We start from the raw sequence: 121,896 nt of genomic DNA, 5'->3' as shown, positions 1-121,896 counted from the left end.
TGAAGCCCACTTCATGAAGCCCACATGAAGCCCATGACTTCATGAAGTCCCATATGGTGGCGCACAATTGGCCCAGCATCATCTGGGTTTGGCTGGGGTAGGCTGACATTGTAAATCATTTGTCTGACTTGCCTAGTTAAAAAAAGGTTAAATTAATATATATATATATATATATATATATATATGTGCGTGTGTTATATCATAGTTTTGATGTCTTCACTACTATTCTTCAATGTAGAAAACAGTAAAAATACAAAAACCCTGGAATGAGTAGGTGTGTCCAAACTTTTGACTGGTACTGTATATTTTTTTGTTGTTGCACATTTTACATCACAGAGTTTTAGCGGCCCTCATTCCAAATCCCCAAAAACCTAAGTAAACAAATAATAATAATATATTTAGTCATTATTTTATAATATTTATTTTATATAGCGCTTTATTTTACAAATAATCTCAAAGACGCTTAAAAACAAAAAGCAAAAGTACTTATAGTTTTTGGGAGGAACAAAGACATTCAGCAATAGGAACAATGAACAATGAACAATGAGTCGCCTAATTCTCCCCAAATAAAAACAGAACGTTTTCCGTTAAAAGCTTAATCTATATGCGCCAGTAAGTAGCAGAGAGACTCAGATAACAGAAATCCATTACGTTTCAATCATGCTTGCGGCCATTTTAGTTTACAAACAAAGGAAACACTAAAGAAAGAGAGCAGGCAAACACAAGAAGCTAAGAAAGAAAGGAAGAAAGAAAGAAAAAACACAAGTAACTGCAGAGTTGGTGACCATTGGAAATATTTTCTTTATCACAGCCAAATGTCAATGACATGTTTAGAATGTAAACAGGATTACTCAGATCATCCCTGCTAAATGGCCTTCACATAATGCTCATTGAAAAGGCTGTTTAATTACCTTTTGCCTAAAGTGGGAAAGTTAAGGTAAACACAGTACTTTGACAAAGGATGAATATCACACATTTCATTTTTATTAAAATATCATCCTCAACCTTCTTTTACAATGAAGTAAACTCGACTTAGTTGGATTGCCATGACAACAGCCAAAATGCAATGATCTAATTATTAATTTCTTGATCTTTAAAATGCAATGAGAGAGAGAGAGAGAGAGAGAGAGAGAGAGAGAGAGAGAGAGAGAGAGAGAGAGAGAGAGAGAGAGAGAGAGAGAGAGAGAGAGAATTATTATCTTGGCAAAGGAGAGACGCTCACCAACAGGGATGTAAACAAATTTGTACACAACATTTGAGAGAAATAAGCATTTTGTGAGTGTGGAACATTTCTGGGATCTTTAATTTCAGCTCATGGGATCAACACTTAATGTTGCATTTATATTTTTGTTCAGTGTAGTTCTTGACTTGATTTCTTTGATTTCTCTCGTGAAACTTTTGAATTGGCGTGGTGGGCTCACAAAACAAACAAAACTAAATGGAATTCAAGTAATTAAACAGACGTCGGTCAATTAGTTGTTTAATAACCCCCCAAAATTGGAAAGGTCGGTTAATCGCTCCAAACTAGCTATTCAAGATCCGCTATTCAAGATTCTCCCATTTGAGATTCCTGCTATTTATTCCAGATCTGATGACATGGGGATAAGAAAGACACTATGCACAAACAGGGGTTCCTCTACATTGATAGTTACTGTACATGTAGCCATATATAACTCTGGTTACATGGTTAAATGAAGATGTCCCACTTTGGCCATTTATCATATCATTTTTCTTTCACAGTAACGGTCTGATTAAGTGGTGGCTCTCCCATAGGCACCAATGAATTAGCAGTTCATTGACTGTATACGAACCAGAAAAAAAGGAGCTTGTTGTATGTCTCGCTTCCTTTTCCGTCTCTGGTAATGGTTGGTCAAGGACTGCAAGCAAAGTAAAGCAACCCAACCTCTTGATTCACTTAAAATCATGACTCCTTTCCTCACTCAGTTACCACTGGAAATATGTACCATATATGAAGTTCTTTCAAAGCTATCAGACAGCACCCCAATACCTCAGTATTTGGTCTTAGCGAATGAATAGGAAGGCAGCCAGAGATATGTGTCATAGATTTTTTCCCCCCCTTGATAATATTGTAAACCATTTAGAAGATGCAGAGCCCTCTAGATTATAAGCATTGGTTTTTGTGTGTAATTGTTAAATATTGGCTATGAATGTATACAGAATATACACATGCATAGGCTCTCCCACGGGATGACATTTCAAACATTGCAATGGCTTTCGTCCACATTTGAATGCAGTTCCTGTTGGAAATCAGACCACAGAATAGGGAGAAAACACTGCTACTCTGACAGCCAGGCGGAGAGACAGAGAAACAAATGCATTTTGATGGACTGTCAAGGAAATCCGGTTCATGGTTCTTCACTGCACCCATTTATGTAGTTTTTTTCTCTCTCTCTCTCTCAATAAAAAGAATACACACCAAAACAGGGTAGACCAGCTCAGACTGACAACATTTTAGCCTTGTACAAGTATATGTTGAAATGCATTGGATTCAGTTGGTTGGGAATGGAACTTAGACTGAATCTCCAATCAAATCATCGTGACCTTGTTCACCATAAGTAGTCCTGCAAATATAAAACTTTAGCAAAAGGGTTTGATTCTAACATTAAATAGCTAACAGTATATTTATGTACCAATATTCTCATCTTGCTCATGCATCAACAAAGAGGCTGGTATAATACTAGGTACACATTATGCATAATGAAATCAGAAAGTAATCCATTTCGGAATAAACAAAAAAACGCATCTCAAAATTCTAAAAAAACAAAATATTTCAAACCTTGCTACAGACTAAGTGCAGAGCCTGACTGACCATGATGAAGCTGAACTGGTATATAAAAAGAACAAACATTTTTTACAGTACAAAACTTGGCACAGTATTCTCGATCAGCTGTAGTGTCTGTCACTCGTTTCCCCGCCCCCCTGCGGCGTACGGCACTTCCGATTGGTCCACATCAGAAAGCTCCAGAACCCCACTTACGGATCTACGAGCAGAACACCCTGACAGAGAGGAGGAGAAGGAAGAGAGAGACAGACAGAGGCGTTGCTCATCCAGCTCACTCTGTAACAAGGCCTTTGATCACATACATTATTATTCCGATTTTTAATGAGGCATTGTGCAAACCAGACTTATTTCTTAATTCATATGACAAATGTATAAAAAGGAGGCTATTATCTGAAGGCGCAATCCGCAGTTCAAACAACAACAAAATGCCACCCTCCACTGTTTCGGTCAAAAGCAGAGGGATGGGGCTAGAGAAATGTAACCACTTTTAAATTCCTAGACAGAGCAAGGACTGCCCATCCATCATATAAAAAGTATGGTTTGAACCATGTTTTGAGGCTAAACAGTGTTTGCTTACAATTACATTGTTTACACACGATGGAGTAAAACAAGCTTGTATTTTTGGTTCTGATGGGATACGACAGTGGAACTAAGCTCGAGGCATTTTTAAGTTATATTCTACAAGAATCAATGGGTGTATTTCATTAATTTAATAGTGCAAAAAATGGATGTACCAATGGAAGATTGCCCCTTTACGAAACAATGGAATGGAATGATAAATATACGGAGTGAATGGAAAACACAACAGAGCCACTTGTATACACTGTGATCCGGTTGGTTGAGTTGGATCCCTTTTAAACTGGTTTCTATGGTTACCCATTCTGCATTTTGAAAACAGTCATAAACCAGACCAGAGACTGCATCTCCAGTGTATCTACAGCCTGCAGGTCCCTCCCACCAGTATGGCACAGTATGTAAAAACAGCAGAGATGTCCCGGGGACAGTTGGTGGCTGTGAAAAAACAACAGGGGAACACAGTGAAAGCTGTGGGGGTAAACTAAAGACTCACTCGTCAGAGTCCTTTTTGCTTTCCTCAATGTAGGCGATGGATTCCGAACGCAGCCGGTTGGTGACCTCGTACGTTCGCAGCGTGACACCGAAGATGTCCTCGTGATAGCGGTTTTCGTCCTGCGAGGAGAGAAGATAAGGCGTGTGTGTAATAAAATGGCCACAGGATTACGCCATAGAAGAAGTGAGGTTAGATGAGTACAGGAAGATCAAATAGATACAGTGGGATCGGTGGGGACAGAAGATGGATACAGTGGGATCGGTGGGGACAGAAGATGGATACAGTGGGATCTGTGGGGACAGAGAGGGGAAGACAGATACAGTGGGATCGGTGGGGACAGAGAGGAAAGATGGATACAGTGGGATCGGTGGGGACAGAGAGGAAAGATGGATACAGTGGGATCGGTGGGGACAGAGAGGAAAGATGGATACAGTGGGATCGGTGGGGACAGAGAGGAAAGATGGATACAGTGGGATCGGTGGGGACAGAGAGGAAAGATGGATACAGTGGGATCGGTGGGGACAGAGGGGAAAGATAGATACAGTGGGATCGGTGGGGACAGAGAGGAAAGATAGATACAGTGGGATCGGTGGGGACAGAGGGGAAAGATAGATACAGTGGGATCGGTGGGGACAGAGGGGAAAGATAGATACAGTGGGATCGGTGGGGACAGAGAGGAAAGATGGATACAGTGGGATCGCTGGGGACAGAGAGGAAAGACAGATACAGTGGGATCGGTGGGGACAGAGAGGAAAGATAGATACAGTGGGATCGGTGGGGACAGAGAGGAAAGATGGATACAGTGGGATCGGTGGGGACAGAAGATGGATACAGTGGGATCAGTGGGGACAGAGAGGAAAGACAGATACAGTGGGATCGTTGGGGACAGAGAGGGGAAAGATAGATACAGTGGGATCGGTGGGGACAGAGAGGAAAGATGGATACAGTGGGATCGGTGGGGACAGAGAGGAAAGATGGATACAGTGGGATCGGTGGGGACAGAGAGGGGAAGACAGATACAGTGGGATCGGTGGGGACAGAAGATGGATACAGTGGGATCAGTGGGGACAGAGAGGAAAGACAGATACAGTGGGATCGGTGGGGACAGAGAGGGGAAAGATAGATACAGTGGGATCAGTGGGGACAGAGAGGAAAGATGGATACAGTGGGATCGGTGGGGACAGAGAGGAAAGATGGATACAGTGGGATCAGTGGGGACAGAGAGGGGAAGACAGATACAGTGGGATCAGTGGGGACAGAGAGGGGAAGACAGATACAGTGGGATCGGTGGGGACAGAGAGGGGAAGACAGATACAGTGGGATCGGTGGGGACAGAGAGGGGAAGACAGATACAGTGCAGTGCAATGTACAGTACGGTCCAGCATTGTCTTGAAACATGTTTTCAATAGCCAGAACTTGGATAAAACTGTTTCTTAGTTGATCATTATCATTTTAAAATGAGTTTGATTATATACCCCTCTCCTGTTAAGTCAATAGTGATCCAGCCATTCTGCTCATGTGGATCTTCGATTCCAGTCTTTCATGTACAGTATTAATAGTCTGTACAGTTGGTTGTCTGGTGGTCTTTACCCATTTTGCTTACTCAAATCTTTGAAACGTGCGTTTTTGGTTTCTCTTTCTTTGAGTCGGTAATGTAACAACCTTATTTGAATCCCACCAAACAAATCCTGAACGTGTCTGAATGTGTCTGTCATATTCTGAAATTTACTCTGTACTTTATGTTTCAGTCAGTCAGTCAGTCGTTCAGTCAGTCAGCTAGATTAGTTAGTTAGTTTAGTGTTCAGGATAGCGAAGCCTATTGTCATACTCTGAGTTTGCTGATGTAGAACCCAGCGTCCTCCAGCGTCATGTTTCCCTGCAGTTTGATGATCTGCTGGACGGTCTTGAGGACGTCCCCGGCCATACCGACATCCCCACACACGTAGATGTGTCCTCCCTCTTCCTTCAGGCACTGGTACACAGTCTCTGACAGCTGCTCACAAAGCACATCCTGTACATATGTCTGCGTCAGAGAGCGACAGGAGAAAGAGGGATTTAATCAATCAGATGGAGAGAACTACAGGGTCAAAGAGAGTGGAAGGCAACAAACAGATTGTAGAGAGAACTACAGGGTCAACGAGAGTGGAAGGCAATTAACATATTGTAGAGAGAACTACAGGGTCAAAGAGAGTGGAAGGCAACTAACATATTGTAGAGAGAACTACAGGGTCAAAGAGAGTGGAAGGCAACAAACAGATTGTAGTGATGGAGCATTGGGTTTGTTTAGAATCCTACATACATGGTGGCGTGTGTGAGGACAGTATTTTACAACCGGAAGAACGTAACAGTGGGAGTCAAGCACAGGAGGATGATGACAACCTTAATTGGGGGGAACAGGCTCGGGGTAATGACTGGAGCGGAATTGGTGGAATGATATCAAATACATCAACCACATGGTTTCCAGGTGTTTTATTCCATTCCATCTACTCTGTTCCCAGACCTCACTATGAGCCCCTCAGCAGCCTCATGTGGCGTCAAGCGAAAAGACAAACACAGGGATAGAGATATCCATACGTTTTTATTTAGAAATCCACTTTCTTATCTCCCACATGGCCTCTGTCTATGTTGCTGTGTCTTTACGGCCAACGACACATAGTCCCATTTTGAGTTTAAACGTGACAAAGGTTAACAGTACCTTAGGTCTGCCAGGCTCTCTGGAGTATGCTGTGTACAGCTCTTTGAACACGTCCTTGTTCTTAGCCAGGATTGTCTCCTCCTTATAGATGTGGTCTATCTGGGACTGACGACATCCAAACACCAGGATCATGGGGCAGGATTTGATCCCTACGGAAGCAAACACCACATTACTTCACTTTTCACTGAACTATACATGTTTTAGAGTCATCTAAAGACTACAGTGTTTATTTATGAAGTTCTGTCTGTAATGTTGAATAAGCACAAGTGATACTGGCTGCACAGTGTGTGGTTAATTTTACATTTTTATTAAAAGGCATTATTGAATAATTCCCACATGCAAGAATTAGGATCAAGTGTGTGAATGCTTTTCCTTTTTTGTACACAAACCCTTGTGCTCGTAGTCAAAAAGTTTCTGTTCCCAGAAGCTTCTGAAGGGGGCGATCCCAGTGCCTGGACCGACGAGGATACATGGAGCTCTGTGGTCCTTTGGCAATCGGAACGTAGGCGCACTAGAATCAGACATTTGATCAAGACATTTTTAATTAAGAGCACTAGATTCAAAGCATCTTTTCCATCAGCAATTACAATTGAAGGCATACCATAAAACATTTAAAATAATAAATGTACCAAATGATTGTAGAATGCAACATAAAGGCTACGAATCAAGACATGTTCATTTCTAATAACTAGAATCAACTAGAATCAAAGCGTTTTTCTTTATCTTAAAATGTCTTGATTCGTAGCCTTCATGTTGCATTCTAAAATCATTTGGTACATTTATTATTTTAAATGTTTTATGGTATGCCTTCAATTGTAATTTCTGATTAAGAACAATGCTTGGATTCTAGCTTGGATCAGAAATTAAAAAGTAACGGAAGAAACAACCATTTTAGTCAATGATTGTAGAGTACACCATATATGAGTCAATGTTGGATATGAATCATATGGTATAATCATGTGCAGTGTTGTGACCTGCACTGACATAGAGCTGAGTCAGCACATATGAATACACACCGTATAACAATCAATGTTGACGTTTGTTATAGTCCAAACCACCACTTACAATCATCGAAAATGACACGTATTCATTCCATAAGAGTAAAGCAATCATGCAACAACAACACACAAACACAACAATAAGTACAATGTTATACCCTCTGACAAAACAGGGGACCATTTCTTCTGCCTCTATTCTGTTGAGCCACGATGAACATACTCCATGGTGGATTGGGCCCTCTCCATCTGAAATGAGACAATTACCCATCATCCACTTCACCGGCATACCTCCTCCTCTCCAAACTAACACTGAAGAAGAGGACACATAATGCAGTTCCCAGGGCTAAGGGCATTTGTCTCCAGATTAGAGAAATTACTGTAATTTAACCATCATGCTCAGCTTCACACACATCACATCATATTGCACGCACATACAATGCATCTCTGAGAAATCATAACCTTTACCATATGTAGGGGAAATAACCTGAGATTAGTGTCTAGGGGTAACTTTACACTTGTAAACACCACGTAACCTAGCGACAGCCCTTAACTGTTGTAGAGCCTCATGCCATAACCACGCTGAAAAGACTAGGAACATGTAAAAGTGACTAGATCCGTGTCTATGAGGGAACTTCATCCTGCTCCCGTAAACCCAACAGTCTAGTGCCCAGCCCTTACCCCTGGTTTTGTATGACACTACGGCTACGGTGAGGTGAATCTCCCCTGGGTGGACGTCTGGTGAGGAGCTGATAGAATAGTATCTGGGCTGCAGCAGGGGTAGCTGGGTTAACAGCAGGGTAGAGGGCATTTGGATGGAGGGAAACTCATCCAACACCTCCACCATGGTTGGGTTGTTATACCACTTCCACTTCTCATACTCCTGCAAGCCCTGAGGGGAGAGGAGTAGGAAAGGAGAGGAGAGAGGTGGAGAGGAGAGTAGGAAAGGAGAGGAGAGAAATATTAAAGGAAAGGGGGGGAGAGAGGTGGAGGAGAGGAGTAGGAGAGGAGAGGAGAGTAGAGAGGTGGAGGAGAGGAGAGGAGAGGAGAAAGGTGGAGGAGAGGAGTAGGAGAGGAGAGGAGAGAAATAGGAAAGGAAAGGAGGGGAGAGAGGTGGAGGAGAGGAGTAGGAGAGGAGAGGAGAGAAATAGGAAAGGAAAGGAGGGGAGAGAGGTGGAGGAGAGGAGTAGAAAAGGAGAGGAGAGTAGAGAGGTGGAGGAGAGGAGAGGAGTAGGAGAGGAGAAAGGTGGAGGAGAGGAGTAGGAGAGGAGAAAGGTGGAGGAGAGGAGTAGAAAGGGAGAGGAGAGTAGAGAGGTGGAGGAGAGGAGTTGGAGAAGAGGAGAGTAGGAAAGGAGAGGAGGAGAGGAGTGGAAAAGGAGAGGAGATTAGAGAGGTTGAGGAGAGGAGTTGGAGAGGAGAGTAGGAAAGGAGAGGAAGAGGAGAGGAAAGAAGTAGGAAAGGAAAGGAGAGAGGTGAAGAAGAGGCATGTTAATGTAATGTACATTCAATATATAAGGAGCCATGCTAAAGAAAATGTATTGCTTCAGAGAAAATGAGTTATTATGAATGTTTCTCCAACTCCACACACCTGGTGGAGAAGATAAGAGGTGAGACACATATTTCAGTCAGACAACTCACAACAATCTCCTGATGTGATGATGACATTATGTATGATTGACTTTTGACATATTTTGGGCTTTCCGGCTTCAGTCATTATCTAAACTTCAAATCAAATGAAATGTTATTTGTCACATGCACCAAATAGAACAGGTGTTGACCTTACAGTGAAATGCTTACTGACAAGCCCTTAACCAACTATGCAGGTTGAAGAACAGCCGGAGCCTGAGTACCTTGTGTAAGCCACAGACACTGGGAGTTACGCAGGTCAACTGGGACGAAGAAAAATAGCAAGGATAGCGGGTAGCTGAAGATCCCACTGTGGCTTGATGTCTGTTTTTTATTTCAATGTTTCTCTTTTTTCCCTCTTTTGTTTTTTTAGAGTGAGTTGAACCACAAAGAGTGAGGCACTCACTCACCTGGCCTGACCAACATAATGTTTTAGGACATTCACCAAAATTGACGTTTTTGAACTGTGGGAGTCTCTGTATGGGAGAAAATGTGTCTGAGGGTTACCGGGCGCAGGGCTTAAATTCTATGGCGTCTGTACAAGCTAAAACTTGTCTACTCTAAGGTTATTTTCAACAAGCGCAAAGTGCTTCAAAATGGTTTTCAATCACGTAGAGGAAGGCATTCATGTCTTTTTGTGGTAAACATTGAATACACGGGTCAATTGTGCCTTGAGCACAGGGTGCCTCCATTTTGTGATAAAGTGGAAATTCACAGCTACTGTGTTGACAAGAAGAACGCATTCAACAGGGAGACATTCAAAAGGTTTACATTTTGGGGTTGAAGAATTTGCATGACAATAAAGCAAGACGTAAAAACCAGGATGATGCTTTTATTTCCACCTTCCCAACAAGTATCTGTACATCTGTTTACTGTGCTCACTGTCTGTGACAAAAGGCATAAAACGCTTGAAGGATCTAATGAATACTAATCAAATTAATTACCTCAGCAGTCCTTTGAGGCTCAGTTGGTTAAGTATAGTGCTAGTAACAACATAGTCATGGGTTGGTTAAAGCATAGTGCTCGTAACAACAGTGTCATGGGTTGGTTAAAGCATAGTGCTCGTAACAACAGAGTCATGGGTTGGTTAAAGCATAGTGCTCGTAACAACAGAGTCATGGGTTGGTTAAAGCATAGTGCTTGTAACAACAGAGTCATGGGTTGGTTAAAGCATAGTGCTCGTAACAACAGAGTCATAGGTTGGTTAAAGCATAGTGCTAGTAACAACAGAGTCATGGGTTGGTTAAAGCATAGTGCTAGTAACAACATAGTCATGGGTTGGTTAAAGCATAGTGCTCGTAACAACAGAGTCATGGGTTGGTTAAAGCATAGTGCTCGTAACAACAGAGTCATGGGTTGGTTAAAGCATAGTGCTCGTAACAATAGAGTCATGGGTTGGTTAAAGCATAGTGCTCGTAACAACAGAGTCATGGGTTGGTTAAAGCATAGTGCTCGTAACAACAGAGTCATGGGTTGGTTAAAGCATAGTGCTAGTAACAACAGAGTCATGGGTTGGTTAAAGCATAGTGCTAGTAACACCAGAGTCATGGGTTGGTTAAAGCACAGTGCTAGTAACACCAGAGTCATGGGTTGGTTAAAGCACAGTGCTACCAATACGAAAGTTGTGGGTTCAATTCCCACTGGGGTCACACATAGTGAAATGCACTCACTGTACATTAAGTCACTTCGAGTTAAAAGTGTCTGCTTCTTCAAATATAAACATGTTGTGTTATTCTATCCTGTGGAATCTATGCATTATTAAACGTAAAATCACAATGGACCTACAAAAATGCAATGTACCAGGGTCTTCCTAGCATTGAATTTCTTCAGATAAAACTGAACAGTCTAATTTGACCAGTTTCCCACAGCAGGGAAATCTACACACAATCTACTCCATAATGACAAAATAATAACAGTTTTTTTTAAACTATTCAGACCCTTTACTCAATACTTTGTTGAAGCACCATGGGGCAGCAATTAAAGCCTCGAGTCTTCTTGGGTGTGGCGCTACAAGCTTGGCACACATGTATTTAGGGAGTTTCTCCCATTCTTCTCTGCAGATACTCTCAAGCTCTGTCAGGTTGGATGGGGAGCATTTCTGCACAGCTATTTTCTGGTCTCTCCAGAGATGTTCAAGTCCGGGCTCTGGCTGGGTCACTCAAAGACATTCAGAGACATTGGATTGATCTCTTGTTGAAAGGTTAACCTTCGTCCCAGTCTGAGATCCTGAGCGCTCTGGAGCAGGTTGTCATCATGGATCTCTCTGTACTTCACTCCGTTCATCTTTCCCTTAATCCTGACTAGTCTCCCAGTCCCTGCCACTGAAAAACATCCCCACAGCGTGAATCTGCCACCACCTTGGTTCACTGTAGGGATGGTGCCAGGTTTCCTCCAGACGTTACGCTTGGCATTCAGGCCAAAGAGATCAATCTTGTTTTCATCAGACCAGAGAATCTTGTTTCTCATGGTCTGAGAGTCTTTAGGGGCCTTTTAGCAAACTCCAAGTGGGCTGTCATGTGCCTTTTACTGAGGAGTGGCTTCCATCTGGCCACTCTACCATAAAAGCCTGATTGGTGGAGTGCTGCAGAGATGGGTGTCCATCTGGAAAGTTTCCACTTTATTCTTGGGGACCTTCAATGCTGCAGACATGTTTTGGTACCCTTTCCCATATCTGTGCCCTGACGCAATCCTGTCTCAGAGCTCTACGGACAATTCCTTCTACCTCATGGCTTGGTTTTTTGCTCTGACATGCACTATCAACTGTGGGACCTTACAAAGAAATGCCTCATGAGCTCAGTTCAACTGTCTAACCACATCAGAACCCAAAATATAAACTTGTTTACTCCAATGTTTGTAACAATGTAAACATAAATAAACACAGTATAGCTTCAAATCATTGGGCTCAAAGGAATGTGAGTCTTATTCAGTTCATTTAGTTATTGCTTGCTTTTCTATATTCTAATGTTGCCAGCAGACATTCCAGCTAAGATAATTAGACAAGCTAGCTACTCTTGCTAGCTAGTTATAAGTTTAGGAGATTGGGAACCTATCTGGGCTAAAGCCAACTTCATAAAATTGCTAGGTAGCTTGTAGTATTACAGATTTGTTATTTATTTTTTAAACAGGACAAATATGAGGGGACACATGCCCCTGTGCCCCCCTATGGGCATGATGACTCTGATTACAAACTTTAGGAGCCTTTTAAAGCATTTTCTGCTGTTCAGGAAAATGATCTGCGATAACAGAGGGATCAAATGAACGTTGCAGATTGTAGGAGTACATTGCAAAGGCGACCCCTTGACTCTGGAGGATCGACTGGTGGACCTTTTAACATACTGAGTAACACTCAATGATATAAGGCACATAGGATCTTCATTTGATTCTTTTATTGCTGCGCTTTGTGATTTATATAAATTCACTGAAAACCCACAAAAACCCACGGTTATATTAACAGTATTGCACTTTTCATGTAGTCTACTTTTAGCCAGCTAATAGCCTAACCACCAATCAAACAACATTATGGACTAGACATTCAAATCCTGTTGCTGCAGGATTATTTTGCTGTGACAATATGTGTCAAATTAAGATCCTACATCTGTACATATGGTGAAACATACAGACTATATGGTTAGAACCGTTCATTACCTTACTGAGGGTCTCTAGCTTCTTCCTCTGCTTGTCGTTAGTGGCCAGGGAGGCAAACTGCTGTAGCAGGACTGGGCTGGGGGGCGTGGTGATATCCAGGAAGTACTGGAAGGCCTGGTAGATGGTGCAAGGGGGGAACCGAGGTTCCTCCAGCCAGTTACTGATCACACCTTCAGATGGAGAAAACAAGCACAAAAGTACATTTGATGGACACTCTTATCAAGAGCGAAATACAGGAGCAATTATGGTTGAGTGCCTTGCTCAAGGGCATATCAACTGTTGTTTTTTTTCTTCACCTAGTTGGCTCTGGGATTCAAACCAGTGACCTTTCAGTTACTGGCCTAATGCTCTTAACCGCTAGGCTTCCTTCCGCCCCCTTAGAACAAGTTCAGTATTTATTCTTGTGCATCAATAATATAACACCACAATAGCATGATGTATGAGTAGCCTACACGACTTGTGAATGCCAGTGTAAAATGTTAAGCACTGCTTTTAAAAAATTAAGTATTTGAGTATTAAATAGTCAAGTATACTGTACACTGTGCATAATGTAAACCACCATAAATCCTTCTAATAAGACCTACATATCCAATATTGTTCTTTATTGTCTAATATTGAATGAAGAGCATGGAGGGCTTCCTAAATACAGGTTATATACATTACATAGAGTTCTACTAACCCAGTGCTGTGTTCCTCTCTTCCAGGAACTCCACCTTAACGATTTGATTGACAGGTGGACCGTCCTCTAGTTTCTCAATGAGGGCCGTAATCAGGTCCTCATGGTTGCCAGGGAAGATGCCCAGATGGTCGCCGGGCTGGTACGCCAGTCTGTCCTCGTTATTTGTGTGGAGTCTAACAAATATGGTGGAGCGACTGCTAGGGGATTCAGAACTGTGGTTACTGTTGGTGGTTACAGTTGTGGTTAGAGTTTGTGACTAGAGTTCGGGGTTAGTTTGTGGCTAGAGTTTGGGGTTAGAGTTTTCGGTTACAATTTGTGGTTACAGTTTGTGGTTACAGTTTGGGGTTAGAGTTTGTAGTCATGGTTTGTGGTTATAGTTTGTGACTAGAGTTTGGGGTTAGAGTTTGTAGTTAGAGTTTGTGGCTAGAATTCTGGAGCTAGAGTTTGGGACTAGAGTTTGGGGTAGAGTTTGTCATTACAGTTTGGGGTTAGAGTTTGGGGTTAGAGTTTGGGGTTACAGTTTAGGGTTAGTGTTTGGGGTTAGTGTTTGGGGTTAGAGTTTGTAAACATTTTGGGTTAAAGATTTGGGTTAAAGTTTGTCTAGAGTTTGAGGTTAGAGTTTGTAGTTACAATTTAGGGTTAGAGTTTGGGGTTAGAGTTTGTAGTTACAGTTTGGGGTTAGAGTTTGTAGTTACAGTTTAGGGTTAGAGTTTGGGGTTAGAGTTTGTAATTGCAGTTTGGGGTTAGAGTTTGGGGTTAGAGTTTAGGGTTAGAGTTTGGGGTTAGAGTTTGTAAACATTGTACAGTTTGTGGTTAGAGTTTGGGGTTAGAGTGTAGTTACAGCTTGTGGCTAGAGTTTGGGGTTAGAGTTTTGGGTTAGAGTTTGGGGTTACAGTTTAGGGTTAGAGTTTGGGGTTACAGTTTAGGGTTAGAGTTTGGGGTTAGAGTTTGTAGTTACAGTTTGTAATTACCGTTTGGGGTTAGAGTTTTGGATTAAAGTTTTGGGTTAAAGTTTGTGGCTAGAGTTTGAGGTTAGAGTTTGGGGTTAGAGTTTGGGGTTAGAGTTTGGGGTTAGAGTTTGGGGTTAGAGTTTGGGGTTAGAGTTTGTAATTGCAGTTTGCGGTTAGAGTTTGGGGTTAGAGTTTAGGGTTAGAGTTTGGGGTTAGAGTTTGTAAACATTGTACCGTTTGTGGTTAGAGTTTGGGGTTAGAGTGTAGTTACAGCTTGTGGCTAGAGTTTGGGGTTAGAGTTTTGGGTTAGAGTTTGGGGTTACAGTTTAGGGTTAGAGTTTGGGGTTACAGTTTAGGGTTAGAGTTTGGGGTTAGAGTTTGTAGTTACAGTTTGTAATTACCGTTTGGGGTTAGAGTTTTGGGTTAAAGTTTTGGGTTAAAGTTTGTGGCTAGAGTTTGGGGTTAGAGTTTGGGGTTAGAGTTTGTAGTTACAGTTTAGGGTTACAGTTTGTGGTTAGAGTTTGTAATTACAGTTTGGGGTTAGAGTTTGGGGTTAGAGTTTGTAGTTACAGTTTGGGGTTAGAGTTTGTAGTTACAGTTTGTGGCTAGAGTTTGGGGTTAGAGTTTATAATTGCAGTTTGGGGATAGAGTTTTGGGTTAGAGTTTGGGGTTACAGTTTAGGGTTAGTGTTTGGGGTTAGAGTTTGTAGTTACAGTTTGTAAACATTGTACAGTTTGTGGTTAGAGCTTGTGGTTAGATTTGGTTGTTACAGTTTGTGGCTAGAGTTTGGGGTTAGTTTGTAGTTACAGTTTGTAAACATTGTACAGTTTGGGATTATAGCATCTCATATCAAACGAGGCTAGAGTAAAATTATAAAACATACTTATTGAGCTAGCTATAGAATACTGTGAGAACAAAATCAACCCACTTGGATGTCGAACTCTGGAGGTTTTCACTCTGTATGATCTTGGCTCCATAGACCCTCTTCTTGTGGATGCTGTATAATGCTGTTGAAGGACACATTCACAAAAATTCATCAATGAAAGCATTTGAGCTATTCTATACTGTACTGTAACAAATTCACTCTGATCAGATAAATAGACTCCTTTTTCCACCCTTTAAATATCATGACACTTGCTTATGAATGATTTATGAAGTATATAGACCTTATAAGGGTTTATAAAGGCTTCATAAGATGATATATATTTTTTAAAGCTATGTTTTGTTTAAAGTGAGACAGAGCTTTGAACCCTTTATACCTTGTGTTAGGGCAGGGGCCTCAGCTGTGTATGTGAGGCGGAACCTGCTCTTCTTCCAGCTACGATCGTTACTGATCAAAGAATCATGTGCCTTCTCGATGTTCACATCAACGATGCAGAACACATCACAGGCAGCCTTGACAAACAGACACAACCACAGGCATTTATAAGGACAGGTATTCAAAGCTTTGCTTGTTTAACAGCACATTTTAGACCACATTCGGAACTCTATCTTTCACAGCTGATAGGCTTTTTACAGATGCATTTTGAGCGGTTTATAAAGATGAATAATGCACTAAATGAACCTCCCGGTCTGCACATAAACATAAGATCATCATCCCCACTGTCAAGGTCTGGGTGCCTGAAGCATTAGCTCAACAAAGAACGCATGAATCAACAGGCTGTCAGAGTGTGGGGGGTTGTTCCTAATTTACTACTGAACATAACTCTACAGACCATGCAGACACCTGTAGGCACGTCATACATCACACCAGGTGTGCCAGAATTCTCTGATGAAAGTATCGTTATGTGGAGCCCATTATTAAGACCATTATCGCTATTGATTTGATTTCATTCAGACAACCATGCAAAGGAATTGCTCAAAAGAGATGATTTCTGTGTGTGCATGCCTGTGTGCATGCCTGTGTGCATGTGGACCTGTAGGCCTTCATGCATGTGAGTGAGTGTGTTCTGTGCTGCACAAGGACTCCCCCCAGTCACCCCACCTAGAAAACCTTCTTGGTACAGGACTCCCCCCAGTCACCCCACCTAGAAAACCTCCTTGGTACAGGACTCCCCCCAGTCACCCCACCTAGAAAACCTTCTTGGTACAGGACTCCCCCCAGTCACCCCACCTAGAAAACCTTCTTGGTACAGGACTCCCCCCAGTCACCCCACCTAGAAAACCTTCTTGGTACAGGACTCCCTCCAGTCAACCCACCTAGAAAACCTTCTTGGTGCAGGACTCCCCCCAGTCACCCCACCTAGAAAACCTTCTTGGTGCAGGACTCCCCCCAGTCAACCCACCGAGAAAACCTTCTTGGTACAGGACTCCCCCCAGTCACCCCACCTAGAAAACCTTCTTGGTACAGGACTCCCCCCAGTCACCCCACCTAGAAAACCTTCTTGGTACAGGACTCCCTCCAGTCAACCCACCTAGAAAACCTTCTTGGTGCAGGACTCCCCCCAGTCACCCCACCTAGAAAACCTTCTTGGTGCAGGACTCCCCCCAGTCAACCCACCGAGAAAACCTTCTTGGTACAGGACTCCCCCCAGTCACCCCACCTAGAAAACTTTCTTGGTACAGGACTCCCCCCAGTCACCCCACCTAGAAAACCTTCTTGGTACAGGACTCCCCCCAGTCACCCCACCTAGAAAACCTTCTTGGTACAGGACTCCCCCAGTCACCCCACCTAGAAAACCTTCTTGGTACAGGACTCCCCCAGTCACCCCACCTAGAAAACCTTCTTGGTACAGGACTCCCCCAGTCACCCCACCTAGAAAACCTCCTTGGTACAGGACTCCCCCAGTCACCCCACCTAGAAAACCTTCTTGGTACAGGACTCCCCCAGTCACCCCACCTAGAAAACCTCCTTGGTACAGGACTCCCCCAGTCACCCCACCTAGAAAACCTTCTTGGTACAGGACTCCCCCAGTCACCCCACCTAGAAAACCTTCTTGGTACAGGACTCCCCCAGTCACCCCACCTAGAAAACCTTCTTGGTACAGGACTCCCCCCAGTCACCCCACCTAGAAAACCTTCTTGGTACAGGACTCCCCCCAGTCACCCCACCTAGAAAACCTTCTTGGTACAGGACTCCCCCAGTCACCCCACCTAGAAAACCTCCTTGGTACAGGACTCCCCCAGTCACCCCACCTAGAAAACCTTCTTGGTACAGGACTCCCCCAGTCACCCCACCTAGAAAACCTTCTTGGTACAGGACTCCCCCAGTCACCCCACCTAGAAAACCTCCTTGGTACAGGACTCCCCCAGTCACCCCACCTAGAAAACCTTCTTGGTACAGGACTCCCCCAGTCACCCCACCTAGAAAACCTTCTTGGTACAGGACTCCCCCCAGTCACCCCACCTAGAAAACCTCCTTGGTACAGGACTCCCCCCAGTCACCCCACCTAGAAAACCTTCTTGGTACAGGACTCCCCCCAGTCACCCCACCTAGAAAACCTTCTTGGTACAGGACTCCCCCAGTCACCCCACCTAGAAAACCTTCTTGGTACAGGACTCCCCCAGTCACCCCACCTAGAAAACCTCCTTGGTACAGGACTCCCCCCAGTCACCCCACCTAGAAAACCTCCTTGGTACAGGACTCCCCCCAGTCACCCCACCTAGAAAACCTTCTTGGTACAGGACTCCCCCAGTCACCCCACCTAGAAAACCTTCTTGGTACAGGACTCCCCCCAGTCACCCCACCTAGAAAACCTTCTTGGTACAGGACTCCCCCAGTCACCCCACCTAGAAAACCTCCTTTGTACAGGACTCCCCCAGTCACCCCACCTAGAAAACCTTCTTGGTACAGGACTCCCCCAGTCACCCCACCTAGAAAACCTTCTTGGTACAGGACTCCCCCCAGTCAACCCACCTAGAAAACCTTCTTGGTACAGGACTCCCCCCAGTCACCCCACCTAGAAAACCTCCTTGGTACAGGACTCCCCCCAGTCAACCCACCGAGAAAACCTTCTTGGTACAGGACTCCCCCCAGTCACCCCACCTAGAAAACCTTCTTGGTACAGGACTCCCCCCAGTCACCCCACCTAGAAAACCTCCTTGGTACAGGACTCCCCCCAGTCACCCCACCTAGAAAACCTTCTTGGTACAGGACTCCCCAGTTACACCTCCTTGAAAACTGTCTTGGCCCAGGACTCCCCCCAGTCACCCCACCTAGAAAACCTTCTTGGTACAGGACTCCCCCCAGTCACCCCACCTAGAAAACCTTCTTGGTACAGGACTCCCCAGTTACACCTCCTTGAAAACTGTCTTGGCCCAGGACTCCCCAGTCATCCCACCTTGAAAACCTTCTTGGCCCAGGACTCCCCAGTTACACCTCCTTGAAAACTGTCTTGGCCCAGGACTCCCCAGTCACCCCACCTTGAAAACCTTCTTGGCCCAGTTTCTGAAGGACTCCTCCTGGCCACACAGCTCATCTCCCTCCCCCATGCGTAGGATGCGCTCCCCCCCCAGCTCCTCGAACAGCGTGTCCACAGCGTGGGCAAAAGCACAGAAGTGTGGGTATGCCCTGGAGCCAAGGCCAAACACTGAGAACCTGGAAAAAGAGAGAGAGAGAGAAAGAGTGAGAGAGAGCGAGAGCGCACGCGCAAGAGAGAGAGAGAGAGAGAGAGAGAGAAAGAGTGAAAGATTGAAAGATTGAAAGAGTGAAAGAGAGATGCACACAGGTACACACACACTCAGAGTTTAAATTGATTTGATTCAGACAACCATACAAGGGAATTGCTCAAAAGAGCTTATTTCTTCCTCCCTCTGTCCTCTCAGAACACTATACAGACAGGCAGTATAAAGGGATGAGTTATCACTTCGTCTGATGTTTTGTATGTTATCTTGCACCAGATGGCCCCTGTCTGTGTTAGTAAAAAGGAGACATTTCCACCCCTGTGCAGCCATCAAAACCCAGGTTTAATAATCAGTCCAAGACGTCTTTGGGTTCTCTTCAAGGCTTTGTCTCCCTGTCGTAGCTTGGCTATCATCTATACTCACAAGTCTGTCGTTTTTTGTTAACCTGTTAAAATCTGTTTAAGCACAATGCGAAAAATATATTTGAATTTAACCATACCAATATTTTTTGACAATCAGATTGCACTTCAACCCACATCGGCCAATTATAAAGTTGGGCTTGCTTACTGTACCTGACGTTGGCGAGGGGTCCGGTGCTCTCGAAGTTGACCCTGGGCTCGGGTTCGTCGCTGGAGGATTTGCGGGTGTCTGAGTAGGACGACACGCTGTTGAAACGGACCTTGTAACTCCTGACAGAGAGGCAGATACAGGGATAGCATGTACACTCAGTATAGAATACTACTTCACTAGTCCATTGCAGAGACAGAAATATTTTCTTCTGCTGTCCTCCCAACGACTTCAGACAAGACACAACGCATCATTTTGGGAGAAGTACAAGACCTGCCGCAGTGCAGAATCTGTGGAGCAATTTTAGGGGTTAAGTATGTTACTCAAGGGCATAAGGACAGGAGATAGTACACTCACTCCAAAAAAAAAAACATCTCAGCTAAGTCTTGAGTAATGCTGTCCATCTGTATGAGGATGTCTGTGACCTTTACTGTAGCCATGATTACATCCCAAATGGCTCACTATTCCCTATATAGTACACTACCCACTCCATGGAACCCTGGTCAAAAGTAGTGCACTATATAGGGAATATGGTGCCATTTGGGATGTGTACCAAGTCAGCATTCTCTGGTTGAATGGGCCCAGATGGTTGAACTCACTTTCTGTCCTCTGTGTTGGATGTAGGATGTCTCATTTCCATCAAGGCAGCTCCAAATTTCTACACAAACAGGAAGATGGTCAATAGTCTATCGCCTGCAGGTTAAACAACATATACATGGTACACGCTGCACACTGCTGTGGGAATCAAACACACACACGCAGGTAAACACACTCAACCGCACGCATGCACACACGTGCAGGTACACACACAAACTAACACACTGTACTGGCCAATCCCACCTCTCCATTTTCGGGTGGATCTCCGTTGCCAAATGTACTGGTCACGGCCAACACCAGTGTTTCATGCTCCAGATCCACCATGTCGTATTCATCCATTGACATCACCTGTAGTAGTGGAACATGTGTGTCAATAAAGCTGCCCACATTTCATACATTCACTTAATGTGTGTGAACCAGAGATTTTGAAATGAAGTGAAAACACATATTTTCAGCAAACAAAATGGCAGATATTCAAGACCAAAAAAATACTCAAAGAGTGATACCAAAAAAATAACAGTCATATAGTGCCTTCGGAAAGTATTCAGACCCCTTGATTTTTCCCCCAAAAAAACATGTTACAGCATTATTCTAAAATGTTTTAAATAAATAAAAATCCTCAACAATCTACACCATACCTCATAATGACAAAGTGAAAACAGTATCTTATCTAAATACAGTATCAACCAAAAGTTTGGGCACACCTACTCATTCAAGGGTTCTTCTTTGTTTTTTTTACTAATAATGCTCATCAAAACTATGAAATAACACATATGGAATAATGTAGTAACCAAAAAAGGGTTAAACAAATATATGTTATATTTGATATTCTTCAAAGTAGCCACCCTTTGCCTTGATGACAGCTTTGCACACTATTGGCATTCTCTCAACCAGCTTCATGAGGTAGTCACTAATGTTGTGACAGGGTAGGGATGGTATACAATAAACACAAGCAATGGACATTAGACTATTGGAAATCTGTCATTTGGTCTGATGAGTCCAAATTTGTGTCTTTGTGAAATGCAGAGTAGGTGAACGAATGACCTCTGCATGTGTGGTTCCCACCGTGAAGCATGGAGGAGGAGGTGTGATGCGTGGGGGAGCTTTGCTGGTGACACTGTCAGTGATTAATTTAGAATTCAAGACACACTTAACCAGCATAACTACCACGGCATTCTGCAGCAGTACGCCATCCCATCTGGTTTGCAATTAGTTGGACTATCACTTGTTTTTAAACAGAACAATTACCCAAAACACACCTCCAGGCTGTGTAAGGGCTATTTGACCAAGGAGAGTGATATAGTATTCTGCATCACATGACCTGGCCTCCACAATCACCCGAACTCAACCCAATTGAGATGGTTTGGGATGAGTTGGAGCGCAGAGTGAAGGAAATCAGCCAACAAGTGCTCAGCATATGTGGGAACTCCTTCAAGACTGTTAGAAAAACGTTTCACATGAAGCTGGTTGAGAGAATGCCAAGAATGTGCAAAGCTGTCATCAAGACTAAGGGTGGCTACTTTGAAGAATCTCAAATATGAAAAAGATTTTGATTTGTTTAACACTTTTTGGCTTACTACATGATGTGTTATGTCTTCACTATTATTCTACAATGTAGGAAAAAAAGTAAAAATAAAGAAAAAACCCTTGAATGAGTAGGTGTGTCCAAACTTTGGACTGGTACTGTAAGTATTCAGACACTTTGCTATGAGACTTGAAATTGAGCTCAGGTGCATCCTGTTTCCAATGATCATCGTTGAGATGTTTCTACAACTTGATTGGAGTCCAACTGTGGTAAATTCAATTGATTGGAGATGACTCAGAAAGGCACACACCTGCCTATATAAGGTCCCATGCATGTCAGAGCAAAAAACAAGTCATGAGGATGAAGGAATTGTCCGTAGAGTTCGGAGACAGCATTGTGTTGAGACACAGATCTGGGGAAGGGTAGCAAAAAATGTCTGCAGCATTGAAGGTCCCCAAGGACACAGTGGCTTCCATCATTCTTAAATGGAAAAAGTTTGGAAACCACCAAGACTCTTTCTAGAACTGACCGCCCGGCCCGACTGAGCAATCGGGGGAGAAGGGCCTTGGTCATGGAAGTGACTTGGTCATGGAAGTGACCAGGAACCGATAGTCACTTTGTCAGAGTTCAGAGTTCCTCTCTGGAGATGGTTGTCCTTCTGGAAGGTTCTCCCATCTCTGCAGCACTCCACCAATCAGGACTTTATGGTAGAGTGGCCAGACGGAAGACACTCCTCAGTAAAAGCACATGAAAGCCTGCTTGGAGTTTGCCAAAAGGCCCCTAAAGGATTCTCAGAACATTAGGAACAAGGTTCTCTGTTCTGATGAAACCAAGATTGAACTCTTAGGCCTGAATGCCAAGCGTTACGTCTGAAGGAAACCTGGCATCATCCCTACTGTGAAGCATGGTTGTGGAAGCATCATGCTTTGGGGATGTTTTTCCTCCTCTGACTAAGACCATAAGGAAGAAACGCGGTCATGAATCCAGAGACCATAGGGCAGCAGTGAGGTATCAAATGAACACTATGTCCTTGTCTTAACGAGCTGATCATGTGCTGCAATACACCCAGATATCTCTGGCTCCGGCAGCCTTAGTTCCTACAGGCCATCGTGCTGAGAGAAAGAAAGAATGAGAGAATGGACAAGATGACGAGAAGAGGAAGAGAGGAAACACCCTGTCATCCATCTGCTCTGCATCTGCCTGTCTGACTCAACTACAACAAGATGGCCCCTCTCGTCTGATTGATTACTTTTAAAAGGAAGCAGTAAAAACAGAAGATGTCCTGGAGGGGGACACTAGATGATTGAGAGCAGTAGAGCCGCATATTTTTCTATTTTGACAAACACATTTACACAGCCTGCGGTTTTTAAAGATTTTATCTTAAACTACAGCTTAACGCTTGGATGGGTTGATTCTTCCGTTGTGGCCCATGGCACTTTGCTGCATGAGAGGGAATCGGAATGTGACAAAATATACATTTCCATGTAACCTTGCCATGTTGGTGTGAAACCGTCTGCTCGCTTTTTCAAATCTGCGGGGCCTCAGCTTTGTCAGTGAGGGGGGATTGTTTTTTTAAGCATTGTCTTCCATTCACAATAACATCCAAAAAAAGACAACGCATGAAGTCATATTCAAGTTGTGTGGTTTATCTTTGCGTCAAAGAAATGCTTGAAAATCTCACACAGGGTTCAGGGGGATGTTTTGAAGTCGGCTTTTTCATGTTCCAATCAAGATAACATCAAAAAATAGACATGGCACATCAATTCATATTCAATTTGTGTGGTAGTTATATAAAGGTTACCTTTGCGTCAAAGGCATGCTTGAAGATCTCACACAGGGTTCTTGCATAGTCTTGAGATTTTCCAGTCTCTGTGGCAAATAGTATAGTAGCTTTGACCCTCTTAGCCATGGCTTGGCCCATTAGCTTGGCTGAGAACTTCACAGCCCTGCACACTCACACAGACAGATAGAGAGGACATGTATAATTCATAACATAATAAAACCTCTATATATATATATATAAACATTTAAAATTGTTAATTCATGAAAGCTTTTATATAGTGTAACCAAAAAAAGGATAAATCACAGGCACCAGTGATCAAAGGCACAGCAGACCTTGTAACACCACGAACCTTTAACCCTTTACCCATGACCTTTTACCCCTTCCACCTTCCCCCCTTCTCTCTTCCCCCTCACCTCTTCCCATTTCCCCTCACCCCTTCCCTCTTCCCCCTTGCCCCTTCCTCTTACCTCTTCCCCCTTCTCTCTTCCCCTCACCCCTTCCTCTTACCTCTTCCCCCTTCTCCCTTCCCCCTCACCCCTTCCTCTTACCTCTTCCCCCTTCTCTCTTCCCCCTCACCCCTATCAACCTCTCTTTCCCTTCCCCCTTCTCTCTTCCCCTTCCCCCTTCCCTCTTTCCCCCTTACCCCTTTCAACCTCTCTTTCCCTTCCCCCTTCTCTCTTCCCCCTTCCCCCTTCCCTCTTTCCCCCTTACCCCTTTCAACCTCTCTTTCCCTTCCCCCTTCTCTCTTCCCCCTTCCCCCTTCCCTCTTTCCCCCTTACCCCTTTCAACCTCTCTTTCCCGTCCCCCTTCTCTCTTCCCCCTTCCCCCTTCCCTCTTTCCCCCTTACCCCTTTCAACCTCTCTTTCCCTTCCCCCTTCTCTCTTCCCCCTTCCCTCTTTCCCCCTTACCCCTTTCAACCTCTCTTTCCCTTCCCTCTTCTCTCTTTTCCTTTTCCCCTTCCCCATTTCCCTCTTCCCCTCACCCCTTCCCTCTTCCCCTTCACCCCTTTCTCTTCCCCCTTCCCCCGTCTCTCATCCCCTTCCCTCCTTTACCCTTTACCCCTTCCCTCTTTCCCCCTTACCCCTTTCAACCTATCTTTCCCTTCCCCCTTCTCTCTTCCACCTTCACTCTCGCTAAAGTCTTCTAAACTCAGATAACTACTGTAGTTTACTAGCTTACCCTCCACGCTCGGGTGGTTTGCTCGAGCAGACAGACAGACAGACAGTGCTGCACGTCATGCCTAAACAGCAGAAGGTAATCATGATGACCTAGCATGTCGTATCCTCGTGATGACCAAGCATGTCGTATCCTCGTGATGACCTAGCCTGTCGTATCCTCGTGATGACCTAGCCTGTCGTATCCTCGTGATGACCTAGCCTGTCATATTCTCGTGATGACCTAGCCTATCGTATCCTCGTGATGACCTAGCTTGTTGTATCCTCGTGATGACCTAGCCTGTCATATCCTCGTGATGACCTAGCCTATCGTATCCTCGTGATGACCTAGCCTATCGTATCCTCGTGATGACCTAGCCTATCGTATCCTCGTGATGACCTCGCTTGTCATATCCTCGTGATGACCTAGCCTATCGTATCCTCGTGATGACCTAGCCTATCGTATCCTCGTGATGACCTAGCCTATCGTATCCTCGTGATGACCTAGCCTATCGTATCCTCGTGATGACCTCGCTTGTCATATCCTCGTGATGACCTAGCCTATCGTATCCTCGTGATGACCTAGCCTGTCGTATCCTCGTGATGACCTAGCCTGTCGTATCCTCGTGATGACCTAGCCTGTCGTATCCTCGTGATGACCTAGCCTATCGTATCCTCGTGATGACCTAGCCTGTCGTATCCTCGTGATGACCTAGCCTGTCGTATGCTCGTGATAACCTAGCCTGTCGTATCCTCGTGATAACCTAGCCTGTCGTATCCTTGTGATGACCTAGCCTGTCGTATCCTCGTGATAACCTAGCCTGTCGTATCCTTGTGATGACCTAGCCTGTCGTATCCTCGTGATGACCTAGCCTGTCGTATCCTCGTGATGACCTAGCATGTCGTATCCTCGTGATGACCTAGCATGTCGTATCCTCGTGATGACCTAGCCTGTCGTATCCTCGTGATGACCTAGCCTGTCGTATCCTCGTGATGACCTAGCCTATCGTATCCTCGTGATGACCTAGCCTATTGTATCCTCGTGATGACCTAGCCTATCGTATACTCGTGATGACCTAGCCTATCGTATCCTCGTGATGACCTAGCCTATCGTATCCTCGTGATGACCTAGCCTATCGTATCTTCGTGATGACCTAGCCTATCGTATCTTCGTGATGACCTAACATGTCGTATCCTCGTGATGACCTAGCATGTCATATCCTCGTGATGACCTAGCCTGTCGTATCCTCGTGATGACCTAGCCTATCGTATCCTCGTGATGACCTAGCCTGTCGTATCCTCGTGATGACCTAGCCTGTCGTATCCTCGTGATGACCTAGCATGTCGTATCCTCATGATGACCTAGCCTGTCGTATCCTCGTGATGACCTAGCCTATCGTATCCTCGTGATGACCTAGCCTGTCGTATCCTCGTGATGACCTAGCCTGTAATATCCTCGTGATGACCTAGCCTGTCGTATCCTCGTGATGACCTAGCCTATCGTATCCTCGTGATGACCTAGCCTGTCGTATCCTCGTGATGACCTAGCCTGTAATATCCTCGTGATGACCTAGCCTGTCGTATCCTCGTGATGACCTAGCCTGTCTTATCCTCGTGATGACCTAGCCTGTCTTATCCTCGTGATGACCTAGCCTGTCGTATCCTTGTGATGACCTAGCCTGTCGTATCCTTGTGATGACCTAGCCTGTTGTATCCTCGTGATGACCTAGCCTGTCATATCCTCGTGATGACCTAGCCTATCGTATCCTCGTGATGACCTAGCCTATCATATCCTCGTGATGACCTCGCTTGTCATATCCTCGTGATGACCTAGCCTATCGTATCCTCGTGATGACCTAGCCTGTCGTATCCTCGTGATGACCTAGCCTGTCGTATCCTCGTGATGACCTAGCCTGTCGTATCCTCGTGATGACCTAGCCTGTCGTATCCTCGTGATGACCTAGCCTGTCGTATCCTCGTGATGACCTAGCCTATCGTATCCTCATGATGACCTAGTCTGTCATATCCTCGTGATGACCTAGCCTGTCGTATCCTCGTGATGACCTAGCCTGTCGTATCCTCGTGATGACCTAGCCTATCGTATCCTCGTGATGACCTAGCCTATCGTATCCTCATGATGACCTAGTCTGTCATATCCTCGTGATGACCTAGCCTATTGTATCCTCGTGATGACCTAGCCTATCGTATCCTCGTGATGACCTAGCCTATCGTATCTTCGTGATGACCTAGCATGTCGTATCCTCGTGATGACCTAGCATGTCGTATCCTCATGATGACCTAGCCTGTCGTATCCTCGTGATGACCTAGCCTGTTGTATCCTCGTGATGACCTAGCCTGTCGTATCCTCGTGATGACCTAGCATGTCGTATCCTCATGATGACCTAGCCTGTCGTATCCTCGTGATGACCTAGCCTGTCGTATCCTCGTGATGACCTAGCCTGTCGTATCCTCGTGATGACCTAGCCTGTCGTATCCTCGTGATGACCTAGCCTATCGTATCCTCGTGATGACCTAGCTTGTTGTATCCTCGTGATGACCTAGCCTGTCATATCCTCGTGATGACCTAGCCTATCGTATCCTCGTGATGACCTAGCCTGTCGTATCCTCGTGATGACCTCGCTTGTCATATCCTCGTGATGACCTAGCCTATCGTATCCTCGTGATGACCTAGCCTGTCGTATCCTCGTGATGACCTAGCCTGTCGTATCCTCGTGATGACCTAGCCTGTCGTATCCTCGTGATGACCTAGCCTGTCGTATCCTCGTGATGACCTAGCCTGTCGTATCCTCGTGATGACCTAGCCTGTCTTATCCTCGTGATGACCTAGCCTGTCGTATCCTTGTGATGACCTAGCCTGTCGTATCCTTGTGATGACCTAGCCTGTCGTATCCTCGTGACGACCTAGCCTGTCGTATCCTCGTGATGACCTAGCCTGTCGTATCCTCGTGATGACCTAGCCTATCGTATCCTCATGATGACCTAGTCTGTCATATCCTCGTGATGACCTAGCCTGTCGTATCCTCGTGATGACCTAGCCTATCGTATCCTTGTGATGACCTAGCCTGTCGTATCCTCGTGATGACCTAGCCTGTCGTATCCTCGTGATGACCTAGCCTGTCGTATCCTCGTGATGACCTAGCCTATCGTATCCTCGTGATGACCTAGCCTGTTGTATCCTCATGATGACCTAGCCTGTCGTATCCTCGTGATGACCTAGCATGTCGTATCCTCATGATGACCTAGCCTGTCGTATCCTCGTGATGACCTAGCCTATCGTATCCTCGTGATGACCTAGCCTGTCGTATCCTCGTGATGACCTAGCCTGTCGTATCCTCGTGATGACCTAGCCTGTCGTATCCTCATGATGACCTAGCCTGTCGTATCCTCATGATGACCTAGCCTGTCGTATTTTCGTGATGACCTAGCCTGTCGTATGCTCGTGATGACCTAGCCTGTCGTATCCTTGTGATGACCCATCCTGTCGTATCCTTGTGATGACCTAGCCTGTCGTATCCTCGTGATGACCTAGCCTGTCGTATCCTCATGATGACCTAGCCTGTCGTATCCTCATGATGACCTAGCCTGTCGTATCCTCGTGATGACCTAGCCTGTCGTATCCTCGTGATGACCTAGCCTGTCGTATCCTCATGATGACCTAGCCTGTCGTATCCTCGTGATGACCTAGCCTGTCGTATCCTCGTGATGACCTAGCCTGTCGTATCCTTGTGATGACCCAGCCTGTCGTATCCTTGTGATGACCTAGCCTGTCGTATCCTCGTGATGACCTAGCCTGTCGTATCCTCGTGATGACCTAGCCTATCGTATCCTCGTGATGACCTAGCCTGTCGTATCCTCGTGATGACCTAGCCTGTCGTATCCTCGTGATGACCTAGCCTATCGTATCCTCGTGATGACCTAGCCTGTCGTATGCTTGTGATGACCCAGCCTGTTGTATCCTTGTGATGACCTAGCCTGTCATATCCTCGTGATGACCTAGCCTATCGTATCCTCGTGATGACCTAGCCTATCATATCCTCGTGATGACCTCGCTTGTCATATCCTCGTGATGACCTAGCCTATCGTATCCTCGTGATGACCTAGCCTGTCGTATCCTCGTGATGACCTAGCCTGTCGTATCCTCGTGATGACCTAGCCTGTCGTATCCTCGTGATGACCTAGCCTGTCGTATCCTCGTGATGACCTAGCCTGTCGTATCCTCGTGATGACCTAGCCTGTCGTATCCTCGTGATGACCTAGCCTGTCGTATCCTCGTGATGACCTAGCCTGTCGTATCCTCGTGATGACCTAGCCTGTCGTATCCTCGTGATGACCTAGCCTATCGTATCCTCATGATGACCTAGTCTGTCATATCCTCGTGATGACCTAGCCTGTCGTATCCTCGTGATGACCTAGCCTATCGTATCCTCGTGATGACCTAGCCTATCGTATCCTCGTGATGACCTAGCCTATCGTATCCTCGTGATGACCTAGCCTATCGTATCCTCGTGATGACCTAGCCTATCGTATCTTCGTGATGACCTAGCATGTCGTATCCTCGTGATGACCTAGCATGTCGTATCCTCATGATGACCTAGCCTGTCGTATCCTCGTGATGACCTAGCCTGTTGTATCCTCATGATGACCTAGCCTGTCGTATCCTCGTGATGACCTAGCATGTCGTATCCTCATGATGACCTAGCCTGTCGTATCCTCGTGATGACCTAGCCTATCGTATCCTCGTGATGACCTAGCCTGTCGTATCCTCGTGATGACCTAGCCTGTCGTATCCTCGTGATGACCTAGCCTGTCGTATCCTCATGATGACCTAGCCTGTCGTATCCTCGTGATGACCTAGCCTGTCGTATCCTCGTGATGACCTAGCCTGTCGTATCCTCGTGATGACCTAGCCTGTCGTATCCTCGTGATGACCTAGCCTATCGTATCCTCGTGATGACCTAGCCTGTCGTATCCTTGTGATGACCCAGCCTGTCGTATCCTTGTGATGACCTAGCCTGTCGTATCCTCGTGATGACCTAGCCTGTCGTATCCTTGTGATGACCCAGCCTGTCGTATCCTTGTGATGACCTAGCCTGTCGTATCCTCGTGATAACCTAGCCTGTCGTATCCTCGTGATGACCTAGCCTGTCGTATCCTTGTGATGACCCAGCCTGTCGTATCCTTGTGATGACCTAGCCTGTCGTATCCTCGTGATGACCTAGCCTATCGTATCCTCGTGATGACCTAGCCTATCGTATCCTCGTGATGACCTAGCCTGTCGTATCCTCGTGATGACCTAGCCTGTCGTATCCTCGTGATGACCTAGCATGTCGTATCCTCGTGATGACATGACTAGATGAGCTCCCTCCCTGTCTGCACCACTACCTCATCTCATCTCATTCATGGAGACACAACAAAGAAGAGGAAGAGCAAACGGAGGATAAATGGACATGACGCGACCAGCAGGCCGCCCTATAATATCATTAACGCGCTGTATTTAGTAGCAGTTCTATAATACCATTAACAAGCTATATTTAGTAGTAGTTCTATAATATCATTAACAAGCTATATTTAGTAGTAGTTCTATAATATCATTAACGCGCTATATTTAGTAGCAGTTCTATAATATCATTAACACGCTATATTTAGTAGCAGTTCTATAATATCATTAACAAGCTATATTTAGTAGTAGTTCTATAATATCATTAACACGCTACGTTTAGTAGTAGTTCTATAATACCATTAACAAGCTGTATTTAGTAGTAGTTCTATAATATCATTAACAAGCTGTATTTAGTAGCAGTTCTGTAATACCATTAACAAGCTGTATTTAGTAGTAGTTCTATAATATCATTAACACGCTATATTTAGTAGTAGTTCTATAATACCATTAACAAGCTGTATTTAGTAGTAGTTCTATAATATCATTAACAAGCTGTATTTAGTAGTAGTTCTATAATATCATTAACACGCTATATTTAGTAGTAGTTCTATAATATCATTAACAAGCTGTATTTAGTAGCAGTTCTATAATATCATTAACACGCTATATTTAGTAGTAGTTCTATAATATCATTAACAAGCTGTATTTAGTAGCAGTTCTATAATATCATTAACATGCTCTATTTACTGTGCCAAATGGAGGATTAGGAAACAAGTGTGCACTTATAGTGTGTACTTCAGTATAGATAAACAGCAGCAGGACTGCAATGGAGAACTCTAAACCCAATCGAGGTGAAGCATAATGTTGCCCTAAGGCCTAATGAAAGGACCTCTCTATCTCTGTACTCACTTGGCCAGTTTCTTGAAGCCGATGGCTCTTTTCTTGGTGGGTGTCCCATTGTTGACTTTCCACACGTGGTGATTCCATGGGTCAGCCTATAGTGGTGAGAGAAGCTCGTCACATTAGGCTCAACATACAAGTCAGTGGATGATGTTACTGTACATTTAAAGGAGATACATACTTTACACACTGTTATGTTTTGACTTAATTTTACCGGGCAATTTAAATAAAGCACAACTAAAGTATTTGAAAGAATTTGACTTTGACGACACAAACTCTCCTTCCCTGAACCACCGCATTTAACCCCGGTAGGGTGACTGGGAACACAAGTCAATCAAAGAGGCAAAAAGACGTTACAAGGACAAAGTGGAGTCACTATTCAACGGCTCAGACATGAGACACAGATAGATTATAAAGGGAAAACCAGCTACGTTGCAGACACTCACTCCCAGACAAAATAAACACCTTTTTCGCCCACTTCGAGGAAAAGCCGTTGTCGTGGGCCCCGCCGCTCACATGAACTGTGGGCTCCATATTTCTGTAGCCAGCATGAGTAGTACTTTCAAACTTGTTAACCCTCTCAAGGCTGCTGTCCAAGACAGCATACCAAGAGCATGCGCAGACCAGTTGGCTGTAGTGTTTCCGGACATATTCAACCTCTCCCTATCGTAATCTGTTGTCCCCACTTGGTTGAAGAAGTCCACCATTGTCTCTGTACCCAAGCAAGATAAGGTAACAGAAACCTCTGTCATCATGAAATGCATTGAGAGAATGGTCAAGGACCTTATCACCTTCAGGGCCTGAACTCACTGGTTTCTACACTTCCTGCCAGGCCGACCCCAGGTGGGTGAGGGTAGGCAACAACACGTCCACTATGCTGATCTTCAATACGGGGCTCCCCCACGGTTGTGCGCTCAGCCCTCTACTGTAGTCCCTGTTCACCCATGACTGTGAGGCTACGCATGACTCCAACTCAACCATCACGTTTGTTGACAACACGACAGTGGTAGGCCTGATTATTAACAACGATGAGACAGCCAACAGGGAGAAGGTTAGAGCCCTGGCAGAGTGGTGCCAGGAAAATAACCTCTCCCTCAACGTAAAAAAAAATGGTCTGTACAGGTACATCAAAGCTGGGACAGAGAGACTGATAAACAATTTCCATCTCCAGGCCATCAGACCGTTGAACAGACATCACTAGCTGGCTACATGCCCGGTACTTACCCTGCACCTTGACACTAATGCCCCATGTATATAGTCTTTTAAGGCTGGTCACCTCATATACTGTTTCTATACTGTTGTTTACTCACTGTGTATGTATATACTGTATTCTCCACATAGCTGTATTCTCCACATGGGGCGGCAGGTAGCCTAGTGGTTAGAGCATTGGGCCAACCGAAAGGTTGCTAGATCGAATCCCGGAGCTGGTAAAAATCTGGTAAAAAATCTGTCGTTCTGCCCCTGAACAAGGCAATTAACCCACTGTTCCTCGGCTGTCATTGTAAATAAGAATCTGTTCTTAACTGACTTGCCTAGTTAAATAAAGGTTAAATAAAATAGCTCATCCTAATATACCTACTCCTATACATTCCATTTTATTTCCAAATAACACACTACACACACCACATATTTACATTTGTCACGCCCTGGTCGAGGTATTTTGTGTTTATCTTCATTTATTTGGTCAGGCCAGGGTGTGGCATGGGGTTTTTGTATGTGGTGTGTTGGTATTGGGTTTGTAGCTTAGTGGGGTGTTCTAGTTAAGTCTATGGTTGTCTGAAGTGGTTCTCAATCAGAGGCAGGTGTTTATCGTTGTCTCTGATTGGGAACCATATTTAGGCAGCCATATTCTTTGTGTGTTTCGTGGGTGATTGTCCTTAGTGTCCTTGTTCCTGTATCTGTGTTAGTTTACACTATTATAGTCTGTTTCGGTTTTCGTTACGTTCTTTGTTTTGTAGTGTTTGTATTTAGATTCGTGTTACGTTTTGTTCATTAAACAAGGATCGCAATCTACACGCTGCATTTTGGTCCGACTCTCTTTCACCGCATGAAAACTGCTACAATATTCTAGATTCTGACACATGCTCACACTAATATATACTGATTACCCCTGTTAATTGGATTTGTTCTGTCATATTTTGATTTCTTGTTTTGATTATTTATGTATTTGTATTGTATTTGTAAGAAATTCTACTGCCCTGTTGGAGCTAGTAACACAAGACATTCTACTGCCCTGTTGGAGCTAGTAACACAAGACATTCTATTGCCCTGTTGGAGCTAGTAACACAAGACACTCTACTACCCTGTTGGAGCTAGTAACACAAGACATTCTACTGCCCTGTTGGAGCTAGTAACACAAGACATTCTATTGCCCTGTTGGAGCTAGTAACACAAGACACTCTACTACCCTGTTGGAGCTAGTAACACAAGACATTCTACTGCCCTGTTGGAGCTAGTAACACAAGACATTCTACTACCCTGTTGGAGCTAGTAACACAAGACATTCTACTACCCTGTTGGAGCTAGTAACACAAGACATTCTACTGCCCTGTTGGAGCTAGTAACACAAGACATTCTACTGCCCTGTTGGAGCTAGTAACACAAGACATTCTACTGCCCTGTTGGAGCTAGTAACACAAGACATTCTACTGCCCTGTTGGAGCTAGTAACACAAGACATTCTATTGCCCTGTTGGAGCTAGTAACACAAGACATTCTACTGCCCTGTTGGAGCTAGTAACACAAGACATTCTATTGCCCTGTTGGAGCTAGTAACACAAGACATTCTACTGCCCTGTTGGAGCTAGTAACACAAGACATTCTACTGCCCTGTTGGAGCTAGTAACACAAGACATTCTACTGCCCTGTTGGAGCTAGTAACACAAGACATTCTATTGCCCTGTTGGAGCTAGTAACACAAGACACTCTACTACCCTGTTGGAGCTAGTAACACAAGACATTCTACTGCCCTGTTGGAGCTAGTAACACAAGAAATTCTACTGCCCTGTTGGAGCTAGTAACACAAGACATTCTATTGCCCTGTTGGAGCTAGTAACACAAGACATTCTACTGCCCTGTTGGAGCTAGTAACACAAGACATTCTACTGCCCTGTTGGAGCTAGTAACACAAGACATTCTACTGCCCTGTTGGAGCTAGTAACACAAGACATTCTACTGCCCTGCTGGAGCAAGTAACACAAGACATTCTACTGCCCTGTTGGAGCTAGTAACACAAGACATTCTACTGCCCTGTTGGAGCTAGTAACACAAGACATTCTACTGCCCTGTTGGAGCTAGTAACACAAGACATTCTACTGCCCTGTTGGAGCTAGTAACACAAGACATTCTACTGCCCTGTTGGAGCTCGTAACACAACACATTCTACTGCCCTGTTGGAGCTAGTTACACAAGACATTCTACTGCCCTGTTGGAGCTAGTAACACAAGACATTCTACTGCCCTGTTGGAGCTAGTAACAGAAGCATTTCACTGCACCTGCTATAACGACTGCTATAAACGGCTATAAAATCTGTTTACGCGACCAATAAACTTTGATTTGATTTGATTTACCTGGTATTCGAAAGATGGCGTGAGGCGATAGTTGAGCATCTCCTGGTGGAACACGGGGGTGATGCTTCCAGACATGGGGGGTACAATCCAGACCCAGTCCCCCGGGCAGCCCCCCCGCACCCTGATCTCATTCTCCATGTGCTTCATAAAGGACTCTGTGGCAGAGTGGTGATCCACTATAGTTACCTTAGATGACTGAGAACAGATGACAGGAATTCAGTTCATTCATTCAGTTCATTTACCTTAGTTATTCCAGGATTATATTTAGTTTATCAAGGTATAAATTAAATCACTCTCAAGCACCCATAATTACAAATAATTTAAACATATTTCTGACTTCATAAAAATACATGTTTCATATATAAAGCATAATACTAGTATTGTCTACAGCAAGGACCATCCTAGGAAATCATTCAATATAGTATCAAAATCATTAATATGGAGTCGTACCCCCCCCTCCCTTTGCTGTCATAACAGCCTCCACTCATCTGGGAAGGCTTTCAACCAGATGTTGGAACATTGCTGCAGGGACTTGCTTCCATTCAGACATAAGAGCATTAGTGAGGTTGGGCACTGTTGTTGGGCGATTAAGCCTGGCTCGCAGTTGGCGTTCCAATTAATCCCAAAGGTGTTCTACGGAGTTGAGGTCAGAACTCAGGCCAGTCAAGTTCTTCCACACTAATCTCAACAAATAATGTCTGTATGGATCTTGATTTGTCATGCTGAAACAGGAAAGGGCCTTCTCCAAGCTGATGCCACAAAGTTGGAAGCGCATAATTATCTATAATGGCATTGTACACTGTAGCGTTACAGCACTTACAGTTGACCGGGGCAGCTCTAGCAGGGCAGAAATTTGACAAACTGACTTGTGGAAAGGTGGCATCCTATGACGGTGTCACTGAGCTCTTCAATAAAGCCATTCCACTGCCAGTGTTTGTCTATGGAGATTGCATGGCTGTGTGCTCAATTTCATACACCTGTCAGCAATGGGTGTGGCTGAAATAGCCAAATCCACTAATTTGAAGGTGTGTCCACGTACTTTTGTATATATAGTGTATGAAATGCAAGCCCTGTAAATCATCAATTGCAGCACCCCAGTAACCTTTAGATATTTACATGGCCAGCAGATAAACCCACACCTGGAAACTGTAGAGGACTGCTATGTTGATCTCCACCAGTGCCTTGTCCTTCCATAGAGAAGAAGTCTTCCTGGTGTCCAGGGCCATCAGATTGGCCACTTCCTATTGGACAGTAACATACCATGCTTTAATAACAATACCTGTTGTGTATACAGATACAATGAAGATAAACAATCAGGGTAACATTTTACTCTTCTTATCTTATTGCTAATATATTACCTGCTACATATGAGATAAACATTTCTCTTTAACATTCAAGTAACCTTTGAAAACATAACAACACATCATCACCGTAATGGCTATGCTAATACATTAGCTGAATGAAAACAGCACAACCAGAGACATACTTATTATATCTACAGCCTCTAAGCTTGACATGTTCTAGACATCATGATACTACTGTTTGTGACATAAAACACATTCATCATTAATTCATCACCATAGCTACGGCAAAAAAGCAAGATCCTCTTCATCCGACCAGCAATACAGATGTAGGATCTTAATTGGATCACCCTGTTGCAGGAGATTTTAAACCTGTAGTGTATTTAAGGTTTTGAAAGACTTCTGAAGTTTGTAATTTACAGTTTGACATTTCAGACTTGATTTTCCCTTACGAAATATGTATCAACACCTATAAAAATGTTCAATAATTATAATCCACATAATAATTCACATTTCCAGTTGCTGCAGGATCATTTTCCTTCTGTAGAAAAGACTGTCTCAAATTAAGATTCTACATCATCAAAAAAGAGGCTTCTACTTGTTTAAACATCAAAACAGATTGTTTTCCTGGAAACAGCAAGTCAAATTCAAATCAAATCAAATTTTAAATATGTGTATTCAACCAATAATATTTGATTTGATTTGATTTTGACTTGCTGTTTTCAGGAAAACAATAAAAAAAAATATGCTTAAAAAAATAGAAAACATTTATTTTGATGTGATATGGAAATCCATGAATGTTGAGACTTTAAGTGAAGAATGTTAGCCTGTATGCATGTGGTCATGAGAGCAGACTCATCTGCCACACTGGTAGAATATGGGCCAAAACAACAAATACAGACATAATGGTTTTATCAGAAACTTGGCCAAAGAAATCTATGTCAAATAAACTAGATTTTTATTGATGGGTACACCGTTTCTAGAACGGATCGGATGAGTAAAGGAGAAGGGGTTGCAATTTAAGTGAAATCCGAGTTTAACGCCTCTGACATTCTCTCGATTACCAAAGTCAAACATTTTGAATTGCTTGCGGTTAAAGTGAACGTATATAAGGACTCCCACATCACTGTAGTCGGCTGCTACGGACCGGCCTCGGCTGCTACGGACCGGCCTCGGCTGCTACGGACCGGCCTCGGCTGCTACGGACCGCCCTCGGCTCCTACGGACCGCCCTCGGCTGCTACGGACCGGCCTCGGCTGCTACGGACCGCCCTCGGCTGCTACGGACCGGCCTCGGCTGCTACGGACCGGCCTCGGCTGCTACGGACCGGCCTCGGCTGCTACGGAACGGCCTCGGCTGCTACGGACCGCTCTCGGCTGCTACGGACCGGCCTCGGCTGCTACGGACCGCCCTCGGCTGCTACGGACCACCCTCGGCTGCTACGGACCGCCCTCGGCTGCTACGGACCGCCCTCGGCTGCTACGGACCGGCCTCGGCTGCTACGGACCGCCCTCGGCTGCTACGGACCGGCCTCGGCTGCTACGGACCGCCCTCGGCTGCTACGGACCGCCCTCGGCTGCTACGGACCGCCCTCGGCTGCTACGGACCGGCTGCTACGGACCGCCCTCGGCTGCTACGGACCGCCCTCGGCTGCTACGGACCGCCCTCGGCTGCTACGGACCGGCCTCGGCTGCTACGGACCGGCCTCGGCTGCTACGGACCGGCCTCGGCTGCTACGGACCGGCCTCGGCTGCTACAGACCGCCCTCGGCTTCGGGAGACGCACTAAACACTCTTTCTGATTTCCTGCATAAGTTAAATGACTCTGAATTCATTATTTTAGGAGATTTGAACTGGGACATGCATACATCTGTCTCAGACTCTTTACAAGAACTGTGTGACTCTGAATCTTGCTCAATTAATTAATGTGCCTACAAGACCGAATCCCAGAGCACCTAACAAATCAACGCCATTGGACATTATGCTAACGAATACCCCTCACAAATACACATCGACTGGGATATTCTGTAATGATGTCAGTGATCACTGTGGAATTGCTTGTGTTAGAAATACAAAAATGACCAAAGCCAAACCCCGTTATATTTTTAAAAGACATTTTAGACAGTTTGATTAAGGGTTCTTACATGATCTGTACCGTAATATTGACAGAGTAAGTCTGATTCCCGATGTTGACACTGTCTGGGACTATTTTATAGGAAATTTGTGTCGATTTGTGATAAGCATGCCCCTGTGAAGAAATGTAGAATCAAGTGGAAGGGACAATCCCTGGTTTTCAGATAACTTGGCAGAATTAATTAGAAAGAGAAATATCTCTTGGGCTCAAGCTAGACATACAAATGCTCCTGTTGACTGGGCCTCCTTCAGAGCGCTAAGAAACAAATGCACAGGATTGATCAGGAATTCCAAATCAGATGACTATTTAAATGTAGTCACAGAGAACCTAAACAACCCTACCAAGTTCTGGAAGCCAATCAAATCAGTGTCAGGTTCTAATGTATCCTCTGACCTTCCTGACTTAATGATGGATTCTAATGAAGTGAAGGATAAAGCCTCTGACCTTCCTGACTTAATGATGGATTCTAATGAAGTGAAGGATAAAGCCTCTGGCCTTCCTGACCATTTAATGATGGATTCTAATGAAGTGAAGGATAAAGCCTCTGACCTTCCTGACTTAATGATGGATTCTAATGAAGTGAAGGATAAAGCCTCTGGCCTTCCTGACTTAATGATGGATTCTAATGAAGTGAAGGATAAAGCCTCTGACCTTCCTGACTTAATGATGGATTCTAATGAAGTGAAGGATAAAGCCTCTGACCTTCCTGACTTAATGATGGATTCTAATGAAGTGAAGGATAAAGCCTCTGACCTTCCTGACTTAATGATGGATTCTAATGAAGTGAAGGATAAAGCCTCTGACCTTCCTGACCATTTAATGATGGATTCTAATGAAGTGAAGGATACAGCCTCTGGCCTTCCTGACCATTTAATGATGGATTCTAATGAAGTGAAGGATACAGCCTCTGGCCTTCCTGACCATTTAATGATGGATTCTAATGAAGTGAAGGATAAAGCCTCTGGCCTTCCTGACCATTTAATGATGGATTCTAATGAAGTGAAGGATAAAGCCTCTGGCCTTCCTGACTTAATGATGGATTCTAATGAAGTGAAGGATGAAGCCAATATTGTAGGGGTTTTTATCAAGCACTTCGTATCTGCTGGTTCAGTCTTTGATAATGGTGGGGCTCAGGACTCTAACGTGAACCATTTTATTGTTGAGTCTGTTTCTTATACTGAGGTCTGTAAAGCACTAAAGGCTATAGACACTAAAAAGTCTGCAGGTCCAGACAACCTGGACTCCTACCTCTTAAAGATAGCAGCTGGTATTATTACTGAACCTGTGACTCACATTTTCAACTTGAGTCTCTTGACCAATTCCATACCCAACATTTGGAAATCAGCTTCTGTCCTCCCACTGCTAAAGGGTGGAGATCCATCAGATGCTAATAACTATCGTCCTATCTCTAAACTCCCTATCCAGGCCAAAGTCTATGAATCCATAGTGATCTCACAGTTAAAAACGTCTTAATTGAAAAGAACATACTGAGTGGGGTTCAGTCAAGCTTTAGATCGGGGCACAACTATAGCTATGGCCGTGGCAAATTACATCATTAATGCACTTGATAAAAAGCAACACTGTGCTGCTCTGTTTGTGGATTTATGTCACGCCCTGGTCGAAATATATTGTGTTTGTCTGCATTTATTTGGTCAGGCCAGGGTGTGACATGGGTTTATTGTGGTGTGTTTTGTCTTGGGGTTTTTGTTAGGTATTGGGTTTGTGGCTTAGTGGGGGTATCTAGCAAAGTCTATGGCTGTCTGGAGTGGTTCTCAATCAGAGGCAGATGTTTATCTTTGTCTCTGATTTGGAACCATATTTAGGCAGCCATATTCTTTGAGTGTTTCGTGGGTGATTGTTCCTGTCTCTGTGTTTATTGTCACCAGATAGGCTGTATAGGTTTTCACACATTTATTGTTTTGTTTAGTTATTTCATGTTGAGTTCATTTATTAAAGAACATGGATAACCACCACGCTGCATTTTGGTCCGCTTCTCTTCCACCAGACGAAAGCCGTTACAATTTATCAAAGGCCTTTGACAATAACAAGTCTAGCTATCTTGAGATTAATAGAGGTGTGCCCCAGGGATCCATTTTATCTCCTGTGTTGTTCTCAATTTTAATTAATGGGATGCAACCAGCAAAGTTACATCTCTATGCAGATGATAAAGTAATATATTCATGTGCTCCTTCTCTGGTTCAGGCTGTTGAATAGCTCCAGACTGCTTTTCAGTCACTCCCTCCCTTTATGGTCTCAAACTGGTCTTGAATGTAAAAAAACTAAATTCATGACCTTTACCAGAGCTAGAACTCTGCCAGAGAACGTTAGCATTGTCACATCTGGTGGCTTATCCATTGAAAAAGTGTCATCCTATAAATACCTAGATATTTGGTTGGATGACAAGTTGTCCTTTAAAGTTCATGTGGATAATCTTGTGACAAAGCTTAAATAAGGCTTATTTCCATCTTATGGCTAGAAAGAAGCTTGTTCAGGCCACTTTTCTCTCTGTAATTGATTATGGTGACTTGTATATTCATGCAACCTCCTCTGTCTTACAGAGACTGGACTCTGTTGTCATGTATCCTTGTGCTTTATTACAAATACCAAGTCACTCACCCACCATTGCACATTGTACCAAATGGTAGGTTGGACTTCACTTTATATGCGTAAAACTTCCTCTTGACCTCACTTTATATCCTTTTGGGTAAAGTCCCTCTTTACCTCTGTAGTCTGGTCTCCTTCCCCACCAGCAGTTACCAGACCCGGTCTGCTAGGTGGTTGCTCCCCAGGACATTCACAGTATTATGCAAGACTGCCTTCTCTTCTTGTGCAACAGAGGCATGGAATAGTCTACAACATGTTTCATCTAGATATGTTAGTGCCACTGAATGAATTTAAAATATTACATTTACATTTAAGTCATTTGGCAGACGCTCTTATCCAGAGCGACTTACAAATTGACAGGAGACTCTGTTATGGAGGAGTGAAAAATGCTTTTTTTTAGGCTGGGTCATGTTGTTGTATTCTATTGTTGTATGTTTTCATTCTGTAATGTACTGATTGTTGCTGCCTTTTGGCCAGGTCTCCCTTGAGAAGACTCTGGGTCTCAATGGGCTTTTCCTGGTTAAGGTTAAATAAAATAAAATAAATTATTACAGGCATATAGTATAAAAACCCCCACCAGATTATGGTAATGCGTATGATAGATTCTAGTGAATATCCTAGTAAAATATTATAGTAATGAATATGATAGATTCTAGTAAATATCGTAGTAAAATATTATAGTAATGAATATGATAGATTCTAGTGAATATCCTACTAAAAGATTATAGTAATGCATATGATAGATTCTAGTGAATATCGTAGTAAAATATTATGGTAAAACATCCACTCACAACCATTGTATGAATTCCCCTTACAAACCCCACACATAACATAGGTAACATCACTTTATACCTCATGGTCAAATTAGAATATGTCCAAATAGTGCATTTAACCATTGCAGCTGTCACAGAGGTCCATGACGCATATCACAGTGCCCATGTAACTGCCACCAAAGGGGTGCATATAAACGTTTAGAAATGCATATGAATGCTTTATAAGTGATCTTAAAACCTCCAGGATGTTGTAGCGAGAGCTGTCACAGAAGTCCCTGACGCCGATCTCGGTGCCCATGTACCAGCCACTGAAGGGACAAGCAGTGAATTCCAGCCCCCCCACCTCTAGCAGCATGCTAGATACAGCAGGCAGACTGTACCACTTCAGATTCAGGTCCTTGAACCAGTCATACCTGCAAGGATGAGGGAGCAAAGACATTGATTCAAATTATTAGCATTCAAGGTATGGAGGAAAGATGGAGAATGTGACATATAACTTAACTTGTTGATTCAAATGAATAAGCTAGCATTCAAGGTATATAGAGATGGTTGAGAGGATATATTATACATAGCTTGAACTGTAGCTGACTGCTGCTGTTGTTTACATTCTGAATACATGTAAAAGCACACATTCTTATCTTGGTGAAAAGCCATTGGAAGAGACTAGTGACAAGTTTATATTCTGACATTGACATTTGTATAGTACGTTATGGAAAGAAAATACCGTTTGTAGGTACAAAGAAGTTAAGGATTTCTTCAAGAGATGTTAGATGTTAGAATTCTTCTGTGATGACACATCTGCCCACTGTGATGACATATCTGCCCACTGTGATGACATATCTGCCCACTGTGATGACACATCTGCCCACTGTGATGACATATCTGCCCACTGTGATGACATATCTGCCCACTGTGATGACATATCTGCCCACTGTGATGACATATCTGCCCACTGTGATAACATATCTGCCCACTGTGATGACACATCTGCTCACTGTGATGACATATCTGCCCACTGTGATGACACATCTGCTCACTGTTGTGGCACATCTGCCCACTGTGATGACATATCTGCTCACTGTGATGACACATCTGCTCACTGTGATGACATATCTGCCCACTGTGATGACATATCTGCCCACTGTGATGACATATCTGCCACTGTGATGGTATATCTGCCCACTGTAATGACACATCTGCTCACTGTGATGACATATCTGCCCACTGTGATGGTATATCTGCCCACTGTAATGACACATCTGCTCACTGTGTTGACATATCTGCCCACTGTGATGACATATCTGCCCACTGTGATGACATATCTGCCCACGGTGATGACACATCTGCTCACTGTGATGACATATCTGCCCACTGTGATGACATATCTGCCCACTGTGATGACATATCTGCCCACTGTGATAACATATCTGCCCACTGTGATGACACATCTGCTCACTGTGATGACATATCTGCCCACTGTGATGACATATCTGCCCACTGTGATGACATATCTGCCCACTGTGATGACAAGTCTGCCCACTGTGATGACAAATCTGGTCTCTGTGATGACATATCTGCCCACTGTGATGACAAATCTGGTCACTGTGATGACAAATCTGCCCCCTGTGATGACAAAAACGGCCCACTGTGATGACAAATCTGGTCACTGTGATGACAAATCTGTCCACTGTGATGACATATCTGCCCACTGTGAAGGTATATCTCCTCACTGTGATGATATATCTGCGCACTGTGAAGGTATATCTCCTCACTGTGATGATATATCTGCCCACTGTGAAGGTATATCTCCTCACTGTGATGATATATCTGCCCACTGTGAAGGTATATCTCCTCACTGTGATGATATATCTGCCCACTGTGAAGGTATATCTCCTCACTGTGATGATATATCTGCGCACTGTGAAGGTATATCTCCTCACTGTGATGACATATCTGCCCACTGTGAAGGTATATCTCCTCACTGTGATGATATATCTGCGCACTGTGATGACAAATCTGCCCCCTGTGATGACAAATCCGTCCACTATGATGACAAATCTGCCCACTGTCGTGGCACTTGCAAGCGATTCAGAGGCCTCGAAATGACTGGTCCTACATCCAAAAAAGGCTCTGCATGGCCTCTGGGGCCGGCTACCTATCTGTTTGGCCGCAGTAGCATAGAGCCATCATAGCTTCATGTAATGATGAGACGCAAGTGATGACAGTTGCAGGAGCCAAACAAGCAGCAGAGAAGAGCTGAGGCTAACTGAACTGATGGGTTGGGAGGGAGGGACAGGGGGTTTGAGAAGAGAGCCAGGTGGATGGTTCTCGGGGCTTGGTTGGCAGAGGATGTCATGTGCCCGGGATGAAACTCCCTCTGTGCCTAAAGTGTGGGGTGTGATTGTGTCTGTGCGAAAACATGGCTCGTACATTGCTTCAGTCTAAGTGGTTTGCTAGTGTGGCAATTGGAACACACCCCAACCCAGCCTCTGTTAGTGTGTGTTGTCTCACTCACTTGGGGGGGGGGTGCATGTGTGTGTGTTGTCTCACTCACTTGGGGTGTGTGTTTTGTGTGTGTGTGCATGTGGGGTGGGGGGGTGCATGTGTGTGTTGTCTCACTCACTTGGGGTGTGTGATCTGCACCTCTAGAATGAGATCTTGAGGTATCTCAAACAGCTCTGGGTCGTTTCCGTTGGACTGCAGCAGGAGAGGCAGCACGTCGAAACGGCCCTTGGGAGGCTTCCAGCCCTGCTGGATACAGATCTACAGACCCAAGCCAACACATTTCATTACATTTTAACATGGATTCACTCAACTAGACTCATAAATCCTGTTTAGTGGTTTCCACTCCATAATCTGTTTTGTCAGAGTTTTAGTCTTGCTCAGAGGCATGCTATATAAAGACATTGAACACTTTCAGGTTTTGTTATCGACTTCCGGACTTGTCTCCATGCTGTTGTGCTGTTTATTGCTGTTTGTTGTGCTTTTTGTAGTGTTGTTTGTTGTGCTGTTGTTTTGCTATTTGTTGTGCAGTTTTGTTGTGCTGTTTTGTTGTTGCTGTTTTATGGTTGCTGTGTGTTATGCTGTTTGTTGTGCTGTTTGTTGTGCTGTTTGTTGTTATATTTGTTGTGCTGTTTGTTGTGCTGTTTGTTGTGCTGTTTGTTGTGCTGTTTGTTGTTATGTTTGTTGTGCTGTTTGTTTTGCTGTTTGTTGTGCTGTTTGTTGCCATTTGTTGTGATGTTTGTTGTGTTGTTTGTTGTGCTGTTTGTCGCTACTTGGCTATCTGCCAAACCTTTCATTTTTTTATTTTAATACATTGACCAACGAATTTGTTTGTTGTTTCCTCACTCTACTTTTTTCAATCAGCTTTGTCACCCTGGAAGCTTTATCTGGACATGGCTCTACTGGTGTCACGTTCTGACCTTTATTTCCTTTGTTTTGTATTTATTTAGTATGGTCAGGGCGTGAGTTGGGTGGGCAGTCTATGTTTGTTTTTCTATGTTTTGGGGTATTTCTATGTTTCGGCCTAGTATGGTTCTCAATCAGAGGCAGGTGTCATTAGTTGTCTCTGATTGAGAATCATACTTAGATAGCTTGGGTTTCACTGTGTGTTTGTGGGTGATTGTTCCTGTCTCTGTGTTTGTTGCACCAGATAGGGCTGTTTCGGTTTTCCACGTTTGTTGTTTTGTATTGTTCGTGTTTCATCTTAATTAAAGATGTATCTAACTAACCACGCTGCATTTTGGTCCTCCTCTACTTCACCACAGGAAAACCCTGACAGAATCACCCACCAAGGACCAAGCGACGTGGTAAAGGACAGCGATGACAGCAGCAGCAGCAGCAGTGGGAGAGGCTGCATTATTTGGAAGACTGGACATGGGAGGATGAGTTGGACGGTAAAGTACCCTGGGTACAGCCAGGAGAATATCGCCGCCCCAAAGGAGAGCTGGAGGCGGAAAAGGCGGAGAGGCGCTGGTATGAGGAGGCAGCACGGCGATGTGGATGGAAGCCCGAGAGTCAGCCCCAAAAATTTATTGGGGGGGGCTCACAGGAAGTATGGCGAAGCCAGGTAGGAGACCTGCGTCAACTTCCTGTGGTTACCGGGGGGCGAGAGAGACCGGGCAGGCACCGTGTTATGCTGTGAAGCGCACGGTGTCCCCAGTGCGGGTGCATAGCCCGGCGCGATACATTCCAGCTCCGCGTATCGGCCGGGCTAGAGTGGGCATTGAGCCAAGTGCCATGAAGCCAGCTCTACGCATCTGGTTTCCAGTGCGTCTCCTTGGGCCAGCTTACATGGCACCAGCCATGCGCATGGTGTCCCCGGTTCGCCTGCATAGCCCAGTGCGGGCTATTCCACCTCGCCGCACTGGCAGAGCGACCGGGAGCATGCAACCAGTTAGGGTTGGGGCAGGCTCGGTGCTCAAGAGCTCCAGTGCGCCTGCACTTTCCGGTCTATCCGTTACCACCTTCACGCACCAACCCTCAGGTGGCAGCCCCCCGCACCAGGCTGTCTCTCCGGCTCATCCATACAGGTGCTCCCGCCTGTCCGGCGCTGCTGCCGGAGTCTCCCGCCTGTCCGGCGCTGCTGCCGGAGTCTCCCGCCTGTCCGGCGCTGCTGCCGGAGTCTCCCGCCTGTCCGGCGCTGCTGCCGGAGTCTCCCGCCTGTCCGGCGCTGCTGCCGGAGTCTGAAGAGCCCCTCTGCCCAGAGGCGCCAGAGCCCCTCTGCCCAGAGGCGCCAGAGCCCCTCTGTCCCGAGCAGCTGCCCCTCTGTCCCGAGCAGCTGTCCCTCTGTCCCGAGCAGCTGCCCCTCTGTCCAGAGCTTCCGCCCCTCTGTCCAGAGCTTCCACCCCTCTGTCCAGAGCTGCCCCTCTGTCCAGTGGGGTCATTGAGAGGGGTGGCCATGGTTAGAAAGCCACGGAGGCGGACAATAAAGCGGACTAAGACAATGGTGAAGTGGGGTCCGCGTCCCGTAGTGGAGTCTGCCACTAGCATAGTCAGTGTAGTCAGCTCAGCTATCCCCATTGAGAACGTGTCTGTGCCTTGATCTAGGTTGAGCAAACCAAAACATGGCGTTGTTCATTTTAACAATCTCACTGGAATAAAGACCTCCTCCATTCCTGTCATTATTGAAAGAGATTGGGATATCTCACATCTCACAATAGGGCTACTTAATGTTAGAACCCTCACTTCCAAGGCAGTAATAGTCAATTAACTAATCACTGATCATAATCATGATGTGATTTGCCTGACTGAACCATGGCTCAAGCCTGATGAATTTACTGTGTTAAATGAGGCTTCTATCCTGATTACACTAGTGACCATAACCCTGCGCATCCCGCAAAGGTGTTGCTAACATTTATAACAGCCAATTTCAATTTACAAAAACAAAAATGTCTGTGTTTTTAGTCATGAAATCTATGCAGCCTACTCAATCACATTTTATAGCTACTGTTTACAGGCCTCCTGGGCCGTATACAGCATTCCTCACTGAGTTCCCGGGATTCCTAACGGACCTTGTAGTCAAGGCAGATAATATTCACATTTTTGGTGAGTTTAATATTGACATGGAAAAGTCCACAGTCCCACTCCAAAAGCATTTCCTAGCCATCATCGACTCAGTGGGTTTTGTCCAACATGTCTCCGGACCTACTCATTGCCACAGTCATACCCTGGATCTAGTTTAGTCCATACCCTGGATCTAGTTTAGTCCATACCCTGGATCTAGTTTAGTCCATACCCTGGATCTAGTTTAGTCCATACCCTGGATCTAGTTTTGTCCATACCCTGGATCTAGTTTTGTCCATACCCTGGATCTAGTTTAGTCCATACCCTGGATCTAGTTTAGTCCATACACTGGATCTAGTTTAGTCCATACCCTGGATCTAGTTTTGTCCATACCCTGGATCTAGTTTTGTCCATACCCTGGATCTAGTTTAGTCCATACCCTGGATCTAGTTTAGTCCATACACTGGATCTAGTTTAGTCCATACCCCGGATCTAGTTTTGTCCATACCCTGGATCTAGTTTAGTCCATACACTGGATCTAGTTTAGTCCATACCCTGGATCTAGTTTTGTCCCATGGAATAAATATTGTGGATCTAAATATTTTTCCTCATAACCCTGGACTATAAGACCACTATCTTATTATATTTGCAATCGCACCAAATAATCTGCTCAAACCCCAACCAAGGATCATCAAAAGCCGTGCTATAAATTCTCGGACAACCCAAAGATTCCTAGATGCCCTTCCAGACTCCTGTCACGAATCCCGTTGAAGATGGTGCCTCTTCCTGTTTGGGCGGCACTCGGCGGTCGTCGTCGCCAGCCTAATAGCTGCCATCGATTCCCTTTCCTTTTATTTCTGTTAGTTGGGTCTAATTGGTTACACCTGTTTTGAGTTTAGTTTTGTTTGTAGGCTATTTAAGGGCACTAGGCCCGCCGGGTATTGTACAGGTTTGTTCTCTCTTTATTGGTGTTGGTTGATTAGTGTGATCTCTATTTGTCTGGACAGCTTTAGTCCTGTTTATTTGGACGGGTTGTTTCATGCGCCCTTGTGTTTTGCAAGTCCGTTTTTCCACGGTCATTGGAATAAAAGATCCACATACGGAATGACCTGCTCTCTGCTCTTGACTCCTCCACCCACCATTCATAGAAGTCTTAACAACTCCCTCCACCTACCCAAAGACGTCAGAGTACAAAAATCGGTTAACCACCTAAGGATCTATATTCAACCTTGCGTAATACCATAGATGCAGTCGCACCCATAAAACCAAAAAACATTTTTCACAAGAAATGCGCTCCCTGGTATATAGAAAATATCCGAACCCTGAAGCAAGCTTCCAGAACATTGGAATGGAAATGGTGCTCCACCAAACTGGAAGTCTTCCAACTAGCTTGGAAAGACAGTTCCATGTAATATCGGAGAGCCATGTCATCCTATTTCTCCAACCTAATTGAGGAGAATAAGAACAATTCTAAATGTATTTTTGATACTGTCACAAAGCTAAATAAAAAGCAGCATTCAACAAGAGAGGATAGCTTTCACTTTAGCAGTGATAAATTCATGAGTGTCTTCGATGAAAAGATCATGATCATTAGAAAGCAAATTACGGACTCCTCTTTGTATCTGCATATTTCTCCAAAGCTCAGTTATCCTGAGTCTGCCAGGACCTAGGATCAATGGAGACACTCAAGTTTTTTAATCCTGTACCTCTTGACACATTCAAGAAAATAGTCATGGCCTCTCAACCTTCAAGCTGCACACTGGACCCCATTCCAACTAAACAACTGAAAGAGCTACTTCGTGTGCTTGGTCCTCCTATGTTGACCATAATAAATGGCTTCCTATCCACCAGATGGCAGTAATAAAAATGGCAGTAACAAACCTTGACCTGTAAAATGTAAAAAAGTATTGGCCTATATCGAATCTCCCATTCCTCTCAAAATGTTTAGAAAAAGCTGTTGCGCAAATAATGTATATGAAACACTTCAGTCTGGTTTTAGACCTGATCATAGCACTGAGACTGCCCTCGTGAAGGTGGTAAATTCCCTCATATTGGTGTCAGACCAAGGCTCTGCATCTGTCCCTGTTCTCCTAGAGCTTAGTGCTGCTTTTGACACCACCAATTACCACATTGTTTGGTGAGATTAAAAACCCTAATTGGTCCACACAGACAAGTTCTTGCCTGGTTTAGATCTTATCTGTCGGAAAGATATCAATTTGTCTCTCTGGATGGTTTGTCCTCTGACAAATCAATTGTAAGTTTTGTCGTTCCTCAAGGTTCCGTTTTAGGACCACTATTGTTTTCACTATATATCCTACCTCTTGGTGAAGTAATTTGGAAACACAATGTCAACTTTCACTGCTATGCGGATGACACACAGCTGTACAATTCGATGAAACATGGTGAAGCCACAAAATTGACAGGCCTGGAAGCCTGTGTTTCAGACATAAGGAAGTGGATGGCGGCAAATGTTTACTTTTAAACTCGGACAAAACAAAGATGCTAGTTCTAGGTCCCAAGAAACAAAGAGATCTTCTGTTGGATCCGACAATTAATCTTGAGGTTTGTCGTCTCAAATAAAACTGTGAAGGACCGTTACTCTGGACCCTGATCTCTCTTTTGACGAACATATCAATAATATTGATGTTATCTTCGTAACATGGCAAAAATCAGAACCTTTTTGTCCAATTTGATGCAGAAAAACGAATCCATGCTTTTGTCACTTCTAGATTAGACTACTGCAATGCTCTACTCTCTGGCTACCCGGATAAAGCACCAAATAAACTTTGGTTAGTGCTAAACACAGCTGCTAGAATCCTGACTAGAACCAACCAATTTGATCATATTACTCCAGTGGTAGCCTTTCTACATTGGCTTCCTGTTAAGGCTATGGTTGATTTCTGCTAACCGACAGGTTTTACTGATAACTTACAAAGCATTACATGGGCTTGCTCCTACCTATCTCTCCGATTTGGTCCTGCCGTACATACCTGCACGTACACTTCGGTCACAAGATGCAGGCCTCCAGCTGGAGGCAGGGATTTCTCTTATAGAGCTCCATTTTTATGGAATGGTCTGCCTATCCATGTGAGAGACGTAGACTCGGTCTCGACTTTAAGTCATTACTGAATACTCATCTCTTCAGTAGGTCCTACGGTTGAGTGCAGTCTGGTCCAGGGGTGTGTAGTCAACCCCTTATTACGGGGGCTGAGTCACTGGATTACTGGTGCAATTCCATGCCGTCCCTAGGAGGGGTGCATCACTTGAGTGGGTTGAATAACACACGTGCTCTACCTGTCCAGTTTTGTGCCCCCTCAGGCTTGTGAGGTGGAGGAGATCTTCGTAGGCTGTACTCAGCCTTGTCTCAGGGTAGTAAGTTAGTGGTCTGTTGATATCCCCCCAGTGGTGTAGGGGCTGTGCTTTAGCAAAGTGGGTAGAGATATATCCTGCCAAGTTGGCCTGGTCCAGGGGCATCGTCGACCCAGCTGTCTCAGTCTCAAGTCTCTATGCTGCAATAGTCTACGTGCTGGGGGGCTAGGGTCAGTCTGTTATATCTGATGTAATTCTCCGGTCTTACCTGATGACCCTGACCTGTTCACCGGACATGCTACCTTTTCTCGGACGAGCTGTTTTTGACTCTATGAAAGTTTGAACATCTTGAAGAACAATCTGGTCTTAAATGGTCATGTACTCTTATAATCCCCACCCAGCACAGCCAGAAGAGGACAGGCTACTCCTCAGAGCCTGGTTCCTCTCTAGGTTTCTTCCTAGGTTCCTGCCTTTCTAGTGAGTCTTTCCTAGCCACTGTGCTTCTACATTTGCATTGCTTACTGTTTGGGGGTTCAGGCTGGTTTTCTGTATAGCACTTTGTGACATCTGCTGATGTAAAAAGGGATTTATAAACACATTTGATTGATTGATTCATACTGTAAGTGGTTCAGTGGGTTGAAGCTGACAAGACATAGACAGCTTCAAGAGCTGGCAAGACATAGTTGACAAGACATAGTTTGTGGTTTTATATCCCATGAGGAATACATATGCCATGCTCTTACGAACTATAATTCACTTTGAATAACAGTGACCACAATGTCATTTAACTGTACCTCAGTGAACTCCACGTTGGCTGGGTCTCCCAGAATCTGACCGTCGGGTTGCTTGTAACCGGCATAGCGAATCAGCTGTGTGTTCCACACCCGGAAGTCGTGCTTGCCATCTGTCCTCTGGGGAAATATGGTAATGGCAGATCTGAAAAGAATTGAAATGACCAGTGTGAAAGTAGATTTAATTTCTTCCCTTAATTCTATGTTCAGGCTCCTTGGGTTACAGTGCCTTGCGAAAGTATTCATTTCACATTTCAGGCTTCAAACATAAAGATATAAAACTGTATTTTTTTGTGAAGAATCAACAACAAGTGGGACACAATCATGAAGTGGAACGACATTTATTGGATATTTCAAACTTTTTTAACAAATCAAAAACTGAAAAATTGGGCATGCAAAATTATTCAGCCCCCTTAAATTAATACTTTGTAGCGCCACCTTTTGCTGCGATTACAGCTGTAAGTCGATTGGGGTATGTCTCTATCAGTTTTGCACATCGAGAGACTGACATTTTTTTCCCATTCCTCCTTGCAAAACAGCTCGAGCTCAGTGAGGTTGGATGGAGAGCATTTGTGAACAGCAGTTTTCAGTTCTTTCCACAGATTCTCGATTGGATTCAGGTCTGGACTTTGACTTGGCCATTCTAACACCTGGATATGTTTATTTTTGAACCATTCCATTGTAGATTTTGCTTTATGTTTTGGATCATTGTCTTGTTGGAAGACAAATCTCCGTCCCAGTCTCAGGTCTTTTGCAGACTCCATCAGGTTTTCTTCCAGAATGGTCCTGTATTTGGCTCCATCCATCTTCCCATCAATTTTAACCATCTTCCCTGTCCCTGCTGAAGAAAAGCAGGCCCAAACCATGATGCTGCCACCACCATGTTTGACAGTGGAGATGGTATGTTCAGTGTGATGAGCTGTGTTGCTTTTACGCCAAACATAACGTTTTGCATTGTTGCCAAAAAGTTCAATTTTGGTTTTATCTGACCAGAGCACCTTCTTCCACATGTTTGGTGTGTCTCCCAGATGGCTTGTGGCAAACTTTAAACAACACTTTTTATGGATATCTTTAAGAAATGGCTTTCTTCTTGCCACTCTTCCATAAAGGCCAGTTTTGTGCAATATACGACTGAGAGTCGCGAGAGTTGCACCCCTTCTGAAAAAACCTACACTCGATCCCTCCGATGTCAACAACTACAGACCAGTATCCCTTCTTTCTTTTCTCTCCAAAACTCTTGAACGTGCCATCCTTGGCCAGCTCTCCTGCATCTCTCTCAGAATGACCTTCTTGATCCGAATCAGTCAGGTTTCAAGACTAGTCATTCAACTGGAGATTTGCTCTTCTCTGTATCACGGAGGCGCTTCCATTTCTAAATTAACTCTCTCTCCTCTGCTCTCATCCTTCTAGACCTATCGGATGTTCGATACTGTGAACCATCAGATCCTCCTCTCCACCCTCTCCGAGTTGGGCATCTCCGGCGCGCCCACGCCTGGATTGTTCCTTACCTGACAGGTCGCTCCTACCAGGTGGCGTGGCGAGAATCTGTCTAACGCCACGCTCTGACCACTGGGGTCCCCCAGGGCTCTGCAGGTGCATTTATACACGGAGTCACTTCTGCATACACCTTGGCTCTGTCATAACCTCACATGGTCTCTCCTATCATTGCTATGCAGATCATCATTAATCTTTCCTTTCCCCTTCTGATGACCAGGTTCAGAGATTCATCTCTGCATGTCTGGCAGACATATCAGTGTGGATGACGGATCACCACCTCAAGCTGAACCTCGACAAGACGGAGCTCCAATTTCCCGGGGAAGGACTTTGTTATCTCGCCATCACGGTTGACAACTCCATTGTGTCCGGATCCGGGATTGCGCTAAGAACCTCGTGATCCTGGACAACACCCTGTCGTTCTCAACTAACATCAAGGCGGTGGCCCGTTCCTGTAGGTTCATGCTCTACAACATAATACGACCCTGCTCACACAGGAAGCGGCACAGGTCCTAATCCAGGCACTTGTCATCTCCCAGATCTTTACTGCAAATATGCTGTTGGCTGGGCTCCCTGCCTGTGCCATTAAATTTACAACTCATCCAGAACGCCGCAGCCCGTCTGGTGTTCAGCATTCCCAAGCACGTCACCCCGCTCCTTTCCACTGGCTTCCAGATAACCAAATAAATAAAACCATGGTGCTTTGAAGAGCTTCTGATGTTTTCAATGACCTCCAGACTCCCAGCCACATACCAGTACCTCCAGACTCTGATCAGGCCCTACACCCAAACAAGGGCAGTGTTCATCCACCCTGGCCTGCTCGCCTCCCTACCACTGAGGAAGTACAGTTCCCGCTCCAGCCCAGTCAAAACTGTTCGCTGCTCTGGCCCCCAATGGTGGAACAAACTCACCTCAACGCCAGGACAGCGGAGTCAATCACCACCTTCCGGAGACACCTGAAACCCCACCTCTTCAAGGAATACCTAGGATAGGATAAATAATCCTTCTCACCCCCCTTAAATGATTTAGATGCACTATTGTAAAGTGGCTGTTCCACTGGATGTCAGAAGGTGAATTCACCAATTTGTAAGTCGCTCTGGATAAGAGCGTCTGCTAAATGACTTAAATGTAAATGTAATGTAAATGTAATGTAAATGATTGTTGTCCTATGGACAGAGTCTCCCACCTCATCTGTAGATCTCTGCAGTTCATCCAGAGTGATCGTGGGCCTCTTGACTGCATCTCTGATCAGTCTTCTCCTTGTATGAGCTGAAAGTTTAGAGGGACGGCCAGGTCTTGGTAGATTTGCAGTGGTCTGATACTCCTTCCATTTCAATATTATCGCTTGCACAGTGCCTTGGGATGTTTAAGGAGAAATCTTTTTGAAAACAGAGCCTCAAAAATTCTTGTCATTTCCTGGATGCCAAGTCATCTTGTTCTTCATGAAGCTCACGTTAAAGGGCACGCACAGAAGATATTTGGATTTCTGAGACTATCACAGTGCAGGTGCATTTATACGGAGACTTGATTATGCACAGGTGGATTGTATTTATCATCATTAGTCATTTAGGTCAACATTGGATCATTCAGAGATTCTCACTGAACTTCTGGAGAGAGTTTGCTGCAAAAAGTAAAGGGGCTGAATAATTTTGCACGCCCAATTTTTCAGTTTTTGATTTGTTATTAAAAAAGTTTGAAATATCCAATAAATGTCATTCCACTTCATGATTGTGTCTCACTTGTTGTTGATTCTTCACAAAAAAATACAGTTTTATATCTTTATGTTTGAAGCCTGAAATGTGGCAAAAGGTCGCAAAGTTCAAGGGGGCCGAATACTTTTGCAAGGCACTGTACATAAAGCAGAGGTGTGGATTCGAGTCACAAATACGATGACTTGCAACTCGACATTGACTTTAACACCAATGACTCGTGACGTGACTTTGCCTTGAGCCCTATGACTCGACCTGACTTGATATCCTCCCCAAGTCCAAATATAAAGAATGATGCTATTAAAAAAGTGTGCAGCACAACAACTCTTCATTTAACCGATTACAGTTTGAATCAGACAGCAGCCAAACAAATTGTGCCAGCTGAGAAAAAGTTGTGCGTGGCTGTGTAGAGGAACATCGGCGGTGAATTCAGATGGAGCCCTTGGAAAGATGACACCACAAATTACTATTTTCGGATATAAAGACGAAGCTGTATCAACACAAAACGAATTGCAACTTACAAAGCATGCAGGAAGAAAATTACAGATGGAGGCGCAACAATTTCCAACTTTGTTTGACATTTGAAGCTGCACAAAGAATGGTAAGTCGTGGCTAATATAGCCGACAGCTACAGTCGTATGAAAACGTTTGGGCACCCCTCTGAGGCTGCATAATAATTTACTCTGTCGTCACAGAAAATGATCACAGTGGCATGCCATTCATTTTCTAATAAAAGCTGAGTACTGGGGTATTGTCCAGACAAAGATTTTTAGTGTAGCAATATTACGTTGTATGAAATGAAATCACATGTGAAAAATAGGCTATGCAAAAATGTGGGCACCCTTGTCATTCTGTTGATTTGAATACCTGTAACTACTAAGCACTGATTAATTGTAACGCACAATTGGTTTGGTGAGCTCATTAAGCCTTGAACTTCATAGACAAGTGCATCCAATCAAGAGAAAAGGTATTTAAGGTGGCCAATTGCAAGTTGTTGTTCTCTTTGACTCTCCTCTGAAGAGTGGCAACATGGGGGCCTCAAAGCAACTCTCAAATGACCTGAAAACAAAGATTGTTCAACATTATGGTTTAGAGGAAGGCTACAAAAAGCTATCGCTGAGATTTAAGCTGTCAGTGTCCACAGTGAGGAACATAGTGAGGAAATGGAAGACCACAGGCACAGTTCTTGTTAAGGCCAGAAGTGGCAGGCCAAGTAAAATATCGGCGAAGCAAAGGTGAAGGATGGTGAGAACGGTCAAAAACAGCCCACAGACCACCTCCAAAGACCTACAACATCAACTTGCTGCAGATGGTGTCACTGTGCATCGTTCAACAATTCAGCGCACTTTGCACAAGGAGAAGCTGTATGGGAGAGTGATGGGGAAGAAGCCTTTTCTGCACACACGCCACAAACAGAGTCGCTTGATTTTGGAATAAGGTGCTGTGGACTGAGCGAGAGAGAGAGCGAGAGAGAGAGCGAGAGAGAGTGAGAGAGAGCGAGAGAGAGCAAGAGAGCGAGAGAGAGAGAGAGAGAGCGAGAGAGAGAGAGCAAGAGAGAGCGAGAGAGCGAGAGAGAGAGAGCGAGAGAGACAGCGAGAGAGCGAGAGCGAGAGAGCGAGAGAGAGCGAGAGAGAGCGAGAAAGCGAGAGCGAGAAAGCAAGAGCGAGAGAGAGCGAGAGAGCGAGAGAGAGAGCGAGAGAGCAAGAGAGAGCGAGAGAGCAAGAGAGAGCGAGAGAGCGAGAGCGAGAGAGCGAGAGAGCGAAGAGCGAGAGAGCAAAGACTGTATCGACTGAGCGAAGCAACAGAAGCGAGAAGCTATTCAGCATAGTATCTAAAGGTTTAGCACAGAAAGGGAGCTGTGGGATAAGGAGCCTGGAAAGCGAGGGCTAAAGCAAGGGTTACTTTTAGCGAGAGAGCAAGAACCAGCTGAACCCATCCTGAGAGCTAGAGCTAAAGCCATGAGAGAGGAAAACCGTTGATTCTAGCTAAGAGTCTGTAAATCTCTGACGAGCGGAACAGTGAGAGGAGAGCAGCTGGTATGATCTGGGAGCGAGTTAGATAGCAGCATCTGGGCACGAGTCAGCTAGAGAGCTGTTTACAGACCAGAAAGCTGGAGGTTATGTGTGGCTCAGTTGGTAAGAGAATGGTGCTGGTAATGATAAGTTCCATGGTCAATAGCAAGCCCACTAAATGTTAAGGGAATAGACAATATTTTTGGAGGCTGAAGCAGAAGAGCTGCAGAGAGAGCAAGAGTTGTGATTTAGCCAAGCGAGACTCAGAGCGAGAGATTTGAATGACGGTAGTACAAAGACTGTATCTATGGCAATGCAACAAATGAAAGTCTATTCACATAGTATCTAAAGGTTTAGCACAGTTTAACCCAGGGGCTGTGGGATATGGGAGCCTGGAAAGTCTGGCAGGGCTAAAGCTGGGTTACTTTTAGTCCGTCCCAGCTGAACCACTGAACACATCCTGTTGGGCTATGCTAAAGCCATGACAGGGAAAACCTTTGATTCTACTAATCTGTCTGTAAATCTCTGACGCCCAGCGGAACAGTGAGAGGAGAGCAGCTGGTATGATCTGGGGCAGTTAGATACAGCATCTGGGCACCAGACACTCTACTACGCTCTGTTTACAGACCAGAAACTGGTGGTTATGTGTGGCTCAGTTGGTAAGAGAATGGTGCTGGTAATGATAAGTTCCATGGTCAATACAAGCCCACTAAATGTTAAGGGAATAGACAATATTTTTGGAGGCTGAATCAGAAGCAGTCTGCAGATCAGCAAAGTTGTGATTTAGCCAACTCCATACTCATTTGACCTGACAGAGTACATGGCTAAATCACAAACTGATCTGCTATCAGGCTTCTGCTACATGCTGACAGTGGCTGAATAGTTTTTGATTTATGATATCAAGCACTATCAGACGGTCTTTGGGAATGTGAGGTGGAGGTGAGGTGACTTCAATTCAGTGCAGGGATGAGTCAGACTGATACAGTTTGCCATTAATTCATTTGTGAGTAAAGACGTAGTTTGATTAGGCAGAGCTGTATTGGACTGATAAAGGACTCGCTGTGAGAAAAGTCTAGCAGACTAGAGAGATGCAGTTGAAGAGACACAGACAGACAGACAGACAGACAGACAGACAGACAGACAGACAGACAGACAGACAGACAGACAGACAGACAGACACAGATAGACACAGACAGACACAGACAGACACAGACAGACAGACAGACAGACAGACAGACAGACAGACAGACAGACAGACAGACAGACAGACAGACAGACAGACAGACAGACAGACAGACAAACAGACAGACAGACAGACAGACAGAGGGAGAGATGGAAAGAGGAGAGATGGAAAGAGGGAGAGAGTGGGAGAGATGAAGAGAGGGAGAGATGGAAAGAGGGAGAGAGGGAAAGAGGGAGAGATGGAAAGAGGGACATATGAAGAGAAGGAGAGAGAGGGAGAGATGAAGAGAGGGACAGATGAAGAGAGGAGAGATGGAAAGAGGGGAGATGGAAAGATGGGAGGAGAGTGGGAGAGATGAAGAGAGGGACAGATGAAGAGAGGGAGAGAGGGAAAGAGGGAGAGATGGAAAGAGGGAGAGATGGAAAGAGGGAGAGATGGAGAGAGGGAGAGATGAAGAGAGGGAGAAATGGAGGGAGATAAGGAAAGAGGGAGAGATGGAAAGAGGGAGAGATGGAGAGGGAAGAGAGGGAGAGATGGAAAGGGGGAGAGATGAGATGGAGAGGGAGAGATGGAAAGGGGAGAGATGAAGAGAGGGGAGAGAGATGGAGAGGAAGAGATGAAGAGAAGGAGAGAAAGGGAGAGATGTAGAGGGAGAGATGGAAAGAGGGAGAGAGGGAAAGATGGAGAGATGGAAATAGGGAGAGATGGAGAGAGGGAGAGATGAAGAGAGGGAGAAATGGAGGGAGAGAGGGAAAGAGGGAGAGATGAAGAGAATGAGAGAGAGGGAGAGATGGAGAGGGAGAGATGGATAGGGAGAGATGGAGAGGGAGAGGTGGAGAGGAAGAGATGGAGAGGGAGAGATGGAGAGGGAGAGGTGGAGAAGAAGAGATGGAGAGGAAGATATGGAGAGGTAGAGGTGGAGAGTGAAGAAGGGAGAGATAGTGAGGGAGAGATGGAGAGGCAGAGGTGGAGAGGAAGAGATGGAGAGGGAGAGATGGAGAGGGAGAGATGGAGAGGGAGAGGTGGAGAGGAAGAGATGGAGAGGGAGAGTGAGAGATGAAGAGATTAACTGAGGTTCAAGGTGACAGAAAAATAAACGCAGGGAGGGAAATAGAAAACAGAGAGATCCAGATGGAGAAACTGAACTAAAGGGAAGTGAGTGACAGACCAGCAGAACATAGAGAGGAGAGGAGACAGAAAAGAGACAGAAAGACAACACTGAGAAAAGAGACAGGGAAACGAACAAACACGATTTGAGAAAATGAACTGCAATTTTTAAAGAAACAGGTTGGCTTTCTTTTAGCAAGCTAGGTCTTTTTTATTTGTCTAAATTTGCACTACCAACTCACCTCAGGTTTCCTTTATTAGTGGCATACTTGATGTGGTTGCAGATGTAATTGTACATTCCGTGAGCCGTTGTGCAGTCCCTGGCATCGAATACCTGTTACAAAAAAACATGTATTTAAGGAATGTTACTCAAATATTTTGAACGCTACCACAGTTTTATTGAGTGCAATCTTTCATCCTGAAGTTCTTGGTCATGTCACCACTCATGAAACAACTCAAATTCAACACATATTTAAGAATCCAAGGACCTCAGTAAAAGCATGTTGTCATTTCTTGTTAAACGCTAAATGGTCAGGCAAATAAATGAAAGTGGCATCACTCTATTTTCCATTACAGTGTGATTTGTTTCACCTTAGATATCACTTCTTTCATCCTCAGCCTATATTTGATAGTTTTTCTCCTAACCTTTGGGATCTCTGCCCTGCCTCCGTTAGGGTTTATATAGACATAAAAGCCAATAAGTTATTGAAATAAAATGGTGGAATACATCCCTCTGTAATGCATTGATTTATTTTTCAAAGTTGACCTTTCCTTCTATTCAGTGCTTTACCTGATAGGTGCAAATTAGTCACATGTATTGACATCACACACAGATCATGACGAGAGGCGGTGGTGGTGTTGTGTACCTCCATTCCAGTGGATTTTAGATGTTTCTTCATAACTGGTGGCATTTTAGCTGTAGTTTGGACAAAATCTAATCGAATTGTATTGGTCTCGTACACATATTTTGCAGATGTTATCGCAGGTGTAGCGAAATGCTTATGTCCCTAGCTCTAACTGCAGTATACCTTACAATGCAAAACAATACATACCAATCTAAACTAAATCAAAAATAATAAAGAAATGAAGAAATATCAGATTGAGCAAATGTCAGAGTACGGAATGAAAGTATATCAATATACAGTATATATACAGTGGGGAGAACAAGTATTTGATACACTGCGGATTTTGCAGGTTTTCCTACTTACAAAGCATGTAGAGGTCTGTAAGTTTTTTTATCATAGGTACACTTCAACTGTGAGAGACGGAATCTAAAACAAAAATCTGGAAAATCACATTGTATGATTTTAAGTAATTAATTAGCATTTTATTGCATGACATAAGTACTTGATCACTTACCAACCAGTAAGAATTCCGGCTCTCACAGACCTGTTAGTTTTTTTTAAGAAGCCCTCCTGTTCTCCACTCATTACCTGTATTAACTGAATCTGTTTGAACTCGTTACCTGTATAAAAGACACCTGTCCACACACTCAATCAAACAGACTCCAACCTCTCCACAATGCCCAGGACCAGAGAGCTGTGTCAGGACATCAGGGATAAAATTGTAGACCTGCACAAGGCTGGGATGGGCTACAGGACAATAGGCAAGCAGCTTGGTGAGAAGGCAACAACTGTTGGCGCAATTATTAGAAAATAAGAAGAAGAAGTTCAAGATGACGGTCAATCACCCTCGGTCTGGGGCTCCATGCAAGATCTCACCTTGTGGGGCATCAATGATCATGAAGAAGGTGAGGGATCAGCCCAGAACTAAACGGCAGGACCTGGTCAATGACCTGAAGAGAGCTGGGACCACAGTCTCAAAGAAAACCATTAGTAACACACTACGCCGCCAAGGATTAAAATCCTGCAGCGCACGCAAGGTCCCCCTGCTCAAGCCAGCGCATGTCCAGGCCCGTCTGAAGTTTGCCAATGACCATCTGGATGATCCAGAGGAGGAATGGGAGAAGGTCATGTGGTCTGATGAGACAAAAATAGAGCTTTTTGGTCTAAACTCCACTCGCCATGTTTGGAGGAAGAAGAAGGATGAGTACAACCCCAAGAACACCATCGTGGCTGGGTCTTCCAGCATGACAACGACCCGAAACACACAGCCAGGGCAACTAAGGACACTGTGATTTTCTGGATTTTTGTTTTAGATTCCGTCTCTCACAGTTGAAGTGTACCTATGATAAAAAATTACAGACCTCTACATGCTTTGTAAGTAGGAAAACCTGCAAAATTGGCAGTGTATCAAATACTTGTTCTCCCTACTGTATATACTGCTCACAGTGTTGTTACTGACCTGTAGTTTGGACCACTGGATACGTCCTACACAGTGTTGTTACTGACCTGTAGTTTGGACCACTGGATACGTCCTACACAGTGTTGTTACTGACCTGTAGTTTGGACCAATGGATACGTCCTACACAGTGTTGTTACTGACCTGTAGTTTGGACCACTGGATACGTCCTACACAGTGTTGTTACTGACCTGTAGTTTGGACCACTGGATACGTCCTACACAGTGTTGTTACTGACCTGTAGTTTGGACCACTGGATACGTCCTACACAGTGTTGTTACTGACCTGTAGTTTGGACCACTGGATCCTACACAGTGTTGTTACTGACCTGTAATTTGGACCACTGGATACGTCCTACACAGTGTTGTTACTGACCTGTAGTTTGGACCACTGGATACGTCCTACCTGACCTGTAGTTTGGACAGTGTTGTTACTGACCTGTAATTTGGACCACTGGATACGTCCTAAACAGTGTTGTTACTGACCTGTAGTTTGGACCACTGGATACGTCCTACACAGTGTTGTTACTGACCTGTAGTTTGGACCACTGGATGCATCCTACACAGTGTTGTTATTGACCTGTAGTTTGGACCACTGGATACGTCCTACACAGTGTTGTTACTGACCTGTAGTTTGGACCACTGGATACGTCCTACACAGTGTTGTTACTGACCTGTAGTTCGGACCACTGAATGCATCCTACACAGTGTTGTTACTGACCTGTAGTTTGGACCACTGGATACGTCCTACACAGTGTTGTTACTGACCTGTAGTTTGGACCACTGGATACGTCCTACACAGTGTTGTTACTGACCTGTAGTTTGGACCACTGGATACGTCCTACACAGCGGGAAGCGTTCCTCCAGGCGTGTTTGGCTCCATAGATCAGCTCTGTGTCCTTCAGCTGGTACGTTCCAGAACCCTCTATCTCCTTAGTCGCCTCCTCGAGCCGGTCAAGGTGGGCCTTGGAGCCAAACCTGTTACAGTATACACAGGCAGGAGGACAGAGCCGGGGGTAACACAAGGGTCATGTCAGAACAATTGCATTTAGAGTCCGTTTTGCATGAAAAACATTCTCTAAACCTCTTTAGGCTATTCTTAGCTGCTGGGCTGCTCTGTCCCCGGGGGTCCACCGCCCTGTGGATTGTCATTCTGGCCCTGGCCTAGTACACCCGAAGCCAGTAAAGAATGTTTCACAAAGTTCCTGAAGTGTGGGGGTGTGTTGGGTTGGGGCTCTGCAGCGCGGTGGACCCCTGGGGCTGGGGTGACCAAGCTACAGTATATTGTGTGCAAGTAAAAAGAGCTATACATTAGTATTGTGAAATTAATTATATGGAGGCTGTGCTCTTCCTGAATGTATAGGAATATATATGCATGTGTGAGCCACAGGAGGCTGGTGGTACCTTAAATGGGGAGGACGGGCTCGTGGTAACGACTGGAGCGGAATCAGTAGAACGTTATCAAATACATTAAACCCATGGTTGCCATGGTTTCCATGGTTTCCATGGTTTCCGGGTGTTTGATGCCATTCCATTGGCTCCGTTCTGGACATTGTTATGAGCCGTTTTCCAAACCTTTCCCCCAAACCTTTCCCCCAAACCTTTCCCCCAAACCTTTCCCCCAAACCTTTCCCCCAAACCTTTCCCTCAATAAAATACATTTTATTTGTTATAAAAACACAAACATTATGGGCACCCAGGCATGAGTGTCACAGAGAAAGAGGTACTTTAAAGTAACACATTTTTAGAGTACTATTTACATCATACTGTATGTATATATGAGGACAAACAAATGACATTTGTACTACTGGTGAGGATGCTGGCAATGAGGGATGCTTGCAAGTACATTCAAAGGTATGTAAATAACTGAAGTATAGGGTCAGTGTTAGTGCAACTCTCCTGCCTTTTGATGGAGGTGTAGTACTGGTCTATGAAGTCAGTAGCCAGCGGCAGCAGCTCTTCTTTGGTCCGAGACTCATCTGGCTTGCGGCTCCCCTGACTTGGTGTCATGATAGACCCGAAACACACACGCTCAGTGCAGATCGGCAACTGAAAGGCAACGTGGATGACATCACATCACACAAGGCTCTGATCACATGCCATTTCCTTGTAGAACAAAAGCCATTGAGGAATCACATGGCTTCCATCTATAGTAATTACAGTTCTGATCACACATCACAGCCCCCAGGGGACTTCTGATCACACATCACAGCCCCTAGAGGACTTCTGATCACACAGCACAGCCCCCAGGGAACTTCTGATCACACATCACAGCCCCTAGGGGACTTCTGATCACACAGCACAGCCCCTAGGGGACTTCTGATCACACAGCACAGCCCCCAGGGGACTTCTGATCACACATCACAGCCCCTAGGGGACTTCTGATCACACAGCACAGCCCCTAGGGGACTTCTGATCACACATCACAGCCCCTAGGGGACTTCTGCAGCTCTGTAGATGCCTGGGTCTGTACTTTGTCAATGGTAGGTTATGGGGGGACTCTTTGGTGAGATTCACCTACTGCTCACCTCTTGGCCAGAGAACAGTAGACTTTATGATCACAGACATTGACCCTTTCTCTCTCAGCTCATTCACTGTCAGGTCACTAACACCTCTGTCTGATCACAGCCAAATTACGTTGTTCCTCAAGAGAACAGACATGGAAACAACCAGACATTCACAGCCCAGTAAGCTGTACAGCATCAGAAATTCATACAAATGGGCCCAAAACAGCACAGAAGAATACCAGAAAGCAACCTGGAACCAACATATACAAACACTCTTAGATATCTTTCTGGATACCACATTCACTCACAGTGAAGAAGGCATCAATCTGGCAATACAAAACATCAACTTTATATTCAGGCATCATTCTAGCAATACAAAACATCAACTATATATTCAGGCAAACGGCAAAAGAAGCACATATGAAATTGATAAAAAACAAAACAAAAAAGATCACAGATGACAACTGGTTTGATGCAGATTGTAAAATTATAAGGAAAAAACATAGAACACTGTCAAACCAAAAGCACAGAGACCCAAATAATGGTGAATTACGCCTTCATTACTGTGAGACTTTAAAACTCTATAAACGTACACTCAGAACCAAAAAGCACAGTACAACAGCAAGCAGCTGAGACTAATTGATGATTCCAAAAGCACAAACAACTTCTGGCAAAATTGGAAAAAAACAACTCTAAACAAGAGGAATTAGCGATACAAAATGGTGACATATGGACAACCCATTTTAAAACACTCTACAACACCGTTCAAATTGACACAAACGCAGAACAACGCCAAATTCATGAGAAGTTGAATGGATTAGAAAAAGCTATAAAGTACAATCAAAATCCATTGGACTCCCCAATTACTGACCAGGAGCTCTATAAGAAACTAAACTATTACTGACCAGGAGCTCTATAAGAAACTCAACTATTACTGACCAGGAGCTCTATAAGAAACTCAACTATTACTGACCAGGAGCTCTATAAGAAACTAAACTATTACTGACCAGGAGCTCTATAAGACACTAAACTATTACTGACCAGGAGCTCTATAAGAAACTAAACTATTACTGACCAGGAGCTCTATAAGAAACTAAACTATTACTGACCAGGAGCTCTATAAGACACTAAACTATTACTGACCAGGAGCTCTATAAGATACTAAACTATTACTGACCAGGAGTTCTATAAGAAACTAAACTATTACTGACCAGGAGCTCTATAAGACACTAAACTATTACTGACCAGGAGCTCTATAAGAAACTAAACTATTACTGACCAGGAGCTCTATAAGAAACTAAACTATTACTGACCAGGAGCTCTATAAGAAACTAAACTATTACTGACCAGGAGCTCTATAATAAACTAAACTATTACTGACCAGGAGCTCTATAAGAAACTAAACTATTACTGACCAGGAGCTCTATAAGAAACTAAACTATTACTGACCAGGAGCTCTATAAGAAACTAAAATATTACTGACCAGGAGCTCTATAAGAAACTAAACTATTACTGACCAGGAGCTCTATAAGACACTAAACTATTACTGACCAGGAGCTCTATAAGAAACTAAACTATTACTGACCAGGAGCTCTATAAGAAACTAAACTATTACTGACCAGGAGCTCTATAAGAAACTAAACTATTACTGACCAGGAGCTCTATAATAAACTAAACTATTACTGACCAGGAGCTCTATAAGAAACTAAACTATTACTGACCAGACCAGGAGCTCTATAAGAAACTAAACTATTACTGACCAGGAGCTCTATAAGAAACTAAACTATTACTGACCAGGAGCTCTATAAGAAACTAAACTATTACTGACCAGGAGCTCTATAAGAAACTAAACTATTACTGACCAGGAGCTCTATAAGAAACTAAACTATTACTGACCAGGAGCTCTATAAGAAACTAAACTATTACTGACCAGGAGCTCTATAAGAAACTAAACTATTACTGACCAGGAGCTCTATAAGAAACTAAACTATTACTGACCAGGAGCTCTATAAGAAACTAAACTATTACTGACCAGGAGCTCTATAAGAAACTAAACTATTACTGACCAGGAGCTCTATAAGAAACTAAACTATTACTGACCAGGAGCTCTATAAGAAACTAAACTATTACTGACCAGGAGCTCTATAAGAAACTAAACTATTACTGACCAGGAGCTCTATAAGAAACTAAACTATTACTGACCAGGAGCTCTATAAGAAACTGACCAGGAGCTCTAAGAAACTAAACTATTACTGACCAGGAGCTCTATAAGAAACTCAACTATTACTGACCAGGAGCTCTATAAGAAACTAAACTATTACTGACCAGGAGCTCTATAATAAACTAAACTATTACTGACCAGGAGCTCTATAAGAAACTAAATAAGAAAGCTCTCAACTAAACTTACTGACCAGGAGCTCTATAAGAAACTAAACTATTACTGACCAGGAGCTCTATAAGAAACTCAACTATTACTGACCAGGAGCTCTAAGAAACTAAATAAGAAACTAAACTAAACTATTACTGACCAGGAGCTCTATAAGAAACTAAACTATTACTGACCAGGAGCTCTATAAGACACTAAACTATTACTGACCAGGAGCTCTATAAGAAACTAAACTATTACTGACCAGGAGCTCTATAAGAAACTAAACTATTACTGACCAGGAGCTCTATAAGAAACTAAACTATTACTGACCAGGAGCTCTATAATAAACTAAACTATTACTGACCAGGAGCTCTATAAGAAACTAAACTATTACTGACCAGGAGCTCTATAAGAAACTAAACTATTACTGACCAGGAGCTCTATAAGAAACTAAACTATTACTGACCAGGAGCTCTATAAGAAACTAAACTATTACTGACCAGGAGCTCTATAAGAAACTAAACTATTACTGACCAGGAGCTCTATAAGAAACTAAACTATTACTGACCAGGAGCTCTATAAGAAACTAAACTATTACTGACCAGGAGCTCTATAAGAAACTAAACTATTACTGACCAGGAGCTCTATAAGAAACTAAACTATTACTGACCAGGAGCTCTATAAGAAACTAAACTATTACTGACCAGGAGCTCTATAAGAAACTAAACTATTACTGACCAGGAGCTCTATAAGAAACTAAACTATTACTGACCAGGAGCTCTATAAGACACTAAACTATTACTGACCAGGAGCTCTATAAGAAACTAAACTATTACTGACCAGGAGCTCTATAAGAAACTAAACTATTACTGACCAGAGAGAAACTAAACTATAAGAAACTAAACTATTACTGACCAGGAGCTCTATAAGAAACTAAACTATTACTGACCAGGAGCTCTATAAGAAACTAAACTATTACTGACCAGGAGCTCTATAAGAAACTAAAAACTGACCAACTATTACTGACCAGGAGCTCTATAAGAAACTAAACTATTACTGACCAGGAGCTCTATAAGAAACTAAACTATTACTGACCAGGAGCTCTATAAGAAACTAAACTATTACTGACCAGGAGCTCTATAAGAAACTAAACTATTACTGACCAGGAGCTCTATAAGAAACTAAACTATTACTGACCAGGAGCTCTATAAGAAACTAAACTATTACTGACCAGGAGCTCTATAAGAAACTAAACTATTACTGACCAGGAGCTCTATAAGAAACTAAACTATTACTGACCAGGAGCTCTATAAGAAACTAAACTATTACTGACCAGGAGCTCTATAAGAAACTAAACTATTACTGACCAGGAGCTCTATAAGAAACTAAACTATTACTGACCAGGAGCTCTATAAGAAACTAAACTATTACTGACCAGGAGCTAAACTATTACTGACCAGGAGAAACTAAACTATTACTGACCAGGAGCTCTATAAGAAACTAAACTATTACTGACCAGGAGAGCTCTATAAGAAACTAAACTATTACTGACCAGGAGCTCTATAAGAAACTAAACTATTACTGACCAGGAGCTCTATAAGAAACTAAACTATTACTGACCAGGAGCTCTATAAGAAACTAAAATATTACTGACCAGGAGCTCTATAAGAAACTAAACTATTACTGACCAGGAGCTCTATAAGAAACTAAACTATTACTGACCAGGAGCTCTATAAGAAACTAAACTATTACTGACCAGGAGCTCTATAAGAAACTAAACTATTACTGACCAGGAGCTCTATAAGAAACTAAACTATTACTGACCAGGAGCTCTATAAGAAACTCAACTATTACTGACCAGGAGCTCTATAAGAAACTAAACTATTACTGACCAGGAGCTCTATAAGAAACTAAACTACTACTGACCAGGAGCTCTATAAGAAACTAAACTATTACTGACCAGGAGCTCTATAAGAAACTAAACTATTACTGACCAGGAGCTCTATAAGAAACTAAACTATTACTGACCAGGAGCTCTATAAGAAACTAAACTATTACTGACCAGGAGCTCTATAAGAAACTAAACTATTACTGACCAGGAGCTCTATAAGAAACTAAACTATTACTGACCAGGAGCTCTATAAGAAACTAAACTATTACTGACCAGGAGCTCTATAAGAAACTAAACTATTACTGACCAGGAGCTCTATAAGAAACTAAACTATTACTGACCAGGAGCTCTATAAGAAACTAAACTATTACTGACCAGGAGCTCTATAAGAAACTAAACTATTACTGACCAGGAGCTCTATAAGAAACTTCAGGCTCTCAAATGTAAATGCGGACCTGATGGCGTCCTATATGAGATGCTCAAACTCACTAGTGCAAAATTTGAATTGGCTATAATAAAACTGTTTAATTTGATCCTGAGTGTAGGTTATTTCCCTGACATCTGGAATCAAGGACTCATAACCCCAATCTTTAAGAACGGAGACAAATGTGACCCCAACAATCCCAGAGGCCTTTGTGTGAACAGTAACCTGGGGAAGGTTTTCTGTGGTATTATACATGTAATAGTTCTAAACGTCCTTAATAAGCACAATGTCTTGAGTAAAAGCCTAATTGGATTTATACCAAAACATCGCACAACTGATCATATTTACACCCTGATAGATAAACATGTCCACCAAAATAATGCCATATAATGCCTTCGTCAAGGTTGCAATCTGAGCCCTACACTCTTCAATATTTACATCAACGAATTGGCCACTATTCTCTAAAAATCCTCAGCCCCTGGTGTTAGTTTCCACAATTCAGAAGTTGAATGCCTACTCTTTGCAGATGACATGTCCCTGCTGTCACCCACAACACATGGCCTACAGCAGAGCCTGGACCTGCTAGAGCAGTACTGCCAGACCTGGGCCCTGGCAGTAAACCACAAAAAGACTAAAATAATGATTTTCCAGAGAAGATCCAGATCTCAGGGAATAAGACCAAAGTCTAATTGGTACAAAATATATAGAGTACTGCACACACTACAATTACTGAGGTTTAAAAATAAGCTCAACTGGACACCGTAATGAGGCAGTGAATGAACTGAGAGAGAAAGCACACAGGGCATTCTATGCCATTAAAAAGCTAATTCAAATTGAAATACCTATTCAAATTTGTCTAAAACTAATTGAATATGTCACTGAACCAATTGCACTTTATGGCAGCGAGGTGTGGGGTCCACTTGCAAGACAAGATTTCATCACATGGGACAAACACCCCATTGAAACCCTGCATGAAGAGTTCTGTAAGATTCTCCTACATGTCCAGAGGAAAACTACAAACAATGCACGCAGGGCAGAATTAGGCCAATATCCACTAATAATAAAAACTCAAAAAAAGAGCAATTAAGTTTTGGAAACATCTAAAATACAGTGACCCCCTCTCATATCACTACCAAGCCCTGCAATGCCAAGAGCTGAGCAAAGAAAAGAGTCTCCTCATCGAGCTGGTCCTGGTGTTGAGTTCACAAACCTGTTCTACTAACACACTGAAGCCTCAGGACCAGAACATCCAATCAATCAGGATAAATCAAAGTACAACACAGTCAAAACTACATTGCTTATTGGGAAACACAAGCACAAAGCGAAATGCAGTGCTATCTGGCCCTAAATGGACAGCACACTGTGGCTAACTATTTGACCACGGTTACTGATCAAAACCTTAGAAAAACCTTGACAAAGTACAGACTGAATGAGCACAGCCTTGCCATTGAGAAGGGTAGACACAGGAAAACCTGAGTCCCTGTAGAGGAAAGGCTGTGCAACCACTGCACAACAGCAGAACCTGAGACGGAGCTGTATTTCCTATAAAACAATTAGAGAGAGTCATTTCCCCAAATTTGAAACCCTTGTTCAAGGTTTCAAAGACCTCTCTGATGAGATTAAGCTACTCGTCCTGTTGGGGAAGGACGCAGAGAGCAGTGGGCTGGCAGCGCACTACATTGCTGCCTGCCATAAGTTGAGGGACAGTGTCTGACAGACCAATCAACCTGCACATGTCCTCTACTGTATGCTTATTGTTATTGTTGAATGTATGGTTATTTTGACACTTGGTTATTGTTGTTACTGTTGTCCCATTGACAATTTTGATTCTCATTTTTATATTGTAAATATCCAAAATAAGCTTTGGCAATATGTACATTGTTACCTCATGCCAATAAAGCAAATTGAATTGAATTGAATTGAAATTGAATTGAGAGAGAGGGGGTAGAGAGAGAGAGAGAGAGAGAGTTGGAGAGAGAGAGAGAGAGGGAGAGTTGGAGAGAGAGACAGAGAGAGAGAGAGAGTTGGAGAGAGAGACAGAGAGAGTTGGAGAGAGAGAGAAAGAGAAAAGAGAGAGAGAGTGAGAAAGAGAAAGAGAAAAGAGAGAGAGAGAAAGAGAGAGAAAGAGAAAGAGAGAGAAAGAGAGTGCTTGGGAATTTATTATAAACGAGAGAAAGGAAGCCCCAGGGGACCCATCGCTCAAGCCGTGGCATTTCTGTTTTACAGAGAGAGAGAGACACTAAAGGAATTCTTTATTTAGTGTCTGAAAATTCTTTAGCAGTCACTTCCTCTAAACAATAAAAAGGAAACATTTCTTAATTTAATGCAGCGAAAACAGCCAACTAACTATATCCAAATAGGATTTTAGTAACCACATGGTCGACCTGTTACAATACATTAATCATGAAGTATTTGACAAATATCCACTTTGTAATAACAAATTTGTTGAACGTGTGCCAATCCAGGGTCTTTCTTCTATCCCCTACAGCCTGCGTTCCATTGACCTCTTTACCGTATCTATGCATTCGCCAAATTAGACAGAGAGAAAGAAAAAGAAAATGTTTGGCCGAGCACGAACACAGAGCGGAAATTTAACAGTAACTCAACAACGCTGCCGCTAAAATGGGCAGTCTAGTCATGTTGGATGAACCACACACCCAATCACTCTGTCCAGCCACTCAGGCCTTGCCCTAAAAATCCCTTCCCCCCTCTTCCCGTACTCAAACAACCTCATCCTCAGTGTGACGCTCACTTAAGTCACAGAAGTAAACAAGACGTACAAAAACAGCCTGTGAGAATGACGAGGGGAGATAAGAGAGAGGGAGAGGGAGATAAAGAGGGACGCAGGGGGACAGAGAAAGAGAGAGAGACAGAGAAAGAGAGAGACAGAGACAGAGAGACAGAGAGACAGAGACAGAGAGACAGACAGAGAGACAGAGAGACAGAGGAAAAGGATATACAGTATATATATATATATATATATATATATATATATATATATATATATATATATATATATATATACACACACAAACTACATGACCAAAAGTATGTGGACAACTGCTCGTCGAACATCTCATTCCAAAATCATGGGCTTTAATATGGAGCTGGTCCCACTTTGCTGCTATAACAGCCTCTACTCTTCTGGGAAGGCTTTTCACTAGATGTTGGAACATTGCTGCTGGGACTTGCTTCCATTCAGCCACAAGAGCATTCGTGAGGTCGGGCACTGATGTTGGACGATTAGGCCTGGTTCGCAATCGGCGTTCCATGGGGTGTTCGATGGGGTTGAGGTCAGTGCTCTGTGCAGGCCAGTCAAGTTCTTCCACACCGATCTCGGCAAACCATTTCTGTATGAACCTCACTTTGTGCTCTGGGGCATTGTCATGTTGGAACAGGAAAGGGCCTTCCCCAAACTGTTGCCACAAAGTTGGAAGCACAGAATAGTCTAGAATGTCTTTAAGATTTCCCTTCACTGGAACTAAGGGGCCTGAACCATGAAAAACAGACCATTATTCCTCTTCCACCAAGCATTTCAGTTGGCACTATGCATCGGGGCAGGTAGCGTTCTGCTGGCATCCACAAAGCCCAGATTCGTCTGTCGGACTGCCAGATGGTGAAGCGTGATTTATCACTCCAGACAAAGCGTTTCCACTGCTCCAGAATCCAATGGCGGCGAGCTTTACACCACTCTAGCCGACGCTAGGCATTGCCATGGTGATCTTAGGCTTGTGTGCGTCTGCTCGGCCTTGGAAACCCATTTCATAAAGTTCCTGACATTGCTTCCAGAGGCAGTTTGGAACTCAGTAGTGAGTGTTGCAACCGAGGACAAACTATTTGTACACGCTACGCGATTCGGCACTCGGCGGTCCATTTCTGTGAGCTTGTGTGGCCTACAATTTCGCAGCTGAGCTTTTGTAGACGTTTCCATTTCATAATAACAGCACTCTGACACAGTTAACCAGGGCAGTTCTAGCAGGGCAGAAATGTTATAAACTGACTTATTGGAAAGGTGGCATCCTATGAATATGCCACGTTGAAAGTCACTGAGCTCTTCAATAAGGCCATTCTACTACCAAAGTTTGACTATAGAGATTGCATGGCTATGTGATCGATTTTATACACCTATCAGTAATGGGTGGGGCTGAAATAGCCCAATCCATTCATTTGACGGGGTGTCCACATACTTTTGTATATATAGTGTATATACAGTGCATTCGGAAAGTATCCCTTCACTTTTTACACATTTTGTTACGTTACAGCCTCATTCTAAAATTGTATTTATTTTTATTAAATCCTCATTAATCTACACACAATACCCCAGGTTTTTACAATTGCTATGAGACTTGAAATTGAGCTCAGGTGAAATTCTGTTTCCATTGATAATCCTTGAGATGTTTCTGCAACTTGATTGGAGTCCAACTGTGGTAAATTCAGTTGATTGGACATGATTTTTAAATGCACAAACCTGTCTATATAAGGCCCCACAGTTGACAGTGTATATCAGAGAAAAAAACAAGTCATGAGGTCGAAGGAATTGTCCGTAGAGCTCCAAGACAGGATTGTGTTGAGGCACAGATCTGGGAAAGGGTACCAAAACCTTTCTGCAGCATTAAAGGTCCCAAAGAACACAGTGGCCTCCATCATTCTTAAATGGAAGAAGTTTTGAACCACCAAGACTCTTCCTAGAGCTGGCCGCCCAGCCAAACTGAGCAATCGGGGGAGAAGGGCCTTGGTCTTGGAGGTGACCAGGAACCCGATGGTCACTCTGACAGAGCTCCAGAGTTCCTCTTTGGAGATGGGAGAACCTTCCATAAGGACAACCATCTCTGCAGCACTCCACCAATCAGGCCTTTATGGTAGAGTGGCCAGACAGAAGTCACTCCTCAGTAAAAGGCACATGACAGCTCGCTTGGAGTTTGCCAAAAGGCACCTAAAGACTCTCAGATCTGATGAAACCAAAATTGAACTCTTGGCCTGAATGCCAAGCATCACATCAGGAGGAAACCTGGCACCATCCCTACGGTGAAGCATGGTGGTGGCAGCATCACGTCTGGAGGAAACCTGGCACCATCCCTACGGTGACGCATGGTGGTGGCAGCATCACGTCTGGAGGAAACCTGGCACCATCCCTACGGTGACGCATGGTGGTGGCAGCATCACGTCTGGAGCAAACCTGGCACCATCCCTACGGTGACGCATGGTGGTGGCAGCATCACGTCTGGAGGAAACCTGGCACCATCCCTACGGTGACGGATGGTGGTGGCAGCATTACGTCAGGAGGAAACCTGGCACCATCCCTACGGTGACGCATGGTGGTGGCAGCATCACGTCAGGAGGAAACCTGGCACCATCCCTACGGTGAAGCATGGTGGTGGCAGCATCACATCTGGAGGAAACCTGGCACCATCCCTTCGGTGAAGCATGGTGGTGGCAGCATCACGTCTGGAGGAAACCTGGCACCATCCCTACGGTGAAGCATGGTGGTGGCAGCATCACGTCTGGAGGAAACCTGGCACCATCCCTACGGTGACGCATGGTGGTGGCAGCATCACGTCAGGAGAAAACCTGGCACCATCCCTACGGTGACACATGGTGGTGGCATCATGCTGTGGGGATGTTTTTCAGCAGCAGGGACTGGGACACTCACCAGGATCAAGGGAAAGATGAACGGAGCAAAGTACAGAGCGCTCAGGACCTCAGACTGGGGTGAAGATTCACCTTCCAACAGGACAACAACCCTAAGCACACAGCCAAGACAATGCAGGAGTGGCTTTGAGACAAGTCTCTGATTGTCCTTGAGTGGCTCAGCCAGAGCCCAGACATCTCTGAGGAGACCTGAAAATAGCTCTGCAGCAACGCTCCCATCCAACCTGACAGAGCTTGAGAGGATCTGCAGAGAAGAATGGGAGAAACTCCCCAAATACAGGTGTGCCAAGCTTGTAGCGTCATACCCAAGAAGACTCAATGCTGTAATCGGTGCCAAAGGTGCTTCAACAAATTACTGAGTAAAGGGTTTGAATACTTACGTAAATGTAATATTTTTAATAAATTAGATTACATTTATAAAAACATGTTTTTGCTTTGTCATTATCGTGTATCGTGTTAAGATGTCTGAGAGTTGAAGATGAAATTAATTTTAGAATAAGTCTAACAAAATGTTTAAAGGTCAATGGGTCTGAATGCTTTCCAAAGATACAGTGAGCGCCTAAAGTTTTGGGATAGTGACACATTTTTTGTTGTTTTGGCTCTGTACTCAAGCACTTTGGATTTTAAATTATACAATGACTATGAATTTAAAGTGCAGACTGTCCATTTTTATTTGAGGGTATGTTCATCCATCGAGTGAACCGTTTAGAATTTACAGCACTTTTTGTACATAGTCCGCCCATTTTAGGGGACCAAAAGTATTTGGACAAATTCACTTATATGTGTATTAAAGTAGTACAAGTAGTTTTGACTTTTCAAATTTGTCAGATGCATTTGTGCCTCTGTAACTTTCTCACTCATCATTATTCACGATTCATTCAGGACTATCCGAAATCATGGTTGCATCCTCATGAATGTAGAAGTGTTAAGAAAAATCATTTCTATTGGGCACAAAATAATCTGAAACATAACTTCAACACACATATATGTGAATTTGTCCTAATAGTTTTATCTATTAAAAAGGGGGACTGTTTACCAAAAGTGCTATATTTCTTTACAATTAAATTAAGAAGTCATTGTAATTGTATCATTTCAAATTCAAAGTGCTGGAGTACACAGTCAAAACAACAACAAATGTGGCACTGGCACTGTCCCAGAGAGACAAAGAGTGAGTGAGTGTGAGAGTGAGTGTGAGAGTGAGAGTGAGAGTGAGAGAGAGAGAGATGGAAAGAGGAAGAAAGAGAGACAGAGAGAGAGAGAGAGAGAGAGAGGGAGAGAGAGAGATGGAGAGAGAGATGGAAAGAGGAAGAAAGAGAGAGACAGAGAGAGAGAGAGAGAGACAGAGAGAGAGAGATGGAAAGAGGAAGAAAGAGAGACAGAGAGAGAGAGAGGGACAGAGAGAGAGAGAGATGGAAAGAGGAAGAAAGAGAGAGACAGAGAGAGAGAGAGAGACAGAGAGAGAGAGATGGAAAGAGGAAGAAAGAGAGACAGAGAGAGAGAGAGAGAGAGAGGGACAGAGAGAGAGAGACAGAGATGGAGAAGAGGAGAGAAGAGAGAGAGATGGAAAGAGGAAGAAAGAGATAGGGGAAGAGAGAAAGGGGAAAAAAAGGGTGATGATGAACAGTGTTAAAAATAAAACAAAGGATTCACTCTTGCCTCAATACTTCCACTCAACATGAAACTCTGGGCATTCATGCCCCGCAGCTGTTCTTTATATGACTGAGAAAAACATCATTCTGTGATTTTTTATACATCTGAAGATGTGCTATGAGCGGCGAGGCACATTCATTGGGATGCATAGCAGGCTGTCGTCCGATAAGTCACTGAAATAATTAGCTAGGCTCATGTTCAAAGACCAAGGCGACGGCTGCAGAGCTATCTGTGCAGATGAATGGCTGAATGCTTCAGATGGGCAACTCATCATGAGGGGTCACAGTGGCTTGCGGGTATGCATCCCCACATCCATACCCGCATCCGTACCCACATCCGTACCCACCTCCGTACCCGCATCCGTACCCGCATCCGTACCCGCATCCGTACCCGCATCCGTACCCGCATCCGTACCCGCATCCGTACCCACATCCCGCATCCGTACCCGCATCCCCACATCCGTACCCGCATCCGCCCGCATCCGTACCCACATCCGTACCCACATGCATGCATACCCACATCCGTACCCGCATCCGCACCCACATCCGTACCCACATCCGTACCCGCATCCGTACCCACAACCGTACCCACACATGCAGTCAGAGTCAGCCCCAGCCTTTTGGAGGCCCTAAATTACATTTTGCCATATGCTGGAGAGAAATGTTTACAGTTTTAAGATTATATCTGAGTGAGAGTGACTGACAAAATCAATGGGGGCCCACACAGTCGATAATTCAACCATGATTACTACAAGTTTAGATAGCTGGCTAGACTAACTTACCAATCTAAAACCTGCTGATATGGGCTAATTGAGTGAATGCTGATATGGGCTAACTGATTGACTACTGATATGGGCTAATTTGATGCTGACTGCTGATATGGGCTAATTGAGTGATGGGCTGCTGATATGGGCTAATTGAGTGACTGCTGATATGGGCTAACTGAGTGACTGCTGATATGGGCTAATTGAGTGACTGGTGATATGGGCTAACTGAGTGACTGCTGATATGGGCTAACTGAGTGACTGCTGATATGGGCTAATTAGTGACTGCTTATATGGGCTAACTGAGTGAATGCTGATATGGGCTAACTGAGTGAATGCTGATATGGGCTAATTGAGTGACTGCTGATATGGGCTAACTGAGTGACTGCTGATATGGGCTAACTGAGTGACTGCTGATATGGGCTAACTGAGTGACTGCTGATATGGGCTAATTAGTGACTGCTTATATGGGCTAACTGAGTGAATGCTGATATGGGCTAACTGAGTGACTGCTGATATGGGCTAACTGAGTGACTGCTGATATGGGCTAACTGAGTGACTGCTGATATGAGCTAATTGAGCTAATTTGATTAAATTAATTGTTTGATTGATTAGCTAATTGACTAATCAATTGATTGATGAGAGGAAGCAACTGTTGTACAGATGAGAAGCCACACAGTCCCTTGACTGATTAATTGATTGGCTAATTAGTTAATGATTAACTAATTGACTGATTGATTGATGAGAAGAAGCCAGTGTCTGCAGACGAGAAATAAAGTCCGTTCCATACCTTACTAGAGCTGTGGTGTAGAGTGTCATTGTACGTGACTCCAGTCTCCACATTCTTGATCTTCATGAAGCGATGGCATTTGGATGGGCTGCCATTCTGGAGAGCCTTGTTAGGGAGATCCTCCCCTGGGCTGAAGGCTAGAGGGAAGAAGCAGATTTTTCGGAGAATTCATACACTTTAGTCAGTAGACGAGCTGATAATGCTTCTACCAAGATGGCCGTCGAGTACCCCTGACAGTGGCAGTTGGATACAAGAACTTTAGGTAGAGAGGGGGGGAAAAGTGAGAGAGAGATATAGAAACAGTCACAGAGAGAGAGAGATAGATAGACAGTCACTGAGAAAGAGATAGAGACAGTCACACAGAGCGATAGACAGTCGCAGAGAGACGGAGATAGAAACAGTCACATAGAGAGATTCGCAGAGAGAGATTGCTTTGGCAATGTTAACACGTTTCCCATGCCAATAAAGCAAAGAGAGAGAGAGATCGAGAAAGAGACAGTCACAGAGACAGACAGAGATACAGACAGTAACACCGAGAAAGAGAGATAGTGACAGTCACAGAGAGAGAGAAAGAGAGAGAGAGAGAGATTCAGTCACAGAGACAGAGAGATAGAGACAGTTTATTTCACTTTATATATTATATACACAGAGATTGAATTGAATTGATAGAGACAGTCACACAGAGATAGAGACAGTCAGAGAGATAGGGACAGTCCCAGAGAGAGATATACAGTGAGGGAAAAAAGTATTTGATCCCCTGCTGATTTTGTACATTTGCCCACTGACAAAGAAATGACCCGTCTATAATTTTAATGGTAGGTTTATTTGAACAGTGAGAGACAGAATAACAACAACAAAAATCCTGAAAAACACATGTCAAAAATGTTATAAATTGATTTGCATTTTAATGAGGGAAATAAGTATTTGACCCCCTTTCAATCAGAAAGATTTCTGGCTCCCAGGTGTCATTTATACAGGTAACGAGCTGAGATTAGGAGCACACTCTTAAAGGGAGTTCTCCTAATCTCAGTTTGTTACCTGTATAAAAGACACCTGTCCATAGAAGCAATCAATCAATCAGATTCCAAACTCTCCACCATGGCCAAGACCAAAGAGCTCTCCAAGGATGTCAGGGACACGATTGTAGACCTACACAAGGCTGGAATGGGCTACAAGACCATCACCAAGCAGCTTGGTGAGAAGGTGACAACAGTTGGTGTGATTATTCGCAAATGGAAGAAACACAAAAAGAACTGTCAATCTCCCTCGGCCAGGGGCTCCATGCAAGATCTCACCACGTGGAGTGGAAACAATTGGTAACACTACGCCGTGAAGGACTGAAATCCTGCAGCTCCCGCAAGGTCCCCCTGCTCAAGAAAGCACATATACATGCCCGTCTGAAGTTTGCCAATGAACATCTGAATGATTCTGAGGACAACTGGGTGAAAGTGTTGTGGTCAGATGAGACCAAAATGGAGCTCTTTGGCATCAACTCAACTCGCCGTGTTTGGAGGTGGAGGAATGCTGCCTATGACCCCAAGAACACCATCCCCACCTTCAAACATGGAGGTGGAAACATTATGCTTTCTGGGTATTTTTCTGCTAAGGGGACAGGACACCTTCACCGCATCAAAGGGACGATGGATGGGGCCATGTACCGTCAAATCTTGGGTGAGAACCTCCTTCCCTTCCCTCCCATTGAAAATGGGTCGTGGATGGGTATTCCAGCATGACAATGACCCAAAACACACGGCCAAGGCAACAAAGGAGTGGCTCAAGAAGAAGCACATTAAGGTCCTGGAGTGGCCTAGCCAGTCTCCAGACCTTAATCCCATAGAAAATCTGTGGAGGGAGCTGAAGGTTCGAGCTCACAAACATCAGTCTTGAAACTTTAATGGTGGGACAAAATCCCTCCTGAGATGTGTGCAAACCTGGTGGTCAACTACAAGAAACGTCTGACCTCTGATTGCCAACAAGGGTTTTGCCACCAAGTACAAAATCATGTTTTGCAGAGGGGTCAAATACTAATTTCCCTCATTAAAATGCAAATCAATTTATAATATTTTTGACATGCGTTTACCAGGATTTTTGTTGTTGTTATTCTGTCTCTCACTGTTCAAATACAGCTACCATTAAAATTATAGACTGAGCATTTCTTTGTCAGTGGGGAAACGTACAAAATCAGCAGGGGATCAAATATTTTTTTCTCTCACTGTATACAGTCAGAGATAATGACATAGACAGTCACAGAGACTGAGAGGGAGTCAAGGAGACAGAGATAGAGGCAGTCACAGAAAGAGAGAGAGAGAGAGAGAGAGAGAGAGAGAGAGAGAGTGACAGTCACAGAGACCTAGAGAGAGAGAGAGACAATCACAGAGACGTAGAGAGAGAGAGAGAGAGAGAGAGAGAGAGAGGGAGAGAGAGAGTCAAAGAAAGAGAGGGATAAAGTTAATCACAGTGAGAAACATTGAGACAGTCACAGAGAGAGATACAACGTAAAACACCAAATAATGCAAGCAGAGCAGAATTAGGCCGATACCCGCTAATAATCATAATCCAGAAAAGAGCTGTTAAATTCTACAACCACCTAAAAGGAAGCGATTCCCAAACCTTCCATAACAAAGCCATCACCTACAGAGAGATTAACCTAGAGAAGAGTCCCCTAAGCAAGCTGGTTCTGGGATTGTTCACAAACACAAATAGAGCCCCAGGACAGCAACATAATTAGACTCAACCAAATCATGAGAAAAACAAAAAGATAATTACTTGACACATTGGAAAGAATTAACAATAAACAGAGCAAACTGGAATGTAATTTGGCCCTAAACAGAGAGTACATAGTGTAGAATACCTGACCACTGTGACTGACCCAAAATGAAGGAAAGCTTTGATTATGTACAAACTCAGTGAGCATAGCCTTGCTATTGAGAAATGCCGGCGTATGGAAACCTGGATCTCAAGAGAAGACAGACTGTGCAGACTGCACACTGCCCACAAAATGAGGTGGAAACTGAATTTCACTTTTTCACCTTCTGCCAAATCTATGAACATATTAGGCACATATTTCCCTGAGATTACATAGACCCACAAAAATGTTTAAAACAAATCCAATTTTGATAAACTCCCATATCTATTGTGTGAAATACCACAGTATACAATCACAACAGCAATATTTGTGACCTGTTGCCACAAGAAAAGAGCAACCAGTGAAGAACAAACACCATTGTAAATACAAACAATATTTATGTCTATTTATTTTCCCTTATGTACTTTAACTATTTGCACATTGTTACAACACTGTATATATACATAATATGACATTTTAAATGTCTCTATTCCTTTGGAAATTTGTAAAGTTGTGTAATGTTTACTGTTCATTTTTTATTGTTTATTTCACTTTTGTTTATTATCTATTTCACATGCTTTGGCAATGTAAACAAATGTTTCCCATGCCAATAAAGCCGTTTGAATTGAATTGATGGAGACAGTCACAGTGAGTGAGATATTGACAGTCACAGTGAGTGAGATAGAGGCAGAGTAGCATTTTTTTGTATTTGTACAGCCTCCTACAGTACCATCTGAATGACAATTAGAGACAGCCCCCATCAGGTACAAAGGCAATCAGCATCTTGAAACACTATTATTGTTGACTGCTAATTGTTAGCTATCTCAGTTTGTCTACTATGGCTCAGTTTAGACAGCCCAATTCCGATCTTAGATTCACTAATTGATCTTTTGACCAATTAGATCAACTATGAAAAATATCTGATGTGATTGGTCAAAATACCAATTAGTGGAAATAAGATAAGAATTAGGCTGCCTGTGTAAACGCAGCCTACGATGTGGTTATTGACTGATAATTGCTTGATTTAATGTAATTTAGCACCGGAGTTTGATTGTTGTATTGAATTGATTCTATTTTTTTAAGTACTCAGACCTCTCCATCAATCCCACACCTTGTAATAGCTCTTATCATCATCTCTCATCTCTCAATCGCACAGCCATGCATTCTCCACGCAGTGAAGGTGCCTCAAACAACAGGCAGAATTGTATCGCTGGCTGACAGAATGGAAGTAAAAAGGGTGAAACGTAAATCTATCTAATCTATTGATATAGACAGGAGGGCGGACCTGTTTTAATTGATTTGATTCCTCACAGCGAGAAGAGTAATTCTGTGTCCATAAGAAATGCTCACCCAGCCCGCCAGCCACCCAGCCAGTCAGCCACCCCGCCAGCCACCCAGCCAGTCAGCCAGCCAGCCACCCAGACAGACAGCCAGCCCGCCAGCCACCCAGACAGTCAGCCACCCCGCCAGCCACCCAGCCAGTCAGCCAGCCCGCCAGCCACCCAGACAGTCAGCCAGCCCGCCAGCCACCCAGACAGTCAGCCAGCCCGCCAGCCACGCAGACAGTCAGCCAGCCCGCCAGCCACCCAGCCAGTCAGCCAGCCCACCAGCCACCCAGACAGTCAGCCAGCCCGCCAGCCACCCAGCCAGTCAGCCAGCCCACCAGCCACCCAGACAGTCAGCCAGCCAGCCCGCCAGCCACCCAGACAGCCAACCCCCCACCCAGCCAGCCTGCCAGCCACCCACCCAGGTAACCACCCACCCACCCAGCCAGCCACACAGCCTGTCATCCACACAGCCAGCCAGCCACCCAGCCATGCAGTCAGCCAGCCACACAACCAGCCAACAACACAGCCACCCAGACAGCCAGCCACCCAGCCACCCAGCCACCCAGCCAGCCAGCATACAAACAGTCGGCCAGTACAGAAAGCCTTTTATGCAGCTAGGCAACATAAAGAGAGCCTATTACAGCTATAGTCAAACAGCCAGAGTAATCAAAATGAGGAAAATTAACATGGTAAAGTGTGAGTGGGAGGGAGAGAGAAAGAGAGAGGGAGAGAGAGAGAAAGAGAGAGGGGAGAGAGAGAGAGAAAGAGAGAGGGAGAGAGAGAGAGAGAAAGAGAGAGGGAGAGAGAGAGAGAGAAAGAGAGAGAAAGAGAAAGAGAGAGCGAGAAAGAGAGAGGGAGAGAGAGAGAGAGAGAGAGAGAGAGAGAGAGGAAAGGAACGATAACTAGAGGTGAAGAGTAATGCAACAATATGAATGAGAGGAATAAAGAGAATTTACTGGTCAAACTACGAATCTATTCAATAACATTATGCAGACGAATGGAGGATCTAAGAGAACTCCTGGCACTGGGAGCTTGCTTCTGCCTCGAAGAAGAGCCCTACCTCCTGAACCTGCTTTGAAGGAGAGCCATACCTCCTGAACCTCCCGCGAAGGAGAGCCATATCTCCTGAACCTGTCTCGAAGGAGAGCCCTACCTCCTGAACCTGCCTCGAAGGAGAGCCCTACCTCCTGAACCTGCCTCGAAGGAGATCCCGACCACCTGATCCTGCCTCGAAGGAGAGCCCTACCTCCTGAACCTGCCTAGAAAGAGAGCCCTCACTCCTGAACCTGCCTCAAATGAGAGCCATACCTCCTGAACCTTCCTCGAAGGAGAGGCCCTACCTCTTGAACCTGCCTCAAAGGAGAGTCCTACCTCCTTAACCTGTCTCGAAGGAGATCCCTACCTCCTCAACCTGCCTTGAAGGAGAGCGCTACCTCCTGAACCTGCCTCGAAGGAGATCCCTACCTCCTGAACCTGCTTTGAAGGAGAGCCCTACCTCCTGAACCTGTCTAGGAAAACCCTATCTCCTGAATCTGCCTCAAAGGAGAGCCCTACCTCCTGAACCTGCTTTGAAGGAGAGCCCTACCTCCTGAACCTGCTTTGAAGGAGAGCCCTACCTCCTGAACCTGTCTAGGAAAACCCTATCTCCTGAATCTGCCTCAAAGGAGAGCCCTACCTCCTGAACCTGCTTTGAAGGAGAGCCCTACCTCCTGAAACTGTCTAGGAAAACCCTATCTCCTGAATCTGCCTCAAAGGAGAGCCCTACCTCCTGAACCTGCCTTGAAGGAGATTCATATCTCCTGGCCAGCTCTCCCGCTATCTCTCTCAGAATGACCTTCTTGATCCAAATCAGTCAGGTTTCAAGACTAGTCATTCAACTGAGACTGCTCTTCTCTGTATCACGGAGGCGCTCCGCACTGCTAAAGCTAACTCTCTCTCCTCTGCTCTCATCCTTCTAGACCTATCGGCTGCCTTCGACACTGTGAACCATCAGATCCTCCTCTCCACCCTCTCCGAGTTGGGCATCTCCGGCGCGGCCCACGCTTGGATTGCGTCCTACCTGACAGGTCGCTCCTACCAGGTGGCGTGGCGAGAATCTGTCTCCTCGCCACGCTCTCACCACTGGTGTCCCCCAGGGCTCTGTTCTAGGCCCTCTCCTATTCTCGCTATACACCAAGTCACTTGGCTCTGTCATAACCTCACATGGTCTCTCCTATCATTGCTATGCAGACGACACACAATTAATCTCCTTTCCCCCTTCTGATGACCAGGTGGCGAATCGCATCTCTGCATGTCTGGCAGACATATCAGTGTGGATGACGGATCACCACCTCAAGCTGAACCTCGGCAAGACGGAGCTGCTCTTCCTCCCGGGGAAGGACTGCCCGTTCCATGATCTCGCCATCACGGTTGACAACTCCATTGTTTCCTCCTCCCAGAGCGCTAAGAACCTTGGCGTGATCCTGGACAACACCCTGTCGTTCTCAACTAACATCAAGGCGGTGGCCCGTTCCTGTAGGTTCATGCTCTACAACATCCGCAGAGTACGCCCCTGCCTCACACAGGAAGCGGCACAGGTCCTAATCCAGGCACTTGTCATCTCCCGTCTGGATTACTGCAACTCGCTGTTGGCTGGGCTCCCTGCCTGTGCCATCAAACCCCTACAACTCATCCAGAACGCCACAGCCCGTCTGGTGTTCAACCTTCCCAAGTTCTCTCACGTCACCCCGCTCCTCCGCTCTCTCCACTGGCTTCCAGTTGAAGCTCGCATCCGCTACAAGACCATGGTGCTTGCCTACGGAGCTGTGAGGGGAACGGCACCGCAGTACCTCCAGGCTCTGATCAGGCCCTACACCCAAACAAGGGCACTGCGTTCATCCACCTCTGGCCTGCTCGCCTCCCTACCACTGAGGAAATACAGTTCCCGCTCAGCCCAGTCAAAACTGTTCGCTGCTCTGGCCCCCCAATGGTGGAACAAACTCCCTCACGACGCCAGGACAGCGGAGTCAATCACCACCTTCCGGAGACACCTGAAACCCCACCTCTTCAAGGAATACCTAGGATAGGATAAGTAATCCTTCTCACCCCCCCCTCCCCTTAATGATTTAGATGCACTATTGTAAAGTGGCTGTTCCACTGGATGTCAGAAGGTGAATTCACCAATTTGTAAGTCGCTCTGGATAAGAGCGTCTGCTAAATGACTTAAATGTAAATGTAAATGTAATGAACCTGCCTCAAAGGAGAGCCCTACCTCCTGAACCTGCTTTGAAGATGAGCACTCCCTCCGGAACCTACCTTGAAGGAGAGCCATACCTCCTGAACCTCCCGCAAAGGAGAGCCCCGTCTCCTGAACCTGCCTCGAAGGAGAGCCATACCTCCTGAACCTGCCTTGAAGGAGATTCATATCTCCTGAACCTGCCTCAAAGGAGAGCCCTACCTCCTGAACCTGCTTTGAAGATGAGCACTCCCTCCTGAACCTACCTTGAAGGAGAGCCATACCTCCTGAACTTCCTGCAAATGAGAGCTCTTCCTCCTGAACCTGCCTCGAAGGAGAGCCCTCCCTCCTGAACCTGCATCAAAGGAGAGCCATACCTCCGGAACCTGCCTCAAGGAAGAGCTTTACCTCTTGAACCTGTTGGCAGTGTTGTGACAGAACATATAAAACCCAGAGAATAACAATAAAAAATGTTGACCATTTACAGCAAACTGTACCACACCTACTGACTATTTTTTATTGAACCTTTATTTAACTAGTCAAGTCAGTTAGGAACAAATTCTTATTTACAATAATGGCCAACACTGGGCCAATTGTGTGCCACACTTGGGGACTCCCAATCACGGCCAGATGTGATGGAGCCTGGATTCAAACCAGGTACTGCCGTGATCCCTCTTGCACTGAGATGCAGTGCCTTAGACTGCTGCGCCACTCGAGATTATACAGTAGATGGTTTGGATCTATTCAATAACATTAACATCTCCTCTATTGTCATCAACACCTCTCTGTCTTAATGAAATAAGAATTTAAACTCTACCAACTTCTTATTTGGCAGTTCTGTAGCCTCCTGTCTCTCCACATCCCACTTAGGATGGAGAATGACGTATTGCAGAAGTCCCCAACAGGTGGACGCCCTGCTTCCGCATTCAATTATCAAGGAAATATGAATAAATGGCTGGAGGAATCAAAAGTAATTTGTTAGAATAATAATACATTTGTCTCATAGACTTTTTACACATACACCCACCTCTGGGCTTTTTACACATACACCCACCTCTGGGCTCTCCTATGAGTCAGACTCTGGAGTCAGGGTTAACACATACACCCACCTCTGGGCTCTCCTATGAGTCAGACTCTGGAGTCAGGGTAAGCACATACACCCACCTCTGGGCTCTCCTATGAGTCAGACTCTGGAGTCAGGGTAAACTCATACACCCACCTCTGGGCTCTCCTATGAGTCAGACTCTGGAGTCAGGGTTAACACATACACCCACCTCTGGGCTCTCCTATGAGTCAGACTCTGGAGTCAGGGTAAACACATACACCCACCTCTGGGCTCTCCTATGAGTCAGACTCTGGAGTCAGGGTTAACACATACACCCACCTCTGGGCTCTCCTATGAGTCCGACTCTGGAGTCAGGGTTAACACATACACCCACATCTGGGCTCTCCTATGAGTCAGACTCTGGACTCAGGGTAAACTCATACACCCACCTCTGGGCTCTCCTATGAGTCAGACTCTGGAGTCAGGGTTAACACATACACCCACCTCTGGGCTCTCCTATGAGTCAGACTCTGGAGTCAGGGTAAACACATACACCCACCTCTGGGCTCTCCTATGAGTCAGACTCTGGAGTCAGGGTAAACACATACACCCACCTCTGGGCTCTCCTATGAGTCAGACTCTGGAGTCAGGGTTAACACATACACCCACCTCTGGGCTCTCCTATGAGTCAGACTCTGGAGTCAGGGTTAACACATACACCCACCTCTGGGCTCTCCTATGAGTCAGACTCTGGAGTCAGGGTAAGCACATACACCCACCTCTGGGCTCTCCTATGAGTCAGACTCTGGAGTCAGGGTTAACACATACACCCACCTCTGGGCTCTCCTATGAGTCAGACTCTGGAGTCAGGGTTAACACATACACCCACCTCTGGGCTCTCCTATGAGTCAGACTCTGGAGTCAGGGTTAACACATACACCCACCTCTGGGCTCTCCTATGAGTCAGACTCTGGAGTCAGGGTAAGCACATACACCCACCTCTGGGCTCTCCTATGAGTCAGACTCTGGAGTCAGGGTTAACACATACACCCACCTCTGGGCTCTCCTATGAGTCAGACTCTGGAGTCAGGGTTAACACATACACCCACCTCTGGGCTCTCCTATGAGTCTGACTCTGGAGTCAGGGTTAACACATACACCCACCTCTGGGCTCTCCTATGAGTCAGACTCTGGAGTCAGGGTTAACACATACACCCACCTCTGGGCTCTCCTATGAGTCTGACTCTGGAGTCAGGGTTAACACATACACCCACCTCTGGGCTCTCCTATGAGTCAGACTCTGGAGTCAGGGTTAACACATACACCCACCTCTGGGCTCTCCTATGAGTCTGACTCTGGAGTCAGGGTTAACACATACACCCACCTCTGGGCTCTCCTATGAGTCAGACTCTGGAGTCAGGGTTAACACATACACCCACCTCTGGGCTCTCCTATGAGTCAGACTCTGGAGTCAGGGTTAACACATACACCCACCTCTGGGCTCTCCTATGAGTCAGACTCTGGAGTCAGGGTTAACACATACACCCACCTCTGGGCTCTCCTATGAGTCAGACTCTGGAGTCAGGGTTAACACATACACCCACCTCTGGGCTCTCCTATGAGTCAGACTCTGGAGTCAGGGTTAACACATACACCCACCTCTGGGCTCTCCTATGAGTCAGACTCTGGAGTCAGGGTTAACACATACACCCACCTCTGGGCTCTCCTATGAATCAGACTCTGGAGTCAGGGTTAACACATACACCCACCTCTGGGCTCTCCTATGAGTCAGACTCTGGAGTCAGGGTTAACACATACACCCACCTCTGGGCTCTCCTATGAGTCAGACTCTGGAGTCAGGGTTAACACATACACCCACCTCTGGGCTCTCCTATGAGTCCGACTCTGGAGTCAGGGCAAACTCATACACCCACCTCTGGGCTCTCCTATGAGTCAGACTCTGGAGTCAGGGCAAACTCATACACCCACCTCTGGTCCTTCCCGGAAACACAGCTTTGCATTTACCTACAATGGCGTCAGTATGGCCCTACACACATACACACACTATGCCCACGTTATACACATTACCCCCATCCCCACTGCACACACACACATCCCAGCAGACCTCAAAGGCCTTAAAGATTTGGAAAGGGCGACATTAGAGGAGAAACATTTATCATCTCCCTCTGTGACCACAGCTGCCCTCATTCATTAGGGTCTCTTGGATGGTTTCTCTCCATCCGGCCTCATTCACTAAGAAAGAATTCACTCAGCCCAGCTCATCCTATCCCAGCCCATCCTAACTCAGCCCAGCCCATCCCAGCCCAGCCTATCCTAACCCAGCCCAGCCTAACCCAGCCCAGCCCAGCTTATCCTAACCCAGTCCAACTCATCTTTATCCCAGCCCATCCTAACCCATCCCATCCTAACTCAGCCCTGCCCATCTTAACTAAACCCAGCCCATCTTAACCCAGCCCAGCCCATCCTAACCCAGTCCAGCCTAACCCAGCCCAGCCCATCCTAACCCAGTCCAGCCTAACCCAGCCCAGCCCATCCTAACCCAGCCCAGCCCATCCTACCCCAGCCCATCCTATCCCAGCCCATCCTAACCCAGTCCAGCCTAACCCAGCCCAGCCCATCCTAACCCAGCCCAACCCATCCTAACTCAGCCCTGCCCAGCCCATCCTATCCAAGCCCATCCTACCCCAGCCCATCCTATCCCAGCCCATCCTAACCCAGTCTAGCCCATTCTAACCCAGCCCATCCTATCCTATCCCAGCCCATCCTATCCCAGCCTATGCTAATTTAGCCCCGCCCATCCTAACACAGCCCATCATAACACAGCCCAGTCCATCCTAACCCAGTCCATCCTAACCCAGTCCATCCTAACCCAGTCCATCCTAACCCAGTCCATCTTAACCCAGTCCATCCTAACCCAGCCCATCATAACACAGCCCATCCTAACCCAGTCCATCCTAACCCAGTCCATCCTAACCCAGTCCATCCTAACCCAGTCCATCCTAACCCAGTCCATCCTAACCCAGCCCATCATAACACAGCCCATCATAACACAGCCCATCCTAACCCAGTCCATCCTAACCCAGTCCATCCTAACCCAGTCCATCCTAACCCAGTCCATCCTAACCCAGTCCATCCTAACACAGCCCATCCTAACCCAGTCCATCCTAACCCAGTCCATCTAACCCAGTCCATCCTAACCCAGTCCATCCTAACCCAGTCCATCCTAACCCAGTCCATCCTAACCCATCCCATCCTAACCCAGTCCATCCTAACCCAGTCCATCCTAACCCAGTCCATCCTAACCCAGTCCATCCTAACCCAGTCCATCATAACACAGCCCATCCTAACCCAGTCCATCCTAACCCAGTCCATCCTAACCCAGTCCATCCTAACCCAGTCCATCCTAACCCAGTCCATCCTAACCCAAAAGTTGGAAGGATATAATTCCCAGTTCCTGAGCGGGGAGCCTTGTTCTTGTTCTCAAGATGCACATGGAGGCGCATCACAGTCACAGGAATCTCTAAGAGTTCCAAGAACAAGAAAGGAACAAGGAACATGCAAATAAATGTGTAGATTGGAGGATTCTAGAAGCATGTGTCATGTGTGACTCTAGGAGATAACTATGGGCAAGCATCCATTACTAACACACTCGCTCACATAGGGAAGGATAAGCTTACACAGGTGGATTTACTCAGAAGGCATGCAAGACAAGTACACACTCATAAACACCTGCAACACACACACACACACACACACACACACACACACACACACACACACACGTATTGTAATGTTTACCTTGTCTGTCTCAGAGTAGGGGTTGTGGAGCACCGTCTGCATGTTGTTGTCCTTCCTCCACAGGTCTTCACACACTCTGTCCTTATCAGACGCCAGCTGGGGTGAAATGCCGTTTCCCTTACCAAGGTCCCTGAACGGCAAGCACACATAGTTAGTTCTCCTTATCCCCCACCCACGCGTCAATCTAATTAACATCATAAAATAATCCACATCCAAATCCATCTGTTTAAGTTAGAGGTATGTATTATTTTCTTTTTTACATGGGCTGAGGCTCAATCCCCCACATCCACCGACGTCAGCGTTCTGCATCTGTGGTGGAAAGTGTTTCTGTATTATTTATCTGTTCAGGGGTTAGATCAGCTTTAATATTTCATATAGTTTGTAGCTTCCATCAATTTAATTATCTCCATCACTTCCAATCCCACATATAGCTGCAGTGTTTTTTGGCAGACCAAGAGACATCCCAAAAATGTATCTTCTCATGACCCCCGCTATGAAACAATGAGACTCTCATGAACACAATGGTGTTCTCCGTTTTGCTCAACGACCCCCACAAGTTTCACGGGACATGTTGAAAGGTAAAACGATAACTGGCCGAAACACGAATGGAAGTGACAAGGGAATTATCATGTCCAAGGTACATGGGTCGTTCCACTGTTAAAAACAACAACAATATTATATCTCTCAAGAAAGACACTTCAAAACATATTTCCTTTTGATAGATCTGTTTTTCCATGTATGAATCAGTTTTCTATTTTCTAACCCTAATAACAGTAAGGCCAAATTCAATGTTTCATCAAATAATTCTGTCATATCTTTTTTATACCTAAAGGGGTCCTAAAAATGTAAAAAAATCATATGGCTAAAATGATCCTTTGTATGACCATATGTTAGCTTTGTAGAAACCCAGCCCTGGGTTAAAGAGCATGTGTGTCATCTATGGCCAAGCAGAACTACATGCAACTAACATCTATGGCCAAGCAGAACTACATGTAAATAACATCTATGGCCAAGCAAAACGACATGTAACTAACATCTATGGCCAAGCAGAACTACATGTAAATAACATCTATGGCCAAGCAGAACTACATGCAACTAACATCTATGGCCAAGCAGAACTACATGTAACTAACATCTATGGCCAAGCAGAACTACATGTAAATAACATCTATGGCCAAGCAGAACTACATGTAAATAACATCTATGGCCAAGCAGAACTACATGTAACTAACATCTATGGCCAAGCAGAACTACATGTAAATAACATCTATGGCCAAGCAGAACTACATGTAAATAACATCTATGGCCAAGCAGAACTACATGTAACTAACATCTATGGCCAAGCAGAACTACATGTAACTAACATCTATGGCCAAGCAGAACTACATGTAAATAACATCTATGGCCAAGCAGAACTACATGTAACTAACATCTATGGCCAAGCAGAACTACATGTAACTAACATCTATGGCCAAGCAGAACTACATGTAACTAACATCTATGCCCAAGCAGAACTACATGTAACTAACATCTATGGCCAAGCAGAACTACATGTAACTAACATCTATGGCCAAGCAGAACTACATGTAACTAACATCTATGGCCAAGCAGAACTACATGTAACTAACATCTATGGTAACTAACATCTATGGCCAAGCAGAACTACATGTAAATAACATCTATGGCCAAGCAGAACTACATGTAAATAACATCTATGGCCAAGCAGAACTACATGTAACTAACATCTATGGCCAAGCAGAACTACATGTAAATAACATCTATGGCCAAGCAGAACTACATGTAACTAACATCTATGGCCAAGCAGAACTACATGTACATGTAACTAACATCTATGGCCAAGCAGAACTACATGTAAATAACATCTATGGCCAAGCAGAACTACATGTAACTAACATCTATGGCCAAGCAGAACTACATGTAAATAACATCTATGGCCAAGCAGAACTACATGCAACTAACATCTATGGCCAAGCAGAACTACATGTAACTAACATCTATGGCCAAGCAGAACTACATGTAAATAACATCTATGGCCAAGCAGAACTACATGTAAATAGCATCTATGGCCAAGCAGAACTACATGTAAATAACATCAATGGCCAAGCAGAACTACATGCAACTAACATCTATGGCCAAGCAGAACTACATGTAACTAACATCTATGGCCAAGCAGAACTACATGTAACTAACATCTATGTCTACACAGAGATACAGTCAGACGATGTGTGAGGCTGAATCCCAATGAGATGTGACAAAATACAGCCTCAGATTTCAGTTGTTGCGTTCCTTCGCTCGTTAAACACCCACACACATATCTCCTCTCATGGACGCTTGTCCAAGCTAATGGGGAATCTGGCGCCTGCCCGATCGTCTCTCTCTCTCCCTAACACACACACACACTCATACTCACACACACTGACACTCACACACACAAACTGCCCCCCCCCCCCCCACACACTACATACACCTACTGTAACAGCGCGCACAACCGTCTTTCCGTCACACTGCATACACATATATCCTCCATTTGTTAAACAACCACATTCATCATCACCACAATTCTGAAGACGGACTCAGAAACACAGAAATTACAAGAGTAGTGATTATAAGTCGTTTCTCTGTCATTGACTCAGTTATTATAAAGCAGTACAGTTTAGAGTGAAAACTAACTTGATCTACTTTTGATCTAAATACGAAGCTCTTCTAGTTCATGTGTTGTTCTATTTCACCAACAGCTATATCAACTTATTAGCAAGATGACAGTGCACAAATACAGCCAGAGATAACAGTTTAGGCCTGCCCTGAGTCAATACCTAATACCGCCATTTCATTTTCTACAATCTTTCACCTCCATTGGCTGTGCTTTGGAAAGCCTCTTTAGCGAGCGAGCTTCGCCATATCTGAACGTCATCGTAGCCCTAACAAGGAAATCTGGTTAGCTAACTGACTCCTTCCTGTCTCTGAAAAGTCAGTCTGACATTCTAAAATACAGGATGCATTTAAAAGCTCATTTATAGTACTATAGGTCACTTATCAACATGATTATTAACTGCAGTAGCAGATTGATAGTGCTTTGAGGTAGACTTAAAGAGCATGTTACATCGTGTTTTCTACTTTTCCTAGAAAGCTATGATTCATTTGAGGATGACAGGATTAGAGGGAGTCAGCAGAGTAAACAGGGGCTTGACGTAGTCAATGAGCGCTATCGATTTTAAGGTAGTGTACCATGCTCTCTCTATCCAATTTTGATTGGATACATGTACACAGGAGGTATAGATTGTCACCAGTATCTACAGGACAGTCACCACTGAGTGGGTCTAAACCATACAGTCAATACAACAAAGAGAATAAGTATAAGATGTTTAAGTCAGATTGAATCCTTTTGAACCAACTGCTCCCTGTTGTGAAAAAAACAATATCCATCATGCCCACAAACACTAGCAATGTAAAGATGTATAATAATGAACCTGTCGGAGTATTCTCACTTAGCGTCTAACCATCTAGTGATCAGGTTGTTGTGGGTTTGACTAGTTTCTCACAGCAGGACAATAATCCTGTAGCAACAACATTATTTGGTGGATAACAAAGGACATTTTTGCAGGGGATACATTTTTGTTAGGGCAAATCAAGTTAGACATATTTAAGTGGCCATTACAAACAGTTGGAAACCTTTTTACAACTTGAACACACTACAATTTGCATTTCCCCCTTCACAGTAAAATTATTTGCGACAACAGAGTGATCAAATTAAGAGAGTAAATCTGTATGTGCAGTTGTGTATACTATGCATGGTCGGGGTCAACAGGTCACATGTTTGGTATCAATGGGTCACCTCACCTGTCCACCTGCACCTCAGCGTCCCTGCTCTCTATGGTCCTCTGTCCCTCTCCGTTGATCTCCCTTTTGATCAGCCTCAGCACCGGCTCGATCTCCTTCAGCAGGTCGTTGTTCTCCTCCACCCCGTTCGGGAGTAGGGGGTCCTGGGCAGCGATGAGAGCCTGCACCCCTCCCCTCTGGAGCAGGGCCTCTCTGTAGGATGGAGTCACCGAGGGGGGTGACAGGTTCTCAATGGCCCTCAGCTGCGGTGGGTCCTTACTTCCCTTCCCTGGATTGAGGGGGCTTAACGGACAGCAGCGCTCGTAGGACTTGGAGGCGGGAAAGGCTGGCCGGGTGACCCTGACGGTCCTCTGTCGTCCGTCTCCAGACAGGGTGGTCTCCAGGTGGGTTGTGAAGCCCTCAGGGCCTCTGAGGATGAGGACGGCGTGGTTTTCTGGGGACACATTCTTCAGGGTCTCCAGGGCCCGCTCGTAGCTGAGGTCCACCAGAGGCTTGTTGTTGACGGCCAGGACAATGTCCCCCACCTGGACCAGGCCGCACTCCTCAGCCGCCCCGCCCCGGATCAGGTCGGACACGATGACCGGTGGCTTGGAGACGCGCTGCTTGACCAGGAAGCCCAGCCCGCCTAACTTCCTCTTGAAGAGACGCACAGAGATGATGTTAGGCTGCAGCTGGAACACAGTAGGCTCAGACTCCAGCATGATGTCTGGCGGTGTGTGTGGTGTGTGTGGTGTGTGTGTGGTGTGTGTGTGGTGTGTGTGGTGTGTGTGTGGTGTGTGTGGTGTGTCCTCTGGGATTTGATGCCTACAGAGCAGAAGGAAAGACAAGAAGAGTGAAGCTCAGATGTGTTAGTAAAAGAGAACATTGACTTGATTTTGTGATCTGTTTGACAGCGTGTTTACAGATGTGACGTTCTAAGACAAGTGAGTCGACATAGAACTGGATTGAATGCTTTTAAAAGGACATGATATTACATTGAAAATTACACTCTCTCTCTTTAAGTCATTTCAGCTAGGGTGGTAAGTGCTTTAAGTCATCATCAAAATTAGCTAAGTTACACTATATTAATTGTGATATATTTTTTTATAAAGGTATGATATAATAACATGATATAATAACATCATAATATATATATATATATATATATATATATTATTCAAATAGTGAGTAAGACCTCAACTCAAGATGACTCATCTCGTTCATATTGACAATATAACATTTATAAGTGACTTTGTAACCCTGAGCTGGAGTCATAGACAGCATACACAGCAGGTCCCCAGGCAGGATCACCAGGCAGAATCACCATAGAGAAAGACTAGTAGACACCCTCCAGTATGACCTCCTCTGTGTGTCTCCGTTAAAGTTGGAATCCAAGTCGCATATGGTCGCGTGTGACAGCGCTTGCATAATCCTAACAGAACCCAATGGAAGTTTGGAGGAAAAGGGCAAAGCGTGCATGCCCTGGAGTCCTAAAGTCGCAATAGGAAAACCAGTGTCGCACGGCGCATTGACTGTCTCGGTGAAAAAACTTTAAAAACGAAATACAACGTCAAAAACACGTTGCAAATCTTTTCAAATGATTTTTAAATGATATGCGTTAGTCTAACTTGATAACTTGATAAACCAGATAAGCCTTTGCCTATTTTTATCGTGTTCTTATTTTCAATTCAATGTTAGTTATACAGCAGAATTCCTAACTACAATTGATTCACATGATTGCTGTGAGATGCCATGTCCATGTGGGTGGGAAAGTATAAACCAAACATGTGCGATACCTTGTATCTTGTCCAGTACCAAGGACAGCTCTATGTAGCACCATAGACAGCGCTCATGACAGAAATGTTTTACAATTTCGTACATGGCTATCACTAGCTTGAGGTAAATGTTATTCGATTATCTTTACTGTTTAATCCGATATGCTATTGCAATCACAAACACAATCCAGGTATTTGAGCAAACAATATTTTACATGCACCAATTGCATCGTTATTAAATACAATTGAAAGAGGAATTGGGGATAACTTTTAAAACGGTTTAAGTGTTGAATGTCTCTTGAAGATTTAAATCACTTGCCCCCAAACTATTAAATATCTGAGTACACGCAAAAATGTCAAACATTGTCTGTCAGACATAACCACATAAACAATTTGAAGGAACCAAAAATGTAAGTTTTAGGCTATTGGAATCCTTTGTAGTTTTCTTATTGTGATTATTTTCTACCTGCTCAATGGGGCAACCACCGAGCAGCTCAACTTCCCGGATTTAATTCCCTGTCTTCCTACTTATTGTCCTCTATCGCGTTCAAAAATGCTTTCTTTATCTCACCCACACGCATATCAAAATAACCCCAGTCAAATGCTGCTGTGTGCTCACTCGCAAAGAAAACGAATTAAATAGGTATAATGTTGATCTGTGGGAAATGTAAAAACACTAAGGCTATAGTTTACAGAAGAGCAAAACTAAAATCACACCAAATTAACAAGAGCATCATGTGTTTGCGCGTGTGTTTGTCTTGCCATTTTTCAACTATGAGTGCCACATAACCCTACTACCCTGGCTTGTCTGTTTAAGAATGTCTCAGAGTTTAGGCCGATAGGGTTTTAACCCTAATGGGAGATGTTTCAATTGCAGGGCACAGACATACCTATATGGTGTAAATGATGAGCACCAGAGGGCCTGTAGCCTAATGTTCGTTTGTTCTATGCAACAAGTGGGTCTTCCTAATGCGTTAATAGGTTTCATTTAGAAATATTGTGAAAGTGATTCCACCTGTCTACAATGGTTTTTCAAATCCCTTTTCTGACAATAAAATTAACGGTAGGATTAAGCAGTTGTTATTACATTCGATCCCATAATCAAGTGTATAATGTGTCAAACCTCAACGATAGCGACGCATAATCAGCAGCGCTAAGCAGCCATGAAATTAGTAATTTTCTGTATGGCACCAAAAGAGAAATCGGTGCTTTTAGGTCTGAATGATCCAAGTGACTCACCTCTGAGAACAACAAGCTCACTGCTTCAACAAACTGTTGCAAATAAAAGTGTCAGATTAACTCCTCTCGTGCTTATTCGTTTTCCTCCTCGGAAGCTGTACACACAGGTTGTCGGCTTCGCTCGAGCTGTGCGCGCTGTCAAATTAGAGCTTGAAGCATGCCTGTGTGTCTCTGCGCGCCTGGGTGCCGTATAAATATGGACCACGAGGGACACTGTGACGAGCTCAGATCGGGTCGTGCGCGGGCATTTATAAAGTAATGGTGTCGGGCAGTCTGCTGAATTTTTCTTCTGTCATCATCAAGACTAGTCCCTCCTGAATACTCCTGAAGGCCCACCCCGTTACGTGACCATGGGTGTGGACGGGAGGAGCAAGCGTTGACTGTGGATCTGGAGCCGTCGTTAACAAAATAAAAAAGATACATGTGTCTGAGTCATGCTTGGTAACTGACAATATTTGTATTTGCCCATTGCTGTTTACTTTATTTTAAAACATGACTTGTGTGTAGAAGGAGATACATTCTCCATATGAATGCATCTAGTGGAAAGCCTTCACAGAAGAGTGGAGGCTGTTATAGCAGCAAAGGGGGACCAACACCATATTAATGCCCATGATTTTGGAATGAGATGTTCAACGAGCAGGTGTCCACATACTTTTGGTCAAGCAGTGTAGATTGGCCAAGTGTAACCAAAGTACACAATTCTGCCAATGGCCCTTGAAATCAATTTGTGAAATTGTGATTGCATATTAATCAAATCGTATTCCTCACATGCACCGAATACAACAGTGAACCTTAGAGAGAAATTGTATTTATCTAGGCAAGTCAGTAAAGAACAAATTCTTATTATCAATGACGGTTTAGGAACAGTGGGTAAACTGCCTTGTTCAAGGGCAAAGCGACATATTTTCACCTTGTCAGCTCGGGATTCGACCTTGCAACCTCTCAACAATGAAGTTTGAAGAAAATACCTTTAAAAAAGTAAGAGATGAGAATAACAAATAATGAAAGAGCAGCAGTAAATAATAATACCCTGTCTATTTACAGAGTCAATGTGCAGGGGTACCGGTGTCAGAGTTATTGAGGTAATATGTACATGTAGGTAGAGTTATTAAAGTGACTATGCATAGATAATAACAGAGAATAGCAACAGAGTAGAAGGGGGGTGTGGGGGGGGGCAATGCAAATAGTCTGAGTAGCCATTTTAGTAGATGTTCAGTAGTCTTATGGCTTGGGGGTAGAAGCTAGAAGGTGGCTGGAGTCTTTGACAATTTTTAGGGCCTTCCTCTGACACTGCCTTGTATAGATGTCCTGGGCGGCAGGAAGCTTACGGCCCCGGTGATGTACTGGGCCGTACGCACTACCCTCTGTAGTGCCTTGAAGTCGGAGGCAGAGCAGTTGCCATACCAAGCAGTAATGCAACCCGTCAGGATGCTCTCAATGGTGCAGCTGTAAAACCTTTTGAGGATCTGAGGACCCATACCAAATCTCCTGAGTCTCCTGAGGGGGAATAGGTTTTGTCGTGCCCTCTTCACGAGTGTCTTGGTGTGCTTGGACCATGTTAGTTTGTTGGTGATGTGGACGCCAAGGAAATTGAAGCTCTCAACCTGCTCCACTACAGCCCCGTCAATGAGAATGGGGGCGCGCTCAGTCATCCTTTTCTTGTAGTGCACAATCATCTTCTTTGTCTTGATCACGTTGAAGGAGAGGTTGTTGTCCTTGCACCACACGGTCAGGTCTCGTCGTTCTCTGTGATCAGACCTACCACTGTTGTGTCATCAGCAAATTTAATGATTGTGTTGGAGTCGTGCCTGGATGTGTAGTCATGAGTGAACAGGGAGTACAGGGGGGGAATGAGCAGACACCCCTGAGGGGCTCCCGTGTTGAGGATCAGCGTGACGGATGTTTTGTTACCTACCCTTACCACATGGGGTCAGAACGTCAAGAAGTCCAGGATCCAGTTGCAGAGGGAGGTGTTTAGTCCCAGGGTCCTTAGCTTAGTGATGAGCTTTGAGGGCACTATGGTGTTGAACGTTGAGCTGTAGTCAATGAATAGCATTCTCACATAGGTGTTCCTTTTGTCCAGGTGGGAAAGGGCAGTGTGGTTTGCAATAGAGATTGCATCATCTGTGGATCTGTTGATGTGGTATGCAAATTGGAGTGGGTCACCAAACGCTCATGCAGGTCCATCCGAACGTCGGACGAAAACTTTAAAAAGTTATATTACAGGTCGAAGAAACTTGTCAAACTAATTAGATAATCAATCTTTAGGGTGTTGTTATCATAAATCTTCAATAAAGTTCCAACCCGAGAATTCCTTCTTGTGTAGAGAAGCCATGGAACGCAGGTAACTATCATGTGAATTGCGCGTGATCAGCCCTTGGCTGTCTGCCAGACACCTGGCTCATTCAGCTCCCATTCAGCCCCACAGCACAGTAGAAGCCTCATTCAAGTTTCTAAAGACGGTTGATATCTAGTGGAAGCAACTTCATCCATATCCCACTGTCAATTCAATAGGGGCTGGGTTGAAAATTGACCAACCTCAGATTTCTCACTTCCTGTTTGGATTTCTTCTCAGGTTTTTGCCTGCCATATGAGTTATGTTATACTCACAGACATCATTCAAACAGTTTTATAAACTTCTGGGTGTTTTCTATCCAATACTAATAATATGCATATATTAGCAACTGGGACTGAGGAGCAGGCTGTTTATTCTGGGCACCTCTGGGCACCTTTCATCTAAGCTACTCAATACTGCCCCTGGAGCCATAAGAAGTTAAAGGTCTTACTTACATCGGCTGCGGAGAGCGTGATCACACAGTCGTCTCGAACAGCTGATGCTCTCATGCGTGTTTCAGTGTTACTTGCCTCGAAGCGAGCATAGAAGTTATTTAGCTCGTTTGGTAGGCTTGTGCCACTGGACAGCTCTCGTCTGTGCTTCCCTTTGTAGTCTGAAATAGTTTAAAGGCCCTGCCAGATCCAACGAGCATCAGAGCCTGTGTAGTACGATTCAATCTTAGTCCTGTATTGACGCTTTGCCTGTTTGATGGTTCGTTGGCGGGCATAGCGGGATTTCTTATAAGCTTCCGGGTCAGAGTCCAGCTCCTTAAAAGCGGCAGCTCTAACCTTTAGCTCAGTGCGAATGTTGCCTGTAATCCATGGCTTCTGGTTGGGGTATGTACGTACAGTCACTGTGGGGACAACTTCCTCAATGCACTTATTGATAAAGCCAGTGGCTGATGTGGTGTACTCTTCAATGCCATCGGAAGAATCCCGGAGAGCATATTCCAGTCTGTGCTAGCAAAACAGTCCTGTAGCTTAGCATCTGCTTCATCTGATCACTTTCTCATAGACCGAGTCACTGGGGCTTCCCGCTTACATTTTTGCTTGCAAGCAGATATCAGGAGGATAGAGTTATGGTCAGATTTGCCAAATGGAGGGCGAGGGAAAGCTTTGTACATGTCTCTGTTTTTGGAGTAAAGGCGGTCTAGAATTTCTTTCCCCCTCTGGTTGCACAATTAACATAAAAACAAAAACAAATCTAAATCAAATGTATTTATATAGCCCTTCGTACATCAGCTAATATCTCAAAGTGATGTACAGAAACCCAGCCTAAAACCCCAAACAGCAAGCAATGCAGGTGTAGAAGCACGGTGGCTAGGAAAAACTCCCTTGAAAGGCCAAAACCTAGGAAGAAACCTAGAGAGGAACCAGGCTATGAGGGGTGGCCAGTCCTCTTCTGGCTGTGCCGGGTGGAGATTATAACAGAACATGGCCAAGATGTTCAAATGTTCATAAATGACCAGCATGGTCAAATAATAATAATCACAGTAGTAATCACAGTTGTTGAGGGTGCAGCAAGTCAGCACCTTGGGTGCTGAACAGTTGAAACTGGAGCAGCAGCACGGCCAGGTGGACTGGGGACAGCAAGGAGTCTTCATGCCAGGTAGTCCTGAGGCATGGTCCTAGGGTTCAGGTCCTCCGAGAGAGAGAAAGAAAGAGAGAAAGAGAGAATTACAGAGAGCATACTTAAATTCACACAGGACACCGGATAAGATAGGAGAAGTACTCCAGATATAACAAACTGACCCTAGCCCCCCGACACATAAACTACTGCAGCATAAATACTGGAGGCTGAGACAGGAGGGGTCAGGAGACACTGTGGCCCCATCCGATGATACACCCGGACAGGGCCAAACAGGAAGGATATAACCCCACCCACTTTGCCAAATCACAGCCTCCACACCACGAGAGGGATATCTTCAAACACCAACTTACCATCCTGAGACAAAGCCGAGTATAGCCCACAAATATCTCCGCCACGGCACAACCCAAGGGGAGGCACCAACCCAGACAGGAAGATCACATCAGTGACTCAACCCACTCAAGTGACGCACCCCTCCTAGGGACGGCATGAAAGAGCACCAGTTAGCCAGTGACTCAGCCCCTGTAATAGGGATAGAGGCAGAGAATCCCAGTGGAAAGAGGGGAACCGGCCAGGCAGAGACAGCAAGGGGCGGTTGGTTGCTCCAGAGCCTTTCCGTTCACCTTCACACTCCTGGGCCAGACTACACTCAATCATATGATCCACTGAAGAGATGAGTCTTCAGTAAAGACTTAAAGGTTGAGACCGAGTCTGTGTCTCTTACATGGGTAGGCAGACCATTCCATAAAAATTGAGCTCTATAGGAGAAAGCCCTGCCTCCAGCTGTTTGCTTAGAAATTCTAGGGACAATTAGGAGGCCTGCATCCTGTGACCGTAGCATACGTGTAGGTATGTATGGCAGGACCAAATCAGAGAGAAAGGTAGGAGCAAGCCCATGTAATGCTTTGTAGGTTAGCAGTAAAACCTTGCAATCAGCCCTTGCCTTAACAGGAAGCCAGTGTAGGGAGGCTAGCACTGGAGTAATATGATCACATATTTGGGCTATTGTCAGGATTCTAGCAGCCGTATTTAGCACTAACTGAAGTTTATTTAGTGCTTTATCCGGGTAGCCGGAAAGTAGAGCATTGCAGTCGTCTAACCTGGAAATAACAAAAGCATGGATTATTTTTTCTGCATCCTTTTTGGACAGAAAGTTTCTGATTTTTGCAATGTTACGTAGATGGAAAAAAGCTGTTTTTGAAACAATCTTGATATGTTCGTCAAAAGAGAGATCAGGGTCCAGAGTAACGCCGAGGTCCTTCACAGTTTTAGTTGAAACAACTGTACAACCATTAAGATGAATATTCAGATTAAACAGAAGATCTCTTTGTTTCTTGGGACCTAGAACAAGCATCTCTGTTTTGTCCGAGTTTAAAAGTAGAACGTTTGCAGCCATCCACTTCCTTATGTCTGAAACACAGACTTCTAGCAAGGGCAATTTTGGGGCTTCACCATGTTTCATTGAAATGTACAGCTGTGTGTCATCCGCATAGCAGTGAAAGTTAACATGATGTTTTTCGATTGACATCCCCAAGAGGTCAAATATATAGTGAAATCAATAGTGGTCCTAAAACGGAACCTTGAAGAACACCAACATTTACAGTTGATTTGTCAGAGGACAAACCATTCACAGAGACAAACTGATATCTTTCCGACAGATAAGATCTAAACCAGGCCATAACTTGTCCGTGTAGGCCAATTTGGGTTTCCAATTTCTCCAAAAGAATGTGGTGATCGGTGGTATCAAAAGCAGCACTAAGGTCTAGGAGCACGAGGACAGATGCAGTGCCTCGGTCCGATGCCATTAAAATGTCATTTATCACTTTCACAAGTGCCGTCTCAGTGCTATGATGGGGTCTAAAACCAGACTGAAGCATTTCGTATACATGCTGACAGAAATGAGGTCAAACTGATTTACCTTTCCCTGCATATGTCAGACACCATCTTAAATGATTGATCAGGACTACTGCATTTAATTAATGAATAGCCTATAGGTTTACCCAGTGTAGGACACTTGTACACACTATGTTCATCAAAGTTCTTGGCACAGATAAGTGATCACTGCAAAGTCACACACACGTAAACACCACTCCCTGCTTTTTCATATGACCACTATCTGAACCTATTCCTCCAATAATAGCCCACTGAAGGATCCCCTTGGAATAGGCTAAATAAAGCCCTTAGCCATCAGATAACAGTGCAGCAAACTTTCCATAAGAAAATGAATACCTAGTCAGTTGCACAACTGAAATGTGTCTTCTGCATTTAACCCAACCTCTCTGAATCAGAGAGCCATGGGAGGCTGTCTTCATCGACGTCATCGGCGCCCGGCGAGCATTTGTTGTTTGGGGTTAACTGCCTTGCTCAAGGGCAGAACAGCAGATTTTTCCTGCTTGCTGGTTCAGGGCTACCTACTGCCCCTTGAAGGGTCTATTTTCAAATGTCGCTCTTTATAATAGCATCTGATAAAGTAATCCATTTAAATACTATATATTTGTGTATAAATTGCCTCAGGTCTCCAGTGGTTTTGCCTTATCCAATGTTATCTGCCCAGGTGATTAAAGAAGAGATTATGGCCGATCAATTAAAGGGGCAATCCTGGATTTGAAAAGGGGACGTGGAGGTGCACGTCCAAGGACTTGAGGTTAGTTATCTCCATACATGTTGAGATAATGATACAGACATCACCAGTCACGGAGTTCAAAGGGCACTGAATATGGGGCAAAGGATGCTGTATGCGTTACTTCGTACTTCAGAGCCAAAAGTTAAAAGTCATAAAACCAAACACAACAAAATTCCTGGAAGACTATGGGGATGTGATTAGCACAGGAGTAGTTATTTTATTCTCCCTTCTATAAAGTTAAGTCTAATACATCGCTGTGATGCGGTGATAAACATCACACACACACACAGGCAGGTTGGGGGACTCACCTGGTGAAGATAGCCAGGAGTGGGGGGCTCACGCAGGTGCCCATGAAGAGGGCCACACACACACAGGCAGGTTGGGGGACTCACATGGTGAAGATAGCCAGGAGTGGGGGGCTCACACAGGTGCCCATGAAGAGGGCCACACACTCACAGGCAGGTTGGGAGACTCACCTGGTGAAGATAGCCAGGAGTGGGGGGCTCACGCAGATGCCCATGAAGAGGGCCACACACACACACACACACACACACACACACACACACACACACACACACACACACACACACACACACACACACACACACACACACACACACACACACACACAAACACAGACATACACACTGACACTCAAACACACAGCCTGACACACTTGGCCTGCTTCCGTGTCATTATTTCAATCACTTCCTGCTTGAGTGGTACCATCTGCCCTTAATAAAGCCACGCTGCAAAGCCACTGCTTACAGGTTTTTACAATCACTTTGGCACTCATTTCGGAACCTTGATGTCATTTTTCTCTCGACACAAAACTCAAAACCAATGATCAATATGCACATTGTTCAAAACTCTAACACTTTTTCTAATTGCTTGGATACAATACACATAAAGCTAAGACCATTTGTTCATTGAACTAAAATCACCTGTTCAAAATGACATAACTTAACATCAAAGTATTACAATTTCAAAATGCAATTCACACATTACATCTGAGATGACTGTCTATTCATTTCATTACAATGATCTAACTATCAATTGATACAACTGCTCAAAATGATAAGGTACTGTTGCATTAGTCTTAATGCATAGTTTTATGGAAACTGATGAACAATATTCCATGATTAGATCTTGAAAGTTTCAGGATAATGAGATCCATTGACACCAATTACCGTGGAACATGAACCAATTGGACTACATTATCTATGTATGTAATATTTCATCATAATTCTTTATCAGACACTGTTTCTATGGTCCCATGTACCACTTTTCCAGACCATATTTTCAGATTTGACATTACAGTACACTCACCGGCCACTTTATTAGGTACACCTATCTCGTACTGGGTAGGACCCCCTTTTGCCTCCACAACAGCTTGAATTGTTCATGGCGTTGTAAGTTAAGAGATGCCCTTCTGCACACCACTGTTTTAAACTGCTGTTATTTGAGCATTTGCTGCCTTTCTGTTAGCTTGAATGAGTCTGGACATTATCTTCTGACCTCTCTCATTAACAAGGTGTTTTGCCCACAGAACTGCCGCCCACTGAATGTGTTTTGCTTATCGCACAATTCTCTGTAAACTTATTTACCCCCATATACTCTCCTTTCCTTAACCCGATTGAGGAATTTTTCTCCACATGGAGGTGGAAGGTATATGATAGGCGCCCTCACGAACAAGCCACCCTTCTACAGGGCATGGATGACATCACGGCTTCGCCATGCCCGAAGATTCTTCCCAAGATGTTTGGCTAATGAAAACATCCATTGTAATGTGGATGAGAACCTGTGGCCAAATCCACAAGACAGGGTTGATGGAACTATAGAAGTATAGTAATCAACCCTTTGTTTAGCTTTTTACAGTAAGCCAGGTGATGTTTTACTGTAGTTTTTTATTTTTTTGTAGCTAATTATTCTTGTTTTGATTCAAAGAAACCTATGTTGTGATTTTATTGTATTTCATCAATAAATGTCAGATTTTGTTTAATGATTCCACTGTGTCTGTAGTATTCTCTCTACTAGTCCTTTTACAGTGATGTATTTACATGTAGTAGCATAATGAAACATGTATCACATATTTTGTACTACAATATTTAATGATTGAATGAACAACTACACAGTGAAACTGTCGGTATCTTGTGTGTGGGTGATCTAAATGAATGTTCCTATGGTATTTCATGATAAATGAGTTATTTGGAACAATGATTCTGCAAGTGCAAGGTTTCTTTAAAGATATGAATGCACAATGCAATGTTTTGAACGTTGGACAGCCTGTTATACTGTCACACTCTGACCATTATTTGCGTTGTTTGTTTCTATGTTTTGTTTGGTTAGTTTGTTTGTTTGTTTTAGTGTACTTCATGTTTTTTTTTGTCAATCATTAAATCATGCATTCACACCACGCTGCGCTTTGGTCTCCTCAATACAACGATCCTGACAGTTACAAGTGATGACCGTTTTTAGTTTTGTGTCTAGAGTTTTGAAAAATGGTTCCAAAATTAGTGCCAAAGGGATTCTAAAAAGACTGTTAATAATAAGGTTAAATTACGTCTTACATTAATATATATAATTTAAGTCCCAAAATGGATGTGGCAACTACAAATAGCCCCTTTAAGTCTATCAAATGTTTTATGAGTGTCACGAAAGCTAGGAGTGGTGGGGGTGGAGTCAGGCGCAGAGAGCAAAGCTAGGAGTGGTGGGGGTGGAGTCGGGCGCAGGCAAAGCTAGGAGTGGTGGGGGTGGAGTCAGGCGCAGAGAGCAAAGCTAGGAGTGGTGGGGGTGGAGTCAGGCGCAGAGAGCAAAGCTAGGAGTGGTGGGGGTGGAGTCAGGCGCAGAGAGCAAAGCTAGGAGTGGTGGGGGTGGAGTCGGGCGCAGAGAGCAAAGCTAGGAGTGGTGGGGGTGGAGTCAGGCGCAGAGAGCAAAGCTAGGAGTGGTGGGGGTGGAGTCAGGCGCAGAGGCAAAGCTAGGAGTGGTGGGTGTGGAGTCGGGCGCAGAGAGCAAAGCTAGGAGTGGTGGGGGTGGAGTCAGGGGCAGAGAGCAAAGCTAGGAGTGGTGGGGGTGGAGTCAGGCGCAGAGAGCAAAGCTAGGAGTGGTGGGGGTGGAGTCAGGCGCAGAGAGCAAAGCTAGGAGTAGTGGGGGTGGAGTCAGGCGCAGAGAGCAAAGCTAGGAGTGGTGGGGGTGGAGTCAGGCGCAGAGAGCAAAGCTAGGAGTGGTGGGGGTGGAGTCAGGCACAGAGAGCAAAGCTAGGAGTGGTGGGGGTGGAGTCAGGCGCAGAGAGCAAAGCTAGGAGTGGTGGGGGTGGAGTCAGGCGCAGAGAGCAAAGCTTCCACTGTAGACGTATTTATTCTGCTGGGTCTCGCCAACATACAGGCACAATGACCAATAAACAGTTATGTCCCGCCAAACCAGGGAAAATAACAAACAGCAAAAATAACAAACCACTGACAGAGAGGAATAAGCCCGCACATAAGCAGGCGGGCCCTGGAAGTTTAAATAGCCCCGAATTAACAACAAATAAGGTACAGGTGAAAACAATCAAGACAAAACCAACAGATAAGAAAAAGGAATCGGTGGCAGCTAGTAGACCGGTGACGACGACCGCTGAGCGCCGCCTGAACAGGGAGAGGAGCCACCTTCGGTGGAAGTTGTGACAATGATTGTGAGCATGTGTCCATTAGGTCTATGGATGTATTTTTTTTAATCAGCATGAATTAGATTGAGCAATAAAAGCCCCACTTTTATTCCATAGGCTTGAATCCGCACTATGCAGCTGTTGCAAGAGCGCATTTTTCACTGGCTGTCTTCTGGTTTCAAAAACAATGATTGATAGGCAGCTTAAACATCTGGAATTCAACCATTATTGGGTTCAAATATACATTTAGAAATGTGAACAGCCATCCACAACAACCTCAATCCGTAAAGTGCAAATAGCCTAATGAGAGAGCAGCAGTGTGATTCACATCAATGCGCTGTGTAGATATCAATAATAAGTGATATCCATATCGTCGTAGACGACACCACTGCTGTCATCCTCACCTCCAAGCGTTTATTCAAGTTGGATCATCTTTGGATGCCAACAACAGTCGCACCATTGGAAGACTTAGCTTGGACCGTAGCCTACAAAAGCCTATTCCTGCTCTTTTCCTGCGATCCATCAAACACATTTGGTGTGTCATCATGGTGGTCTCTGAATTGTGGTCAGACCATCTGCCCCCCATGTCTGCATCTGGGTCTATCCTTGTGCCCTTATAGTAGTGATATGCCATCCCGTCTGGTTTGCACTTAGTGGGACCATAATTTGTTTTTCAACAGGACAATGACCCAGAACACCTGTGTAAGGGCTATTTGACCAAGGAGAGTGATGCAGTGCTGCATCCCGACCTCAACCCAATTGAGATGGTTTGGGATGAGTTGGAGCGCAGAGTGAAGGAAAAACAGCCAACAAGTGCTCAGCATATGTGGGAAATCCTTCAAGACTATTGGAAAGCATTCCAGGTGAAGCTGGTTGAGAAAATGCCAAGAGTGTGCAAAGCTGTCATCAAGGCAAATGGTGGCTACTTTGAAAGATTTCAGATATAAAATATATTTTCATTTGTTTAACACTTTTTTTGGTTACTACATGATTCTATGTGTGTTATTTCATAGTTTTGATGTCTTCACTATTATTCTACAATGTAGAAAATAGTAAAAATAAATAAAAAAACATTGAATGAGTAGGTGTGTCCAAACTTCTGACTAGTACTGTACAATATACATTTTAATTCATAACATATTGTCACACCCATAGTTTGACCATAGTTTGCTTTGTATGTTTATATGTTTTGTTTGGTCAGGGTGTGATCTGAGTGGGCATTCTATGTTGTGTGTCTAGTTTGCCTGTTTCTGTGTTTGGCCTGATATGGTTCTCAATCAGAGGCAGGTGTTAGTCATTGTCTCTGATTGGGAACCATATTTAGGTAGCCTGTTTGGTGTTGGGTTTTGTGGGTGATCGTCCTTATGTCTGTCGTGTATTAGTTTGCACCAGTATTAGGCTGTTTCGGTTTTCGTTACGTTTTGTATTTTGATTCGTGGTTCTTCAAGTTTTATTAAACATGGATCGCAATAGACATGCCGCATTTTGGTCCGACTCTCTTTCACCTACAGAAAACCGTGACACATATCATACGGAATGGGCGATGGACATCCACAAACAAATACATACCATACAAAACGTAACATATCATACTAAAAAAATGTGTCTCGGATTTACGTACAGAATAATACAAAATGTCTGAGTTCTAACAGTCAGTGTCTTAATAGGTGCATGCCTATCAATAACCGGAAGAAACAAATGTCATAAATGCGTCAAGTGCAGCATCTAGATGCTCCACACATCAGACTAACAAATCTTCTTTACATCTTCAACATAGGAATTGCTACAAAGCCACTTGTATGATCTCTTATACACAGTTTTAGGCTCAGACTTTGGAACTTTAGTTTTCTAGATATGGTCACAACGTCCAATAGGTATGGATGCAGCTTTAGAGCAGATCTGTGAAGCATTAGGAAAGATATGATCAATACACGTGAATGATGTAGTGTTTGTAAACACTTGGTAGATTGATTGATAACTTGAGCCAGATTACAGGTACTGGTTACAGTTTGAAGCTACCCCTTGAGCAGGCAGCTTGATGAAACCAGCCTATATTCAGGTCACCCAGAAAATAGTCCTCTTGGTTAACATCACACACATTATCAAGCAAAGAAGAGGCCTTAGATGAGGCAGGGGAACATGCGACCACAACACTTCAACAACATTTGACATGAGATCCTCTCCAAGTTAACAGGAATATGGCTCTGAATATATTCTGTGTGTGTGTGTGTGTGTGTGAGTGTGCGTGTGTGTGTATGTGATAATGGGTTGAAGCTACTGACCCGGAAGATTGGCTCTCTCACTCCTCCCAGGCTTTTGGGAGGGAGGGTGAACAATGAGCCTGCCGTAGAGGATGTAAGCAATGTTCCCACGCTCTCTGGCAGCTTTCACAGCTGGGAGAAGTTCTTTTCCGCCTCTGGTGCACAGCTACAGACAAGTCCTCATTGGGGAAGATGTAGGTTCCTCTCAAGTCTTGTCTTTCTCCAGGGTCCTGGACCTCTTTGGTTAAATCGTCAATTCTTTTGTTAGCTGAGTCCACCAGTATTTGGACAAAGCTCTTGAAGCTTTTCTCCTGTTGCTGTAACAATTGCTTGTAGACATGTTTTTGTTGATTTCACACAGGTCATTCTATGATACATTCCTGTCATATGTGACAAAGCTCTACTACAGTCAACATACATGCGCTAGAGGAAAAGCAATGAAAAGCACACCATCACTTCTTCAGTAGAGGTAAGGGCCTCAAAGGTTTCATGAAATGCACTACAGTTCCAAAGAGCAGGCAGAGTGGTGATAACACATGAGGGGTTTTTATGTATGCAAGTGGATACCCGCATCTTCCCACTGGTTGTGTAGAAAATCATTTGATTTGAAATGATGCAAAACATGAGGGTTGCATACCATCTTTTTAGCCCGTGGGTGATAAACTATGGGACTGTGGAGGACCAAAGCACCAGAGGACACCACAGCGCCTCACAAACAATGTAAAGTATATCTCACACTTTCAAGATAGAGTTCCTCCCACCATTCTCTTCTGCATGGCCTTGAGGTTTCCTGAAACAAATGGATTGTTCTCGCTGAAAAGAGTGTAAAATCATATGGGGGCCAGAAGACTGCAGAGACAGGCAGAGAGAGAGAGTAGTTCAGCACTCTGAAGGCTGAAGGGTAATGGCATGGTGGGTACAAGGACTTGATACTGTAAGGGTGTGTCCGTGCATGCGTGCCTGCGTGAGTGTTGTTTGCGTGTGTGTGTATATGTGTGTGTGTTCGCGTGTGCGCGTTCGCGTGTGTGTGTGTGTGTGTGTGTGTGTGTGTGTGTGTGTGTGTGTGTGTGTGTGTGTGTGTGTGTGTGTGTGTGTGTGTGTGTGTGTGTGTGTGTGCGTGAGGAAAGGGCAGTATGGAGGGGCTGTTAGGGGATGATAGCATAATGTGCCTCCCTCTGTCTTGTGTTCTCCTCCCGTTGCCCCGGGGAGCTGGTGGGAGGCCGGGGAACAAGAACTCCTGGTGTTTACAGAGATGTGAAGTCTTTAACCCACCCCCTACCCTGGCATAATTTATTTTAAAACCATAACCCTTAGCCTCAGCCCAGCTGGTTCGGCTTCCAGAAGCTCAATCAGAATGGTGCCTAAAGCCAAACTTGTCATTGTAACATTGACTGAATACTGAGGATCTGAATAAATTGTTCTCTCATCATTTATTTAGCTTTTATCATTTTTTTTCAGGTACAGAAAGTTGATTGAGCATTCATTCTTGTGTACAACAATAGCTTGGAGATGAATTGCAGTGAAGAGTAGCAGGGTTTAATGTGTGGATTGGAAGCTGTGGAGGATCAATGAGTGTGAGATCTTGACAAAGGAAACTATGGGAAACTAAGGATGTGGTACAAGTAATAGACTAATGCATTATTTTCCAATGCCCCCATAAGACCTATAAGGTCTGTTAGAATGTATGATTAAACTGGCACAGTGTTTAAATACGAAGCATTCTACACATACTAATGAAACGAAATAACAGATTTTAGTGTAGTCAAATGATTCCTAATATATTAGAGTCGAAAGGCAAAAAACATGATTGATTTCTGGAACTTGAAATGAGTTCAGCCAAACTTCTAATGCCCCAGCAACACAGAGTTGTGTAATGTAAGCAATGTTTGATTATATCTCTTGATATTTTTGGTTTGGGTACACATTTCCGTTCTATGTACATTCCTGAAGGAAAACAAAAGTACAAATACTCTGTATAGTGTGTAATACTCTGTATAGTGTGTAATACTCTGTATAGTGTGTAATACTCTGTATAGTGTGTGTTCCTGTATGTTTATGGTGGTGGCAGCATCATGCTGCAGGGAGGTTTTCAGGAACAGGGAGTAGGAGACTAATCTAGATTGAGGGAAAGATGAATGGAGCAAAGTATTGAGAGATCCTTAACGAAAACCTGCTCCAGAGCACTCAGGACCTCAGACTGGGGTTAAGGTTCACCTTCCAACAGGACAACAATCCAAAGAATACAGCCAAGACAACACAGAAGTGGCTTCAGGAAAGTCTCTGAATGTCTTTGAGTGGCCCAGCCAGAGCCCGGACTTGAACCCAATCTAACATCTCTGGAGAGACCTGAAAATAGCTGTGCAGTGTCCCCATCCAACCTGACAGAGCTTGAGAGAGCTCAAGAAGACTTGAGACTGTAATCGCTGTCAAAGGTGCTTCAACAAAGTACTGAGTCAAGGCTCTGAATACTTATGTAAATGTTATATTTCCATTAAAATTGCAAAATTAAGACAAATGTAAATTCATTTTAGAATAGGGCTGTAACGTAACAAAATGTGGAAAAAGTCAACAGGTCTGAATTCTTTCCGAATGCACTGTAACCTCATTGTTTCCGACTAATTCACGAGGCCAGCTGGGGGCTGTGTGTGTGCAAGTGTCAGAGTATGACTCATAATGTAATGACAATCACTTTAAAACAAATTTACTACCAAGCCTCACCAGCTCTTGAATATTATTAAGCAGCTTTTATCGTAAGCACAGAGATCATTACAGAGGTTATGATCATCACAGAATGAGCAATGGTCAGAGTGATATAGTGTATGTGTGACTGTGAATCACTGTATATCCCCAGATATTAGTGCAGAGTTACATTTCAGGGGACCGAGTTACATTTCAGGGGAATGAGTTACATTTTCATAGTATTTATGCCATAAATCTTCACAGTACTGTCTTCACTATAATAGTATTGCAATGAACTAGCTATGCCAGGCAAGTACAACTAAATAAAATTCCACTAACATCTCTTACGATTGTCTCCAGTGCTGAAAATAATACGAAGCACTTGAGAATAAAGTGAGCGCTGTACAACATTTGCCAGTGTGACATCCATCTTAGTAGGAAGGTGCATACCTGATTTACACAGGGAGGACGTTGTGGGAGGAGGGTCTCACAGAAATCCTGGTCCTTGCGTCAGACAACGTCATTCAGGGTCAGGGTATTGGGTTCAAGCCTTTGAAAATACTCTCAGTAAGAAATAAATAAATGATTTGTTTAAGTCTGGAGTTAAATATATTGTTGCTTGTCTGTCTCTCTTGTTAGCAAAACTGATGTCATACATTGATGTATTTGACATGTACCGTCTCTGAAATTGCAGGGGTTCACACATTTTTTCAGAACATTTTGCAGGTTTAAAGCTTATTTCCTGCAATTTTGGCATGGGGGGGCAGAGAAAATGTTGCAGTTTTAAAGCTAATTTTATTGCAATTCTAAACATTTTGCCATGTCTAATGTGTATTCATGTGATATTTGAGAGACTCAAAAATTACACCAAAATCTATGGGCTATAAAACCTAGCTCAAAAATTGTTAGCTGACATGGGCAAGTTGAGCTGGACATTTCTGACAAGTTCTAAATAGCACTCTTAGGTATGCAATGACTGAAAACTGATTATGCACTATCCAATTTTGAAATCGCATCTTGTGCATTCTATTATTACGACTTTCAAGAGTAAGTTGAAAGTCGGACTGAGTTCCTTAACAAAAATACGATTGGGGAACCACTGCCCAATTAAGTATAAAGGAGAGGTGACACAATACATGGGAGGAACTGACAAAACTGTATGTTAAATTCAATTAAAGAAGCTGGTCAGCTAGAAAGATTGCTAGAAAGATAGCAAGAAAGATAGCTAGAAAGATTGCATAATTTTATTTATTTATCTTCTGATTCATTCATTTGCTTTTGATGCCACAGCTCCTCATTGGATACTACGTTCTATAAAGGCCAGTGCAATCTCTTTGACTCTTTGACAGCTCATAGAACAGCAGGTTGTCAATTTACCTTCTGTCCTCTCTTCAATCTAACTCTATGTTTTGTCTTTAATTCAGGGTTATATAAGTCTTGTACGACCAGCTCACTGCCAACCCTCACTATTAAAGGTATTAAATACAGGTGGGCACAGGACTTATATAGGAGTGAATCACCCTCAAACCGCATCCTCCCATCATAACATGACCAAACTGTTGGTGGCAATGGATTTTGAAGTGCTGGTAAAAGCAAAAGAGCTCTTATTCTCGGTGGCAGGAAGCCTAGCGGTCGGAGCATTGGGCCATTAATCGAAAAGGTTGCTGGTTTGAATACCTGAGCAGACAAGGGAAACAAATCTGTTGATGAGCCCTTGAGCAAGGCATAACCCTAACCCTAACTTGCTCCAGTGGAGCTGTACTACTGTGTCTGACCCTGTTAAACAACATATTTCCCTGCACCTATCTGGAGTTTGTGATGATTAAACATGTACATTTTTATTCTGTCTGCTGACTTCCATGAGCTTAAACTACTGTTTTCTAATCGCACCCTCAAGTCAAATCCAGCAGAGAGCTTCATGAGCCAAAACACAGCTTCAACACACACAATGAAACACTGTTTCAGGGTTATGTGTTAAATGTTAACATAGGAGGACGGGACTACACATTACCACATTTTAGCTATAATAAGAACCCTGAGTTTTGGCCCATTTGACCTGACAGGAGCCATAGTGATAGTCTATAACTAGACTGTAGTGCTTCTTTGAATCACTGTCCACAGAGTCTAGGTGATTTGGTGGCTTGGTCTCAGAGTCTATGTGTTTGGTTACTTGGTCTCAGAATCTAGGTGTTTTGGTGACTTGGTCTCAGAGTCTAGGTGTTTTGGTGACTTGGTCTCAGAATCTAGGTGTTTTGGTGACTTGGTCTCAGAATCTAGGTGTTTTGGTGACTTGGTCTCAGAATCTAGGTGTTTTTGTAAATTGGTCTCAGAGTCTAGGTGTTTTGGTGACTTGGTCTTAGAATCTAGATGTTTTGGTGACTTGGTCTCAGAGCCTAGGTGTTTTGGTGACTTGGTCTCAGAGTCTAGGTGTTTGGTTACTTGGTCTCAGAGTCTATGTGTTTTGGTGACTTGGTCTCAGAGTCTAGGTGTTTGGTTACTTGGTCTCATAATGTAGGTGTTTTGGTGACTTGGTCTCGGAGTCCAGGCGTTTTGGTGACTGGGTCTCAGAATCTAGGTGTTTTGGTGACTTGGTCTCAGAATCTAGGTGTTTTGGTGACTTGGTCTCAGAGTCTATGTGTTTTGGTGACTTGGTCTCAGAGTCTAGGTGTTTTGGTGACTTGGACTCAGAATCTAGGTGTTTTGGTGACTTGGTCTCAGAGTCTAGGTGTTTGGTTACTTGGTCTCATAATGTAGGTGTTTTGGTGACTTGGTCTCGGAGTCCAGGCGTTTTGGTGACTGGGTCTCAGAATCTAGGTGTTTTGGTGACTTGGTCTCAGAATCCAGGTGTTTTGGTGACTTGGTCTCAGAATCTAGGTGTTTTGGTGACTTGGTCTCAGAGTCTATGTGTTTTGGTGACTTGGTCTCAGAGTCTAGGTGTTTTGGTGACTTGGACTCAGAATCTAGGTGTTTTGGTGACTTGGTCTCAGAGCCTAGGTGTTTTGGTGACTTGGTCTCAGAGTCTAGGTGTTTGGTTACTTGGTCTCAGAATCTAGGTGTTTTGGTGACTTGGTCTCAGAATCTAGGTGTTTTGGTGACTTGGTCTCAGAGCCTAGGTGTTTTGGTGACTTGGTCTCAGAATCTAGGTGTTTTGGTGACTTGGTCTCAGAGCCTAGGTAATTTGGTGGCTTGGACAGAGTCCAAGTGATGTGTTGCTTGGGATCAGAGTCGAGGTGATTTGGTAGCTTGATCTCAGTGTCTAGGTAATTTGGTTGCTTGGTCTCAGAGTCTAGGTGATTTGGTGGCTCGGTCTCAGAGCCTAGGTGATTTGGTGTCTTGGACTCAGAGACTAGGTGATTTGGTGGCTTGGACTCAGAGATTAGGTTATTTGGTGGCTCGGTCTCAGAGTCTAGGTGATTTGGTGGCTTGGTCAGAGAGTCGAGGTGATTTGTTGGCTCGGTCTCATAGTCTATGTGATTTGGTTGTTTGGTCTCAGAGTCTAGGTAATTTGGTTGCTTGATCTCAGAATCTAGGTGATTTGGTGGCTTGGTCTCAGAGTCTATGTGTTTTGGTGGCTCGGTCTCGGAGCCTAGGTGATTTGGTTGTTGGTCCCAGAGTCTAGGTGATTTGGTGGCTTGGTCTCAGAGTCTAGGTGATTTGGTGGCTTGGTCACAGAGTCTAGGTGATTTGGTGGCTTGGTCTCAGAATCTAGGTGATTTGGTGGCTTGGTCTCAGAGTCTAGGTGTTTTTGTTGCTTGGTCTCAGAGTCTGGGTGTTTTGGTGGCTTAGTCTCAGAGTATTGGTGATTTGAGAGGAGACTCCCAGCCACATACCAGATGCGCAGTGTTTCCTGAAAGCGTCTGTGTGTAGGAGAAATCGTTCTGTTTTCTACATTGCGCCTGCACCTGGCTACCACTACTCAGAACCTGAAAATGCAGTCACCTACAACTTGACCCACAAACATCTTTCCCGGATCTAACTACATAATATCACTCATGCTGAAACATTGCAAAATGTTGTTTGGAATCAAAATCCTCAAGGTCAACAAATTTTTTCACATATCTCTTCATTGACATGCAGTTCGTTGAAGCTTGCTTCTCTCTCTGTGCCCCATGGAAAAATACTGGCAGGTGAGTTTTATCTCAGCCACTGGTCATTTCACCCACCTGGAGCACGCAGGACATCTCATCGTCACCCCCACCTGACACTTGGTAAATGTGGTCTCTTATGCTCCTTTCAATCTTCCAAGATTGACTTGCTATATTGTATTCTGCCTACAAATCACGTCATTGTATATAGACTTGTTTATACTGTATTATTGCTGTCAGACACCTGGGGATGTCGACAGCTTTAAAGGGCAGACTCATTCCTCTTGACCGTTCACAGCCATATAAGGAGATCAATGAAAGACAGATTGCCTGGTTTTTCCTTTATCATTTCCTGGATGCCACAGTCATCCTGGTAAAACAAAAATTTGGCCTGAAGCTCAAATAACGTCTGACAGGCAAGTACAGATAGAAGATATTTGACTATTTCTGTACCTGTCAGAGTGTTATTCTCTTCTGACAGACTCAGTAGCAACCCTTGACATATGCATAGTCGAGCATCTTTTTGTGACAAAATATCCTTGTTGTAAAGACTCAGAGTAACATTTTCTTCCAAAAATGAAATAGCGCCACCATAGGTGTAAGAGGTTAAATCTAGAATTGGCTTCCTATTTCGCAAAAAAACATCCTTCACTCATGCTGCCAAACATACCCTTGTAAAACTGACCATCCTACTAATCCTCGACTTCGGCAATGTGATTTACAAAATAGCCTCCAGTACCCTACTCAACAAATTGGATGCAGTCTATCACAGTGCCATCCGCTCTGTCACCAAAGCCCCATATACTACCCAGCACTGCGACCTGTACGCTCTCGTTGGCTGGCCCTCGCTTCATACTCGTCGCCAAACCCACTGGCTCCATGTCATCTACAAGAACCTGCTAGGTAAAGTCCCCCCTTATCTCAGCTCACTGGTCATCATAGCATCACCCACCTGGAGCACGCGCTCCAGCAGGTATATCTCTCTGGTCACCCCCACCTGTACATAGCCCACTAATAATTTAGCCCAAACAACTACCTCTTTCCCTACTGTATTTATTTTATTTTATTTATTTATTTTGCTCCTTTGCACCCCATTGTTTTTATTTCTACTTTGCACATTCTTCCACTGCAAATCGACCATTCCAGTGTTTTACTTGCTATATTGTATTTACTTTGCCAGCATGGCCTTTTTAGCCTTTACCTCCCTTATCTCACCTCATTTGCTCACATCATATATAGACTTGTTTATACTCTATTATTGACTGTATGTTTGTTTTACTCCATGTGTAACTCTGTGTCGTTGTATGTCTTGAACTGCTTTGCTTTATCTTGGCCAGGTCGCAATTGTAAATGAGAACTTGTTCTCAACTTGCCTACCTGGTTAAATTAAGGTGAAATAATAAATAAAAATAAAATAAAACTAATGTGATTACGGTTGTTTTTTTATCAAGAGTCTTTCCTGGAGACTCAGGTATCCATTATAGTACCATGGTGACAGATTCAGAGTATCCATTAAAACAAAAATGGTTCCTGATTAGAATCCACCAATGCCAAATAACCAGTCTGACAGACTCAAAGTATCCATTATAGAGTACCCTGTCTGTACAGAGTATCCTGTCTGACAGACAGATTCAGTACCCTGTTTGACATCCATTATAGTACCCTGTCTGACAGACTCAGAGTATCCATTATAGAGTACCCTGTTTGACAGACTCAGAGTATCCATTATAGTACCCTGTCTGACAGACTCTGAGTATCCATTATAGAGTACCCTGTCTGACAGACTCAGAGTATCCATTATATAGTACCCTGTCTGACAGACTCTGAGTATCCATTATACACTTGTGTAACACTCCATCCACTTCCTCTGACACTCAGAGACTTTGCAACCATAACCTAACCTCTGGAGACAGAGAGTCAAGGGAACACTACATCAGTCTTGTGTTCCAGAATCAATTTAAACTGCTGCCTGCACACCACGTGCACGACACCTTCTCAAAATTGGAAGCATTAACCTGTGAGGAGACTCTACCTGGTACAGCTCCCAGAACCATTATGTGGGTTTATTCAACCGTAAGAAAATGGTTACTGCATAAATACTGTAAAGTGGGCTGGAGGGAGTGAGATCCATCGTTACAATGCCAGAACATCCCAATCTGTATTTGTCTATCATTAAAATAATTCTTTACTGCACCTTAGAATTCTCAAAAGGGAGTCAAAGCTAAGACAATGGACATGGTTTGTAAGACAAGAAGATGCAAGATGCAAAAAGATACTTTTAGAAGGATGCAAGACCAAGCCACCAAAAAAACTGTTTTTGTATGTATTTTATTCTTACAGTGACTGCCACAAATATCAGTGCAAACAATTCCTTAAGAAAAGTAATTTCACCATGTAGAGTAATATGTTTTAAAGTTTTTATTGGCTGGACAGTAGAACAAAACACAAACGTAATAATAACCAGGCTGCAGATTTCAGTAATTCATTGACCTTCAGTTGAATAGCAGAAACCATACATTTCTGGAAGGGTAAAAAAACATTAGAAACATCACTGTACAAATGGAGATTCATCATCTGTCTTTGAACAAGAAAGAGTTGCTCCCTCAAATACATTAACATCAGAAAGAGCAAGGATAGCATCAAAATGATGGTGGTGGTGGTGATGATGATGATAATGATGGTGATGATGATGATAAATGATGGTGGTGATGATGATGATGATGATGATGATGATAATGATGGCGGTGGTGATGGTGATCATCATGGTGATGGTGATAATGGTGGTGATGATAATGGTGATGATAATGATGGTGGTGATCATCATGGTGGTGATGATAATGGTGATGATGAGGAGGATTTTTGTGCTGCATAAATGCGGAATAGGCATATCAAACAATGAACATGCATTTGATTTAATAGTTTACAGAGGCATCTGTTTTGGACAGAACATTCAAAATGACTTTCACAGAATATCAGTAGACAAGGTGGAGAAGATTTTCAGACATTCAAATTTATAAAAGAAACTAACAAGAAAAGAAAAGAGACTGAGATTTAAATAAGAATAAGCAGAAAATCAAATTTTTGTCAAGATGGAATTCGAACTGTCTAATTTTTCTTAAACGTCAATAAAAATGAACAGGCAATCATCTTCTGAATCATTGTCCTCAAATTGTTCTTCTTTGTACTTTAACAGTCAGACGAAGAAATGGCTACTGTAGATGTTCTACTTAAGTGATAATATCAGAGAAACCGCTGTTTGGAGGATATATTGGCACGGGTGTTGTTAGGCCCGAGAGGAAGTCGAGGCCCAGCAAACTGTGCCAATATATCCTCCAAGCAATGGCTTTGAGGGCATTATCACTTTTATACAACAGATTACAACATGTTGAAATACTGATTGACATATTTTAATTAAAAACATTTATTTTATTTTTTATTTTATCCCCTTTTCGAGGTATCCAATTGTCAGTAAATACTATCATGTCTCATCGCTACAACTCCCGTACGGGCTCAGGAGAGGTCGAAAGCCATGCATCCTCCGAAACACAACCCAACCAAGCCGCACTGCTTCTTAACACAGCGCGCCTCCAACCCGGAAGCCAGCTGCACCAATGTGTCGGAGGAAACACCGTGCACCTGGCTACCTTTGTTAGTGCCCGGCCCGCCACAGGAGTCGCTGGTGCGCGATGAGACAAGGATATCCCTACCGGCCAAACCCTCCCTAACCCGGTCGATGTTAGGCCAATTGTGCATCGCCCCACGGACCTCCCGGTCGTGGCCGGCTGCAGACAGAAACTGTGGTGGCACAGCTAGCGCTGCAGTGCCCTAGACCACTGCACCGCACGGGAGGCCCTAAAAACGTTGTTTTGTTGTATCTATTCATACTATTTCATCATTCCAAATCTAGGGTTGCTACCCAAGCTGGCTGGTTGTTCGTTCTGTTGGTTCTATCTATGTACACAACCCAGTTATTCAGTCTTTTTGTTCTGTATCTACGGACGCGACCCAGTCGTTCGTTCTAAACGTTCCATTGTCAAACTGGCTGGCAACGTTCTAATCCCTTGCTTGCTAGCTGACCAACCATGGTTAACCTACAGTCACATCAAACAGTGCACACAGAATAACAACAGTAGCTGCATTTGTTTAAGCTGTTTTCTAGTGACAGTTATTTGGATATTGTTATTTGGATACACTCACAATAACATTGGCTAACCATGTGTATGTGAACAATAAAATTTGATTTGACAGCTGGAGATCAAATTTGAATATTGAAACATGGTTTAAAATGTTGGAGAATCAGACAGCAAAGTTTATACAAATACAAATCTGTTGAAAACTAAATGTTAGTGTAAAATAAATGTGGGATCATGTCCAGATGTTTTTATTGTAGAGATCAAGTTTATAACTTCCCTGCCTGGGATGATGAGACAGTGGATTGCGCAGTCAGATGGAACAGGCCTTTTAATGTCATAGGTTTAGCCGGTGGTAACTTGTGGAATTGACACCGGTTGGAATGCGCTTTTAACCAATCAGCATTCAGGATCAGACCAGCCCATTGTATAAAGTTCAATATACACTCTGGGCTCTATTTTCTACTGTCCCCTAAGGAGGCGCAAGTATCAAACATGTTCGTTTGTAATTTCCTCGTTGTAAAAACTCCAGGGTTGGTAATTTACCTGTCTAACATCAGCTCGCTTGTGCTGAGGTGTGGAAATATTTTAGGTGTGTCCTGAAAAACGTGCGCCAATATGCCAATTTTAGTGCTCAACCAGAGAGAGATATTTAAGACCGGCAAAAACTGGTCATAGCGTAACGTGATTGGTTATGGTTTTGATTTTGTAGCCTTATTGATTCATCACCAATGTTTTATTAAAATATCATGAGCAGCTAAACAGACAGACAGCAAAACAGTCAACGAAATCCCACTTTAATATTGGACATTATTTTTGTCCAGCTTCTGTGAAAAGTCTGGACTCATTATGTGCGATGCCCATTGCATGAAAGGTGTCAGTAACAGTAGGAAGCCTGTTTAGAGAAGAACATGTTTTTAAAAACTGCATATTGTTTTTCATTTTGTCAAAAAAACGCATACTCCACTTTCATCTGTTGGACCTAATTGTCAAATTGCGGGAATTCCGATCGCTGTCCTTCGTGCTGAATCCACTTGCAGCTTAGGCTATTTGCATGTTCGTTTTACCTTTCATGTAGTAAAGTCATTAACAGGCCATATCAATGGCGATTGTAGGCTGATCTTATTGTGTTCGGGCATTGTCCAAGTCTCGAACATGCAGTGCATTTTTGAAATGTTCATGAAATGTGTGTAGACAAATATTTCTGTTGAAGCCATTAAAAAAATATATACATTGGCTACATTTTTGTTATAACTATGTCTATTGTAGGGTTACCGTACATTGTAAAGGGGTTACAGTGAACTTGACAGTAGTTTACAGGCAGCTCAGTGGCAGGTAAAATTTTATATTTTATATTACAGTACACCTACTGTGTCACGTTCGTCGTAATGATGAGACCAAGGCGCAGCGTGATAAGAATACATTCTTCTTTAATAATAACAAAGACCACTTACCCAAACTAACAACACGAATGTGACGCTATACTAAACCGAGTGCTGACATGACGCTATACTAAACCGAGTGCTGACATGACGCTACACTAAACCGAGTGCTGACATGACAATAACCCACAACACCAAAATGGAAATGGCAACCTAAATAGGATCCCCAATCAGAGACAACGGATAAGCAGCTGTCTCTGATTGGGAACCAATTCAGGCCACCATAGACCTACAAAAAACCCTAGACAAGTCGAAACACACCTACCACCCTTGTCACACCCTCACCTAACCAAAATAATGAAGAAAACAAAGATAACTAAGGTCAGGGTGTGACATACTGTAATATAAATACAGAATCAAAGCAAGTAATGTGTAATGACACACAGTACAATACCTAAAAGGGACTATATTATACTGTAAAAAATATAACAATTAAACGCGCTACCATAGTTGGAGTGAATGAGTGAAATTCATTGATCGGAGCGTTTTGTATTTCACAGTATTTTACCGTAATTACAAGGGATTGTTGCAAGCAGGTTGGTTGCTAGGTAAATGTTTACACATTATACAGATATATTCATGAATTTTTGGTGTTTTATATCCCTTGCACTACTGGAGGACTTAAGAAAGGCTTCCAAACTGCCTTCGACTACAGGGCAAAACAGACCAGAAGGACATGGCTAAATGCTCAACCGTTTAAGGTTGACTGGTTGCCACTCCAATCTGTCCCCTTTAAAGGTTAATGGGGCACTATAAATACGAGTCAAATTGGTACAGCATATTGCAAAATATGTTAAAGAGCCAGAATCAACAATACTATGCACCCAGTAGAGGTCAAATAGTTTTTGACTCTCCAAAGATATGGTATGGTACTGTTTTCTGTGGGGTGGAATTACAGTACCACTCGAAATACAGCAATTATTTGCCCTGCCCACAATTTTCCCACAATGCACTATAATTTACAATATGCTGCAGTAAAATATTTCAGAGTGTTTTACTGTTGACAATACCCCCAAAGTACTGTATAATTTACAGTTTTTCCATTACAGTGTATGTTTGGCATTTCCATGTCCAGAATGCAATTTACAGTAGGCCTAGCCCCTATATCAGTGCTAATGCTATAACCAATGTTTAACCATGCATTTCCATATTGAAGCAATGCAATTAGAATCATGTTGACTGCAAATATGTTCAACATATTTAGCAAATATTGGGTGGGCTAA

The 121,896-nt window shown here is 44.1% G+C and overlaps 1 protein-coding gene across 1 annotated transcript; it reads right to left on the bottom strand.

The window, feature by feature from the left end:
• Window positions 1-962: 962 nt before the first annotated feature.
• On the bottom strand, window positions 963-93,674 carry LOC135513795 (nitric oxide synthase 1-like). The gene is made up of 28 exons (XM_064936729.1): window positions 92,893-93,674; window positions 89,019-89,164; window positions 76,784-76,920; window positions 62,645-62,790; window positions 61,557-61,719; window positions 58,684-58,775; window positions 50,940-51,081; window positions 43,955-44,094; window positions 41,570-41,744; window positions 35,660-35,761; window positions 34,521-34,715; window positions 30,962-31,047; window positions 23,516-23,660; window positions 20,433-20,537; window positions 20,192-20,250; window positions 19,598-19,714; window positions 18,825-18,999; window positions 15,722-15,857; window positions 15,391-15,469; window positions 13,513-13,706; window positions 12,834-13,003; window positions 8,244-8,454; window positions 7,724-7,811; window positions 6,957-7,078; window positions 6,568-6,716; window positions 5,701-5,895; window positions 3,873-3,991; window positions 963-3,018 (listed from the first exon to the last, which is right to left on the bottom strand). The coding sequence occupies exons 1-28, from the start codon at window positions 93,591-93,593 to the stop codon at window positions 3,003-3,005; spliced, it is 4,305 nt and encodes a 1,434-aa protein (XP_064792801.1). The 5' UTR covers window positions 93,594-93,674; the 3' UTR covers window positions 963-3,002.
• Window positions 93,675-121,896: the final 28,222 nt, after the last annotated feature.

Source organism: Oncorhynchus masou, chromosome 25, assembly GCF_036934945.1.
Source record: "Oncorhynchus masou masou isolate Uvic2021 chromosome 25, UVic_Omas_1.1, whole genome shotgun sequence".
NCBI lineage: Eukaryota > Metazoa > Chordata > Actinopteri > Salmoniformes > Salmonidae > Oncorhynchus > Oncorhynchus masou.
This window is presented reverse-complemented; position numbering and strand designations above follow the sequence as displayed.

Coding starts and splice junctions, on each gene's coding strand:
- LOC135513795 (XM_064936729.1), bottom strand. CDS start 93,593: ATGCTGGAGTCTGAGCCTACTGTGTTCCAGCTGCAGCCTAACATCATC. Junction 61,720..62,644: donor TACTACACCTCCATCAAAAG/GCAGGAGAGTTG, acceptor ATACTGTAACAG/GTTTGGCTCCAAGGCCCACC. Junction 19,715..20,191: donor TCCAACACAGAGGACAGAAA/GTGAGTTCAACC, acceptor CCTCTCTGTCAG/GAGTTACAAGGTCCGTTTCA.